Raw genomic sequence first — 144,179 nt, forward strand, 5'->3', positions numbered from 1 at the left:
GGAAATGAAACACTAGTGGTAAATTCTCCACTACCTAAAGCCTACAACTAAGATATATAATAACAGTATACATCCTCGAAATCATGACGGCCTACCATATACGGATGTAAGCTCTACGTCTGGATAGCTGACACGTCATACCACAATCTATAACGTCCACCTATGTCTACACCTAAAAGTAGATGTTGTATGTTATTAGTATATACTTGTATTAATTATGGGCATATGAGTAAGAGTAGATCTTTCCTAACATAATGATTTATGGAAAGTCAAGTTAATAGACTTGCCAAATTTGGATTACGAAAGCTAGTGGACCTGCAAAATTTTGATTAGGAAAGTTATGCCATGAGAGGAACATGCATCATCATACGTATAATATTACACATTAAACATAACATCTTAAAAATAGCTCATAACATATTGTATATAGCACATAAAATCTTTTATATTATTCTTTCATATGCAATGAAACTTTTGAATCATGCACTAGACATCAAGACTGTGCTTCATTCATTCATACGTACTTCACTTCATACATTCCTAAGCTAGTGTAGACACTAGATATACCTAAGATGAAGTTTAATACATTTATCGGGTTCGATGTGCAATGATAAAGAATGACCTAGTGTTATTACATAAGTCTAGCTCACCTCTTCATTATTATATCCTAACTCCTTTGGTATCATTAATATCTTAATTTGCATCATATGAGGCTGTCCCCATTTATTCTTTTGGAACTTTAACTTTAACCTACATAGATGATGTGAGCATCATGAAATCCAGTATCTACACCACACCGAAAAGAGGTGGAATCACCAGCGAATGTGACCTAAAAAATGCTAGCATATATAGGGAATTGAACCTTGCTAGATCCATATATTGGTAGTATATTCTAAAAGACAAGGAGATATAAGGAGACCCATACCCGGCATGCCGGACATTCTCATGTCATGAGAGTTACGTGAACCTCCACCCTTCCCGAAGGAAGCCATCACCTCTCATAACTAGCCTATTGGTGCTTAGTATAAAGTTCCATCACATTTAACTCATACATAATAGAAGTTATCTTCTATCATGAGGAAATCACAACTCATGAGATGATTTCTCATCTCATCATAAGTATTAATTATGCATTAACCTCAGTATATTCATTATATTGTTCATAGAGACTGGTCTCTTAATTAACTTTACACTCTCATAGATGAGTACGTTTTGGTAACATTTACTTAGGCTCATTTGAGATTTCTCTCATCTTTTACGTTAGCCTCTTATCATGTTATCACAAAGTCATTATATTTAGAAAATTTGCCCTTCATAATTACTCACCCTTTATTATGTGAATGGTCATTTCATCATATGCCATTGCACTTGGACATTTAGTGTGTTTCACACACTTACTTAACCCTTCTAGTGTTTAATCATATCATTGCATACATCTTAGGTTAACTTTGTTTTAAACGTATGCTAGACTTAAGGGTTATATACATACAATCCATGAGGCTTAATTAATATTTTGTTTAATGAATTCATGACTTCCTATGATTATGTGGTTAAAGACTTATGCATCTTGTATGTATACCAAGATTTCAATTTTGATGTATGTGGGCAGCATTACTTTGAACATTTATTCACGTATGACTTATGTATCAATACGGAGATTGTGCAAGGGAACTTGTTTTCGAATCCCTTAGTTATCAGTTAAGTATTTTTTATTTATTCTATTTTTATCCATACGGCTTGGGGACCCGAGATCGATCCCGGACACATTCGTTTCATTTTTCCATATTTTTATTTCTTTCTTATTCGCTTATCTTGGGACCGAAGGGTTGTGGGATCAATCCCCCACAACCTCATTTCTTTTATTTTCTGTTTCATTGACTTTTTCAAGTTGACCTTGAGTGTATGGGATCGAATCCCCACAGCCTCACTTTATTTTTCTCTTTAATTCCTTTATTCACCCTAAAGGTCGTAGGTTCGATTTCAACACGCCTCAGCCTTTATTTTATTTTAATGTGTTAAGTCTGACAAAGGGGTTGTGGGTTCGAATCCCACTCTTGTCGTTTTTACTTAAACCGTTTAATTTTCAAGTCAAGGTCACGGTTCGAATCCCACTTACAACATTTTTTGTCTTACATTATTTTATGACTTTTAACAGGGTGATGTCACAGGTTCGATCCTCTGTGACCTTAATTATCTTTATTCATCTTTTAATAACATTTTAACTGACTTAACTTGACCGGAATTAACATCAAAGTGCTCAAATTTTGATCATATTTTTGCAGCCTATTTTCTCACCTCTTTCATGTAAAATGTGTACACATTTGGATAGTTTTTAGTGAGTTCTTTCGGTTAATTTTTAATATCACATTTTATAAAGATTTTGCACTCAAATCAGCATTTTAACATCAATTATCTTGACTGAAACTCATGAACAAGATGCAAGAAATTTTGTACATTTTTCAGCTCATTTTCATCAACGTTTACATGTTACTTTTTAGGGTAATTCATGGATCATTTAGTACATCTTTAGGACCATTTTCATTGATTCATTAATCTAATAATTTCCATTAAAATCAGCCACATTAAACTTCATATTAACATCACGATTTATACATGTCTGTGCATGTAGGAATACAACGATAACATGTCATTTTCGATCTTCAAACCAAGAGTATATCTCACGGCTACACATTGCACACACATAAATACATAATTTCAGAGAACATGCTTAAAACTCACATAACTCAAAACATACACACATGAACATAATCAACACAAAAACACATTACATACGAAATTTCTACCTACAAACATACCCAACCTACAAATCAATGGGAGGTAGTGACAGGAAACATGTAAAGGGGAACAACCCTTGTTTTCGGAGTAGATTTATCTGAGTCATAAGGGTCTCTTTTGAAAGGGACCAAGAGTAAAAAAATCAATGACTTGTAGGTAGTTCAAAGGTTTAATTTCTTACCAAAACCTTCTCCAAAAATCATGTCCATTTTATCCCCTCAACTTCAACACCAAATCGACAGAATAATACTCCCTTTTGCCTAACATTGTTGATTAGCTTGTTTTCCTTATATTTTTGTGTAATTTCTTCATGTATGATGAAATATAGTATTTTTTATGATTTAGTATGTTATATTGGCATATAAAGATGAAAAATAAGAGAGAAGGATTGTGAAAGTTAGATATTGACGTGAGAGAGTGAAATGATCAAAGTAGTTTAGGCTTAGGTAAGGACTTAGTCAAACTAGGACTCTTCCAATCCTTTTTAAGAAAAAAATATGGTTTTACTTTTTAATAAATCATCTAATAATATTAATTGATTAATTTAATTTACAAATTTAAATAAAAATAATTATATCATTGCTTCCACCTAGGTTCGAACCTGGGTGGAGCAAAACTTCATGAAAAGGCCAATTTTTGGCAATCTCTCCCCAAAATACCCCTCCACCTTATTAATTTATTAATTAATTATATATTTAGGGTACTTACTATACTACACTTATACTTGAATAAGACAATTTTACCCCTAGACACTCCAAACTTAAGATTTCCCCTATTTAAGTTCGGTAAACACTCATCCAGGTAAATTTTTATATTCGGGAGCCGTACATGGCTATGCCCAGCCTTTCCTAGCTCAAATAAATCCCAAAGTTAGTTGGATTTTCTGTATTACGGGTCCAAAGGTCTTGTTCTACACGTATGAATCTGTGTGAACCCGGTCTCATCGTAGGCATTCTTGACACATTAAGCATTACTTAGCATATAAATGTTTAGGGTTGTTACAATGTGTTTCTTTATTTATGAAAGTTTCAGAACTCCCTATGATTATGAATTGTCTTGTTGATATGATGTTACCTTATTATGATAAATTGATGTTAGGAAGACATGTGTGACTTGTTACAACTAGGGCATATGGAGCCCTTTTGTTAAGTCTATATGTGATTATGTTTAGTTATGCTTAGCTTGGAATTGAATTGTTTTCTTTGATTTAGGTATGTGAATTTAGCTATAATTAATGTAAGATTTTCTTCTAGTATAGAATAGATATTTTACATAAATGTTTAGGAAGGTGTCATTCGAGGACAAATGTTTCCCAAGGGAGGCATATTTTAACAACTCAAAATAGATTAAGGTGTAAGTGAAGCCTAACATGAGTTTCATGAGCTTATTAAGTCCTTAATTGGTCAATCATGATGTTAATACTTAGTTAATAGAGTTTGGGAGAGTTTAGAGGTAAAACATCAAAGAACGTTTGATGACGTTTGAAAGTTAGCCTGGACACGTGCTTGCCTGCCTTAGTATGTTTCAAGAAGTTTTTGGTTTATTTTGGGGCTCAAATAAATAGGTATGGTTCATAAGACCTAGAATAAAGTATTTTGTGTGGAAACTTCCGGTCATTACATCCCAAGGGATCCCAAAAAGCATCTCAAGAAGGACCCTAAACATGGCCTGGACACAGCTTGGGCAGTGTCAATCGATAAGGCAATCGATGCCTCATAGGTTGGTTCATGCCCTGTCGGTTGGAAGAATCGATTGATACATAGTATCTTGAGTTAGAGGCCCCTTGGGAAATCTCAGAACAAGACAACATCTTTCCATTATGGACCGTCGTCTAGTTGACGCCCCGTAGGTGACTTCCGTCGATGAGCCTGCTACTTTCTTGTTGGTCACTATTAAGTGAAGGGGTGAATAGTGAAATTTACCCCATGTACAATTAAATTTATGGGAGGTTATTTTAGATAGTTTTAGACATTATATGACAGTTTAAACATAAAATACCCCCTAGTTTCTAGTATCCAAATAAAAACCTCTCTCACATTAGAACTGTCAGGAACACCATTAGAAAAAAGAAGAATTTGGAGCAACAACTTAGGATTCATGGATTTTTAAATCCATGAAAACCCCTAGTTTCCTTTCAATTGTGAATCCAAATAACCCTAATCTACGCGGAGTTGTGATTACATTGTGTGTAAGGTTGATTGTGATCCCAATCTATTGCGGAACATACAATGATGTTGATATGAGTATTATTTTCTATTTTTATGGAACTTTCATGGTTAATTATGATAATTGAATTTGAGGGTGATCATACTGATCTTTGGCTATTAGAGACTTGATGATTGTTTTGGGTTGATTCTTTTTAACTTTATTACATTCTATATTATTTGTTGATGATTAAATAATCTAAGCATGAATTGGACTAGATTTGATTAACTTAGATTGTTATTGATTGAAATGATTGCTAAAATATGAACTATGTCTATATTCACCTAGAATTGAAGAATGTAATAAGAAAGTTAAGGCTAGAAAACTCTTTAATCTACCTATGAATGAAAATGAAATCAATTGATGAGTAAGGAACCTTATGATTGTTGTGTTGTATGTAATTTTAGGATGATTGAAAGTGGTAGAATTTAGTTTATCATGGAGAGATTGTGTAGGGCATCCCTCAATGAGAAAAGGTTAAACAAGGTTGGACAAGTAAGCCTTTGAGTATATGCTTGACTCAAAGTGGATATGCAAAGTTAGATGGATAGTCCTACATGGGTCCGACTCCAAAAAATAAGGAGAGCCACACCTACTACTTTTGATGACTATACAAGTAGGTATCATGAGGCATTAGTCCTTCATGTAGTAGAGTAAAGGTATCCAATTAGAGATATCCATATCCTATAATTTTAGACATGCTTTATAAACATCTTGTAGTTTTTAAAGCAAAGATGAACATTGACATGCCCAAGGGGTATTTCTTAGTGTCATAATGTGTCGATGAACATAGACATGCCCAAGGGGGTATCTCACGATGTTCATGATTATTAAGGGATCGAGATATACCTTAACAAGAATCTCGTAGGATCGATTTGATTAAGGAACTTAAACATTCTTAATGAAGTATATCATATTGTTCAAAATATAAATATATGGAATAGGCTCAAAAGTAAGAAGTAATAAAGAAAGGATCCAAAATTATTGCTTTGGATGAATGGTGGTATGGTACATCATGAGAGCATTGCACAAGGTATAACTTAGGTTCATTAAAGAACAAGAGATTAAAGGTAGGATTGGACTAGAATTTCCTTTTCAAGTAAAGTAGACTAAATATGAGAAGATCTTAATAACTGAAGTTAAGAGATTGTAAAGCTATAGAGGGTGAATATGTTAAGGATGACATTGAGATAGAATCAATATATGGAGTAGTATGGGCTGCCTCATTTATATTTCACAAGAATTCCTTGAGTGAATTATAAGAGTGTAGTACTCTTAGAATGAAGTAAGAATACTACAGACTGATTGAAACATAGGGTAACTTCAACATATGCTAGTCTATGAGGTAGTATGGGATGTTTCACATTCATTGCACAAACATACTTTGAGTTTGCTTAGGGGTAAAGTACCCATGTGACATGATGAACTAAGGTCTTAAGTGACATGATGAACTAAGATCTTAATTATAAACGTGTATTATGATAAATAATGTCCAAAGATATGTACTTAACTTTGGTTGTAGTATGGGATTCTACTTTAACCTTCCACAAGGACCCTTGAAGATGGCTTGTGAGATAGTTATGAGAGTAAGAATGACAATGAGTTAGGAATAAAATCTTATATGCCTTATGATACTTTAATTATGCTTATGATATATATGCTATGATTATGACGTTATCTCTTATTATTATGTCCCTTTTTTACTAACTATTAGAGATATGTTATGTTGGTATAATGATTCCATAGTACAGATCGTACTAACGCATAATTCCGACATGTTCTCCATGTAGGGTCTTGAGGATATTTATTTACTTGAAATATAGAGTTTCCAAGGTTTCCACGAAGATAAGATTGGTGAGTCATCATATCATTCGAGGACTACCACAACTATGATATCTTTTATATTCTTTTATGTTTTTAGACTTTTATGGACCGTGAGGCAAGACTATTGTACTCGTGATGTCATAGACGGTTTATCAGACATATGTTAGACATTTTATGAAATATATTTTGCATTTTTATTTTTGAATAAAAGTTTTAATTCCGTGTATTATTCACATAAATGCGATGAATGATGTTCAAGGGCTTGTATAAGACCTCCGAGAGGTCTAGTATGCCGTGCTATGACCTAAGAATACCCTAACTTCAAGGATGTAAATGCGAGTCGTGACAAAGCATTGTATAAGAGCATACGATTATGAAAATGGTCTTAGGATGTCCCAAAATGGCGTCTATTAGAGTCTTATTCATCGGAGTCGCGATAAATCTATTAGAAGGAGGATATGGAATGCTTTGGGAAGTTTAACTTTTGCATTCCCTTTTATAATGGTTTCCATGGTTTGGTAGGTTATTTCTAACACCAGGTCTAATTCTAGATGGGAAGGGGATGGGAGTGAGGAGACAGAACATGTGCCTCCCCAAGTGCAAGCACATATACCTTTCCAAATCCAAGAGCAAGTTCCTCTTAACGTTACTAATGACCCTCCATTAGCGAATGCTATATTTTAGGAATTGAAGGATTCTATGACTTTGTTATCTAAAGACTTAACAATCCAAGCTGATAAAGGACAGGTGGCTCCGGCTAATCCTATAGGAGGAATGGGTGCTACTAGTGTAAGAATGTTCTTGAGGATGAATCTACCGGAGTTCTATGGCTTAGAAGTTGAGGAAGACCCGAATGGTTTAATTGATATAAGGTTCTTCCAATCGTGGAACTGTCTTCCAATGAAAAGGCGGAGTTGGATGCCTATCAATTGAAAGATGTTGCCCAAACTATGAATGAGAAATTGAAGGATAGTAGACAAATAGGAGCGGGCCCTATAGAGTAGGAGACTTTTAAGATGGCTTACCTTGATAGGTTCTTTCCTAGGGAAATGAGGAAGGCTAGGTTGAGGGAGGTAAAATGCAAACACTTTACGAAGTAGAGTCTAATCTCTTTGATGACATAACCAAGATAAATAAAGTATGGCACATTCCTAAGACCCAGGTGTCTCTTCTATCTTTAAGACAAAGAAAGACCAGATTAAGAAAGATAAAGAGAGAAAATAATAGTACAAACATAATCAACCAACTTTATCTATTGGAAAAAAATATGATAGGTACTGGGATGAATAGTGTTAAAATATTTTAGGCAATAGTGGAGCAAACAACGAGGAAGAACAATTTGAAGCAATGTATAATGAAGAAGTGAACTTCCTTACAAATAAAGGAGGAGGATTTCATTCAAATTACATGAGGCATTGAGGAAATCCCTATTCGAATAAAGATGATGGGTTGACAGATAATAATAGAAAATTGTGTGATTGTATTGCTACTTGAAAGAAAAGAGATGGTTAAAAGGAAATATATGTCCCATTTTAGGAAATCTAAAAATCATAAGAGCAAAGAGTTAACCCAGAGAACTTCCATATGGAAGACAAGTATGCACTAATTCTCAATAAGATAGAAGGGTCGGACAAAGTGTTGAAAGAAATAAATTACGATGTGTCAACTCTAAATTTGATGGTGAATTTTCACTCTCAATTCGACATGACATCTCACTCAGTCTCAATTAAATAAATGGAGACACAAATGGGACAAAGATTTACTAATATAAATCCAAAGCCAGAAAGAGGGTTTCGTAATGACATAATGATCATCCCAAAAATGAAGTATGAATTGGTATTTCCTTCATCCACGTGTTAAATATGTCACTTCTTTGGAGGCGACCATAAGATTATTGCTTTAATTTTATTATTTGAAGAAAGGTTTTTGAATGTGCTGGATTAAAAGTTAAATGATTGTTGAGAGTGGCACCTATGTGAGAAAAAAGTTCATTCGGTGACACACTCAAGAGGTCGACAATCCTGATTTGCTCCATCATTTAAATAACCCACCTTGCTGGGGAATTTCGTATTACTAAACAAAGAAAAAGAAAAATCGACAACTCAAAAAATAGTTTTTTGATCCTTACTTTCATCATTATTTGAATCGTCAAATTTTTTTGAGTTCTATAAAACTTGGTGAGCCAAAACACTACTCAAGAAATCAAAGAGTTGCTCGAAGGGCGTGACTTACTCCACCTACTGCCGTGAGAATTGTATGTTTGTAAATGTCAACCCTTTTCAAAATGCAAAATTGTTTCACTTTACTACTTTTCAAATCTTGTATTCTCTCATCCAATATGAGCACTTTCATATTTTTACATTTATAATGCGAAGTTATTTGAATCTTTTCTAGAGATCGATTTTGGAATTTCTATGTAAGATTCATAAGCAAGGAGTCTATGTAAACACAAAATATAATAAGTGATCAGTCTAACTTCACTTCTTATGTAAGAGTTTTAAATTTTCCTCATTTTCTCCACCTATGATATGCCATGATTTATGCTAATGGCTAGTCTAAGGACTTTAGGAGGACAAAGACATCTCTTACATGTAGTGGGTGTACTTGGTCATGACAAACGTTGTATTAGTGCATGACGTTGAGTAATCTTATGATTTATGTCTCACTATATAACGTCCACGTAGATTCTTGTTCATAATTTTGAAGCACGCCACACTTATGTACTAGAGACTACGTAATGCTTAAAAAATTGTCGTTTTGTTGGTATCATTATGTCATGCCTTAAGTGTCTTAACTATACGTGTCCTTTTACTGTAATACTTTACTTGTGGTTATAGGTTATAAATACTAGAAGTGAAGTAACAAGGAGAGTTAAAGAGAAGATTGCTTATGCGAGCGCTCCTCCTCAATAGCAAGTTCCTCTAGATCGACATGTTCCGGTTCCGGTCATGTTGGATAGAGAGATATGAGTGGCTTGTCTAATATTGACTCAAGTAATGTCTATTCAATCTATGGTGGCTTAAGAAATCTGGGAAGTTGCATCCCGTATGAAAAAAATTCGAATACCATGGATTCTCGTTTGACGGACTTCACAAGGATAACTCCTTCTACATTTATTGGGTCTAAGTTCAATAAAGAATTCAAAGACTTTCTTTATGATGTTTAAAATATCTTGTATGCTATGCGGGTGACTATAAATGAAAAGTCGAGCTAGCTGTTTAGAAACTCAATGATGTGCCTCAAAGTTGCTATACTTAATGGAAGGATAATAGGGCTTTGAGAGAGGATCTAGTAAGTTGGGTGTCACGACCGAATATTACCCCCTTGAATTAACATGGCTTACTTGTCCTCTCAAAGGTATTATACAAGGCTATAGTCATAATTCATTGCATTTTAATAGGAAATTTAGGAAAAAATTTAAAAAATTTCATAGCACATCATATGCTAGAAACATCACTTCATATACATACATATATATATATATATATATATATATATATAAAATAAGTAATAATATATAGTTAGACTTTACATATCTTTTGACATCTTAGACTCGACAGTAATTGAATTGAATAGCGACCGGACCCTTATCAATATAAAATATTAAGTAAGCTATTAGATAAACTTAGAATAAAACATAATATAGGAAATCCTTGAAACATAAGGGTCCCTTTCCTTGAACTGTGGTAAGCTGTCAAAGCTCTTCACTTGAAGAGACATCGTCTAATCACCACCACGTAAACTTCGTGTAGAAAGTTGAAGAAGAATGGTGTTAGTACAACAATGCACTGAGTATGGAAACTATGAAAAAAATGCATTTAAAGAGTACATTTGGTTAGGAAACCATGCATAAGGACATTTAGTAAATATTTGTGAATCATTGATACCAATAGTAAAACATAGCTCGTATAATTCACATAGGCATGAACATTGTTCATAATACCACATAAATCTACATAATTCATGTAAGGCACATTCAGCATCTCATAGTATTACCTTTCTTTTACAATACTTCAATTACCCTAAGTAACCCTCTAGTAACACTTGGTGCTATGCATGAATTCGGTCCCATTCCACCATCCACACTCAAGAGTAACTTTAAGGTCACCAAGGTGAACAGTCACATAATTCATTATCACTATACACATATTCATATACTTAGGGGCATATCATATCATGACAATAAAGCTTTCACATATAACTCAACATAAAGCATGAACCTCATATAAGACTCACTTCATGACCACATTCAAGTGAACACTACCAATAACATCATAAGAAGCCATACCCAACAACAATATACTTGGACTTCACTTTATAAAGACATCATAAGTCCTTACTCATAATCCCAATATATACCTACTAGTGCAATGTATATGTGTAGAACCATAACCACACACATACTAAGTGAACTCACGAAGATACTACAAGCATTATAATTTACCTCATAAATTAACATGACTACTTTAGTCATTTACATACATATAGAGTAAGACCTTTCACCACATTACAATTAAGACAAACCTTGTACATATAAAGTAATACCTCATCATATCGACTCAATAGGATCCATACTACGCATATTATCGTTAAAAGTAGGTTGATGCCATAGTGTCATGCATATAAGATATCAACATATATATACACATATAGAACACCTTTCAAGAACTCCCTTCAAGATACATTTGTGCAATGCATAGCTAAAGTCTCATACCCTCACCTACACAAAATAATTCCCTTAGGTTATCTTAGTTATGGTTCATTACTTTATTTCCACTGTCTATTTTACAGTAGGGAAGTCCTAGCCTAAACTGACAATAAGACCATGTAAACCAAACACAGTATCTTGTGCCGTCTTCTCACACCAAAAGAGGGTATCTTGCTTACCAAGGTAAGACATGAGTATTATTATAGAATATTAGGTGATATCACTTGCTAGTGGGAAACATGGAGTTATGTATAGAAACCCTCTTTATGCCTATTAGGCGTTAAAGCAATTCACCTCATGAGGACTATGGTGAACAATTTTTCTGTTTGGGAAGGAGCACCCTTCATCATCAATTTCCCTCTGTGCTAAGCAAACATCCCATTATTAAAAAGTCTTTATTAACTTTACTTAATTAAAATCGCGTTAGTAGATATAGGTTGTAGATTAGAAGTTGTTATTTTATGAACCTTAATCATGTGAGAAAACCTTTCACATGGACATATCATATTCTAGCAATATTTATTTTAGAGTACAATTGAGAATACCTTTGAAGAAACCCTACTATGCTGGATTATTTTATATGCTTCATCATATGAATTAAACTGTACATGTTCATACATGAAGAAACATTTCACATACAACATTTAGAAACTACACATATGCAGAATGAATCATATTATATACTTGCATGTTTATAGCCAAAAATTGGACAAAAATCTGCCTAAGCCAGCAGGCTATTGAAGTTAGGAGAAACCAGTCCCTGTCGCTTACATGGTTCACCAAGAACAAGAAATCTTCGTCTACACTGCAGACTCTACTGTCTCTAAAATTATTTTCGGAAATATGGTGCAAACAACTCTAAGACGCAGACTTATTTCTAATGAAAACACTTGAAAGTTGAAGTCAAGTTTCACTTCACTAAAAAGTCAAACTAAGCGTGGGGTCTATTGGGTATTTTAGTGGAGGGTTATATATTAATTTGAAAGATGTGTTTCATCAAATTTACCCAACAAAATAAAAACCCAAATTGAAATTGAATTCTCTGTCTACTCAACCTCCATTGAGGAAGATTTGAAGCTTGAAGAAAAAGACAAAATTCCCAAGAATACTGAAATTAGTGGTTAAAATATTTGTGAAGGTATGGTTTCTTTCACTCTTGGGATTCCTTACACAAAGAGGTTCATTCAGCTAGATTTTCAAACTTCTCCAAAACTAGTGTTTTTCTATACACATGGGTCTTCATTGAAAAAACTGAAATTAATAATTGAGATAAATTACGATAAATTAATATTGTTTAAGTACATATTGATGGCTAGTATTACGAATTATTCAAGATTCCAATGGAACAATTTTCTACCCCGAATCTAATGAAATTCTTCAATTGATATGGTAAATTGTGAAGTGGATGAACATGTTGATTGACTACATTGATATCAATTATGTAATTGCTTCTTAAATAACCTTAATTTGTGTATTAAATATTAATTCATGGGTTTTTAAGGTATGAAGGTCCACGAAAGGTAAAGAAGTTACTAATATTGTTCTTCTTGAACTCAAATATATAATATGAATTACATGGATTGAAATAATGTTGTAGGGAATATGTTCTGGTTGTGTTAATGAAAAAATTTCCTCATACTTAACCCTATACTATTGAATTCGCAATAAAGTATGGATGTACGTTATATTAGGTTTGTTATATGATTGAAAGGTAGTTCTCGTTTTTATAAGCAATTTTTAAAGTGAAAGGTTTACTCATTTGCTAGTGTTTCTAAATTAAAAGGACTATTCTAATTTATGATCACCTATAAGCTATTTTAATGATATATTCACATAAGGGTATAATAGAAGCTAATGTGAACTTGTTTGATGAATTAAAACGATTATTAAATAGAGTATATTCTTTTCAACAAAAGTGTATGCAAATAAGAGGGGGTCTCACATTTAGTATGTCCGGATCCTTACATGGGTTTCCTTAGATTTAGATTGTCAGGAATCTCAACGAATGTGTTGACTCATAAGATGGAAATCCCTACATTTAACAAGTTAGGGTTGATAGTAACAGTCACCTTTAACCTATTCTATGTGCCCACATAGGACTCTGGCTTGTTGGATCTACCTAGATATCTAGGTACGAAAGGTTACAACATAGACAAGTTTTAACCTCTAGTTTCAGTATTGAAGTAGAAACCGGGATTCAATGTATCTCACATGGTCTAATGTTAGTTATTTTAACCTCTAGAGGGGTTTTCTACATAGCGTGAAGGAGGGCATGTGACTTGTCTTACACATTTCCCATGTTGGATCCTAAGAGATGGGTGTTGTTCTTTTATGATTAGGTTAAGCATGAATTTTGTATATTAAGATATATATAATAGTTGTGAATAATGTATGCTATGATGAAGTACTATGTTATGAAGGTAGGTATGAAGTGGATTGTTTGATTTGATGCTTAGCCTTTAATAGGGTTACAGAATTCTATTATTCTAATTGCATAAGTTTTGGTGGTCTATAAGCAGGGATGACATTATGTTTGGTTGGATTATTATGATCACTTCATGTGTATATTGTATTTACTTGGTAAAAAACATGTTTTCACTGTAGGTTTTGAGCCTATCTTTAAACATTTGGAAGCTTCTTCCAGAAGCCTCCGACAACTCAAACTTAAAACTCTTTTGGGTCAACTTTGTAAAAGGAGAATAAATAGATTCATATCCATCCACAAACCTCCTAAAGTACCCATATATACCAAACAAACTTCTAATGTCGGTTGGAGTAAATGGTGTATGCCAATTCTTAATCGCCTCGGTTTTTTTTATTGACCTTTATACCCTAACATGAGATAATATGACCATGAAACACCACCGATCTACACAAAAACACACACTTACAATAATTAGCAAATAGTTGGTTTTCCTTAAGGACTTGCAATACCACCCTCAAATTGTCAATACGTTCACCCTCATTCTTTGAATATTTCAAGATATCGTCAATGTAAACAGTCACAAATAAATAAAAGTAAATCCACAATATGCTATTCATAAGGTTCATAAAAGTCGTGGAGGCATTAGTGAAAACACAATTTATCACTAGGAACTCATACTGGCCATACCTAGTTCAGAAAACCATTTTAGATATATCCTCACCTCTATCCCATGTTGGTGATACCTTCACATCAAATCAATTTAAAAAAGTTAGTTTCCCTTTGGATTTGATCAAACAAGTCATCAATCCAAGGGAAATGATACTTGTTATTAATGGTGAATTTATTATTTTAATGATAATGGATACATAACCTAAAAGACCCATCCTTTTTATTCACAAACATTATTTTCGCACCCCATGGAGAAATAATAGATTGAATGAATATTTTGTCTAGTAAATCTTTGAGTTAAAAATGTTAAATCTTTCAATTTGATCTTTTTTGTAAACTTCATGAACATAGGCACATTAAGCACAATATAGTTCACATACATCATATAAACATGGATACTACTCATAAAAATACATAAAGCCATTTATCATTCTTTGAGGCATACTCAATGTATAGTATGCATTACCTCTCTTTTATCCTAATTATTTTCCTTAACAATCCTGAAGTGTAATTAGTACCATGTATCACCTTGAGGTTACCTTATCATAGTTTTCCATACACATGCTTCATAAACATAACCACACATATTCACAAGTCATAAGCACATTATAAACATATGTTTCACATAAGCATCACAGTCTAAGACAACCCTTTAGATACACTAGTGCAATGTGTTGGTAGCATCCCATAATACTACTTCCACCATGTGTACTTCAGAACTCACCTTAAACTAGACATAACATGATTATCAAGTCATAACACTTTCATTTACAACTAAGCATAAGGCTTATACTTTATATCATCATATGATGACTCTTTCCTTTACTACAACCTTAGTCATAACTCATTTAGTTCATACCATAAGTAAACCACCCTCATAACTCCTTCACAAGCTTATTTGTGCAATTTACACATGGACTCTCATACCCCCACATTTACTAAGTAAACCCATATAGAATCCATAAGTTCAAGGCACACACATACACATAATTCATGTCTTGACATAGACAAGTCACTTAACATGCATTCATACAATTCATACATACATATCATAAGTCTTACTTTCATACATGTACTAATCTTATTATTTCGTGTAGTTCACTTGTTCAATGCATGAATAGGGGCCATTATCCTACCTATACTAAGTACTATCCTCAAGCATTTGTGATTAGAGTCCATAACCACATAGACCATGTGATCTACATGGAATTAAGTGTCATAAGGTTTAAACAATGTTTTAAGGTCCAGTTTAATTAATATAAGTCATTTAAGAAGTCTAGAAACCAAAACGTTCAAGAACGTCCATGACATCCGAAAACTAGTTCAATGAGGTTGTAACACTTCAAAAATCCAAGACGTGCTATAGAGCCTAACATAAGTGTCATAAGTTGAAGACACTATTTTAAGTTCCATTATAATTATTTTAAGTCATTTATGAAGTCTAGAAACTAAAATGTCCAAGAACATTCATGACGTCCAAAAATTAGTTCTAGGAGGTACTAGTGTGCCTTAGCCTATTTGACTAGCTTTTAGGAGTCTGAAATAGATGAAAATTGGTGGAAGGGTTTATAACATGTGTTTAAGATTATACATAGTCAAGACTCTTTATTATGACTCCCCAAGGACCAACCAAGGGCCGTTGAGGAGGACCCTTGCATGTTGGAGTCAATAATGCCTGGGCTGTGTGCACCCACTTATGGTAGCCGTTTTTACTTTATTATGATTATATATGTTTTGACCATGGCCTTGAATGAAAATTTACGAACATATGAACATGTGCTTATGATGATATTGTGTGAAGCTTATGTCTATTTTCTTATTGTAGTTGTGATTTAGGTTGTATGACTATTGTATAAGCATGTGTATATACATGTTAGGGTAAAGTATAGGTGCTGCCATTGATGAGTTAAAATGGTTAATAATATCTTACCTATGTACCCCTATGTGGATGCATGAATAGTACAAGTTAGGAATCTTTAGTGAAATATGAAGTTGACTTGTCTCCTATGCTTTTGTGTGTTGTGTGGTTATTCTTGAAAGGGTATTATGGTCTAAGAGGTTGTCTGCCTCAATGTGTTTTTGATAGTCATTATGTGATCATGTTGACCAATGTACACACAGACTCACTTTACATGCATGTTTCAAGTAGTATAGGTCATGGTATATAAATGAAATGTAGTTCTCCTATTCACTAGTGTCTACTACTATGCATGTTAAGATTATGTTTATGAAAGTATGATATGTGTTTCCTTTGAGAGGATATCTTGATAGGTTTACTAGTATGAGCAAGGGTATGGAACTTAGCATTTGAATTGCACATGTGTACCTTGATAGGATAATTCTAATTTTGGTTTCTATATGTATGAATATGAATGTATGAAAATGTGTGACTTAAGGAGTTATGTGAAAGGTTTGATAACATATATGTATATACATACATGAATGATGATCTAGTCCACAGAGGAGCCTTCAAAGGTGCGCTCAAGTGTATCCTAAACTAGATAGTGCTAATACATATGCTATGTCCATCTGAAAGGATCTTCTCACATGATTTAGGTTGATGAATTTTGATTTATGACCTATTACCTAAGCATATGAGTGGATGACTCTCCTAAGCCTACATTTTGATAAACTAATGTTAATGAAGGATTTTCAATAAGGGGAACTTAGTTTAGAACCGAATGAACTTGAAAATGAGTGTGTGTCCCTTCCCAATATGGGAAGGTAGTTCACATAAATATCATGAGGTGGATAACCACAATGCCTTAATAGGAATAAATAGGTTTTCCATAAGTGAATAGCAATAATGCCCCCTCTTGGCATAAAGAGGGTTTTCACATGTACCTTCAAGTTCTATAACTATACTTGCCACATAGGATCTAGCAAGTAATATAACCTAAGATTCTAGTATGTTACTTATGTCTTACCTTGGCAAGTAATATGCCTATTTTTTGTGTGAGGTATGAAACTAAATTCCTTGTTAGGCTCCCATGGTCTTAGTGTTAGTTAAGACTATGATTTCCCTAATGTAAAATAGACAATAGAAGTAAATGAATGGGATCCTAACTAGGAAGACTTAAGGTAAGTTACTTAGGATAGGTAGAAGTAATGATCCCATCTAGAAATTGCACAAATAGATCCTTAGGAAGTCCTAGGAAGGTGACTTAATATGTGTGATTATGTTTATGTCCATCTGCATGACTTTGTAGTATTGGTCTACTTGTTATAAAGATGTGCATGATATGAATCTATGTGAAATGTATCCTTATATTCACTATGTTGGTCCAAATTACTATATGATGAAGGTCTTGTATTCACACGAATGAAGTTGCTTTCACATACTTGTTGAGGTATGAATTGAATGTTAAGGTTTGTGGTCTCATGAAGGATTTACTAAGAATGTATGGGGTAACGGGGCTCCATATGTTGATTGCACTAGTATAATAAGATTGGGGTCATGAAAAAGGTATTATAATGATAAATATGAAAGAAATAAAAGTGTGTATGCAAGTTAGATGTATCTTACTGTAATTGTCCTGTGGTATTGGCTTAAATATGTCTAAGTTGTATTATACTCCTATGATGGTATATGTTGTTTCATGTAGATGATATGTCTGTTTTATTGTGTATTTTAGGTTATGCATTGCATCAAGTATCACTAGAGGGTTACTTGGGAGGCTAATGAATAAAATGGAGGTAGCTCACTGTTAAGGGAAAACTAGTTCACTGTAATGTGACTTAAAAATGTAACAAATTCTATGAGTGATCTTATGAAATGTTTCGCCTTTGGGTATGTTTATATGAAGTATGTGGATGATGAAAATGCTATTGAATAAGGGTTTTATGAAGATTTACTCGAAAAGGCAAAGTATGCTTTCAAGAAAATGTCTCTTTTAAATGCAGATTTTTGCATGGTTGCCATACTTAGTGCATTCTTGTACATATCCCATTCTTCTGTACTTTTTACACAAAGTGTAGGTTATGGATGCTTAAAGGATTTCTTATATGGTGAAGATCTTGATTGATGATCCCCAAGATCAATCAAAGGAATCCTCAAGTTCAAGGATCTCCTACTTATGTCTTTACTGTAAAGTATATAAGGTTGTACTTATGTGTATGTTTTAAGGGTCATATCCCTAATGTATTCAAAAGTTGTCGAGTCTAAGATGGCAAAGAGACTTAGGGTCTAAATATGTATTATATATATATATATATATATATATATATATGAAGTTAAGTTTCTAGCATATGAAGTGCTATGAAAAGTAAAATTTTCTACTAAATTTACTATGTCAATGCGATGAATGATAACTATGGGTTATATAATACCTCTTAAAAGTCAAGTACACCATGTTACTTCTAGGGAGTGCTCCCCGGATATGACATGTATGGTGTCCATGTCAATGTGTATATCGACTATAAGATTCTCCAATATGTTTTTACCCAAATGGAGTTGAATCTCCAACAAAGAAGGTGGTTAGAATTGTTCAAAGATTACGACATGAGTGTCCTCTATCACCCCGGCAAGGCCAATATGGTTACAGATGCTCTATGTCATATGTTTACGGGTAGTGTGTCTCACATAGATGAAGCCAAGTAAGACATAGTGAAGGATTTTCATAGGTTGGCTAGGTTGGGGTGAGGTTGGAAGATTCTCTGAATAATAGTTTGATGGTCAATCATTACTCTGAGTCACCATTGGTTGTTGAGTGATGTCCAAATAAAACCTTGATAAAAAATTAATGGAGATGAAGGAATCGGTTCTGGGAAATCTTAATGACGCATTCTCCTTGGGGGGGGATGGTGTTATGAGGCACCAAGGAAGAGTTTGTGTTCCCAAAGAAGATGAGTTGAGGAACCGGTTCCTTGAAGAAGCCCATGGGTTCCTCTACTCCATTAATCCGGGTTTTACAAAAAGGTAGACCTTAGGGAAGTATATTAGTGGCAATGTTTAAAGAAGGACATAGTGGAGTTTGTTGTTATGTGTCCAAATTGCCAACAAGTGAAGGCTTAACATCAAAAGCCAAGTGGCTTACTACAAGAAATCCAAGTTCTTACTTAGAAGTGGGAAGACATCAATATGGATTTTGTAGTAAGTTTACCGTGGACTCTAAGGTAATATGACTCTTTATGAGGGGTTGTGGATAGGTTGACCAAGTCCGTGCACTTTAGTCCCGTCAAATCTACTTATTTGGCGGAACATTATACAAGGATATTCATATATGAGATTGTGTGTCTCCATGGTTTTCCGTTATCCATCTTATTGGATCGGGGTGCACAATTCACATCTAGGTTTTGAGGTCATTCCAAGAAGGGTTGGGTACTAAGGTGAAGTTGAGTACTGCTTTTCATCCTCAAACGGATGGTCAAACGGAGCATACTATTCAAACGCTTGAAGATTTGTTTAGGGATTGTTTTACTGATTTCAAGGGAAATTGGGATAAGCATTTGCTTTTGGTGGAGTTTGCTTATAATAATAGTTTTTATTCATCAATCTCCATGGGTCCCTAGGAAGACTTGTATGGTAAGAAGTGTAGGCCTCCTATTGGATGGTTTGAAGTGGGTGAGCCTTCTCTTCTTCGTCCCGATTTGATTTACAAGACATTGGAGAAAGTTCATATCATAAAGAGCCGGTCGCAAATTGCCTATAGTTGGCAAAACTCTTATGCTGATCATAGGAAAAGCGCTTTGGAGTTTGAAGAAGGTGATAAGGTGTATTTTAAAATTTCACCTATGAAAAGGGTGGTTAGATATATTAAAAAAGGGAAGTTGAGTCCTCATTATGTGGGTCCCAATGAAATCTTCCAAAGGGTCGGTAAGGTGGCCTATGAATTCAAAATTTCTAGTGAATTGTCTTGTGTTCATCAGTTTTCCCATGTTTCCATGCTTAAGAAGTGTATCAGTAGTCTATTCTTCCTATTGAGGGTCTTGGTGTTAAATATAACCTCTCTTATGATGAAGTTCCGGTAAAAATTCTTGATAGGCAAGTCAAGAAGTTCAGGAATAAAGAGGTGTCTTCCGTGAAGGTGTTGTGGAAGAATCACCTAGTTGAGGGTGCAACGCGGGAAGCCGAAGCCGACATGTAGTCCCGTTACCCTAATCTATTTGATAACTAAGGTTAGTAGTTCTTACTAATAATGAAAATAATGACTAAAATTTGATGTTGGTTTGGTTTTTGTGAAGTCTTGCAAAATGTGCATTTTTAATAGCTTTACAGTGACTTACAGTGAAGTTGTGCATTTGAACTTGAAATTTTGCTCTTTGAATTTTTTGAGTTATCTTGTGAATTTTTATATGGTGAGTAATTATGAAATGATATGTAGCATGTTGGTAAGTTAAACTTTGACATAATTTCGTCACAAATGCTACGTTGAGCTCTTATTGTTGTGAGAAGGATATTCCTCATAATGTAATGTTTAGCCTTATGTGTAGTGGTCGAAGTTTTAAATTGCCTTGTGGAAGAGATATAGTAGATGTTGTTATATATTTTTGTTGGTTGGGCTGCTGGTCTTGGGTCTATTCTTTCCATCCAAAGATTTTTAATGTCCTTTGGCGACAAATATTCCTAGGGGGGGGGATAATGTAACACTTCAAAAATCCAAGACCTGTTCTAGAGCCTAACATAAGTTTCATAAATTCTAGACACTGTTTTAAGGTCCATTACAATTATTATAATTCATTTTGGAAGTCTAGAAACAAAAATTTCCAAGAACATCCATGACATCAAGAAATTAGTGTTAGGGGTACTAGCGTGTCTTAGCCTATTTGAGTAGCTTTTAGGAGTCTAAAATAGATGAAAATTCGTGGAAGCCTTTCTAACATGTGTTAAAGATGATTCATGGTCGAAACATCCGGGTAAGATTCCCCAAAGACCAACCAAGGGCCCTTGAGCAGGACCCTACACATTGAAGTCAACACTGCCTAGGTAGTGTTCACCCACGAGAGGCAATCAACGATTCATGTGTGGATCGACGGGCATCGTGGCCAACCATCGACCAAAACATAGAAAAATTGTTGGATACCTTTACTTCACATTTCTCTTACCAAATCGATGAGTGTGCAGCACGGAGGAAGGACTAGTCGTCGACTCACAAACGGACCATCGATGGGGTTTCGTCTGTTAGAGTCCATTTTCCTGCACGTTTTTATGTTAGTCTTAACTAATTGATTAAAGGATTTAGTGGTTAGTTAGGTATTAAGGGAACTCTAATTAAATTAATTAGCCCCCCCTCCCCCCATATAAAGACCCCAACCCCATTAGTCTAATTATAACTCTCAAAACAAAACTTTCTTCCCTCTCTCTTCTTTCTCTCTATATTGGAAGACACCATTAAAGACAAGCTAGGGAAGGTATTTGGGGGCTCTAAAGGGACGATTTCACCATAATTCTTCATCAAACATTGAGGTATGTGATATAATTCACCTTTGAGACCTCTTTCCTCAAAGGGTTCCTTCAAAGTATTTTCAGAAGATGATTTTTCATGTGTGTCTTGCTCAATCTAGAAAATTATGTAATGCATTGGTTTGTTTATTTTTTATATTGGATGATATGAATTGATTAATATGTATTCTAAATTAATTATGATATAAGTTGATGGTTTGATCTAGTTTGTTGAAGATGACCCTGAACCCTTAACCCTAGGTTTGATCTTGACATGAATTAAGTTGTACTTGGTTCAATTAACTTCATTATTTGCTGAATTACTATAAGATGATTTTTTTACATTAGTCATGGATAAATTAAAGTAATTTGTATTCTTTCATGCCAGTTCTTGAGAATATGATCTAGGTTAAGAAGGGAATTGACCTATGTATCTTGTCTTAACCTATGATGTAGAATTGAATTGTGATGTAATGATTCTTCTAGTCTTGTTATCATGTTAATTATTGACTTATGGTTATGTATACCCAAATTTGGTTAAATTGAGGGTTTATGGTAAGACCTTGATGATGAACTATGAAGTAGACTTGGTAAGTCTTATGATATCTTTTCTCTACTTCAAAATGTAGTTGATAGTGATTAAGTCATGATGTTGTATTGGAGTATGCCTTGTCTTAGGACTGATATGGTGGTATGATGTTGAATTGAAATTTCTTGATTATGAATGTGAGGTGTTGGCTTCAGATGTAAATGTATAAGGAGGGTGAATGATTTACCAATGTGTCTTATCATGATATGAAATGTTGAAGTGCTAACCTCACCTATATGGATTGTAATGAAAGGATTTATACTCAAGCAATTCTTATTGAGATATGATGATGATGATTATATAAGGGGTAGACCCTATGACCTAAACTATGCTACGGTTGATAATAAAGGCTTATAGACATTTCAAAAAGGGAACTCTAGCTTAGCACCGAGTGAAATTAAGTGAGGAGTGTCCTTTCACACAAAAAGAAGGTAGGACCACTAATTTACTCTTTAGATTGAAGACTATAATGCATGTCGCGTAAAGAGGGTCCCAACTATATTACCAGTTCTTGAAATATATTGCCCCCATAGGAATACTAGCTAGTGGATCCATAAAGTTGCTATGTGTCACCTTTTTGTACTACTTTGGTTAGTAGTCCGCCTTCCTTTGGTGTAGGGTTTTATGACACCTGACTCCAAATTAGCTCATTTGGTCTATGTCGGTTAGGAAAAGATGTTCCCAAAAGGTAAAATGAACTAAAGTATTGAACAATAACTATGATAATTTAAGGGGTCTAGCTTAGTCTAAGTAAGGGTATGTGACTCTACCTCAGCATTGAACTAGTTAGCCTTTAGGGGAGTATTAGGAGGATGTTCTTATGTATGATTAGCTTATAATGTTATATCACATGTATATGATGAACTTGCACATTGTTGATACATTATGTTGATTATTTCATTTATGAATATGTGTTGGTTTATATTGTTAAAGTAAGATGATATGCATATGTAAATGCCATGTTATGTGAAGTAGGATGTTAGTAATGATTCTTATTGGGTTACTTGATTGAGTAAGGTTATCGGGATTTATTTGGTCATTGCACTTATTGACTTGATAGGGGTTCATGGTTAATTGACTGGCTTCAGTTATGTTGAAATGTACTCTTATTCATTCTTATTGATTTATATGACTTGTTGATAGAGTTACTTGAGTATGTATATACTTATATGATATTTATGGTTGACTTTACTAGACTTGATGTTGTAGCTCTTGTAATATACATGCCTATGACTTAATGAATATGCAATATTGATTGTCTTGTCTTGTTGAATGTGCGTAGAGGTTTTAAATGAAAAGTGCATACTTTATGAAATGTCCCTTTTCTTAGCATGATTTAAAAGTATGTGTGCATATGGTCTCATACTTAGTACCAGAGGCGTACTAAACCCGTTTCATCCTTTTCCCCAATATTTTAGGATCCGGTCGTTGAAGTACTTTGGAAGGCGACTTGAAGAAGGTTTGGATCTCTTATTCATCCAAGGCGGGTAGGTCCTCAATTTCCGAAGGCGATGCCACTATCTAGTTTATGGAGTTCTTACAAATTTTAAGAATTTTTCGTTTCTTTCCTTTCAATTGAGTACTATAAATTTGTATAACCTATATTTGGTCTTATTAAAATTATGTATGGGCTAGGAAAAATTTGATATACTCTTATTAGGTGGTTATGAACTGAGACGACTATGTATATTTATGTGCAATAAATGTACAAGACTAAGTAATTTTTCTATATGAAGGGTCCATGTACACACACACACACACACACACACACATATACATATATATTATGTGGATGCAGAGGTCTATGTAAACCTCCAAGTAGAAGTAATGAAAAGTTTTATTTTGCTAAATTTGAACTATAAATTTAATGATGTAAACTAAGAGGCTAGCGTTAGTTCTCAAAGAGTACGATGACTCCAGTTACGTCTAGGGGGTAAACCCGGATGTGGTAGAGGTATTAGCATGCCTTAGCCTATTTGACATTCTTTAGAAGTCGAAAAAGGATGAATATTGGTGGAAGGGTGTCTAACATGTGTTTAGGTTGATTCATGGTCAAAACTTTTAGGTACGAATTCACAAGGACAAAACAAGGGCCCCTGAGGAGGACCCTTGCATTTTGGGGTCAAGGAATGCCTGGGCAGTGTGCACCCGTGACAGGAGGCGACGGAACGTGTGTGTGGATAGTCAAGGCATCAATTCCATTTGTTGACCAACACTTAGTCAAATACATGAAGGACCTGTTTTGGGAGGTCTCTGAACTCATCAACATATGAGAAGCATGGGAGGGGGGATTGGTCGTCAACTCATAGACAGACCGTTAGCCGAGGTCTCGTCTGTAAGGGTCTTACTTTGCTGCATGTTTTTAGTTGGTTCCAATTAATTAATTAAGGTGTTAGGTCATTATTTTGTGGGTAAAGGGAAGTATAATTAAGTTTATTAACACCCCATATAAAGACCCCAACACATTATACTAATCTAAACTCTCTTAACTCATAAACCCAAACTTCTTCCTTATCTCCTCTTCTTTTTCTCTCTAGTGAAGAACACCATTGAATACCAAGATAAGGGAGGGTTTAAGGGTTGCAAAGAGTCAAGTTTCACCATCAATTAACAAGTTATGATATCTAATTCACCTTTGAGACCTTTTTCCTCAAAAGGTTCCATCAATTGATTTCAAAAGTTGTGTTTCTAAGTGGGTCTTTTCCAATCTCGTAATTTATGTTATGAATTGATTTATTTATGATTCCTTTTATATACACTACAAGAAAGTGGAGATACAACGATATTTTTTAAATGTCGTATTAACATGTTTAAATGTCACAAATTTGTTTACTGACATTTATTTTACATTTGGATCAAATGTCATATATTTTAATGTCGGGGATTTTCTTAGCATTTAGGTAATTGTCGGGAAGAATTTATTACATTTAATTTGTGACATTTAGGTGAATGTTGAAAATAACTTGCGTCATTTACTTCGCAATATATATGTAAATGTTTGTAAGATTATTATGACATTTATTTTTTGACATTCATGTGAATGTCGGTAAGAAATGTATGACATTTATTTTTGACATTTAGCTGAATGTCAGTATGAGATATATGAAATATATTTTTGATATTTAGTTTAATATCAATATGAGATATATTTTCAATAATAAGGTAAATATTTGTATGAGATATATGACATTCATTTTTGATATTTACATAAATGTCGGTATGAAATATATGCCATTTATTTTCGACATTTAAGTAAATGTCAATATGAGACATATGCCATTTATTTTTTCGACATCTATGAAATGTTACTTTAACTTTCTGACATGTAGATTAATTGTTGGTAAAAAAATTTAAAGACACTAGCTTGTGACATTTATAAAACTTTACATTGAACTTTCTAACACTTCAGTTAATGTCAACAAATGTTTTTATTGAATTTCATAAAATTGGTTACAGTATTTTATATTTTGCTAAATTTCATATTAATATTCTAACGTCGCTATCAAATTTCTTTAAAAATCCCAGAAAAATCTAGATATAATTTTTCTGAAGACACATACATACAAACAATTCGTACATTCAAAACCATTTTCTGAATGATAAGCAAGAAATATTATATAAAGCAAATATTATCTAATATTATAATCAAAAAACAAAATAGCAAAATACAAGTTTTCTGTAGAAGTAAACAATCTCAAAACAAATTCTTTTTTCTATCTCAAGTAAAATTGAGATCTAACTAAATGTAGTAATCTCAACATAAAACCAACTAATTAACACCTAATTTAAATGAAATTAAAATCTCCAGTAAATTTGCAAGAAATTACGAAATCATCAATACAAAAGTTGACGAGCATGTTGAAGTAGATATTTGACCTCAATATCCTTAAAAATTTGCAGAAATGCACATAAGAAAATCTATAACGATATAATAATACAAATTAGATACCCATTAACTAAAGCAATTTAGGATATAAAAATGACTAATTGAAACTAATACTCCACAATAATCTAGCAGGACTTTCCAAAGTAAAATACAAAATCCCATCACGAAATTCAGTTTACTCAGCTCAACAGTTTTCCCGATTTAAGATTAAGTAGAATTAGTTAGAATAACTACTTCTTCAAATCAGATAGCTGATGCAGTAACAAACCTTTCTCTTGAAATAGTAAAATCAAAATTGCTAGGTTAGTTATTCTTATCTAATAACATTGTTATTGTCCCACATGCTAAACAAATTCCTTTTTTTCTTACTTCATCTATTTTTTATGACTATAGCATTGAAGGTGGTATCCCTCTACTTCTTGAGTTGATTGAATTTGTTTATCTAGAGGTGCAGGGAGTAGCTGCAAAATGCGTACAAACATTAGAATTTAAGAATGGTGAAAATTGGAGTAAAAGGGTCAGCAAAACTGGAGACAACTTAGCTACTTGCAGATTGCCTGACTAATGGTATATTGAGCATCATGGAGGTCTGTACTATCTAAAGAATAAGAAACTTTTAAATCCTATCAAAAGTTGTAGCACAGCTAATACAAGTCGCGTGAGATCAAGGAGGAGAAGAAATTAAAGGACTAAAGCAGGAAACTACAACAATAAATCATTTTGTTTCTTTATAAAAAGGAAAAATGAGATAAAATATTCTACCTAGAGGTCCAATTTTTTTCTTCAATTTTTTTGTTTATAATGAAGGGTGATAGATATGAGATGAGAGATAGTCACAACATTCGTTTGTGATTCAGAAGTTGGTATAGATATGCAAAGAATCATGAATCAGGAACCTAAAACTAATGGAGCATTATAGTGAACCCAAATATGATCATGTCTATCTATAATTATAATGGCATTTAATTAAAATTAAAAAAGTCGTCAATATTGGAATTCAAACATTTACTGAACCATCAAAGTAAGAGGCAACAATTGTTTAGACAAGGAAATATTATTGATCAGATGACTAGATTCTCTCGGGAGACAAGCTGATCTTAGCTACTAATCTAGGTTCAAATACGATTGTTATAATTTAATGACCTCACACATTTCCAGCCAAAGTAAGGGGACTTGGGATAGGAGAAAACTACGACTACGATAACGAGAACTCAAACCAAACAAGTACGAATAACTCCAAATACAAGTAGCAACTAAAACTAAACAAACATATATAAGATAGGAGAATCAAAAAGAAGTTCAAACACACAGATGGATTATCAATACTTCGAACTACAATACTAAACAAAACTGTCAGACGTTATGTTTAAACATCAGTAAGTAAGATGGGAACTAAAAGACATTAAAATCCGACCGACTTGTAGTGTTAACATTGAGATAAAAAGGTCATTTATGTTAACTACGATGAATAAAACACGTTGAGACGAGGAAGCACAAACTATAACAACATTTAACCACAAAAGGCCCATGAAACAGTAGTAACAAAATATAAGAAACAAATTAGATAATGAACTCAGTCTACGATTTTTTTATAGTGTCTTGCTGGGGCAAAATTGATATAAATAATTTGAAAATATAATTGAATAAATCACGGGGAATAATTGAAATGTAAGACAACGACATGTTCTTCTTATCTTCAAGTAGAAAAAGATTGCAAAGCAAACATAAATTCAGTAGTAATGAACTCTAATTTCACTTAGTCATAATTGTTCATCTAGAAAACAAAAAAATTAATTAAATTTACACTACCTTATGATCAAAGTCCGCCATCCTCAGAACTGTAGGAACATATATTGGCATGTCACCCGAAGTTTGTTTTCTATGAGCATGATTTTGATCTGCTCCTGAATCATTAAGCATGGCCAAAAGGTCTGTTACGAGATACCGGCTCTGACAATATTTTAAAAGGAGAAATAAGTAGAAGTTGACCGGATTATAATTTTGAGTATGGAAGTGTAAAATTGTAGCAAGATATACATGTATTTTAAGAAGTTTTCTCAACAATATCCATTGATTTAAGAGAATCTCTTAGCTTGTCAGACTCTAAAGATGGTTCGTCCGAACTAACATTCTTTGGATAAAATCTTAATCATAAATCATTATCATATGTCAAAAGAAAGATACACAAGAAAAAGGAAAATGGAACTGAATGTTGTTACTGATTATTATTAGTATTCTAATGCAACTGATCTCACAATGTTATGAAAAGAAGGTACTGACCTGTCCTTTATATACCTTTCCTATATGAAATATCTGAGTAAAAGCTCTCCGGCAAAGCTATTTTGCTTGAAAAGCCTGTTATTATGCGAAAATAGTAGCTTGTCGCTGTACAGACTACTTCCCCTGTATAACCAAAATGAACCTACAATTTTTAGTATTTTTCACATCTAGGTACAATATATAACAAAACAAAGAGGAAGATGAAGAAATAAAGAGATTGGAGGAACAAGAATACTAGAGATTGAGGACATTATTAAATTAAGCGACATTTATCTCAAGAAAATTAAGCGACATTTATCTCAAGAAAATTAAGCGACTATTCCTATGAAAGAAGGACAAGCAAGATGAGAAAATGATAGAAACACCCATATAAATATGGCTATCGGCCATATTCAGGAAATAGGAGGCGCCAAATACTATAGCAACACTTTTGTTTTGAATAGAGTCACGAGAAAAAATAAAGCTTAATTGTCACGACTTGGATTCTAGAATTCGAATCTCTATCGGCATCATTAACCTCTCATAGGTCGCAAACAAGCCTCTTCTTCGCTTTCATCACATTCATATAGTTAAATTTTCAAAAAAATTTAAAACTTTTAAAACATAATGAAATATACATAGACTTCATATAATTTCTACATAGATTAATATTCTACTAAGCTCAAATTAAAATAACCATCTACAATTGATGAATCAATTCAAATCAAAAGATCAATATATAATGTAATACTTTGCAAAAACGGCGTTATTACAAATCTTCGAAATAAATGTCTGAAAAGAAACGCTAGGGACAACATCCACTAGCTATGTCTAAAGTACTAAGCTAGATAAATAATGTATAATCCTCGAACATCAATAGGACCTACTAAAATCTGGAGATCAACAATCCAAACAACTTCGATAAATCTTCATCCTTGTCTCTGATATGCACCTATAAAGATAATAATAGTATAGGGTTAGTACACACGTGTACTAAGTATGGGTATATGCACACATGCTCATAAGAACTATGCCATTTTTGGAAAGTGACATCACTAGACTTTCCTAATTCGTTATTTGTGAAATGGGGTATGAATATGACGTATATTAATGCATTCAAAGCACAAAACTCATTTTCTATATGAATACAAGACCTTAGTGTAACATTCTGGGAAATTACATGTCTAGTGAAGAGTCCAATAGGTCTTTAAGAATGTGTATTGGGGGTAGATAGGCATCCCAATGCCCAATACTAAGAAATATTGGGCATAGTATGAAAAATTGGCTAAAGGGTATTAGCCAATTTCTATATAATGCACAAATAAGCAAAATATTGGGAATATTAGAAAACATTGGCATAAAGGGGTGTTAACTAATTTTTTAACATTAATGAGCATGTTTAAGAAATGTACCTGAAGTGAAGACCTTAAGCTAAAAGAAAATCCGTTCAAAATAGTTTCACACAACGTACTAGGGATCCAAGTGTCAAGCCTACTACCATTCCACATGACGATTTAAAATGATCATGTAGATTAAGAAGTGCCCAAGGACATAGTGAGGATCCTCGGGAAAGTAAGCTAACATTTCCAAATGAACCATAAATAATAGTTGGTTAGGAAAGTACAAGCCACTCATGTGCAAGCACATGGGGAGAAACGGCCATGAGGGGACCACCCTAACAAAATTTGGTTACAGTAGTTAGGGGGCAGGTGTGCACATGGGCTCACCCATGTGGGGCCTAGCTCTCTAAATAATTCTATACTCTAATCTACTGACCTAGCAAACTAATTAACCTAGTACTAACCGAGATGGAAAAATTAGTGCACCCGACAACCAGAGACTTAATTGGATTCACACTAACCTTGTTATGGTTAAAGAGACAACCTAGTACCTAACCTAGGATGGTCCAAAGAGTAATTTATGGTCCAAACAACTTAAAGGTACTTTAGAAATTAACTTATGTAACCTAATTAATTAAATTAGTCATTTAATTAATTAGTTTAAATGGTCAAAACGAAATCCTTTCACTAACCTAGTATAATTCAAGAAACATCCCACTACTTAACCTATGATGGTCCTAAAGTGGTTGATTATGCTTCCAATGACTTAGGGGTACTTTAGTACTTAAACTAGGTCTCTAAATTAATTAAGGTTTTAAATAATTTATATAAATTCAAAATGTTTACTTACACCATAGTTAACACCAATTTCCATATTTGACTAAGTGTTATGTTTTCCTATTTCTTGTCAATCTAGGAGGGACATTTTAGCAATTCACTAATTAATTTATTTATTTAATTAACTTAAATTACCTAAGTTGAATGAGTAAAGGTCAGCTCCTAAGACTTATATTGACGTTCAAACACTAATAATTTCACAACTCAAATCAATGAACTAACGAAAGCCAAAAATGGGAAAAGTTTCCATCGCGTTCTAGGGATATTCCGAGGTTTCTTCAACTTTTCGTTCAAGGTGGTCTTCGTAGATTAACTTCTACATAAGGTATGGGTTTATATCCTAGAATTATTTCTTCAAGAGTAAATTCCTTCCGACGATTCATGAGATCTTGAAAACTCGGGTTGTTCCATCGTTCTCGTCGAACTTCCTTTAACTAGTATCTTTATACGATTTCAATGTTGAATAGGTTAGAGATCATGTTGTTGGTATGTGGTGTTGGCTGATCTTAATGTGTATGGTTGCCGAATTATGAATGCCGAATGAACCTATGAAATTGTTATCGTATGAAGTTACATGTTTACATCGTGAATTAAGAATCGAGGATATGCTAGTTACGTCCGTATATGTTTACGTGTTGGTGTGTTTGTCTGAATGTTGACTTTCTGTTATTGTGACGTTATGAAGATTTATATTCATCAAATGTTAATGATTCTGTCCAAGATATTAAAAAACATTATCCCTAAAGTGATGAGCTAAGAATGGTTAAAAGGACCTCTATGAATTCACATCTTGATTGTATTGTTTATCTTATGTCAATGAATTGGCTCACATTACATTGTCCCAAAAAAATACATGCAAATGGATATAAATTTATGTTAAATGATAAAAGTATTGGCTAATGGTTCATACATATTAAATTTAAATATGAACGCACGTAAAATTGGCTTATGCCAACAAAAATACTTATGTAGTTTAATATCAAAGTGTTTAGGCGAAGACTAATCATATGCCAATCTCTTGTAGTTAGAGTAGAGAAATGACTACATAAGAAATTCTAAACTAATTCAATGAACCCATATCCAAGAGCATGACATTCATTGGAAAACTCCCACCATGTTCTATAAGAATTGATATATGAACTTATGAAACTCATCGCATGAAGTGCTCATCATCCATAATCAATGATATAAATCTACTACACTAAAGTATGTAAGTAACATGAGAAATAACATAAATATTGAGTTTTAATTTTAAGAAATTACCAGAATGAGGTATTAATGGATGTGAGACAAGCCTCACTTACACCTAAACTACTATGTTAAAAATACTCACGAATGAAGGTGTTAGAATGTGTGAGACTAGTCTCATTAACACCAAAGGTTGATATGTAAGGATAATTGACATTTCATCAATGTACAGTAAGGATGACAATTCATCAATAGAGTAAGTAAATCTCAATCTAGAAGAAAGCTTCCATAATGTTTGAGTGAATTCTAAAAGATAAAGAAGATAATGAATGTGAGCGAAAAACCGATAGACTAGTTATAAGCATGTGCTTGCACGTGTAAGTCTCATGAGACGAGGCTATCACTGAGGTGGATAAATAGTACTAGCTTGTGGTTTCCACATAATAGAGCTAGGTATGTTCCGATTGCAGCTTGGACAGTGAGATCACCTCCTTTTGGTGTGGGGTATACACTGGATTTCATGTCTAGATAACATGATCTATGTCGGTTAATGTTGAAAATATGTTCTTGGTTCACTATAGCCGTGAGGCAGTCCTTTTCGGTGTGGAGTGAACACTTGAGATGGATTCTCCTTAGCCGGGAATCACCCCTTTTTGGTGTGGGGTAAATAATAGATTTCATAAGTAGCTCATATGATTTAGATTAATTTTAATCAGTGAATCACATCTTTTTGGTGTAGGGAAGAAAGTGGATTTCATGTTAGCTCGTCTAATCTTACTTCTAATGATGTCTCTATTAAAGCAAGGAAGAATGATGATGGAAGGTATGTTCAAAGTGAGCTATGAAAAAGAGCTCAAGAATGTCAATTGCCAATATCAATACTCATAAAGTTTCAGCAAATAATGGGCAAGGCCAAATAAGAATGGCTTATAATGACTTCTTATATGATGACAATAAAGGGAAGTAGAAATATAATGCCAACCAAAAACCTCATAACTTCTCTAACATGAAAGTAATGAAACAGATGGCATAGCCAATAGAGATTGTCTTATGAAATCTTAATGGATACATAGAGTAATGAATGACTCATTGTAAGGTAGTGAAATCATTCCTTATTCCTCAGATTACTTACTTGATTCATTGTGGGTATGGGACTACAATGAATCATTGTACTTGTAAGTAAAATATAGGATCAAAGGAATTGTTGAACTACACAACAACAAGAAGAACAAGACAAAAATCCTAGTGTAAATAAAAGGGCTCTCGGGTTAGGCATAGCAAAATTTCAAATTTTCGCTCGAGTTGTTCTAAAATAATGTTGATGATTCTAATATCTTTTAATCACATACAAAATGAGTTGTGTGCTTTGAATGCATTAAAATACGTCATATTCATACCACAAGTCACAAATAATGAATTAGGATAGTCTAGAGAAGTCACTTTCAAGAAATGGCATGTTTTTTAGGAAGAAAAGCTTTCCTTGATCATGCATAGACTTATGTGTATGTGTGCATACACCCATACTTATTAAAAGAGTATGCTAACCCTATACAATTTAATATTTGTATAGGTGCAGGTCAGAGAGCTGATTGAAGATTCATTGCAGCGGTTTAGACATCAGTGTTCTCCAGACCATTTGGTAGTTCCTCTTTATTTAAAGGATTATATATTTTTTAGTATAGTGTTACTTTTAGACATAACTAGTTGATGTTGTAACTAGCATTTATTTTATACGTTTATTCGAAGCTTTGTATTAAGGCTATTTTGGCAATGTACTATGATATGTTATTCTTTGATCTGAAACTTATTCTGTATTTATTGGATGGTTGTTTCTTTAGTTTGAGCTTAGTATATGATGTAACTATGTAATAACTATATGAAGTCTATGTATAGTTCAAACTTTTTAAAAAAAATTAAATTTTTCCGCTAAAATTAACCATATGAATGTGGTGAATGCAAGAAGAGGCTTGTCTGCAACCTCCCAGAGGTCAACAATGCCGGTTGCGATTTAGATTCCAGAATTCGGGTCATGACAAACTTGGTATATGAGCATGAAGTTAAATAACCTGGGAACTAAAGCTTAAAACAACCACATTACATAATTTCTAGCTTATGGTTGTGAAGAGCGCCTTAATCATGACTTAGAGACTACGTGATGATAGGAAGTCTTCCCTTCTTCTACTATTTATCGTGCTATATGGAATTTTTACATCAAGTGTCATTAAAGAATCTAACTTTCTTCTTGTCTCTACGTATAGAAAATGATACGAGGAGAAATGCAGACAGGAGAGTTGGTGAGGCAGCTGCTGGAGGAAACCAAGATCCTCCTCAAGCTGTAGTTTCTGCAGCTCGAGTGCCTGTCAACCCAGCTTAATTGACAGACAGTGAAGTGTGGGATGCATTGATGCATATGGAACATGCCATCACCACTTAGGCCCAGGCCATCACGGCTAGCAAGCTGAGGCACTTTACTAGAATGAATCCCCCAATTTACTACAATTCTAAGACCAATGAGGATCCTCATGAGTTCGTAGATGAGGTCCACAAGATACTATGTTCCATGGGAGTTGATGAGGAGGCAAAGGTTGAATTGACTGCATATTAGCTGCAAGATATGACACATGTTTGGTACCGGATGTGGGCAGATGGCCGAGCACTAGTAGATGTTCCCATCACTTGGGATGTTCTCAGGATTGCCTTTCTCAAGAGGTTCTTTCTCAGAGAGAAAAAGGAATCCAAAGTTGAAGATCTCATGAACTTGAGGCAGGGAATTATGTGTATCAAGGAGTATTCCTTGAAATTCGTTAAAATCTCAAAGTATGCTTCTTCTATAGTGGCAAATAGCATGTACAAGATGAGAAGGTTTGTGACTGGAGTGTCTGAGGATCTAATAGAAGATTGTTGGGCAGCCATGTTGCATGACATCATGGATGTATGTAGGTTGATGGTGCATGAATGCTCAGCAAGTGGAGGACGGTCGTCTTAAAAGGAGAGTTCATGAAGTCAAGAAGCCTAAGACTGTGGATCATACTAGTTCTAGCTCGGGTAGGGGATCATTTGGAGTCCAAAATAGGCTTAAGTTCAAGAGGCATTCAGTTAATTCCACTTCTTTAGGAAATTTGAATGCCAAAGTGAACAAATTTGGCCCCAGAAAGGGCAATAATCGGAACTTCCAGTGAAATAAAAAGCCTTGAAGTAAAAGTGGATGTTCTCATGGAGGTGATTATTTAGTAGGTACCAACACTTGCTTCAGGTGTGGCAAGACTGGATACATTGTCCGAGATTGTCCTCAAGTGATGAATCAGGCCAAGGCAGATGCTCAACCTCGGCCGAATGAAAATGTTGCAGCCGAACCTCATAAGAGAAACCGATTTTAGGCAATCAAAGGTAGACAAGAGCAAGAGAACTCAGCTAATGTAGTCACGGGTACGTTGTATGTCTTTACTCTCCCTATGTATGCATTATAAGATCTAGGATCCACTATATCATTTGTTACTCCTTTGGCAACTAGTAGATTTGATGTATTTCCTGAAATCTTGCATGAGTTGATTCTAGTATGTACTCCCATAGGGGACAGAATTAGAGTAGAAAGAGTGTACAAAAATTGCCCAATTCACATCCTTGATAAAGTCACTCACACTGATCTTGTGGAACTATCCATGCTCGATTTTGATATAATCTTGGGTATGGATTGGCTCCATAAGTGTTATGTCATAATAGACTGTCGAAATAGGGAAGTGATGTTTAAGTTTCCAAATGAGTTAAAGCTGGAACAGGAAGGGCGTGGTTCAAGTCCAGTCGATCAAATTGTTTCACACTTAAAGGCCAATAAGATGATAGCTAAAGGGTATTTATTCCACTTAGTTAGACTCAATGACTTAGATAAAAAAGCTCCTTCCATAGACTCTGTGTCAATAGTGAATGAATTCCCAAATGTATTTTCGGAGGATTTACCCTGAGTCCCTCCTGAACATGAGATTGACTTTTGTGTTGATTTAGATCCGAACACCAAGACAATTTCTATTCCCCCGTATAGGGTGGCACCAGCTGAAATCAAAGAGTTAAAGTTACAGTTAAAAGATCTACTTGATTAGGGCTTCATCAAGTAGAGCATTTCCCCATGGGGTGCTCCAGTGTAATTCATAAAGAAAAAGGATGAAACCCTTAGAATGTGGATCGATTATCGTTAACTCAACAAAGTCACTATAAAGTATAAGACCCTCTTCCCAAAATTTACGATCTATTCGACCAACTCAAATGTTCAAGTTTATTTTCAAAGATAGACCTTCGATCAAGCTATTATCACCTTAGAGTGAGGTGAGAAGTTCCCTAAGACGACCTTTTGTACTCGATATGGGCATTATCAATTTCTTGTCATGTCATTCAGTCTCACTAATGCACCAGCCACATTTATAGACCTTATGAATAGAGTCCTGTATGAGTACCTTGATTCCTTCATCATAGTATTAACAGATGACATCCTCATATACTCTAAGTCTAGATAAGAGCACGAAGAACACTTAAGAAAGACATTGAAATTATTTAGAGTACATCTTTTGTATGCAAAGTTTAGCTAATGTGAATTTTGGTTGAGATCAGCGACCTTTCTTGGTCACGTTGTGTTTGACCAGGGTATTGAGGTTGATCCGGAAAAGGTTGAATCAGTGAAGAATTGGTCGAGACCCCTCAAACCCATAGATATTCAGAGTTTCTTGGGCTTGGCTAATTATTACCACATGTGGAGGGCTTTTCCACTATTTCAGCCCCACTTACAGCTTAACAAAAAGAAGGTTAAGTTTGAGTGGTCTTAAAAAGGTGAAAAGATCTTTCAAGAGCTCAAATACCGACTCACTTCATCCCCAACGCTTACATTGTCGAGGGGACATGGCTGGAGATGCTTAAAGATTATGACATGATTGTTCATTATCACCTAGGTAAGGCCAATGGAGTAGCTGATGCGTTGAGCCATTTCGAGCATGGGCAGCGTGGTTCATATTGATGATGAGAGGAAGGATTATGTTAAGGAGGTACTCCAGTTGTCTAGATTGGGTGTACGACTGGTAGATACACGAAATATGGGTGTTTCAATTCATTGCAGTTCTGAATCTTCTTTTGTTGTAGATGTCAAAGCAAAGCAACACCTTGACCTAGTACTCATAGAGTTCAAAGACTCAGTGCTGAGTTAGTTGAATTATTCATTTTCCCTAGGAGGGGATTGTGTACTCAGGTACCAGAAAAGATTATGTGTACCCAATGTTGATAATTTGAGGCATAATATTATTGCAAAGGCCCAATGGTTCCTGGTAATCTATACATCCAGGTTCTTCCAAAATGTACCATGACCTTAAAGAGGTCTATTGGTGGAAAGGTATGAAGTGTGATATATCAAAGTTTGTGGAGGTGTCCCAATTGCCAACATGTTAAGACCGAACACCTTAAACCTAGGGGTTGTCAACCAGTCGATTGAGATCCCAACTTGGAAGTGGGAGACTATCAATATGAATTTTGTGGTTGGTCTGCCAAAGACTAAGAAACTACATGATTCTATTTGTGTTATTGTTGATAGGATGACTAAGTCTGCTAACTATATTCCTGTGAAGTCTACTTACAGGGCTGAAGACTATGCCAAGTTGTATATTGATGAGATAGTGAGATGGCATGGCATTCCTCTGTCTATCATTTCGGATAAGGGAGCCTAATTTACTTCTCATTTTTTGAGATTTTTCCAAAATATCTTCGGTACCCAGGTGAAGCTCAGTATTGCTTTTCATACCAAGACGGATGGAAAAGTAGAGTGTACTATTCAGACCCTTGAAGACATGCTGAGAGCATGTGATATTGACTTCAAGGGGAGTAGGGATGATCATTTGCCGCTAATTGAGTTCTCCTATAATAATATCTATCATTCCAGTATTTAAATGTCACCTTTTGAGGCACAATATGGAAGGAGATATAGGTCTTCAGTTGGCTGGTTTGAGGGAGGAGAGTCTTTCATCCTTTGCCCAGATATCATACATGAGGTTGTGGAGAAGGTAAGAATGATCAGGGATAGATTGGCTACTGCTTACAGTCGTCAAAAATCCTATGCAGATAATAGAAAGAGACATCTTGAAGTTGAGGTGGGTGATCAAGTCTACCTGAGGATATCACTCATGAAAGGGGTTATGAGGCATGGTAAGAAATGGAAGTTGAGTCTGAGGTATATAGGTCCTCATTAGATCTTGCACAGGGTAGGAAATGTTTCCTACAAACTGATGTTACCACAAGACTTGGCTTCTATGCATCCATTTTTCCACGTTTCAATGCTTAAGAAGTGTCTAGGTAAACCGGCATCCATCCTTCCTATTGAGGGATTAGGAGTTGATGAGAACCTTTTATATGAAGATGTTCCGTTTGAAATTTTAGATCGCCAAGTGAAGCGGCTGAGGAACAAGGAGTTTGCCACCGTCAAAGTATTATGGAGGAACCACCTTGTTGAGGGAGCAACATGGGAGGCCGAGGTCGATATGAGATCCCGTTACCCTCACTTGTTCAATTCTTGAGGTAGATATACTCTTCCGAAGTCTAGTTTTTTTTAAGAAACTCTATGTTTTAGTGCATTAGTCGATTTTGGTGTTGTGAGTCCTTAATTGTACGTTTTAATAATTGCTCTATTTGAGCTAACATGGAGTCATGTTTGCATTTATGTTGCTTTTTTTTGTGGAGCGTAGACATGATTTTTGTGTTGCATGAGTTGTTTTGTGCATTAAGTTATGTGTGATTGAGAAAAATGTTCCCAAATCTCAAATATGAAGTTTCAGATAAACTTGAATGATATGCATCATCCAAATTAGTGTGAATCAAATATTCATAAAGAAGTAAAGCTCAAGCATGTTAAAGTATTTTCGAAAATCACCTTCTTTATGTTAAATGATGTGTAATGTCATTCGGGAACGAATGTTCCTAAGGGGAGGATATTGTAACATTCTGGGAAATTACATGTCTAGTAAAGAGCACAATAGGTTTTTAATCATGTGTATTGGAGGTACAGAGTCATCCTAATGCCCAATATTGAGAAATATTGCAAATTTCTATATAATGCCCAAATAAGCAAAATATTAGGCACATTAGAAAATATTGGCTTAAAAGGGTGTTATAGAATTTTCTAACATTAATGAGCTTGTTTAAGAAATGTACCTGCAATGAAGACCTTAAGCTAAAAGAATATCCGTTCAGAATAGTTTCATACAAAGTATTAGGCATCCCAAGTGTTAAGCCTAGTACCAACCACATGACCACTTAAAATGAACATGGATTAAGCAGTGTCCAAGGACATAGTAAGTATCCTTGGGAAAATAAGTAAAAATTACCAAATGATCCATATGTAATAGTTATTTAGGAAAGTACAAGCAATCCATGTGCAAGCACATGGGGAAAAACGGCCAAGAGGGGACCACCCTAACTGAATTTGGTTAGCTATGTTAGGGGACAGGCGTACACAAGGGTTCATCCATGTGGGTAATAGATATCTAACTAATTAAAGACTCTAACCTACTTACATATCAAGCTAATTAATCCAGGACTAACCGAAATGGGCCAATTAGTGCACCCAACAACCTAATACTTAATCGGGTTGACTTTAACCTAGTACTAGTTAAAGAGACAACCTAGTACCTAATCTAGGATGGTCGAAAATGTTAGTTAAGTTCCTAACGACATAAGAGTACTTTATAAATTATCTTATGTCACCTAATCAATTAAATTATCCATATAATTAATTAATTTAAATGTTTAAAACGAAATTCTTTCACTAACCTAGTATAATTCAAGAAACATCCTAGTACTTAACCTCGGATGGTCCTAAAGGAGTTGATTATGGTTCCAATGAATTAGGGGTACTTTATTACTTACCCTAGGTCCATAAATTAATTAAATTAAGGATTTAATTAATAAAATATTAAAATGTTTACCTAAACCATAGTCAACACCAATTTTCAGATTTGACTAAGTGTTATATTTTCCTATTTCTAGTCAATCTAGGAGGGTCTTTTTAGTAATTAAAAATTAAATACCCTAAGTTGAATGATTCAAGGTCAGTTCCTAAGACTTATACTTACGTTCAAACACTAATAATTTCACAACGCAAATAAGTGAACGAACAAAAGCAAAAAATGGGAAAAGTTACCATCGACGTTCTAGGGAAATTCCAAGGTTTCTTCAAGTTTTCGTTCAAGGTTGTCTTAGTAGATTATGTTTTTATTAAGGAATGGGTTTATGTCCTGGATTTATTTCTCCAAGATTACTTTCTTTTGGATGATTCATGAGTTCTTGAAAACTAGGGTTGTTCCCATCGTTCTCGTCAAACTTCCTTTCCCTAGTATCCTTGTACAATTTCAATGTTGAATAGGTTAGAGATCATGTTGTTGGTATGTGGTGTTGGATGATATTAATGTGTAGGGTTCTTGAATTATAAATACCTAAAGAACCTATGAAATTGAAATCACAGGAAGTTAAATGTTTACAACATGAATTATGAATCAAGGATATGATAGTTACGTCCGTAAATGATTAAGTGTTGATGTGTTTGTCCGTGTGTTGACTTGTTGTTATTGTGACGTTATGAAGATGTTATATTAATCAAATGTTAATATGATTCTGTCCAAGATGTTTAAAAACGTTATCCCTAAATTTATGAACTAAGATTGGTTAAAAGGACCTCCATGAATTCACATCTTGAGTGCAATGCTTATCTTATGCCAATAAATTGGCTAACTATACATTGTCCCAAAAGCATGAAAATGGCTATAAATTTGTGTTAAATGATTAAAGTATTGCCTAATGATTCATACATATTAAATTTAAATATGAACACACGTAAAATTGGCTTATGCCAATAAAAATGGTTATGTAGTTTAATATCCACCTGTTTAGGCCAAGACAAATCATATGCCTAACTCGTGTATTTAGAGTAAAGAAATGACCACGTAAAAACTTCTAAACTAATTCAATGAACCCATATCTAAGAGTATGCCATTCATTTGGAAAACACCCAACATGTTCTACAAAAATAATATATGAACTTATGAAACTTATTGAATGAAGTGCTCATCGTCTATAATCGATGATATGAAGCTACTACACTAAAGTAAGTAAGTAACGTAAGAAATAACATAACTAATGAGGTCTAAGTTAACGAAATGACCTGAATGAGGTGTTAAAGGAAGTGAGACAAGCCTCACTTACACCTAAGCTACTATATTAAAAATACTCACGAATGAAGGTGTTAGAATGTGTGAGACTTGTCTCATTAACACCAAAGGAGGATATGTAAGGACAATTCACATTTCATCAATAAAAATTAAGGATGCAAGTCATCAATAGAGTAAGTAAATCTCAATCAAGAAGCAAGCTTCCATAATGCATAGCCTTATGTGTATGTGTGCATACACCCATGCTTAGTACAAGTATGTACTAACCCTATACAATTTATATTTTTATAGGTGCAGGTCAGAGAGAAGATTGAAGATTCATTGCAGCAGTTTGGACATCAACATTCTCCAGACCATTTGGCAGGTCCTCTTGATTTAAAGGATGCTACAGTTTTTAGTCTAGCGTGTGTTTTAGATATAGCTAGTGGATGTTGTCCCTAGCATTTCTTTCATGAGTTTATTCGAAGATTTGTAATGACGCCATTTTGGCAATCTACTATGATATGTTATTCTTTTATTTGAAATGATTCTGTATTTATTAGATGGTTGTTTCTTAATTTGAGCTTAGTATATAATGTAACTATGTAATACTATATGAAGTCTATGTATACTCCATACGTTTTATAATGTTTTAAATCTTTCCGCTAAAATTAACCATATGAATGTGATGAATGCAAGAAGAGGCTTCTCTGCGACCTCTGAGAAGTTAACGACGCCTATTGCAATTTGGATTCCAAAATCCGGGTCCTGATGAACTTGGTATCAGAAACATAATTTTAGAACAACTCGAGCCAAATTTTTTTGGATTTTGATACCCCCAAACCTGAGATCCCCTTTCCCTGTACTTAGTTTATTTTTCAATCTTTTTCTTCTTATTGTTGTCTATAAGCATCGCAACGGTACCGGAATCGGGTGAACCGGGATGGAACCGGTACTATGAAAACCGGTAACGTTCCGGAATCAGGACCGGACCGGACCGGGAAACCGGTTAAAATTGTACTGTTCCGTCCCGATTCGGAAGGAAACCGGTAGTATACCGGACCGGACCAGTAATTATATAAAATTAAAACATAAAGATTTAATTTTTTAATTGAATTTGATTTCTATTATAATAATTAAAAAATTAAAAATTTAAATCTAAAACTTAAAAATTTTTTTAAAAAAAATTCTAACTTTAAAGTTATAAAATTTAAATTTCAAACTCTTTAAGTTTTGAAATTTTTTAATTCCAACTTTAAAGTTAAAATTTAAAATTTTCAAACTTTTAAAGTTTCAAATTTAAATTTTCAAATTTTAAAGTTTCAAAACTTTAAGAGTTTGAAATTTTTAAATTCAAACTCTTAAAGTTTGAAAATTTTAAATTCAAATTTTAAAGTTATAAAATTTAAATTTCAAACTCGTAAAGTTTGAAATTTTTAAATTTAAACTTTAAAGTTATAAAATTAAAAATTGACAATATTAAAAATTAAATTTAAAAAAACAATATTAAAAAACAAATTAAGGTGAATAGCCTATATTTTTATTAATATTTATTTGATATTATAATTACATTTACAAAAATATTAGTAGAGTATTAAAAGATTTAATCTACACAACCCTCTTCTAGGAAGGATTCTGTTTGAATTAAATCTTGAATTATCATACGTTTACTAATAGTTGGTGCCACCATATAAATCCCTTCGTAAATCATTCAACATTTCGTTAGTAACATGGTCGGGAATCGGTTGAATAGAAATATTGTAACGACCTGTTTAGTCGTTCTGAGCAGCAGATTTTATTTCTGGAAAAACTGGCTGAGACGACAGATCCCACGACGGACCGTCATAAGCACGACGGACCGTCGAGGGGGTCTCGTTCCAAAACAGTTAGATTTCTGAAATTTGGGTACTGAAATCGACTCTCTGAACTTCGTGACGAATGGCAGGACGGACCGTCACAGGTGTGACGGGCCGTCACAGATCCTTCAGTAAAATCTAGTCTCTGAACTCTGTGACGGATGCAGCAGGACGGACCATCGCAGGCACGACGGCCTGTCACAAACTGCGTAATCCCAGGCTGAGTCGAATTTCTTGAAATGTTTTTAAGGGGGGGTTTGGACTAGTCCTGCTTATAATTATAAAGTTGGTGGTTGAATATTAATAATCAAATTTCTTGAGGGTCTCGTTCCAAAACAGTTAGATTTCTGAAATTTGGGTACTGAAATCGACTCTCTGAACTTCGTGACGAATGGCAGGACGGACCGTCACAGGTGTGACGGGCCGTCACAGATCCTTCAGTAAAATCTAGTCTCTGAACTCTGTGACGGATGCAGCAGGATGGACCATCGCAGGCACGACGGCCTGTCACAGACTGTGTAATCCCAGGCTGAGTCGAATTTCTTGAAATGTTTTTAAGGGGGGGTTTGGACTAGTCCTGCTTATAATTATAAAGTTGGTGGTTGAATATTAATAATCAAATTTCTTGAGGGTTAAAGGAGATACCCTTAATTTAATTAGTAGGTTAATTCATCATCCTTCATACTTAATTATATGCTAATTAGGGTAAAAGAAAGAGGGTTGGAATAAGAAAAAGAAAAGAACAGAAAGAGAGGGAGAAACGATCGAGAGATAGAGGAACGAAGGGAATAACAAGACTTTTGGGGAAATTGCTTGCTTGATCACGAATCTTCGGTGGAGGTAGGTTATGGTTTTTATACTATTCGTAGTTAACTCTTAATAGAGAATGATATGAGTTGGGCTGTATTTTAAAGTCTTCTATATGCTTAATTGTATGCTTGCATGAATGTGATTATATAATTGTGATGAAATAAGCATGATGAAGCTATTGAATCCCAAATCTTGAAAACCCCTTGTAAATGATGATGCCTTGGTATAAAAGAAGGCTTGATGAACTAAAGTAATGAGATTGATGATGCCTTGGTATAAAAGAAGGCTTGATGAACTAAAGTAATGAGATTGATGATGCCTTAGTATAAAAGAAGGCTTGATGAACTAAAGTAATGAGATTGATGATGCATTGGTATAAAAGAAGGCTTGATGAATTAATAGAATGAGATTAGTGGAGCGGGTGTCACGAACCGACATGTAGAATTAGGGGATCGGGTGTCACGAACCGACACGTAGAATTAGGGGATCGGGTGTCACGAACCGACACGTAGAATTAGGGGATCAGGTGTCATGAATCGATACGTAGAATTAGGGGATCGGGTGTCACGAACCGACACGTAGAATTAGGGGATCGGGTGTCACGAACCGACACGTATAATTAGGGGATCGGGTGTCACGAACCGACACATAGAATTAGGGGATCGGGTGTCACGAACCGACACGTAGAACTACGGGATCGAAGTGTCACGTTCCGACACATAGTAGTAGGGGAACGGAGTGTCACGTACCGACACAAGAATAAAGGTGATGAATTGATGAATCTTGAAAGATGTTAATATACTCAATCTAATGAACCTAATTCCCAAATGAGTATGGTACTGAGGCTTGAGTCCTCATGTGTGAACTTGGCGGTACTTATTAACGATTATAGTACTTGTTGTTGCTACATGTTGAGTAATGTAGTTGACTTTATATTATTACTTGATATATATTGTTTTCTATTTTGAGTTGGCCGATGATATCTACTCAGTACCCGTGTTTTGTACTGACCCCTACTTGTATGTTTCTTTTTGTTATCTGTGGAGTGCAGCAAATGTTCCGTCGTCTTCAACTCAACCGCAACTCTAGCCAGTCTCCATTACACTGGATTTCAGGGTAAGCTAATGCTTCTAGCTTGGACTGGATCTTCCTCTTCATGTCTTGATGCCTTGAACTTCCGGCATGGGCTAGCTTTTTACTTATTTTAGCTTCTTCGATACTCTTAGATTAGTAATTTGAGGATAGATGTTCTTGTGATGATGACTTCCAGATTTTGGGGAAATAATAGTTGTTGAGTTTTTATAAGTTTATTGAATTGATTTTCATTAATGAGTTTAAGTCTTCCGCATTGTATTTTGTTCATTATGTTTAAAATGTCGGGGTTTAGATTGGTTGGTTCTCTCACATAGTAGGATAAGTGTGGGTGCCATTCGCGGCCCAATTTGGGTCGTGACAAAATTGGTATCAGAGCATTAGGTTCGTTGGTCTCATCACACAAGAACGAGTCTAGTAGAGTCTTAAGGAACGGTAGGGGGATGCCTTTACTTTTCTTTGAGAGGCTATAAGACTTTAGGAACAATTCCATTCTTTCTTTCTTTCGTGCTATTAGTTGGGTCCAATTGGTATCTAGGTGATACAAATTGGTATCTGACCAACTTCACTTTATTTCGCAGATGGTTAGAACTAGAGCAACAACCGCGCCAACACCAGCACCGGCGGGACAGGGTGCGTCTGAACCAGCCACTAGGGCTGTAGCTCGAGGAAGGGTAGCGGAAAGAGGCCGTGGAAGAGGTCGTGGGAGGACGTCCTCTAGAGGAAGAGGACAAGCACCTAGCCCATCTGATACTAGGGTGGTGACTCCTCCACTGACTGAGGAAGTTCTAAGAGAGGGTGAAGAAGAGGAGAATGAACAGGTACAGAATGAGGGATTGCCACCCCAACCTACCCCAGAGATGATCAATCAGGTTCTTGCCTATCTTAGCGGGTTATCTGATCAGGGCCAGACACCTCCAGTGTTTTCTGCACCAGCACCTCAGGTTCCGGAGGTACAACATGCGGCTACTGTGGCTCCCCGCATGGATGCCTCATTGGAAATAGGCACATTTCCTCGTCTGACTACAGGTCCTGTAATGACAAATGATCAGCATGAACTTTTCAGTAAGTTCTTGAAATTGAAACCTCCAGTCTTCAAGGGTGCTGAATCTGAGGATGCTTATGATTTTCTGGTTGAGTGTCATGAGCTACTACACAAGATGGGTATAGTAGAATGGTTTTGGTGTGGAGTTTGTGACTTATCAGTTTCAAGGGAACGCCAAAATGTGGTGGCGGTCACATGTTGAGTGTCAACCAACAGAGGCGCCACCTATGACTTGGGGATCATTATCTAGCTTGTTTATGGAGAAGTATATCCCCCGGACATTGAGGGATAGGAAAAGAGATGAGTTCTTGACCCTAGAGCAAGGTAGGATGTCGGTTACTGCATATGAGGCTAAGTTTCGTGCATTATCCAGGTATGCCACCCAACTTTGTTTCAGTCCACAAGAGCGGATTCCCTGTTTTGTGAAGAGGTTGAGGTCAGAATTGCGGATTTCAGCCTTACAGGTAGCGGCTACGGCAAAATCCTTTCAAGAAGTGGTAGACTTCGTGATAGAGGTGGAAGGAGTGAAGCCAAATGACTTCACCATGGCATCGACATCGAAAACGTTTCGAAAGGGAGGTGAGTTTAATGGTTCTTACTCTAGAGGACAGGGTTCAGGAGGTTACTCAGTCCGACCCATTCAGTCTTCACTACATACTGTAGTTGGGGATCCACCTCAGACCGGTCAACACTTCTCTGAGAGACCCATGCTTGACTCCAGAGAGTGTTATGGATGTGGGGAGACTGGACACATTAGGAGGAATTGTCCAAAACAGAGTTATAGACCCCCAATAGCTAAAGGTAGAGGTGGTCATGGTAGCGGACGTTATTCTGGAGGACGTGGTGGCCGAGGTAATGGTGGTCATCAAAACGGCCGGGGTGATGGACAAATGGGAACTACTGCAGCGCAACCTGTTAGAGGCAACGGACAGACAGGTGATAGGGCCCATTGTTACACTTTCCCTGGGCGGTCAAAAGCGGAGACATCAGATGTTGTTATCACAAGTAATCTTTTGGTTTGTGATTGTATGACTTCTGTATTATTTGACCCTGGCTCTACATTTTCATATGTATCTTCCGCATTTGCTAATGGTCTTTATTTACATTGTGAATTTCTTGACATGCCTATTCGTGTTTCTACTCCGGTGGGTGAGTCTGTGATAGTTGAAAAAGTGTAGAGGTCTTCTTTGGTGACTTTTGTGGGGAGCAATACTTATGTAGACTTGGTTATCTTAGAAATTGTTGATTTTGATGTAATTCTGGGTATGACTTGGCTTTCTCCGAATTTTGCGATCTTGGATTGTAATGTTAAAACTGTGACGTTAGCCAAGCCTGGGACAGATCCGTTAGTGTGGGAGGGTGACTACACTTCCAATCCGGTTCATATCATCTCCTTTCTTCGTGCTAAGAGAATGGTTAGTAAAGGGTCTTTATCTTTCTTGGCACACCTCAGGGATGACAATACCCAAGTACCTTCACTTGAGTCGGTTTCGGTAGTCCATGAGTTTCTGGATGTGTTCCCTGCAGATCTTCCTGGTATGCCACCTGATAGAAATATTGACTTCTGCATTGATCTTGAACCGGATACTCGCTCCACTTCTATACCCCCTTATAGAATGTCTCCCGCGGAGATGAGAGAGTTAAAGGCCCAACTGCAAGAGTTGTTGAGCAAAGGCTTCATTAGACCAAGTGCATCCCCTTGGGGTGCTCCAGTGTTATTTGTGAAGAAGAAGGATGGGAGTTTTCAGATGTGCATAGACTACCGGCAGTTGAACAAGGTAAATATTAAGAACAAGTATCCCATTGTCGCATCGATGATTTGTTCGATCAGTTAAAAGGTGCTTGTACCTTCTCTAAAATCGATTTGAGATATGGTTATCATCAATTAAAAATACGGGCAACGAATGTGCCCAAGACTTCTTTTCGGACCAGGTATGGGCATTATGAGTTCCTAGTAATGTCCTTTGGGCTTACGAATGCCCCTACTGCTTTCATGAGCTTGATGAATGGGATTTTTAAGCCATACCTGGATCTCTTTGTCATCGTATTCATTGACGACATACTGATATACTAGAAGAGCAAGAAAGAACATGAGGAGCACTTGAGAATGGTATTGGAAATTTTGAGGGAGAAAAAGCTTTATGCCAAATTCTCTAAGTGTGAGTTTTGGCTAGATTCAGTGTCCTTCTTGGGGCACGTAGTTTCTAAGGACGGAGTGATGGTGGATCCTTCTAAGATTGAGACAGTGAAGAATTGGGTAAGACCTACTAATGTGTCAAAAATAAGGAGCTTTGTTTGTTTAGCTAGCAATTACCGTCGATTTGTCAAGGGATTCTCTTCTATTGCTTCCCAATTGACGAACTTGACTAAGCAGAATGTTCCATTTGTATGGTCGGATGAATGTGAGGAAAGCTTTCAGAAACTCAAGACCTTGTTGACTACTGCACCAATCCTTACCCTACCAGTGGAAGGTAAGAATTTCATTGTCTATTGTGATGCATCCTATTCGGGTTTGGGTGCAGTGCTAATGCAAGAGAAGAACGTAATTGCTTATGCCTCAAGGCAATTAAAGGTGCACGAACGTAATTATCCGACCCATGACTTGGAATTGTCTGCGGTAGTGCCTTAAAGCAATGGAGACACTATCTATATGGGGTTAAGTGTGAAGTGTACACAGATCATCGTAGCCTACAGTATGTCTTTACTCACAAAGATTTGAATTTGAGACAGAGGAGATGGATGGAACTACTGAAGGACTACGATATTACTCTCTTGTATCATCCGGGAAAGGCTAATGTTGTGGCAGATGCCTTAAGTAGAAAGGCAGGGAGCATGGGAAGTCTAGCCCACTTGAAAGTTTCTAGACGTCCATTGGCTAGAGAGGTTCAGACTCTGGCTAACGACTTTATGAGGTTAGAAGTAAATGAGAAAGGAGGATTGTTAGCTTGTATGGAGGCAAGATCTTCCTTTATTGACAAGATTAAGGGAAAGCAGTTTAATGATGAGAAATTGATCTGAATCCGAGATAAAGTGTTGCGAGGAGAGGCTAAAGAAGCAACAATCTATGAGGAAGGTGTTTTGAGAATCAAGGGAAGGGTATGTGTGCCCCGTGTTGATGATTTGATCCACACTATTCTTACAGAGGCTCATAGTTCCGGATATTCTATACATCCTGGTGAAACCAAGATGTACCGTGACCTAAAGCAACATTTTTGGTGGAGTAGAATGAAGCGCGACATTGTTGATTTTGTTGCCAAATGTCCAAATTGTCAGCAAGTAAAATATGAACACCAGAGGCCCGGAGGAACACTTCAGAGAATGCCCATTCCTAAATGGAAGTGGGAAAGAATTGCAATCGACTTCGTGGTTGGTCTTCCAAAGATATTAGGAAGTTTGACTCTTTTTGGGTAATTGTGGACAGATTAACTAAGTCTGCTCATTTCATTCCGGTCAAGGTGACTTATAATGCAGAGAATTTAGCCAGACTCTACATCTCAGAAATTGTTCGATTGCATGGAGTTCCACTTTCCATCATATCAGATAGAGGTACTTAGTTTACTTCTAAGTTTTGGAGAACATTGCATGCTTAATTAGGTACTAGGTTGGACCTTAGTACTGCATTTCACCCTCAGACCGATGGTCAGTCTGAGCGAACAATTCAGGTGTTGGATGATATGCTTCGTGCATGTGTGATAGAATTTGGAGGCCATTGGGATAACTTCTTACCCTTAGCGGAGTTCTCATACAACAATAGCTATCACTCAAGTATCGATATGGCCCCATTTGAGGCACTGTATGGGAGAATATGTAGGTCTCCCATTGGGTGGTTTGATGCATTTGAGGTTAGACCATGGGGTACTGACCTTTTGAGGGATTCATTGGAGAAAGTGAAATCTATTCAAGAAAAGCTTTTAGCGGCGCAAAGTAGGCAAAAGGAATATGCAGATCGAAAGGTTAGAGACTTGGAGTTTATGGAGGGTGAGCAAGTCTTGCTGAAGGTTTCACCCATGAAAGGGGTGATGTGGTTTGGAAAAAGAGGTAAGCTAAGCCCAAGGTATATTGGACCATTTGAAGTACTTAAGCGAATAGGGGAGGTGGCTTATGAATTAGCCTTTCCCCCAGGACTGTTAGGAGTGCATCCGGTATTTCATGTGTCTATGTTGAAAAGATACCATGGGGATGGAAACTACATCATTTGTTGGGATTCGGTTCTTCTCGATGAGAATTTGACTTATGAGGAGGAGCGTGTTGTCATTCTGGATAGAGAAATTCGCAAGTTGAGATCAAGGGAGATTGCATCCATCAAAGTTCAATGGAAGAATCGACCAGTCGAAGAAGCCACTTGGGAGAAGGAGGCAGATATGCAAGAAAATACACACACCTGTTTACAGATTCAGATACTCCTTTTCTCCCTTGTTTTTTTCTTCTTATGATCGTTCGAGGACGAACGATGGGTAAATTGGTATCTATTGTAACGACCTATTTAGTCGTTTTGAGCAGCAGATTTTATTTCTGGAAAAACTGGCTGAGACGACGGATCCCACGACGGACCTTCATGAGAACGACGGACCGTCGAGGGGGTCTCGTTCCAAAATAGTTAGATTTCTGAAATTCTAGTACTGAAATCGACTCTCTGAACTTCGTGACGGAATGGCAGGACGGACCGTCACAGGCGTGACGGGCCGTCACAGATCCTTCAGTAAAATCTAGTCTCTGAACTCTGTGACGGAAGCAGCAGGGCGGACCATAGCAGGCACGACGGCCCGTCACAGACTGCGTAATCCAAGGCTTAGTCGGATTTCTTTAAATGTTTTTAAGGGGCGTTTTGGACTAGTCCTGCTTATAATTAAAAAGTTGGTGGTTGAATATTAATAATCCAATTTCTTGAGGGTTAAAGGAGATAGCCTTAAATTAATTAGTGATTAACTCATCATCTTTTATACTTAATTATATGCTAATTAGGGTAAAATAAAGAGGGTTGGAATAAGAAAAAGAAAAGAACAGAAAGAGAGGGAGAAAGGATCGAGAGAGAGAGGAACGAAGGGAATAACAAGGCTTTGGGGAAATTGCTTGCTTGATCACGAATCTTCAGTGGAGGTAGGTTATGGTTTTTATACTATTCGTAGTTAACTCTTAATAGCGAATGATATGTGTTGGGTTGTATTTTAAAGTCTTCTATATGCTTAATTGTATGCTTGCATGAATGTGATTATATAATTGTGATGAAATAAGCATGATGAAGCTATTGAATCCCAAATCTTGAAAACCCCTTGTTAATGATGATGCATTGGTATAAAAGAAGTCTTGATGAAATAAAGTAATGAGATTGATGATGCCTTGGTATAAAAGAAGGCTTGATGAACTAAATTAATGAGATTGATGATGCCTTGGTATAAAAGAAGGTTTGATGAACTAAAGTAATGAGATTGATGATGCCTTGGTATAAAAGAAGGCTTGATGAATTAATAGAATGAGATTAGTGGAGCGGGTGTCACGAACCGACATGTAGAATTAGGGGATCGGGTGTCACGAACCGACACGTAGAATTAGGGGATCGGGTGTCACGAACCGACACGTAGAATTAGGAGATCGGGTGTCACGAACCAACACGTGGAATTAGAGAATCGGGTGTCATGAATCGACACGTAGAATTAGGGGATCGGGTGTCACGAACCGACACGTAGAATTATGGGATCGGGTGTCACGAACCGACACGTAGAACTAGGGAATCGGAGTGTCACGTTCTGACACATAGTAGTAGGGGAGCGGAGTGTCACGTACCGACACAAGAATAAAGGTGATGAATTGATGAATCTTGAAAGATGTTAATATACTCAATCTAATGAACCTAATTCCCAAATGAGTATGGTACTGAGGCTTGAGTCCTCATGTGTGAACTTGGTTGTACTTATTAACGATTATAGTCTTGTTGTTGCTATATGTTGAGTAATGTAATTGATTTTATATTATTACTTGATATATATTGTTTTCTATTTTGAGTTGGCCGATGATATCTACTCAGTACCCATGTTTTGTACTGACCCCTACTTGTATGTTTCTTTTTGTTATCTGTGGAGTGCAGAAAATGTGTCGTCGTCTTCAACTCAACCGCAACTCTAGAAAGTCTTCATTACACCGGATTTCAGGGTGAGCTAATGCTTCTAGCTTGGACTGGATCTTCCTCTTCATGTCTTGATGCCTTGAACTTCCGGCATGGACTAGCTTTTTACTTATTTTAGCTTCTTCGATACTCTTAGATTAGTAATTTGAGGATACATGTTCTTGTAATGATGACTTCCAGATTTTGGGGAAATAATAGTTGTTGAGTTTTTATAAGTTTATTGAATTGATTTTCATTAATGAGTTTAAGTCTTCCGCATTGTATTTTGTTCATTATGTTTAAAATGTCGGAGTTTAGATTGGTTGGTTCGCTCACATAGTAGGATATGTGTGGGTGCCACTCGCGGCCCGATTTGGGTCGTGACAAAGATCTTCCATTGCTTCAATCCCCTCGTCACTATAATCCTGCATTACTTCATCAACGTCATCTTTAAATTTTGTTGTTAGTGGTTCACGACCCAAATTTCTTCTCTCGGCATTAATCCAATCTCAAAATAATACCGATATCTCCAAGATGTCGGCTGCTAGTGAATGCCTATGTTCTCTAAGATGAAACCTTGCTGCACTAAAGACGCCTTCCTAAGCTACCGACGACGCTTGCATTGCTAATATATCTCGAGCCATTGGTACTAGTTTTGGAAATCCTTTGCCGCGATTTCTCCACCATTGGAGAATATCTTTAGTAGGTTATGCATTTTGATTAACATAGGCATCGAAATCATTTCTATTATCGTGAGAAAGTTCAAGATAATCCTGTAAATAAGCATCAATATTATTTTCATCGATTCTAACCCTAGAGCTTTGATGTTCATTTTCACTTGATAAATATATTAGCATTATATAAATCATACAATTTTTCTAGCTTCAATTTTATGTTATATTTAACTTGTTGACAACTAGGAATTTCTTCTAATACATCATTAATATCCAAGCTAAAATACATTTTCCCAACCATTCTTGATGCACCTACATCTTTATACTTAGGGTTTAACAAACATGCAGTTAAGTAAATTTGAGGAATAGAAATATAATATTTTTTAAATTGTAGAATCATTTTTTCAATGGATTGTCAAAATCTTGGTTTATTTTTAAATTTATATAATTTATGAAGAAATAATACAAATATTAGGCAAAACAGTACAAATTGATGCACTATAAAGTACAAATATTCTTTTAGTAGTTAAGTAAAAAGCTTTTAGGAAATCTATAAGTTCATTTATATCACGCCAATCATTATCATCTAGTCTATATGTCATATCAGACTTATGAGCATTCCATGCCATTTGTAAAGGTATTCTATATCCATAAGCGACTACAAGCATTTCACGTGAAGTATTTCATCTAGTAGCCACTGTTTTTGGAAATTTTCTAGGTGGAAGATTATTTTCAAAACACCGATGTTGAAAATCCTTACGCCTAGACTTAACTTGACATTTAAATATTAAATGACATGCATTTTCAACTTTTGTGCATCCGTTATCATACATATGTACACCATATCTAACCATCAAATTATATATATGTGCACTACACCTAATATTATCACCATAGAAAGGACAAAGTATAGGTTTTAATTATTCAACAGCATCAATATTAATTGAAGCATTATCTAAGGTTATACTACTTATTTTATCACATATTTCATAACTTTGTAAAATATCTAAAATAGTTTAAGCAATATAACTACCGATTTTTTGCATTTGACAACATTTATAACCTAAAATTCTTTTTTTTCACATACCAATTTTCATCAATCCAATGTGCAGTGAAAGTCAAATAATCGTTACCGTTTACACTACGACCCATATCAGAAGTAATAGCTATTTTACAAGTGTTATAATAAAATAACCAACGAAGATATTGAAAATGTTGCACATGATAATCAAATACAGCCTTTTTATTGTATTTCTAGCAAAACCTTTAAAATTTGGATTATATCCAATTTGAATATAATGTATAAAACTTGGATTTTCAGCAAAACTAAATGGCAAACCAATAACACATATCATTTTAGCTAGTTATTCAAGATCTTTTTCTCTACTATATAAAAGTGGTAAACTAGAGCCAAAAACATTACACGGATTTAATTGTGTTTGTACCATGTTAGAGCCTCCTACTCCTACATTTTCAGGAAGGCGGGTACAGTTTTTTGTAGCTTCCGCTACCGCTTTAGCATGCAAAACTTCATTTTTATAACAAGACATTAAATGACTACTCAAATGTCCCGTCCCGGCAGATTTACCAACAGTTTTATGATTTAATCTATGTTTACATTTATTACAAATAGCTTGTGTTTTATCTTCGTTTTGTGTCATAAATTGCTAAACAATCAATTTTTTAATACGTTCTACCTTAGGCCTAGCATGTACTGGGGAACAGGGGCAGGACAAAGAAAGGGAGAGGGACTGGGAGTATTAGTAGCCGTAGGTAGCTCAGTTTCATCATCAAAAGTAAGCGTATCACTATAATTATCAATATCATTATCATTATCACTAGGAAAATCCTCATCAAAATTACCAAAGCGACGTTGAAAATGTTCATGATAAGAATCTAATCCTAAATTACTATCAATATTAAAAACCATATCATCAACATGTGTATAATCATCCGTATTTATTCTTAATATAGTAGATTTTTTAGTTTTTGATTTAGAAGAACTACCGGTTTTTGCATTATTGAGGATGTAAAGTTACAAATATTTTCTACACGCTCTAATGCACTTTTTTTCTCTTTTCTTTTTGAACAATATTTTTACCAAAATCCATATTAAAAAATTAAACGTGGGATTATACATATTATGAAAAATGTAATGCAAATAATAAATCACAAAATAAATAATTAATTAATTAAATATAAATGAAACGTAAAATAAAAATTGGGACGAATTTACCGAACGTCTACTTAAAAAAGTAGACGTTTATGACCGCCAAAAGCCGAATGTGGAAAGTTGAAAATTGAATTTTGAAGCTCCAAATCTAATTTCCAAAGACCAAATAAGGCAACACCGGAATTTAAGATACTATATATTATAGAATTAGAGATTAGAGAGTAGAGGGTTGAGAGAGTAGAAGATGAATATATGATTTTGTGATTTAAAAGAATGAAATTTAGGGGTATTTATGAGTAAAAGAATGGGTTAAAGTGTAATTTTTAGAACTTTAGGGTATTAAAAATGTTTGGGGTGTGGTAAGACTGCTATTGGCTGAAATTTTATTCAAATAGCCGTTGGAGGGGCCTACTAGACATTACCCAACGGCTATTAACGAATATATGTAAAAATAATAATTTACCAGACCGGACCGGACCGGTAATTTCCAAAACCGGGGAATACCAGTAAATAACAATTTCTGTCCCGGTACCTGTCCCGGAACCGAAAAGAATCGGTACTAACCGGTGCTGAACCGAACCGGGACGGACTGGACCGGTAATTGGTAAATACCGGTTCCGCTGCCACCCTTAGTTGTCTAGTTCAAAAATATCCTTTGAACCTACGTTTTGATTACATGTGATTCAAGAGATTAAAGAAATGATTTAACTACAATTTGGGGCATGGAATCTTCATAAACCAATCTTCTTGTGACTATTCCTATTATTGTATTACTTGCCTAATATAAGAAGTCATTATAAGTCAATCTTATTTGGATATGATCTTTCGTCAATTATATATAGTCATTATAAACCAATCTCATTTGGCTTGATCATTTTAATATCATAAGGATTCGTTACTGGCTATTCCATTTACTTATTGAAAACTTCATTCTTATAAACATTGACATTCGTAGATCTTACTTCCTTAGTTTACCTTGAACTAACATCTCTTTTTTCTTGTTATTTCCTTAGAGAACTCTGTAGCATTAAGATCATGTAAAGCTACATGAAATCCAGTGTTTTCCCCACAGCGAAAAAGAGGTGATTCATCGATCAAAGTGAATCCTAAATCATGCGAGTTAACATGAAATCTAGTGTCTGCCCCACACCGAAAATGGGTGATTCACTGGCTAAAGTGAATCCATGTAATGTGTTTAACCCACACCAAAAAGGGGAGGCTTACGACTAAAGTGAACCAAGAACATTCTTTTGAGAATTAACCGACATAGATCATGTGAGCTAAACATGAAATCTGGTGTCTTCCTCACACCAAAAAGAGGTAATCTCACTGGCCAAGGTGAGACCGAAACATACCTAACTCTCTTAGGTGGAATCCACAGGCTAGTTCCCATGTTGTCTAGCCATAGATCGAAGACTAGGAGATATTCAGAGACTCTTATCCTATGTGGTGGAGCCTCATCTCATGAGACTAACATTTGCAAGCACAAGCTCATAGCTAGTCTATTGGTGCTTTGCTCACTTTCTTTTATCTTTTTATCTTTTAGAGTTGACTCAAATATTATGGAAGCTTGCTTCTATATTGAGGTTTACTTACTCTATTGATGACTTGTCATCCCTTTCTTTACATTGATAAGATGTGAATTTGTCCTTACATAACATCTTTGGTGTTAATGAGACTTGTCTCACACATTTTAACACCCTTCTTCGTGAGTATCTTAACATAGTATCTTGGGTATAAGTGAGAATTTTCTCACTTTCTTTAACACTTTATTCTCATCACTTTCTTAACTTATACACTTTTTGATTATGTTAATAATCACTTTACTTGCTTACGTTCATTTGTTGGCTTCATATCATCATTTATGGATGTTGAGAACTTCATTCAATGAAATACTTATGTTCATGGTTCATTTGGTTAGGGCATGTTCGGACTTGTCCCAATGATTGGGATACCCTTGGATATGGATTCATTGAATAATGTTAGATGTGCTTAAGTTGTCATTTCAATACTTCGGTTATATGTGATTGGCATAAAATTAGTATTGGCCTAGAAAATTTAGAAATGACTTTATAGATAATTTATCAGCACAAGCCAAACATTCATTCAAATATAATTTCATGAAATCATTATTAGCCAATCTTATATCATAGGTTAGGCATAACATTATTATCCATTTAGGATAGTCTCATCTGAATACTTTAATGAACATATCATCTCCAACAAGTCACTTTTAACAGTAAATATACACCATGATCATCACACATCAAGCTTAGCACTTTGGGACACACGTTAACGTAGAACCATTTTTTATTTCACGTAAGGAATACTTGAATTCATATGAGTATAAATTATAGACTCATGAAACATTTAAAAATCAAGAAACCACACATTAAGATCAGCCAACACCACATAGAAACAACATGATCGATACTATATGTATATGCTCATTGGAATCGGAAACAAGGATACTAGGAAAAAGAGTGTTCAACAAAAACATTGAGAAACAACCCCAAATTCGAAATTTCATAGATTCAAGACGATGGAAAATATTGTTGGAAAAAAAATCAAAGAGAAAAAAAACATACCTTATGTAGAATTATATCTACGAACATCACCTTGCACGAAACCTTGAAGAAAAAACTTGAAATCGCCTAAGAAAAGTCGAGAAAAGTTTTTCTATTTTCCTTTCGTTCGTTTACTGATTTGCATTGTGAAATTTTTAGTGTTTAAACGTGAGTCTAAGTCTTAGGAACTGATCTTGACTCAATCAACTTAGAATAATTAAGTAAATTAAATAAATAAATAAATAAATTATTAAAAATCCCCTCCTAGATTGACTATAAATAGGAAAACATTTGACTTAACCCAAAATCTAGAAATTGGCTAGGTCTCGTCAAAAATTTGTAATTTTAATTAATTAATTAAATTTTAAATTTAATTATTTAAGAGACCTAAGATAATTACTAAAGTACCCCTAAGTCTTTGGGACCATAACTAACCCTTTTGGATCATCCTAGGTTAGGTACTAGGATATTTCTTGAGTTATACTAGGTTAGTGTCACCCAATTAAGTCTTAGGTTGTCGGGTGTACTAGATAATTTATTTTTGTTTGTCCTAGGTTAGATAGTTAGTTAGGTCAGTTAGTAAGAGTCAAGAGTTAATTAGAGATCAAGGACCCACATGGTTGAACCCTTGTGCACGCCTGCCCCATAACTATCCTAACCGAATTCGGTTAGGGTGGTCCCCTCCTTAGACTTTTCTCCCCATGTGCTTGCACATGGTCTTGCACATGTGTTGCTTGTACTTTCCTAACTAACTATTCTTGATGGTTCATTTGGAATGTTCACTAATTGTCCCAAGGATCTGTAACACCTTGAAAATCCAAGACTCATGGAAAAGCCTAATATAGGTGTCATAAAGTCTGAACACTGTTTCTACGTCCATTTTTAATGAATATAGGTCATTTAGAAGGTTTCAGAACAAAATGTCCACGAAGTTGGTTTAAAGAGATGTTGTGTGCCTTAGCTTTTTTACTAACTTTTAGGAGTCATAAATGTACGAAATGGGTGGAAAGGTACCTAATGGGTGTTTGAGTTGTTTTATGATTGGAATGTCGGGGTACGACTCCCCAAGGACCAACCAAGGGCCCTGGAGGAGAAACCCAGCAGTGTGATGCAGCACTACCTGGTAGTGTGCATCGATGTCCGTAAGTGGCTCGACAGGGCATCGAAGACCACCATCGTCCCACACTTAGAAATATTTGTGAAGGACCTTGTTAGCCTAGCTACTATTACACTAGATGGAAAGGATCGACGGGGTTTCATTTGCTCGACGAGGCGTCGAGGCCACCATCATCCCATACTTAGAAGAATTAGAGAAAGCCTCACCTGCAAAGTCTCTGATAGATACGACGGAAGTGCAAGACGGGGGGGGGGGGTATCCATCAACCCACTGACGGACCGTCGACGGGGTCTCGTCGGTGAAGGTTGAATTTCACTAATGGATTTTAATGATTTCATTTAAATTAATTAAATGATTTAGGGGTTAGTTAGTTAGTTAAGGGAAACAAATTAAGTTAAATAAGCCCCTCTATAAATACCCTTAACCCTCATTAACCTAAATCCAACTATCAAAATAAACTCTCTTCCTTCTCTCTTATTTCTCTCTCTAAAAGAACCCACCATTGAAGGCTAGAAAGAACTAGGGTTTAGGGGCTGAAAAGGGTGGATTCTTCATCAAATTGTTGAGAATACATTAAGGTATGGGTTCTATTCACTTTTGAGTTCCTTTCCTCAAAGGGTTCCTTCAAAATGAATTTCAAAAAGTTGAGTTTTCTGTTGGATTTCATTCAAATAGGAAATTGAAGTTATGGATTGAGTTGTTAGTAAATTTTTAGGGTTATATTGAGTATATTTACATGTAACTCAACTTTTTTATGATAATTTTTGATGGTTTGGTCAAATTAAAGAACATAATCCTTTATCTTTAACCCTAGGTAGTGATCTTGACTTATGTTGTATATTGATCATTCAATTGAGTTGGTTGTTGATTAGATTACTATCCTATGGTGATATTACGGTCAAATTAATAAGAATAATAGGACTATTATTCTAGTTCTTGAGATTTAATTTAGGTTATGAACTATAATGTGAAATTAGCCTATGTATCTTATCTCAAGTTGCGATCTAAAGATAAAATTGTGTTATAAAGATGCGATTGACCTTGTTATTCTATTGATTATCATTGGTCTATGATGTTATTCCCTAAGTTGGTTTGGGTTACGGGTTTATGGTAAGACCTTGATGATAGACTATGAGGAAGACTTGGTAAGTCTTAGAATCTCTATCTTTACTTCCAATTGTGATTAATTATTGTTAAGCTATGATATTTCGTTGGAGTATGCCTTTTATTAAGATTATAGGGTGGTAAGATGTTGAATTCAAATGTCTTGACTATGTTGTGAGGTATATTAAGGTGTATGTGCTATAAGGATGGTGAAAACTATCGGTGTGCCTTAATATGTTATGAAATGCTAAACAGTTAACCTCACTTCTATGGATTGTGATGAAAGGACTTACACACATACAATTCTTTTTGAGCTATTGATGATGATGATGATACAAGGGTTAGACCTTATGACCTAAAATAAGTTATGATTACAACAAGACTAAAGGCATTTCAATAAAGGGACCTAGCTTAGCACCGATTGGGCTTGTATGTGAGGGGGTGACGTCTTCTTATATAAGAAAGGTAGGGTTAACTACGGTCCTCACGGGGTGGATAGACTCATGACCCAAGGAAGGGTGTAGAGTTGATATTTCCATGATTTATTCCCCAAGATCCATAAACTCTATTGGCACCATAGAATACTATCTAGTGGTTTCACCTAGATAGCTACGTTTATGTTAGGTTCTACCTTGGCTGGTAGACCACCTTCCATTGGTGTAAGTCTTCATGATACCGGATCCATATTAGCTCATGTGGTCTATGTCAGTTAAGGAAAGAGTTCCCTAAACTAAAATGAATGAATGAAGTATAGACTAATTGAAGTTACTTGAATGGTTTGACTTTAGCTTAGGTAGGGGTATGAGACTCTACCTATGCCTTGCACTAGTTTGCCTTGATAGATGTTTCAAGAAGTCTATATTATGTATATAAATAACGATATGATGTAAATAACTTTATATGTTGAATAATATGCATATGAATATGAAATTTGTTATCATTGTTAAAGAAAGAATAATATATGAGATGGAAGACTATGCTATGTGAAGTGAATTTCTAATTATGATCTTTGGTGGGTTACATGATTAAGTAGGGTTATGGGGCTTTGCTGGGTCATTGAACTTTTGGCTTCTTAAGGATTATAGTTAGTTGGTTTGCTTTTCTATTTACGTGGTTTACTCTTATTAAAGTTTATGATATTATTACGTGATGATAGAGTTACATGAGATAATGGGTTTAAGTATGATGACGTGCATATGGTATAATTAATTTTTTTATTATGTTCAAAGGATTGGCTTAAATAACATGATTTCATTAAATGTGCCTTTTTAGCATACTTTGTTGGTACTTGTACATATGGTCTCATACTTAGTACATGTGGCGTACTAACCCCATTTTCTCCCTTTTTCCAAAGCATTTTAGGTTCCAATGGTTGAATTTGATTTGAGGTGATTTGAAAGAAGACTTGAACATTCTATCATCCAAGTGGTAGGTCCTCATTTTCCCCGAGGACGATGCCAATATTCTCTTTGTGAAGTTACTTAGTTACTACAACTTTTGTATTGACTCTAGTTCCTATTTGAGACAAAGTTGTATAAAGCCTATATGCGGCTTAATTTTTATTGATGTAGGGCTATGACGAATATTATTGTTCTCGTTTAGATGGTTTATTAGATGAGACAAATTTAAGACTCTATTTCTTTACTATACAAGTGTGTGAAATAAAAGTAGAGGACTGTGTAATATTCTTATATGAACAGGTCTATGTATACTCGATATTATTATGATTATGTGTATGTAGAGGTCTATGTAAACCTCATATTAGAAGTAGTTGAAAAGTTTTATATTCTTCCGTATTTTTAATCGATGAATGCAATGATGTAAGACTAAGAGGCTTGTCTTAGTCCTCAAAGAGGACGACGATGCCAGTTACGTCTAGAGGGTAAATCCGGATGTGATAGGATCCTCACTATGTCCTTGGGCACTCATGCCCATTTTAAGTGGTCATGTGCTATGGTCCTAGGCTTGACATATGGATGCGTAGAACCTATTAAGTAAATGTTGTAAAATCTATGTTTTTATCGTAGGGTCTTTATTCCAGGTACAGTTCTTAAACAAGCTCATTAATACTTAGAAAAATTGGCTAATACCCCTTAACCAATTATCTATGTTATGCCCAATATTTCTCGATATTGGGAATTGGAATACCTATGTGTCCCCAATACACATTCTTAAAGACCTATTGGGATCTTCACTGGACATGTATTTTTCCGAAATGTTACATTAATACACAACACATGCTTACAAGAAAGACAGATCGAAACGGATTGTTATAACTCTGGTGCATACAAAATTACTCATAATGAAACTTGTTGGGCCAGCCTAATAATATAATAGGTTTTGGTCATGGAACATGGATAGTTTGGTTATAAGTATTAGGGCGAGTAGTTTAATGTACTAAGTCACGTACTTGGTGTCGAGAAGAAGAGATCACCTAATGTTTCATTGACCACTAAGTCATATTTTGCCTCATAATTAGAAGTTATTCATATTTTGCCTAAAAAAAGTAAAAGTGAACACGAAGAACAAACCTAAATACAAAAATAAATATAGTAGACCGATGTCATCATTGGAAGTGAAATCAACCGTCCAACATATTCATGCTAGAGCTTCATACACACAGTTGTGAGATGCCATCGGCTGCAGAGTTTATGAAGTCAAATCCGAATTTCGAGACACTCCGATGATACTGGAGAATACAAATTTAGAAAAAAATCAATTGATTTACTAATTCTAGCCTTTTCTCAGGAAAAAATATGATCATAATACAAATCTCGAAACATTCTAGAACAAATCAAAGTTGAAAAAAACACTCAAGTTGATTTACAAATTGAAAATGATATGAAGACGTGTTAGAGAGAACTCACAACTCTGGTAGCTCATCTTCTAAGCTTTCTACATCTAATTTAGGGCAAAATCGTAAAATTAAGAGAAATTGAGAAGAGAATAAGAATGCGGAACATTATCAATTTTACTATGGATAAAGATGTTGAGAAGACCGAAAATGAAAGAGAAAAGAGTTACTACATGGATCTGCCATTAGAAAACTACGAGAAGCTTCTCTTGGGTAGTAAAGTCAAATATAGAACACAAATGAATAAACTTACCGTATAACAAATCGTCATCACTGCCTCATCTCTTCGTTTCTTCTCTGACAACTCTATTGTGGAAGAAGACAGTGGTAGGTAGCTCCACCACCATGGTTATATTTTTCAATCAATCATCAAAGCTCTAACAATTATTGCTTTGTCACCATGGATAACGGATGAAGTTCAGAAGATTAACAATCAGAATTTTTTTTGGTTTGGAAAAAAAGAATGCGCAATAAATTTAAAGTAACTCTATGATATTATAAATTTTACTATTTGGGATGGCTGAGACCCAGTAATTGCATCAAAATTACAGTGTTTGATTAATCCTCTGTAATTTAATAAAATTAGTGGGGTTGAGTTGCCCTTACTAGTAAAAATTTTGTTAATTTTTTTTAAGTGTTTGAGAATAAAATTTAGGGTTCTTGTTTTTTTAGAAATTGGGAGGAAATAGAAAATATGGAGGGAACTTATTAATTTAGCCAAAATTGTACTATATCTGTAGTAATACTTTTATAACTGGGTAAAAAATTTATATGGAAGAAACTAGTTATTTAAGCTAATTTTTAATGTTTATTTATAGAGCACACTTATAAGTGTAATTTTTACTTATAAATAAAACACATTTTAGAGTGTGGTTATATATAAAAATAAGTGTTTTCAATTTTTTTTATGATGTGTAACCTATAATTTTAAAGAGCACACATTAGAAGTGTTGCAAAAGTTTATGTGACTAAAAGCTCGAAAGAAAGGTCACGAATTGAAAGGTGCCCTTAGATACTTTAGGCAACACTTTTTAAGTGTTGTCTAGAATTATTGTAGTCATAGGACAAATTTGTTGTAGTGATCAAAAGTAATAAACTTGATAGAACTTGATTTGAATAGTAATTTTAAGATGTTCTATTGTTTATTTCATAAAACGAGATAAGACATTGAAGGTTATACTTACAAATGATTAAACCATTAATTATAAATATAAAAATTATTAATTGTTATCATAATATTTCTACGAGTATTATCTCGCATGTCATATTCGAATGGATTATATGATAGCTCTTCATCTTTAAATCATTACATGAGATATTAAGTTAGTGAATTGACGACGGACTCGTAGAATTTGTACATTACTCTAGTAATAAAAGTAAAACCATCTTCTAATTCATATAAGCATAGTTTCATACTCTAAATATGAAATATTTCTTTGTTTATCCCACGAATTATAAGTTTTTATTATTAAAGTTCACAAAATTATTACAGTTTTTGAACAATTAATTGTATGTATAAAATGAAATTTAGGTATTATGCACAATAGCAAAATTATGATTAATAGGAATATTTTGAACAAACTGACCTCTGATGTCGCTTTTATTAAAAGTAATTACATGAAATAAAAATTTCTACCTCATTAGTTCGATATATTATATTAATTTATTTTTTAACTTTTGTAAAACCGTCAGCCGGAGAACGAATTATTTAAAGTTAATCAAAAATATTAATTTATTAATTTTATGAAGTCACTATATAAATATTTAATGAACGTTAATATAATTACATACTATTTAATTTAATCGACTTTTGAAAGTCTGTATTATAATTCATTTGTTTTTTTATTTTACATAAAACTGTCCCCCGGAATATGGTTTAAATAAAATTAATTCACAATATTTCTTAATTTTAGTTTTTTATATTTAATTGAGAAAAATATATTTTTATTTATTTATAACACCGACACCAAGAGGTCAATTTTTATTGTAATTCATTTTTTTGGGGGCAAAATTTCAACCTCCAGTGGTCAATTTGGATTTCCCTCTTTATTTTGCATAATAACTGACTAAGTGTAGTCGTTTTTTCATATCAACGTAGGTTCATACTCTAAATATAGATTACTGATCTAACTTTTTATTTATTAAAGTATACAAAATTGTTACACTTTTTTGAATAATTAATTGTAGGTGTAAAATTTATTTTTAGTATTATGCTACAAAAATTATAGTTAATAGGAATATATTAAACAAGTCGATGTCCGAATGTCGCTTTTGTTAAAAGTAACTAGATAAAATAAAAATACCAACCTCATGAGGTCAGTATTTTATATTAGTTTATTTTTAAAACTTATATGAAACCGTCATCCGGAGAATGAATTATTTAATGTTAGCTGAAATATTAATACTAATTTTATTGAAGTCACTATATAAATATTTAAATGAAAGTTAATTTTATTAAATAATGTTTAATTTTACCGAATTCCGAAAGTCGATATTATAATGTTATTTTTTGTTTTTGATTTTACACAAAATCGTCTTTCGAAAGACAATTTAACTCAAATTAATTCCAAAGATTTCTTAATTTTATTTTTTATATTGAATTGAGAAAAATAAAATATTTTTATTTATTTATTCATTTAATACCAACATCAAGAGGACGGTTTTTATTATAATTAATTTTCTTGGGGAAAAATTCGACCTCTTGAGGTCGGAATTTGTTTTGTTCGCTTTATTTTGCATTAAAACTGACTATTTTTTCTTTAAAAAATTTATTCCTCTTGACAATATCAACCTTCAAAGGTCGGAAATTACGGACTTCAATTTGAATTCGGTATTTTTTAGGTTAGTATTCACTATTTTTTGGTAGTAGATATATATTATAAACATTCATTGAAATAATTTAATTGACCTTAATGTAGAGTTTGTGGAAATGTATGACCACTCGAGTTATCGCAAAATCTGCTTTCGCAAAATCAATGATTACCAAATTAAAAAATTTATATATATACATAAAAATATATTCAATTAATATCACAAATTCATGTAGTGATATGTTTAAGGAATAATGGACAAGTACCCCCTCAACCTATGACCAAAATCTCATAGACACACTGATACTATATTAAGGTCCTATTACCCCCCTCCCCCCTGAACTTATTTTATTAATAATTTTTAATCCCTTTTCGGCCTACGTGGCACTACCATGTGGGCCCAATGTTGTTTGACTTTTTTTCAAACTAGTTTCACATAGGGTGAAAAGGGGTTGAAAATTACTTATAAAATAAGTTCAGTGGGGTAATAGGACCTTAGTATAATTTAAGTGTGTCTCTGGGATTTCGGGGCATAGGTTGAGGGGGTACTTGTGCATTTTCCTTATATTTAACTTTTTAATTTGTTAATGTTAAATATCTCTCAAATTTGTATTGATTTGTATTAGATTTATTTGGTAACAAACAACTCTCTCTAAATAATTTGTAAGCTAATTTATTTAAATAAATTACTAGTACAAATATAAAACATATAATCAAGAAAATAAACAAAATAATTAAAAAGATTTGAGGGGTATTATTGTATTTACATAGACTTATCACATGGTATTATATCCTATATATTACTAATACCTCCAGATGGAAGGTATTAGTAATACATCATATAAAACCATGTAGGATGTATAACTAATGAATGGATTAGTTATACATAGACCAAATACTGTAACGACCTGTTTAGTCATTTTGAGCAGCAGATTTTATTTCTGGAAAAACAGGCTGAGGCGACGGACCCAACGACGGACCGTCATGGGCACGACGGACCATCGCAGTGTCTCGTTTCAAAACACTTGGAAAAACTGAAAATTGGGTACTAAAAATCGACTCTCTGAACTTCGTAACAAAATGGCAGGACGGACCGTCACAGGTGTGACGGACGGTGACAGACCCTGAGTGGAAATTTAGGTCTCTGAACTTTGCGACGACTTGCAGGACGGACCGTCGTAGGCACGACGGCCCGTCACAGACTGCACAATCCCAGTGTGGGTCGGATTTCTTGATACGTTTTAAGGGACGTTTTTGACTATTCTTGCCTTAATTATAAAGTTATTGGGTTAATGTTAATAAGTCTAATTACTTGGGGGTTAAAAGAGGTAACCTTAAGTTAATTAGTGGGGCATTATTGCCATCTTTTATTCTTAATTATATGTTAATTAGGGTAAAAGAAAGAGGGTTTGAATAAGAAAAATAAGAAAGAACAAAGAGAGACAGAAAAAGAAAGAGAACGAGTAGAGGGAGAGAAACGAAGAGGATAGCAAGGATTCTGAGAAGATAGCTTGTTGATCGCAATTCTTCGGTGGAGGTAGGTTATGGTTTTCATGCTATTCGTAGTAAACTCTTAATAGTGAATGATATGTGTTAGTAGTATTGTAAACCCTTCTATAGGCTTAATTGTATGCTTGCATGTATGATGTGATTATGTAATTATGAATAAATAAGCATGATGAAGCTATTGAATCCCAAATCTTGAAAAGAAACCCTAATCTACTTTGTTAATGATGATGCCTTGGTATAAAAGAAGGCTTGATGAATGAAAGTAGTGAGATTAGGGGGTAGGGTGCCACGTTCCGGTACCAGGATAGTATATGAGGATCGGAGTGTCACATTCCGACACCAGGATAGTATATGGATCGGGTGCCACGTTCTGGTACCAGGATAGAATATGGATCGGGTGTCACGTTCCGACACCAGGATAGTATATGGATCGGGTGTCACGTCCGACACCAGGATAGAAGATGAATCGGGTGCCACGTTCCGGTAACAGGACAGAATGAGGATCGGAGTGTCACGTTCCGACACCAGGATAGTATATTGAGGAGCGGAGTGTCACGTACCGACACGAGGAGAATAAAGATAATGAATCTTGAAATATGTTAATATATCCAATCTAAAGAACTGAATTCCCAAATAAGTATGATGAGGAGGTGTGAGTCCTCATTGATGTGCTTGGTGTTGTAACCAAGGGTTATGGTAACTGTAAATGCTCCATGCTAAGGATATTAGTTGATTTTATGATATTGCTTAATACATACTGTTTTCTATTTTGAGTTGGCCGATGATATCTACTCAGTACCCATGTTTTGTACTGACCCCTACTTTTATTGTTTTCTTCTTGTTTATTTGTGGAGTGCAGCAAACGTGCCGTCATCTTCGACTCAACAGTAATTCAAGCCAGTCTTACTACATCGGAAATTCAGGGTGAGCTAATGCTTCTAGCTTGGACTGGATCTTCTTCTTCAAGTCTTGATGCCTTGAACTTCCGGCATGGACTAGCTTCTTATGTATTTTTAGCTTCTTAGAATACTCTTAGTTTAGTAATTTGATTATAGATGTTCTTGTGATGATGACTTCCAGATTTTGGGGAATAATAGATGTTGAATTTTGGAAGATAATGAATTGGTCTTTATTTAAGGAGTTTAAGCCTTCCGCATTACTTTCTGTTGATATTATATTGAAATGTTAAGGTTAGATTGGTTGGTTCGCTCACATAGGAGGGTAAGTGTGGGTGCCAGTCGCGGCCCGGATTTGGGTCGTGACAAACTTGGCATCAGAGCATTAGGTTCGTTGGTCTCATCACACAAGAACAGGTCTAGTAGTGTCTTAAGGAACGGTAGGGGGATGCCTTTACTTTTCCTGGAGAGCCTATAAGACTTTAGGAAAATTTCACTCTTTCATTCTTTCTTTCGTGCTACTACTTGAGTCCAATTGGTATCTAGGCGATACGAATTGGTATCTGACCATCTTCACTCTCTTTCGCAGATGGTTAGAACTAGAGCAACGACTACGCCAACACCAACACCAGCACCGGTGGGACAGGGTGCTTCTGAGCCAGCCACTGGGGCTGTAGCTCGAGGAAGAACAGCAGCAAGGGGCCGTGGTAGAGGTCGTGGAAGGACGTCCTCTAGAGGAAGAGGACGAGCACCGAGCCCATCTGGTACTAGGGCGGTGACTCCTCCACTGACTGAGGAGGTGATAAGAGAGGGGGAGGATGGGGTGAATGAACAAGTGCAAAATGAGAAAATGCCACCCCAACCTACCCCAGAGATGATCAATCAGGTTCTGGCTTATCTTAGCGGGTTATCTGATCAGGGCCAGACACCCCCAGTGTTTTCTACACCAGCACCTCAGGGTCCGGAGGTACAACATGCGGCAATTATGGCTCCCCGCATGGATGTTCCATTGGAAATAAGCACATTTCCTCGTCTGACTACAGGGCCTGTAATGACAAATGATCAGCATGAACTTTTCAGTAAGTTCTTGAAATTGAAACCTCCAGTCTTCAAGGGTGCTGAATCGGAGGATGCTTATGATTTTCTGGTTGACTGTCACGAGCTACTACACAAGATGGGTATAGTAGAACGGTTTGGTGTTGAGTTCATGAGTTATTAGTTTCAAGGGAATGCCAAAATGTGGTGGCGATCACATGTTGAGTGTCAACCGACAGAGGCACCACCTATGACTTGGGCCTCATTCTATAGCTTGTTTATGGAGAAGTATATCCCTCGGACTTTGAGGATAGGAAAAGGGATGAGTTCTTGAGCCTAGAGCAAGGTAGGATGTCGGTTAATGCTTACGAGGCTAGGTTTCGCGCATTATCCAGATATGCCACGCAACTTTGTTTAAGTCCACAAGAGAGGATTCGCCGGTTTGTGAAGGGGTTGAGATCAGAGTTGCGGATTTTGGCCTTACAGGTAGCGGCTACAGCAAAATCCTTCCAAGAAGTGGTAGACTTCGTGATAGAGGTGGAAGGAGTGAAGCCCGATGACTTCACCTCGACATCGACATCAAAAAGGTTTCGAAAGGGAGGTGAGTTTAATGGTTCTTACTCTAGAGGACAAGGATCCGGAGGTTACGCAGTTCGACCCATTCAGTCTTCACTACAGACTATAGTTGGAGGTCCACCTCCGACCGGTCAACACTTCTCTGAGAGACCTATGCATGAACCCAGAGAGTGCTATGGATGTGGGGAGATTGGACATATTAAGAGATATTGTCCAAAACAGAGTTATAGACCTCCAAATGTTAGAGGTAGAGGTGGTCATGGCAGAGGCCGTTATTCTGGAGGACGTGGTGGTCGAGGTAATGGTGGTCACCTGAACGGCCGAGGTGATGGGCAACCTGGAGCCACTACATCACAACATGGTAGGGGCAACGGATAAAAGAGTGAGAGGGCCCATTGCTACGCTTTCCCTGGGCGCTCTGAAGCGGAGGCATCTGATGCAGTCATCACAGGTAATCTTCTGGTTTGTGATTGCATGGCTTCTGTATTGTTTGATCCTGGATCCACATTTTCTTATGTATCTTCCTCATTTGCTAATGGTCTAAATTTACATTGTGAATTACTTGATATGCCTATTCGTGTTTCTACTCCGGTGGGTGAGTCTGTGGTAGTTGAAAAGGTGTATAGGTCTTGTTTGGTGAACTTTGTGGGGAGAAACACTTATGTAGATTTGGTAATCTTAGAAATGGATGATTTTGAGGTAATTCTGGGTATGACTTGGCTTTTTCTGCAATTTGCAATTTTGGATTGTAATGCTAAAACGGTGACGTTAGCCAAGCCTGGGACAGATCCGTTAGTTTGGGAGGGTGACTACACTTCCAATCCGGTGCGTATCATCTCCTTTCTTCGTGCTAAGATAATGGTTAGTAAAGGGTGTTTATCTTTCTTGGCACATCTCAAGGATGACACTAACCAAGTACCTTCGATTGAGTCGGTTTCGGTGGTCCGTGAGTTTTTGGATGTGTTCCCTGCAGATCTTCCTGGTATGCCACCAGATAGGGATATTGATTTCTGTATTGACCTTGAACCGAGTACTTGCCCCATTTCGATACCCCCTTATAGAATGGCTCCCGCGGAGTTAAGAGAGTTAAAAGCCCAACTTCAAGAGTTGTTAAACAAAGGCTTTATTAGACCAAGTGCATCTCCTTGGGGTGCTTCGGTTTTGTTTGTAATGAAGAAGGATGGGAGTTTTCGAATGTGTATAGACTACAGACAACTAAACAAGGTAACCATAAAGAACAAGTATCCTCTTCCCCGCATTGATGATTTGTTCGATCAGTTACAAGGTTCTTGCGTCTTCTCTAAGATTGACTTGAGATCCGGTTATCATCAATTGAAAATACGGGCAACGGATGTGCCAAAGACTGCTTTTCGAACGAGGTATGGGAATTACGAATTTGTAGTGATGTCTTTTGGTCTTACGGATGCCTCTGCTGCGTTCATGAGCTTGATGAACGGGATTTTTAAGCCATATTTGGACCTCTTCGTGATCGTATTTATTGATGATATATTGGTATACTCAAAGAGCAAGAAGGAACATGAAGAGCATTTGAGAATGGTATTGGAAATGTTGAGGGAGAAAAAGCTTTAAGCCAAGTTCTCTAAGTGTGAGTTTTGGCTAGATGCAGTGTCCTTCTTGGGGCACGTGATTTCTAAAGAAGGAGTGATGGTGGATCCTTCTAAGATTGAGACAGTAAAGAATTGGGTAAGACCTACTAATGTGTCGGAAATAAGGAGCTTTGTTGGGTTAGCTAGCCACTACCGCCCATTTGTCAAGGGATTCTCTTCTATTGCTTCCCAATTGATGAACTTGACTAAGTAGAATGTTCCATTTGTATGGTCGGACGAATGTGAGGAAAGCTTTCAGAAGCTCAAGACTTTGTTGACTACCGCACCTATCCTTACGTTGCCAGTTGAGGGTAAGAACTTCATTGTTTATTGTGATGCATCCTATTCTGGTTTGGGTGCAGTACTAATGCAAGAGAAGAGTGTGATTGCTTATGCTTCAAGGCAATTAAAGGTGCATGAATGTAACTATCCGACCCACGATTTGGAATTGGCTGCGGTAGTGTTTGCATTAAAGTAATGGAGACACTATTTATATGGGGTTAAGTGTGAGGTCTACACGGATCATCGTAGCCTTCAGTATGTTTTTACTCAGAAAGATTTGAACTTAAGACAGAGGAGATGGATGGAGTTACTAAAGGAATACGATATCACTATCTTGTATCATCCGGGAAAAGCGAATGTTGTGGCAAATGTTTTAAGTAGAAAAGCGGGAAGCATGGGAAGTCTAGCTCACTTGCAAGTTTCTAGACTTCCATTGGCTAGAGAGGTTCAGACTCTGGCTAACGGCTTGATGAGGCTAGAAGTAAATGAGAAGGTAGGATTGTTGGCTAGTGTGGAGTCAAGATCTTCTTTTCTTGACAAGATTAAGGGAAAACAGTTTAATGATGAAAAATTGATCCGGATCCGAGATAAAGTGTTGAAAGGAGAGGCTAAGGAAGCACAAATCGATGAGGAAGGTGTTTTGAGAATCAAGGGAAGGGTATGTGTACCCCGAGTTGATGATTTGATCAACACTATTCTGACAGAAGCTCATAGTTCAAAGTATTCGATACATCCGGGTGCAACCAAGATGTACCGTGACCTAAAGCAACACTTTTGGTGGAGTAGAATGAAGCGTGATATTGTTGATTTCATTGCCAAATATCCAAACTGTCAACAAGTAAAGTATGAACACCAGAGGCCCGGAGGAACACTTCAGAGAATGCCCATTCCTGAATGGAAGTGGGAGAGAATTGCAATGGACTTTGTGGTCGGTCTTCCCAAGACATTGGGAAAGTTTGATTCCATTTGGGTAATTGTTGATAGGTTAACTAAGTCTGCTCACTTCATTCCGGTCAAGGTGACTTACAATGCAAAGAAGTTACCAAACTTTACATCTCGGAAGTGGTGCGATTGCATGGGGTTCCACAATCCATCATATCAGATAGAGGTACGCAGTTTACTTCTATGTTTTGGAAAACATTGAATGCGGAATTGGGTACTAGGTTGGACATTAGTACTGCGTTCCACCCTCAGACCGATGGTCAGTCCGAAAGGACGATTCAAGTGTTGGAGGATATGCTTCGTGCATGTGTGATAGAGTTTGGTGGTCATTGGGATAGCTTCCTACCCTTAGCGGAGTTTTCATACAATAATAGCTATCACTCAAGTATTGATATGGCCCCATTTGAAGCATTGTATGGGAGGAGATGTAGGTCTCCCATTGGTTGGTTTGATGCATTCGAGGTTAGACCTTGGGGTACTGACCTTTTGAGGGATTCGATAGAGAAAGTGAAGTCTATTCAAGAAAAGCTTCTAGCGGCGCAAAGTAGACAAAAAGAATATGCAGATCGAAAGGTTAGAGACTTAGAGTTCATGGAGGGTGAACAAGTCTTGTTGAAGGTTTTGCCAATTAAAGGGGTGATGCGATTTGGTAAGCGAGGTAAACTTAGCCCAAGGTATATTGGTCCATTTGAAGTACTTAAGCGAGTAGGGGAGGTGGCTTATGAGTTAGCCTTGCCTCCAGGGCTGTCCAGAGTGCATCCGGTATTCCATGTGTCTATGTTGAAAAGATATCATGGGGATGGAAATTACATTATTCGTTGGGATTCAGTTTTGCTTGATGAGAACTTATCATATGAGGAGGAGCCTGTTGCTATTTTAGATAGAGAAGTTCGCAAGTTGAGGTCAAGAGAGATTGCATCCATTAAGGTGCAATGGAAGAATCGACCGGTTGAAGAAGCCACTTGGGAGAAGGAGGCAGATATGCAAGAAAGATACCCACATTTGTTTACAGATTCAGGTACTCCTTTTCGCCCTTGTTTTCCTTCTTGTGATCATTCGGGGACGAACGATGGGTAAATTGGTATCTATTGTAACGACCTGTTTAGTCGTTTTGAGCAGCAGATTTTATTTCTAGAAAAACAGGCTGAGGCGACGGACCCAACGACGGACCGTCATGGGCACGACGGACCGTCGCAGGGTCTCGTTTCAAAACACTTGGAAAAACTGAAAATTGGGTACTGAAAATTGACTCTCTGAACTTCGTAACGAAATGGCAGGACGGACCGTCACAGGTGTGACGTACTGTCACAGACCCTGAGTGGAAATTTAGGTCTCTGAACTTTGCGACGACTTGCAGGACGGACCGTCGCAGGCACGACGGACCGTCACAGACTGCGCAATCCCAGTCTGGGTCGGATTTCTTGATACGTTTTAAGGGACGTTTTTGACTATTCTTGCCTTAATTATAAAGTTATTGGGTTAATGTTAATAAGTCTAATTACTTGGGGGTCAAAAGAGGTAACCTTAAGTTAATTAGTGGGGCATTATTGCCATCTTTTATTCTTAATTATATGTTAATTAGGGTAAAAGAAAGAGGGTTTGAATAAGAAAAATAAGAAAGAACAAAGAGAGACAGAAAAAGAAAGAGAACGAGTAGAGGGAGAGAAACGAAGAGGATAGCAAGGATTCTGAGAAGATAGCTTGTTGATCGCAATTCTTCGGTGGAGGTAGGTTATGGTTTTCATGCTATTCGTAGTAAACTCTTAATAGTGAATGATATGTGTTAGTAGTATTGTAAACCCTTTTATAGGCTTAATTGTATGCTTGCATGAATGATGTGATTATGTAATTATGAATAAATAAGCATGATGAAGCTATTGAATCCCAAATCATGAAAAGAAACCCTAATCTACTTTGTTAATGATGATGCCTTTGTATAAAAGAAGGCTTGATGAATGAAAGTAGTGAGATTAGGGGATCGGGTGCCACGTTCCGGTACCAAGATAGTATATGAGGATCGGAGTGTCACGTTCCGACACCAGGATAGTATATGGATCGGGTGCCACGTTCTGGTACCAGTATAGAATATGGATCGGGTGTCACGTTCCGACACCAGGATAGCATATGGATCGGGTGTCACGTTCCGACACCAGGATAGAATATGGATTGGGTGCCACGTTCCGGTACCGGGACAGAATGAGGATCGGAGTGTCACGTTCCGATACCAGGATAGTATATTGAGGAGCGGAGTGTCACGTACCGACACGAGGTAAATAAAGATAATGAATCTTGAAATATGTTAATATATCCAATCTAATGAACTGAATTCCCAAATGAGTATGATGAGGAGGTGTGAGTCCTCATTGATGTGCTTGGTGTTGTAACCAAGGGTTATGGTAACTGTAAATGCTGTATGCTAAGGATATTACTTGATTTTATGATATTGCTTAATACATACTGTTTTCTATTTTGAGTTGGCCGATGATATCTACTCAGTACCCGTGTTTTGTACTGACCCCTACTTTTATTGTTTTCTTCTTGTTTATTTGTGGAGTGCAGCAAACGTGCCGTCATCTTCGACTCAACAGTAATTCAAGCCAGTCTTACTACATCGGAAATTCAGGGTGAGCGACTGCTTCTAGCTTGGACTGGATCTTCTTCTTCAAGTCTTGATGCCTTGAACTTCCGGCATGGACTAGCTTCTTATGTATTTTTAGCTTCTTAGAATACTCTTAGTTTAGTAATTTCATTATAGATGTTCTTGTGATGATGACTTCCAGATTTTGGGGAATAATAGATGTTGAATTTTGGAAGTTAATGAATTGGTCTTTATTTAAGGAGTTTAAGCCTTCCTCATTACTTTCTGTTGATATTATATTGAAATGTTAAGGCTAGATTGGTTGGTTCGCTCACATAGGAGGGTAAGTGTGGGTGCCAGTCGCGACCCGGATTTGGGTCGTGACAAATACCTACCAAACACAATAATAAATAATACAATGATTAATAAATGGACTATTTCTTGTAATGTGGCCTACCAAATGACCCCTTAATTTATGTTTGGTTGAAAAGGTAGAGATAACTTATCCAGGATTAACATGCTTCATTTGGGGAGTTATTGTAATCCCAGAATAAGTTATACTGGAATAAGATACGTAAATTAATAAAAATAGCCCCTTAAACTCTCTTTTATACACCACTTTTACGTTCAACATATTAACATAATTTTAAAACAACGTATTTATAATAACATTCATAACCTTAATTATTCATTTTTTTTATGATAAATATATTTTTCTATTAAAAATTTATGTTTGATAATTACAATTTTATTTATGAATATATTATAAGTTAAATTTATTTGCGTAAATATTATGTTTATTTACTTTTTGACTTCTCTTAAAATTTTCACTACACTACTAAGTTAGATATTTTTCATTGTATAGTTTATTTCTAACTGAAAATTATATTTTATCTATAACTAAAATGTAGATAACTTTAAACAACACATTTTCTTTTACTTTAAAAATACTTAAAATGAATGTCTTAATTTTTAAGTCAAATAAGATGAAAGTTTTACTTTGTAACTAAATAAGATAAAAGTTTTAATTTTAAGCTAAATAAGATGAAAATTAATTTTAAGCTAAATATGAAGAAAATTTTGCTTTGAATCTAAATAAGATGAAAGTTTAATTTTTAAAACATACGACACAATCATGGAAATGCACACAGAAAAATATTTAAGATAAATAAGATGAAAATGTTATTTTTAAGAATGAATAACAAATGCTTGCAAAGAAAATGTTAAGAAAAAAATTTAAATAAGGTGAGGGCACTTTTGTAAACAAACAACTTGTTCTAAAAAATTATACAATGAATATTGGTTTGATTATGACAAACCAAACAAGCAATAGAAACTGATTGCAACATAATTTATCTCAGCATAACTTATTCCAGTATAACTTATCTCAACAAAAGTAATACCAACATAACAAGTATTAAAGCCTAACGACCCCTAAAAATTGATCATTTATTTTGTAACTGAATTTTCTAATGCCTTTATTCATAAGAAATAATATGAAATTTGAAATAATAACATAAACATGCACTTTAATACGATTTAGAAGTTATGATTGCCAAAAATCATGTGAGTAACGAAAATAAAAAAAATTAAAATATTTGTGTGAAAGAATATGAATAAATAGGGTGGTAATTTTCACATTCATTTTTTATATTAATAAAAAATAAATTTAAAAAATAGTCATAAAAATGAGAGAGAAAAAACATAAATAGAATCTTTGCCAATGAGAGGTGCCTAATAGTATTCATTGATATAGCTTCATATTACACGAAGGTGAGGTTCAATTGACAAATATGTTGATCTTTCAGGATCTTTCAAAAAGGGACGGACCCAGAATTTTCATTTAGGTGGTTCGAAAAATAAAAGTATAAACATGTAAATAAGTCTTTAGAAATGGGAAGCTTGAACCCTTTTAGGTTTAAGATCACACTTTAGCGCGCTTTTAAAAGTGAAAAAAAAAACTAAAAAAAATTGAACAGAACTGAAAATAAAAAAAGTAAAAAACAAAAAAACCTGAAGCAAAAAAAAAGAAAGATAAAATGCTTACATAGAAACTCGAACCATTAACATAAAACCTAATTTCAAGGAGACTTGACACTACTTCACCATTTTCTCTTTGTTATTGAGGGGGTTCAATATATATATATATATATATATATATATATATATATATATATATAGAGAGAGAGAGAGAGAGAGAGAGAGAGAGAGAGAGAGAGATATACAGAAAATTTACCATATATATATATACAGTGTAATTTTTTGCCGATGGGGTTCACAAACCCATGTGGGTCTACTCCTAGATTTAATAGTACTTTTCATCATATTTCATAAACATCAATGACATTTTTCAACATATGATATAATATATTTGATGTTTTCATAACAATTTCACTGTTTTGACATTTTCACTATATGTCGATCGAATTAACGACATTCCACAACAAATCTCATATGTCTTCGACATTTGTATTAAATTTCGCTATTTTGACAACAGTTTTGCTAAAAGTCACTAAAATCAATGATATTTTACAATAAATCACTATTTTAGTAACATTTTTCCTAAAATCAATGACATTTTATAGTAAATGTCATAATGTATTCGATATTTATGTGTCACTATTTAAGCGACATTTTTTCTAAGTGTCACTAAAATCAATGAAATTTTGTAATAAATGTCATATTATATTCGACATTTAAAGCAAATGTCATCACTTATATCACATTTTGGCTAAAAGTCGCTAAAACAACGATATTTTGCAATAACTGACATTATTATATTTGGAATTTGTAGCAAATGTCATCATTTATATGATATTTTTGCTAAATGTCGCTAAAAATAACGATATTTTGAAATAAATATCATTATCATAGTTACATTTTTTACCATATCTCAATATTTTTACGATATTGATATCAAATGTCATTATTTTTATGACATTTGACAACAAATGTCATTGTTTTATGATATTTTATTCTTAAATTTCTTAATGTTCTTTATTTTCTGACATTTGTTTCAAATGTCATCAAATTAATGTTGTTGTATGTACATTTTCTTGTAGTAATATTATAAATAGATTAACATGTATTATAACTTAATAATGATATATCTTGATGGTTTTGTCTAGTTTGTGGAAGATGATCTTTATCCCTTAAACCTAGGTTAGGATCTTCATATGAATTAGGTTATATTGATTTAATTGACTTGATTATTGGTTCAACTACTACTAGATGATGTTGTTATGCTAATCATGAATGAATTAAGGTGATTTGTAGTCTATTCATGCTAGTTCTTGAGAATTGATCTAGGTTAGGAACTATGTTGTGAGTTTGACCTAAGTATCTTGTCTTAAGCTACGAATTAGTATTGAATTGTGATGTGGTAGTTCTTTTAGCATTGCTATCATTTTGGTCATTGAATTATGATGATGTAATACTCTAATTGGGTTGAATTTAGGGTTGATCGTAAGATCTTGATAATTAATTATGAAGGAGACTTGGCAAGTCTTCTGATTCCTATTCTTTACTTCAAATTATGGTTAATTGTAATTAAGTCATGATAATGGATTGGAGTATGCCTTGTATTAGTATTTATAGGGTTGGTATGATGTTGAATTGAAATTTCTTGGCTATGGTATGTGAGGTGTTGGCTTAAGATGTAAATGCTATAAGGATGGTGAATGATTTTCCAATGTGCCTTAACATGAAGTAATATGTAAATGTGCTAACCTCACTTATGTGAATTGTAATGAATGGATTTTACAAATGCAATTCTTATTTAGATATGATGATGATGATGATGTTTATATAAGTGTTAGTCCCTATGACCTACATTAAGTTATGATGATTAATAAAGACATTTCAAAAGGGACTCTAGCTTAGCACCGAGTGAACAAGAGTGAGTGTCTTTTCCCACATAGGGAAGGTAGGATCACCAATGTACTCTTGAGATTGGAGACTACAATGCATGTAGCATAAAGAGGGTCCCAACTATATCTCTATTTCTTTAACTATGTTACCGCCATAGGAATACTAGCTAGTGGACCCATGTTGTTGTTATGCTCATGTTTTGGTACTACCTTAGCAAGTAGTCCGCTTTCTCTCGACGTAGGGTTCCATGACACCGGATTCCACATTAGCTCATGTGGTCTATGTCGGCTAGATCAAGATGTTCCTAAAAGGTAAAATGAACTAAAGGAATGAACTCTAACTAAGATGACCTAAGGGGGTTTAGCTTAGTCTAGGTAGGGGTATGGGACTCTACCCCTACACTTAATTATTTATCCTTAATTAAAGTCTTAGGAGGATGTTTTATGCACCGATATGATTATAAAATGTAAAGGATATGTATATGATGATCTTACATGTTAATGACACTATGTGATGATAATTACCCTTATTAATATGTGTTTGGTCTAAAATGCTAAAGTTTGATATTATGCACTCTTAATGTTATGTTAGGTGAGGTTGGAAATAGATTATGGTTCTTGATAAGTTTACTTGATTAGGTAAGGTTATTGGACTTTGCTTACTTATTTTACAAGTGACTTAAAGATGGTCATGATTGATGGTCTTACTTTGATTACTCTATAATGAACTCTTATTCATGCTTGTTGAAGTTATGGCTTGATGGTAGAGTTGCTTTGACTATATGTCTAATTACAGGATATGCATGTTTACTTGACTAGTTTTGATGTTATTAGTCTTGTCATGTTCATGCCTATGCCTTAAAGACTATCTCTTATTGATTTGGTATGGTCTTGTTGAATGTGCATAAAGATTTTTAATGAAAAGTTCATACTTAATTAAATGTCCCCTTTTTAGCATAATTTCAAAGTATGTGGCATATGGTCTCATACTTGAGACAAGTGGTATACTAACCTCATTTCTTCCTTTTCCCTAACATTTTAGGTTCTGGTCGTTGAAGGGTTTTTGGAGACGACTTGGATCTCTTATTCATTTAAGTAGGGTAGGTCCTCAATTTATGAGGGTGATGCCACTATAAGATAATAGATTTTTTTTACTTTAAGACTTCTATGGTTCTTTATTTTCCATTTAGTGTGAAACATTAGCCCATGTGAGGCACTCTTACTTAGATGTATAAGCTAGGCCCAATTTGATACACTCTTATTAGATGGTTATGAGATGAGACGACCATTATGACTAAGTTATATTTTATATATATATATATATATATATATATATATATATATATAGTGTGTGTGTGTGTGCAATAAAAGTAGAAGACTAAGTAATATTTCTATACGAAGGGTCTATGTATACTCGATATATATCTGTTACGTGTATATGGAGGTCTATGTAAACCTCAATGTAGAAATATTAAAATATTTTGATTTTTCCAGTAAATTCGACATATGAATGTAATGATCCAAGCTAAGAGGCTACTCTTAGTCCTCAAAGAGAACGACGACTCCGATTACATTTATGGGGTATTCCCAGATGTGACAGCCCACACCGAAAAGAGAGGGTTAAACTTGCCTAAGGTGTAACCAATCATACATATCTATATAAGTGGTATCCACAACCTATAACCTACGGAGTAACATAGTTTTGGATCATGGAGATTACTTCTACAAGCCTTGACTTAATAGCGTAGAGGTTTCCATATCATGAGACAACATTTATGTTGGAAACTCGGACTTGCTAAACGTTAAGGTTCTCTTGTGGGAACCCGGATTTACAAACGTGAAGCCCCTACTCTCATTTGTAATGTTTACTAAGTGCTAGGCTATAAATCCCATTTTAAATCTATTTAAGCCTTTAATGCATTACTTCATGAAGAAGGCTTTAAGAGCTTGCTCCTTCATACATCATAAAGGTCAAAGGTTTCTAAGATGAGAATGTCCTTTCATCATAGACCCTACTTCATGTAAGAATGTCCTTTCCCATGTTCATACAATCATTCATCATGTGTGTGCACGTACAATGTGAGATCTACCTTCGCATAAATACGTCTAGTCACACATGTTCATAAATTCATAAATCATATACTTCACATGCATAAAAATAGGTAATGATGCAGACGAGAATTACCCTTTCCTTAGTCATCATGAATATATCCTATTCATAGTCATGCATGAAGTGTGTGTACATTGTCCAACACGATCACATAATGGCTATAGCATAACCTTGAGGAAGCCACTCTCTAAAGATGACAACACATACACAACATACCTCAAGTCTAAATTCATACACACATTTAGAGTATATTGTACTAATGACTACACACACTCACATTTCATCATAAGAGACAAGAATATATTCAATATTAGAATAGAAAACTCCTAGCATACTTTGATCACACATTCATATAGGGTTCATATAGGTAGGGGTCATGCTACAAGAGTATTCATCATCATTAGCCATCTTAGAACACACCTAACCCTAACATTATCATCATATATACACAACATCATCCACACAAATAGATCATGCAAATAGTGTAGAATATTATTCACATAAGATCAATACACTTAGAACATGATATTAGAGTCAAGGCTAAATCCTTAAACTTCCTAATTATGGAAATAATCATATCAATTCATCTTGCATCTAATGTCTTCAAGTCCATGATCATAACTGTCACGACCCAAAACCGTGCCGCGACTGGCACCCACACTTACCCTCCTATGTGAGCGAACCAACTAATCTAAACCTTAACATTTCAATGTAATATCAACATAAAATAATGCGGAAGACTTAAACTTATTAATAAAAACCAATTCAATAACTATTATTTCCCAAAATCTGGAAGTCATCATCACAAGAACATCTATCCTCAAATTACCAATCTAAGAATATCTAAGAAGCTAAAAATACATAAAAGCTAGTCCATGCCGGAACTTCAAGGCATCAAGACATGAAGAGGAAGATCCAGTCCAAGCTAGAAGCATTAGCTCACCCTGATATCCGGAGTAATGAAGACTGGCTAGAATTACTGTTGAGTCGAAGATGACGGCACGTTTGCTGCACTCCACAAATAAACAAGAAGAAAACATAAAAGTAGGGGTCAGTACAAAACACGGGTACTAAGTAGATATCATCGGCAACTCATAATAGAAATCAATATATACCAAGTAATATCATAAAATCAACTATGATACTCAACATGTAGCAACATCAAGCACTATATCATTAACAATTACCGTTAAATTCACACATGAGGACTCAAGCCTCAATACCATACTCATTTGGGAATTATGTTCATTCGATTGGGTATATTAACATCTTTTAAGATTCATTATCTTTATTTCTCTTGTGTCGGTACGTGACACTCCGCTCCCTCATATTCATTAATCCTCTTGAGTCGGTACGTGACACTCCAATCCCCTAAATCTACGTGTCGGTTCGTGACACCCGATCCCCTAAATCTACGTGTCGGTTTGTGACACCCGATCCCCTAAATCTACGTGTCGGTTCGTGACACCCGATCCCCTAAATCTACGTGTCAGTTCATGACACCCGATCCCCTAAATCTACGTGTTGGTTCGTGACACCCGATCCCCTAAATCTACGTGTCAGTTCATGACATCCGATCTCCTAAATCTACGTGTCGGTTCGTGATACCCAATCCCCTAATCTCCTTCTATCAATTCATCAAGCCTTCTTTCTTACCAAGGCATCATCAATCTCATTATTTCAGTTCATCACACCTTCTTTTATACCAAGGCCTCATCATTAACAAAGAGATTAGGGTTTTACAAGATTTGGGATTCAATAATTTCATCATGATTATATAATCACAATTATATAATTACATTCATGCAAGCATACAATTAAGCACATAGCAGGGTTTACAATATTATCAATACATATCATTCGCTATTAAGAGTTTACTACGAATATCGTAAGAGATATCATAACCTACCTCCACCGAAGACTAGTGATCAAGCAAGAAAATTCCCAAAGCTTTGTTCTTCTTCTCTCCCTGTTCGTTCGTTTTCTCCCTCTCTTGTGCTTTCAAATTTTCTTATTCCAACCCTCTTTCTTTTACCCTAATTAGTATATAATTAAAAATAAAAGATGGCAATAATAACCCACTAATTAACTTAAGGTTACCTCTTTTAACCCCCAAGTAAGTAGACTTATTAACATTAACCCACTAACTTTATAATTAAAGCAGGAATAGTCAAAAACGTCCCTTAAAACGTATAAAGAAATCCGACCTAGACTGGGATTTCGCAGTCTGTGACGGCCCGTGCGCCTGCGACGGTCCGTCCTGCTGCCCCGACACTGAGTTCAGAGACTCAATTTCTCTTAAGAGTCTGTGACGGTCCGTCACACCTGTGATGGTCCGTCCTGCCATTCCGTCACGAAGTTAAGAGAGTCGATTTTTAGTACTCAATTTCAGATTTTCTAAGTGATTTGAAACGAGACCCTGCGACGGTCCGTCGTGCCCATGACAGTCCGTCGTGGGGTCCGTCGCCTCAGCCTATTTTTCCAGAAATAAAATTTGCCGTTCAAAACGTTTAAACAGGTCGTTACAATAGATACCAATTTACCCATCGTTCGTCCCCGAACGATCACAAGAAGGAAAACAAGGGCGAAAAGGAGTACCTAAATCTGTAAACAGGTGTGGGTATCTTTCTCGCATATCTACCTCCTTCTCCCAAGTGGCTTCTTCAACGGGCCGATTCTTCCATTGAACTTTGATGGATGCAATCTCCCTTGATCTCAACATGCGAATTTCTCTATCTAGAATGGCAACAGGTTCCTCCTCATAAGACAAATTCTCATCAAGCAAAACTGAATCCCAACGGATAATGTAGTTTCTATCCCCATGGTATCTTTTCAACATCGACACATAGAATACCGGATGCACTCCTGACAGCCCTGGAGGCAAGGCTAACTCATAAGCCACCTCCCCTACTCGCTTAAGTACTTCAAATGGACCAATATACCTTGGGCTTAGCTTGCCTCTTTTCCCAAACCGCATCACCTCTTTCATTGGCGAAACTTTCAACAAGACTTGTTCACCCTCCATGAACTCTAAGTCTCTAACCTTTCGATCTGCATATTCTTTTTGCCTACTTTGCGCCGCTAGAAGCTTTTCTTGAATAGATTTCACTTTCTCTATCGAATCCCTCAAAAGATCAGTACCCCAAGGTCTAACCTCGAATGCATCAAACCAACCAATGGGGGACCTACATCTCCTACCATACAATGTTTCAAATGGAGCCATATCAATGCTTGAGTAATAGCAATTATTGTATGAAAACTCCGCTAAGGGTAAGAAGCTATCCCACTGACCACCAAATTCTATCACACATGCACGAAGCATATCCTCCAACACTTGAATTGTTCGCTCAGACTGACCATCGGTCTGAGGATGGAACGCAGTACTAAGGTCCAACCTAGTACCCAATTCCGCATGCAATGTTTTCCAAAACTTAGAAGTAAACTGCGTACCACTATTTGATATAATAGAGAGTGGAACCCCATGCAATCGCACCACTTCCGAGATGTAAAGTTTGGCTAACTTCTCTGCATTGTAAGTCACCTTGACCGGAATGAAGTGAGCAGACTTAGTTAACCTATCAACAATTACCCAAATAGAATCAAACTTTCCCAATGTCTTTGGAAGACCAACCACGAAATCCATTGCAATCCTTTCCCACTTCCATTCAGGAATGGGCATTCTCTGAAGTGTTCCTCGGGGCCTTTGGTGTTAATACTTTACTTATTGACAGTTTGGACATTTGGCAATAAAATCCACAATATCATGCTTTATTCTACTCCACCACAAGTGTTGCTTTAGGTCACGATACATCTTGGTTGCACCCGGATGTATCGAATACCTTGAACTATGAGCCTCTATCAGAATAGTGTTGATCAAATCATCAACGTGGGGTACACATACCCTTCCCTTAATCCTCAAAACACCTTCCTCATCGATTGTCGCTTCTTTAGCCTCTCCTTGCAACACTTTATCTCGGATCCAAATAAATTTTTCATCATTAAACTGCTTTCCCTTAATCTTGTCAAGGAAGGAAGATCTTGCCTCCACACAAGCTAAAAATCCTCCCTTCTCGTTTACTTCTAATCTCATAAGGTCGTTAGCCAGAATTTGAACTTCTCTAGCCAATGGGCGTCTAGAAGTTTGCAAGTGAGCTAGACTTCCCATGCTTCCCGCCTTTCTACTTAAAGCATCCGCTACAACATTCGCCTTCCCCAGATGATACAAAATAGTGATGTCGTAGTCCTTCAGTAGTTCCATCCATCTCCTCTGTCTCAAGTTCAAATCTTTCTGAGTAAAGACATACTGTAGACTACGATGATCCGTATAGACCTCACACTTAACTCCATATAAATAGTGTCTCCATTGCTTTAATGCAGACACTACCGCAGCCAATTCCAAATCATGAGTTGGATAGTTACGTTCATGCACTTTTAATTGTCTTGAAGCATAAGCAATCACATTCTTCTCTTGCATTAACACTGCACCCAAACCCGAATAGGATGCATCACAATAGACAATGAAGTTCTTACCTTCTACTTGCAAGGTGAGAATTGGTGCAGTAGTCAACAGAGTCTTGAGCTTCTGAAAGATTTCCTCACACTCATCCGACCATACAAATGGAACATTTTGCTTAGTCAAGTTCGTCAGTTGGAAAGCAATAGAAGAGAATCCCTTGATAAATCGGCGGTAGTAGCTAGCTAACACAACAAAGCTCCTTATTTCTGACACATTAGTAGGTCTTACCCAATTTTTTCACTGTCTCAATCTTAGAAGGATCCACCATCACTCCATCCTTAGAAACCTCGTGCCCCAAGAAGGACACTGCATCTAGCCAAAACTCACACTTAGAGAACTTGGCATAAAGCTTTTTCTCCCTCAACATTTCCAATACCATTCTCAAATTCTCCTCATGTTGCTTCTTGCTCTTTGAGTATACCAATATATCATTAATAAATACGATCACAAAGAGATCCAGATATGGCTTAAAAATCTCGTTCATCAAGCTCATGAAAGCAGTAGGGGCATTCGTAAGACCAAAAGACATTACTACAAATTCGTAATGCCATACCTAGTTCGAAAAGATGTCTTTGGCACATCCGTATCCCTTATTTTCAATTGATGATAACCGGATCTCAATTCAATCTTAGAGAAGACACAAGCACCTTGTAACTGATCGAACAAGTCATCAATGCAAGGAAGAGGATACTTGTTCTTTATGGTTACCTTGTTCAACTGCCGCTAGTCTATGCACATCCGAAAACTCCCATCCTTCTTCTTTACAAACAAAACTGGAGAACCCCAAGGAGATGCACTTGGTCTAATGAAGCCTTTGCTCAACAACTCATGAAGTTGGGCTTTTAACTCTCTTAACTCCACGGGAGCAATTCTATAAGGGGGTATAGAAATGGGGCGAGTACCTGGTTCAAGATCAATACAGAAGTCAATATCCCTATCTGGTGGCATACCAGGAAGATCTGTAGGGAACACATCCAGAAACTCACGGACCACCGAAACCGACTCAATCGAAGGTACTTGGGTAGTGTCATCCTTGAGATGTGACAAGAAAGCTAAACACCCTTTACTAACCATTTTCTTAGCACGAAGAAAGGAGATGATACGCACCGGATTGGAAGTGTAGTCACCCTCCCACACTAATGGATCTGTCCCAGGCTTGGCTAACGTCACCATTTTAGCATTACAATCCAAGATCGCAAATTGCGGAGAAAGCCAAGTCATACCCAGAATTACATCAAAATCGTCCATTTCTAAGATAACCAAATCTACATAAGTGTTGCTCCCCACAAAGTTCACCAAACAAGACCTATATACCTTTTCAACTACAACAGACTCACCCACTGGAGTAGAAACACGAATAGGCATATCAAGTAATTCACAATGTAAATTTAGACCATTAGCAAATGAGGAAGATACAAAAGAAAATGTGGATCCAGGATCAAACAATACAGAAGCCATGCAATCACAAACCAGAAGATTACCTGTGATGACAGCATTAGATGCCTCCGCTTCAGACCGCCCAGGGAAAGCGTAACAATGGGCCCAAACGTTTGTCTGTCCATTGCCCCTACCATGTTGTGATGTAGTTGCTATAGTTTTCCCATCACCTCAACCATTTTGGTGACCACCATTACCTCGGCCACCACGTCCTCCAGAATAACGGCCTCTACCATGACCACCTCTACCTCTAGCCATTGGGGGTCTATAACCCTATTTTGGACGATTTCTCCTAATATGTCCAATCTCCCCACACCCATAACACTCTATGGAGTCAAGCATAGGTCTCTCAGAGAAGAGTTGACCGGTCTGAGGTGGGACCCCAACTACAGTCTGTAGCGAAGACTGAATTGGTCGAACTGAGTAACCTCCTGAACCCTGTCCTCTAGAGTAAGAGCCATTAAACTCACCTCCCTTTCGAAACATCTTTGATGTCGATGCCATGGTGAATTCATCTGGCCTCACTCCTTCCATCTCTACCACGAAATCTACTACTTCTTGGAAGGATTTTGCCGTAGCCGCTACCTGTAAGGCTAAAATCCGCAACTCTGACCTCAACCCCTTCACAAAACGACGAATCCGCTCTTGTGGACTGAAACAAAGTTGGGTGGCATATCTGGATAGTGTACAAAACTTAGCCTCATATGCATTGACCAACATCCTACCTTGCTCTAGGCTCAAGAACTCATCCCTTTTCCTATCCCTCAAAGTCCAGGGGATATACTTCTCCATAAACAAGTTAGAGAATGAGGCCCAAGTCATAGGTGGTGCCTCTGTTGGTTGACACTCAACATGTGACCGCCACCACATTTTGGCGTTCCCTTGAAACTGATAACTCACGAACTCAACACCAAACCGTTCTACTATACCCATCTTGTGTAGTAGCTCATGACAGTCAACCAGAAAATCGTAGGCATCCTCAGATTCAGCACCCTTGAAGACTGGAGGTTTCAATTTCAAGAACTTACTGAAAAGTTCATGCTGATTATTTGTCATTATAGGCCCTGTAGTCAGACGAGGAAATGTGCCTATTTCCAATGAGGCATCCATGCGGGGAGCCACAGTAGCCACATGTTGTACCTCCGGAGCCTGAGGTGGTGGTGCAGAAAACACTGAAGGTGTTTGACCTTGATCAGATAACCCACTAAGATAAGAAAGCACCTGATTTATCATCTCTAGGGAAGGCTGGGGTGGCAATCCCTCATTCTGCACTTGTTCATTTTCCCCATCCTCCCCTTCTCTTACTACTTCTTCAGTCGGTAGAGTAGTCACCGCCCTAGTATCAGACGGGCTAGGTGCTCATCGTCTTCCTCTAGAGGACGTCCTCCCACGACCTTTACCACGGCCTCTTGCCGTTGCTCTTCATCGAGCCACAGCCACAGTGGCTGGCTCAGTTATATCCTGCCTTGCTGGTGTTGGTGTTGGCGTAGTCGTTGCTCTAGTTCTAACGATCTGCGAAATAGAGTGAAGATGGTTAGATTCCAATTTGTATCACCTAGATACCAATTGGATCCAAGTAATAGCACGAAAGAAAGAAAGAAAGAATGGAATTTTCCTAAAGTCTTATAGCCTCTTAAAGAAAAGTAAAGGAAGAATGGAATTTTCCTAATGTCTTATAGCCTCTTAAAGAAAAGTAAAGGCGTCCCCCTACAGTTCCTTAAGACTCTACTAGACTCGTTCTTGTGTGATGAGACCAACGAACATAATGCTCTGATACCAAGTTTGTCACGACCAAAAACCGAGACGCGACTGGCACCCACACTTACCCTCCTATGTGAGCGAACCAACCAATCTAAACCTTAACATTTCAATGTAATATCAACATAAAGTAATGCGGAAGACTTAAACTTATTAATAAAAACCAATTCAATAACTATTATTTCCCAAAATCTGGAAGTCATCATCACAAGAACATCTATCCTCAAATTACCAATGTAAGAGTATCTAAGAAGCTAAAAATACATAAAAGCTAGTCCATGCCGGAAATTCAAGGCATCAAGACATGAAGAGGAAGATCCAGTCCAAGCTAGAAGCATTAGCTCACCCTGATATCCAGAGTAATGAAGACTGGCTAGAATAACTGGTTAGTCGAAGATTACGACACGTTTGCTGCAATCCACAAATAAACAAGAAGAAAACATAAAAGTAGGAGTCAGTACAAAACACGGGTACTGAGTAGATATCATCGGCCAACTCAAAATAAAAATCAATATATACCAAGTAATATCATAAAATTAACTATGATACTACACATGTAGCAACAGCAAGTACTATATCATTAACAGTTACCGTCAAGTTCACACATGAGGACTCAAGCCTCAATACCATACTCATTTGAGAATTATGTTCATTCGATTGAGTATATTAACATCTTTCAAGATTCATTATCTTTATTTCTCGTGTGTCGGTACGTGACACTCCGCTCCCTCATATTCATTAATTCTCTTGTGTCGGTACGTGACACTCCGATCCCCTAAATCTACGTGTCGGTTCGTGACACCCGATCCCCTAAATCTACGTGTCGGTTCGTGACACTCGATCCCCTAAATCTACGTGTCGGTTCATGACACCCGATCCCCTAAATCTACGTATCAGTTTGTGACACCCGATCCCCTAAATCTACGTGTCGGTTCTTCACACTCGTTCCCCTAATCTCCTTCTATCAATTCATCAAGCCTTCTTTCTTACCAAGGTATCATCAATCTCATTATTTTAGTTCATCACGCCTTCTTTTATACCAAGGCCTCATCATTAACAAAGAGATTAGGGTTTTACAAGATTTGGGATTCAAGAACTTCATCATGCTTATTTAATCACAATTATATAATTACATTCATGCAAGCATACAATTAAGCACATAGCATGTTTTACAATATTATCAATACATATCATTCGCTATTAAGAGTTTACTACGAATATTGTAAGAGAAACCATAACCTACCTCCACCGAAGACTAGTGATCAAGCAAGCAAATTCCCAAAGCTTTGTTCTTCTTCTCTGCCTGTTCGTTCGTTTTCTCCCTCTCTTGTGCTTTCAAATTTTCTTATTCCAACCCTCTTTCTTTTACCCTAATTAGTATATAATTAAGATTAAAAGATGGCAATAATAACCCACTAATTAACTTAAGGTTACCTCTTTTAACCCCCAAGTAATTAGACTTATTAACATTAACCCACTAACTTTATAATTAAAGCAGGAATAGTCAAAAACATCTCTTAAAACGTATAAATAAATCCGACCCAGATTGGGATTTCGCAGTCTGTGACGGCCCGTCGCGCCTGCAACGGTCCGTCCTGCTGCTTAGTCATAGAGTTCAGAGACTCAATTTCTCTGAAGAGTCTGTGACGGTCCGTCCTGCCATTCAGTCACGAAGTTCAGAGAGTCGATTTTCAGTACCCAATTTCAGATTTTCTAAGTGTTTTGAAACGAGACCCTGTGACGGTCCGTCGTGGGGTCTGTCGCCTCAGCCTGTTTTTCCAGAAATAAAATCTGCCGTTCAAAACGACTAAACAGGTCGTTTCAATAACACATAAACATGTACAAGAATGTCAACACCGCCATCATAAGTGGACCATACCAATCATCACAATTCCATATACATTTTAATCCAGTTAGAAGAAAATAGGTCAACTTACCGAATCTCCAAGCTAATGATCATCTTGATCAATTTCCAACAATTCATTATGAATTGACATAAAGGAATATCGAATTAAGCAATTCAATATAATCTAAACATAATCCAATCATCATATCATCAAGATCACAAGACACACATTATAGACCAATTTGAGAAATTAGGAGGATCATGGGTTCTTCATGAAATTGAATTTAAATTCATAACTAGAACATTAATTAAACATAAAGCCATAATTAGAATGACTCTAAGATAAATTTGACAATGAACCCATGGCTAGATTGATAATTAATTTTTTTTACTTAGAATCATGTTTGAGAAATTTTGAAAGGACTCCATAGATGAATGGTTATGTAGGGATTAATGTTATAAATCCCATGAAAATTTGAGAAGGAAGCTCCAAGAATCCACTTTTATAGCTTGTTCTTGAGCTTGGTCTTCAATGGAGGTTTGAGAGAATTTGGAAGAAGACAAAATTTTGGGGTTTTCATTTTCTCAATCAGTATCGGGGTTTCGGAAAGAAGAGGGGTTAAAGAGGTCCTAGAAACAGTTTAAAATCGACTCCTAAAGTTACCAAAACACCCCATACTTATTTGGACTTTTAGACATGTCAAGTTTGACCTTAAAACGATGCAATCAAATTTTGGAAGTGGCTGCTCGTCGCGGAGGCAACTTCTATTTTTCCTCACTAAATTATTGAGGAAGTGGACCCATGTAGGGAGAGCGACGCACAGGCACACTCAGTGGCAGGCGCGCGATGCGTGACATAATCCACATCTTGCCTCTGCACGCTGTCTTTGGCAGCTTTCTTGTACAAAGTTTGGGTCCTCTTTGGGAGACCTTAGGGTGGTCCTTGGAGAATCGTACCCATATGTTAAGACATGTATAATAATATATTAGGGTCAGTTCCACTATTTTTAGACTTTATACAACATATAAAAACAAGGTAAACATACAAGGACACACTAGCATGTTTAAAGATTAACTTTTGAATGTCTTGGACGTTTGGCCTTCAAATCACTTATACATACAGTAAAACACTTAATTAACATGTTAGTAATCTTTTTAGGAACATGTGAGGTTCTAGACACCTTAGCATCCATTGAGGGTCTTGACTTGGTAGCCCTATTACAAGGCCTTCATTTAGGTGTTAATCTCAACTTAAATCCATAGAGATTGAAACCGATTCCACTGAAATTTTACAGGTTCTAAAAAAATCTCACCCTATTTATGCTACAATGGTTAATAATTGTAGGTCACTTAATGAAGAGGTTGAGGAATCCAGTAATCCGTCATAATTTTTGACAAGCCAACAAAATTGCAGACTTTTTGTCTTAGATGGGTGCAAAGCTGACATCATCCATACATAATGCTAACATATTAACTCCTTCAAGTGACGCCATAACTATAATCTATGAAGATCAAGAAGGAATATCTACAACTTAACTAATTACTAGGAGTAGTTGTAATAAATTAGCTTGTTTTGGTGCCTATATGTAATCACTAGTACTTGTGATATTGTAACCACTTAATTATATTATATTATATATAAAATATCCTTTTTAACCCAAAAAAAAACATTACATTTCTCTCATCGTCTAATTGTACGCTGGCATGTCGGATATTGGAGAAGAAAATAAAATAGAGTTGACCGTTATGATGAAAAAAGATCCCAGTTAAATACTATTTCCTCAAGTAATGTTCGATGAGTCTTAAATCAATGTCATGTGGATGATAAAATAATTTATGATTGAGATTCATTTCAAATCTTGTACTTAACAGTAAAGTCAAAAATAATAAAATAAAGCTAACCATATCCATTAAAATATTTGTGATCATTGACTATTCAAAAGATCAGTCGACAAAATGTAAATAAATTATTATTCGTATGTTGATCCACTTTAATCGAGAAAATATATATCATATTTTTGGAGTTGAATTAGAAAATTATTATTGAGTAGTGTTTTTACGATAAGTATTTGGTGCATTTTAATGAATATCATTAGTTTCACTTTTATTATTTTTGGGAGTCAGTTCCCTAAATGGTCACCCAAGTTTAGAAAATTATCTTGAAATATCATTTATGTTTTATTTGGATCAAAATATACACTTCAAAAGTCTCACTCTCTCCTATTGGATTGACATGCCATTACAGTCCTTTTTTTTATGAATAGACTTATTTAATAGGAAAAAGAGTCTCAAAAATACTCTAACTTAGGTCGGAATTGTTGTTACGATATCAAGCTTTATGGATGACCTTTTAACCCCCCTCTTCCCCCCCCCCCCACTATCTAATAATGTATTCTAAAGATATATATACGTCCACGTGGGCACATTATCAGTTACAATGATAAAATATTTATGATGTACACCTAGACACATATATATACCTTTAAAATACACTATTAAATAGTGTAGGAAGGGTAAAAGGTCATTTTCAAAGTTCGAATATATTTAGACCTTTTTCATTATTTAATTTATCAATTAATTAAAATAACGATCTTATTATTTTCTGAAACACACACACGCATGCACGCGCACACTCACTAGTTTATTAAGAAGAAAATTTCATACTTTATAATCTTTTATCATATTCTTTTTTATGCAGTGAAGAATCATTTTCTAAAATTACCGTAATGTAATCAATTTTGCATAATTATAAGCAAAACGTTTTTAAAAGATATTGATATATAAATCATTTATGAATGATCAATGAATCATATAATATATAATGGATCAATAATATCAAAGGTCTATTAACAGTTAAGAAATAATTAATTGGGTGCTTTGTAATACATATATACTTACGATATCTTTCATTGAAAAGAAAATAGAAAGTGAATATTATTTATATTCGAAAATAAATTTTGATCTTTATTTATCAAAATATTAATCTAATATATATGTATAGTATTGAATTAAAAAAGGCAATTCAATTAATTATTACTTATATTTCATGAATTTGGGATGAGCTAAATATATATATATATATATTGGTGTTTAATTGTATGAGAAGTTAAAATATATTATAATACATAATAAAAGAATAATAAAATATTAAATTAAAAAAAGTTAAATAATAATTTTCTCTTTCTTACTAAGTTATCTGTCAACCTATTAAATTTATTTGAATATTTTTATGAAAAATACATAGCTGGAAATTTTTCAATAATTTACTTACGAATTTTAAAAATTACCAAGCAATAATTGCACAAAAAGATTTTTTATTGAATTTTGTTTGGTAAATTAGATAAAGGAATTAGATTTTTTAGTTTATTTTTAATAATCTTCATAAATTTTCGTGTAATTTAAATATTTTTTTATAGAGAGATAAATTTGATGAATTAAATAGGCCTATTGTAGAGGAGCAGGATCCGAAGCGGTGGCTGCTACAAGAATAGAATATTCCGAAAGCCCGGCCAGAACCACACGTGCAAGTTTCCCTGCATGTGGCTCGTTATTATTTTTAAAATGATGATTTAATGACACTAAATATCAACTAGAATTGAAGGAGACTTTTGAGGTATTTAATATTTTTTTATGGATAAAAAATATAATATTATTAACTTTCTAATGTTTTTTAAAATAAAATATTTGGTATGAATGAATTTTAAAATACACCATTAATATTATTGTAGCCATTAATTGACCTTTAATATTATTGATTCATTGTAAAATTTATGATTAAATTGATGTAAGTTAACATTCATGAGTGCTTTGTATATCAATATTTTTTATGAATGTGTGTGCTTATAAGTATTCAAAATTGTTGATATTATAGTACGTTTTAAAAACTTATTATCATAACATAAAAAAAATAAAAAGTTTAACTATGATAAAAGATTCTTAACTTTAAGATTTATTCTTAATAAACTAATATCTTTTTCAAAAAAAGAATATGATTATTATTTTAGGAAAAATACCCAAGTACCCCCTCAACCTATGCCCGAAATTCCAGAGACACACTTATACTATACTAAGGTCCTATTACTCCCCTGAACTTATTTTATATGTAATTTTCTACCCCTTTTAGCCTACGTGTCACTAGTTCGAAAAAAAAAGTCAACTATCATTGGGTCTACAAGATAGTGCCACATAAGCTAAAAAGGGGTCAAAAAATATTAATAAAATAAGTTGAGGGGGGTAATAGGACCTTAGTATAGTATAAGTGTGTCTTTGAGATTACGGGCATAGGTTGAGGAGGTACTTGGGCATTATCCCATTATTTTAGTTTGTTGTGCGGAATTTGAGATAATACGAGAAAATATAAACGCGAAAGAACAAGACAACAGATTTACGTGGTTCAACAATAAATTGGCTACGTCCACGGGAAGAGGGGGAGCAGTTTTATTATGGAGAGGTAAAAACAGAATTACAGAATAGGGTTGTCATAGCGTCTATATATAGTTCTAAGTAAACCCTTCAGCTTCTGAATGTCATACTTCTTCTTTGCAGCTATCAGCATATCATCTACATAAAGCACCAGATAGATGAATGAATCATCCTTGAGCCTATTGTAGTAGACACAACAATCATATGAGCTCCTAGTATAGCCCAACTTCACCATATAGCTGTCAAACCTTTTGTACCACTGCCTTGGAGACTGCTTAAGTCCATATAAGGACTTCTTAAACTTGCGGACGTGATTTTCCTTCCCTGGAACTTGGAAACCATCCGGCTGAGTCATGTGTATCTCTTCCTCCAACTCTCCATGTAGAAACGTTGTCTTTACATCAAGTTGTTCAAGCTCCAGATTCTGATGTGTAACTATCGCTAGTAACACTCGGATGGAAGTATGTCTGACCACTGGTGAGAAGATCTCATTGTAGTCCACTCCCTCTCTTTGGTTGAAACCTCTGGCAACAACCCTGGCTTTATACTTGACATTTTCTGCTGGTGATATCCCTTCCTTCTTCTTGAAAACCCATTTGCAAGTAATAATCTTTCTCCCCGAAGGCTGTATGACCAGATCCCATGTCTGATTCTTGTGTAGGGACTCCATCTCATCTCCCATAGCAGCAAACCATTTTTCAGAATCAGAACTTAAAATGGCTTCTTTGTAAGTAGACGGCTCAGATGTATCTATCTTTTCAGCAACCTGCAGCGCATAACCCACCATGTCCTCAAAATAATACCTCGTAGGTGGCCGAACTCCAACCCTCCTTGGCCGATCTTGAGCTATACTCTTATAAATATCTGATGTCATAGATTCTGGAATATCAGTTTCTGTCTGTGACTCTTGATCCTCCTCTTCAGGTTCTTTCAAATCGCTCTCGTTCTGAATGACTTAAAACTCCACCTGTTTATCAAGACTCCCAGTTTATGACGTAGTTGTAGGCTTCACAATGGTTCTAAGCAGAGAACTTTCATTAAAGACAACGTTCATGCTCATAATAACCCTCTTTTCTGCTGGAAACCAGATTCTGAAACCTTTCACTCCATCTCCGTAGCCCACAAATACTCCCTTTTTAGCTCTTGATTCTAACTTACCTTCACTGACGTTATAGTAAGCCGTACAACCAAAAGCTTTCAAATTTGAATAATCAGCAACTTTTCCTGACCACATCTCCATAGGTGTCTTGCACTGTATGCCTGTATGTGGTCCGCGGTTAACCAAGTAGCAAGCTGTACTAACCGCTTCTGCCCAGAATCTTCTATCTAGCCCAGCATTAGAGAGCATGCACCTTGCTCTCTCCAGAAGTGTTTGATTCATCCGCTCAGCTACACCGTGCTGTGCTGTGGTGTTTTTTTGACTGTACGATGTCGAGCAATCCCTTCACCCTTACAGAATTGATCAAATTAAGACCAGAAGAATTCCAGCCCATTATGAGTTTTCAACCTCTTGAACTTCTTCCCTGATTGATTTTCCATCAAAATTTTCCACTCCTTGAACTTCTGGAAAGCTTCACTTTTATGCTTCATCATGTATACCCAAGTCATCCTTGAGTAGTCATCAATAATGGACACAAAAAATCTGCAGCCTCTCAAAGACTCAACACGGCATGGACCCCAGCAATCAGAATGGATATAATCAAGTGTGCCTTTTGTTCTGTGAATGGCCTTTGGAAACTTGTCGCGATGTAGTTTTCCAAAGACACAATGTTCACAAAACTCTAGGCTCTTAACCTTATGACCAGCAAGAAGATCCTCCTATGACAAAATTTGCATCCCTCTTTCACCCATATGACCAAGTCTCATGTGGCATAACTTAGTAATATCCTCCTGGTGAACTTCTGACGATGCAACATGGGCTGAACCTGTAACCGTGGAACCTTGTAGAAAATACAAAGTACCACGCATGACACCTTTCAGAATCAGATTTGAACCCTTCCAGACCTGCAAGACTCCATCAAATTTCCAATGTCCCTTCTCCTTGCAGTAATTACAAACATCATCCGGCTTTGCACCCTTCGACATCGGCTTATTTTTCATTCCGCCGTTTTTCCTTCCCTTTCCGCTACTGGTGAACAGACCGGAAGGCTGTATGTCCGTACTTGTGCCATTAGCCTTATGACGTAATTCCCTGCTATGAAGGGCCGCTCTGACTTCTTCCACGACACAGTATCTTTCCCAACAATGAATGATTGAACAAAATTCTCAAACGACATTGGGAGAGATACTAACAGAATCAGGGCAGCATCTTCATCCTCAATCTTCACATCGATATTACGCAATTCTAATAACAAAGTATTCAATTGCTCTAAATGTTCCTTGAGTTGTGTACCTTCAGCCATTTGTAAACCGAATAGACGTTGTTTCAGAAGCAGCTTGTAGGTTAGATATTTTGTCATGTACAAACTCTCCAGCTTCAACCACAGACCAGCAGCAGTCTCTTCATCCGAGACCTCCATGATGACGTTATCCGCGAGACACAGCATGATCGTCTAGTGCGCCTTTTCCTCCAGAATCACCATCTTAGGAGTAACGACGGCGTTCTTGTCTTTCGACAACGGCGCCCAGAAGCCTTGCTGTTTCAACAAAGCCCGCATCTTGATCTGCCATAAACTGAAACTGTTCCTCCCTGTGAATTTGTCGATTTTAACGTTCAAAGCAGACATCTCGAATTCTCCAAGAACATCGATTAACCGAGAGGCTCTGATACCGATTTGTTGTGCGGAATTTGAGATAATACGAGAAAATATAAACGCGAAAGAATAAGACAACAGATTTACGTGGTTCACCAATAAATTGGCTACGTCCACTGGAAGAGGGGGAGCAGTTTTATTATGGAGAGGTAAAAACAGAATTACAGAATAGGGTTTGCCATAGCGTCTATATATAGTGCTAAGCTACGCCCTAACAGGCTTGGGCCCAAAATACATAATTGATAGACAATTAAGGGCCCAATTCAAGGCATTCAACATAGTTAAATGAGCTTGATGAATTAAGTTAGTCTATTATTTTTTTAAAAAAAATGCTTAATGACATATTGTACCAATTAGGTGAGAGTGAGACTTTTGAAGTGCCAAGTATATTTGGAGGAAAATAGTGATAGTTGAGTTATATTTTGATCATAAATGAAACATAAATGATATTTCAAAGCACTCCCTCAACTTTGATGACCATTTTAAGTGTAAGATTTGAAATGAGTTTCAACCATAAATTATTTCATTTATGATCCATTCTAAGAGGTTATTGAACATTACTTGACTTAATCTTTTACCAGTCTAGACTTTTTTTTATATTCTTTTAGCTTTAAAAATAAGCATTTTGAATTATTTTTCAAATAAGTATATTCAAACACTTCAAAAATATTTTAATATCATTTTAGCTTTAAAAAATACTTGAAATAAATCAATTTACGTAAATGGTTTCAAATTACTACCACTTGACATGAGATTTTTGAGAAAACCAGACGGGAGAAAATATGGTGATCGTTAATTGCTTTGTGGGCCGAGGCAGGAGAGTGACCGTTCATTTGGTCATCACCAAGCTATTACAATCATGGAAATTGTACTATTATCTAGTCATCTTACTATATGCTACAAACTTTTTTTGATTTCATAAGGGTCATTATCAGAAAACAAATAACAATATAAATATGATGAGACAAGTGAAGGGGTCACCAATCACCATGGCATTTGCTTCAATTTTTAGAGGAAAAGTTTTCAATCAATAACGTTTATACAGAAGTTGTAAAAGGAATTTCAATTTAAGTGACAATATTGATTTAGCTATTATTTTTTTTTAAAGTTGTCAATTGGAATTTCATTATGGTGTTTCAAGTCACCTTGTTTTTTATCCCTAACAAAAAAATGATTATATTTTGATTTGCGAACAAAAAATTCGGTAAAAAATTTGTTGGCCGAAGGAAAGATATTAGGCATTCCGGAGTCCCGTGGTTCTAGCACATTATCTTTTATTGACTTATACTTATGTTTATATATTTTGAATAATTTGTGTCTATATGCCATGGTTTACTTACTTTTATCATTTTCTACATTTTTTATTTGTTTAATTTTATTAGTCCTAACACATTTAGATCTCTTGGCTTATGTTACTGAAGGTTAATTATTAAATAATTTGGTGAAGCTGCATAACCGCATTATTAAATTTGGTTAAGGTGCATAATTGCATCCATGAGTTTCTTAATATCTTAAAAGATGTGGATCACATTCTTAATTGAGATTAAATTTAATTAATATTGCTATATGATCTAAAAAATAAGAAAATGATTTTTGTAATGCATAGTAAGTTATTCTTATAAAAGTGGTCAATATGCTACATTAAAAGAATTTCTATATATATGATTGTTGTAGTATGCTTATTTATGTGTTTGAAAATTTTCATGTTCCTAAGCTTTCACGTTCTGGAAAACGACAATGTGTGCATATGTTTCATCACATTATGACCGTGGTGATTTATCTAGTTTTATTGCTGATTAAACGAACGTTTTTGACATAACTTTCATCCAAGGGATAGAAACTTCACATTCTATTTAAGTGGAAATTTTATTTTTGTTGCCGGAACTTTGACTTGTACTAAAAAGTCCAAGAATAATAAAACTCTTTGTCTACGCAACATACAAGCATTCAAGGTCATTTCTCATTTCCTCAACCTAGTTTGTTCACCTAATATTATCATATTTGTTGTGACTGAATGTGTAGCAGATATAGTCAAGATGTAGTGTCCCCTGTGATATCTATCTACCATCTATAATATTATAGCACTCAAAAATTTATATCGCGAAAATAAGAACCTCACATTTCAAATAATATCTAAACTTGGGTGCTTATTTTAAAGAATGTATATACTTTTAAAAGGTAACATAACATATAATAAATAAAATTATTTAAAAGATGTTAAACGATAAGACTTGTACTCCAGAATGTCAGTTTAAAGAGCTCCTTTAATATTGAAAGTCTGAGAAATTTAAGGTAAAATATAGTTCAGAATCTTAAACATCCAGGTTATTCTTCTCTTGATCTCTTTTGTGATATAGCTTTATTTTTCTTTAACTTTATATTCTGCTATTCTCTTCTCTAATGTAATATAGTAGCAGCTTTTTACTTCTTCTAGTGTGGTAGTCCCAACTAAAACGGAGCATTTTGCTTCAATCTTCGTGAATGATCATTTAGTGAGATTTTCATACTTATCTCACTGTATAGGTAAGATTAACAAGCACATGTTTGATGTTCCTGGGTGTTTTTCTTGTTTATAATAGTCTAAACTCAATAATTTTATTTAGAAGTTGATAAGATACAAATGCGATAAGATAAAAAGTCATGTATTCAACTGTTAACTCTTTATAAAAATCTTAAGAACTTACGTATTAGTTAAGTTTGATCTCTTGCATCAATGTTTCACTAAACTAAGTGCCCTTATGGATGAACACTTTTAGGAGCTTCTGACTAGTGATTTCAAACATACTCATGACTAATCTAAAGCGCTGCTTAACTGTTTTTCTAACTAAATTTACTTGAATAAAAAGTTGACAAAGTATTATGATTACCTTAAAGAGAGACTTTAATATTAGCATATTAATGCAACAATAAGCTATGCTTTCCAGTGGTGTTATGGTGATTGGGTTGTAAGTTTTCACTTTATTGACTTAGATTATTTGATGATTTTGCGAATTAAGTTTTGAAACTTACAAGAATAATGTCTGCAGATTGATTTTTGCTTCATATGATGGTAATGTTCATACTTACAAAGCACATTCTTTACTTGGGTTTGTTAAAAAATAAATATTTAGACGTTGACCTCGTATATTACATTATGTAGCATCCATATGCCTTTATTTAACATTACTGACTAATTTATTAGCAGAAAATGTCTGAAACAAATACTAGCAACCGGAAAAAGCTGAAAAATGCACATACATAAGGCAAAAAGAGCTTTGCTTTAATCCATAGTAAATTTGTGTATTCTCTTATTTATTATCTAGTCTTAACATGTCATTTAAGCAATTCCTGATATCTATTATTATGTTACTAGGAAAAATAAAAGGAACATGTATCCACTACGGAGCTCTTTATGGTCACAAGAATAAGAAAACCTGATTATTTTACAAGGCGTCTAATGAACACAACTAGTAAAAATTGTATGAATATTGTTAATATAATTGCTTTTACTGAGACCAATTACTTTTTATATGTTTTATTTTACAAGACTACTTGTTGGATATGCTTTGTTAGGCTGAAATTGAGGAAATTTAAAACCAAATGAGCACAAATGGTCAGTTTGTTGGTGTTTTCACAGTCGTAATGGGTCCTGAACATCTGGGACGTCTAAGGCAACATGAAGTGGGGTTACGAAGAGAACTATAAAAAAGAACGTTGGCAATTCTGAGGCAACTTTGAATATGATGTAATGCAACAACTGAAGGAAAGGATACACAAAATAGAGAAACAAATGGAAGAACAAAGGAGAACTATGCCACAAAGAATTTATCACATATGTAGTTTCACAACTATAGCATGTACGATTAATTGATGCTAACTTACTAGCAGCAATGTCCGTTCGTTTCCCAAGAGAAGCTACTTCTGCTCAAATACTCGAGTAAGGTTAGTGTCGCTTATTATTCCGATTGTGGACTTGTCTGTTATTTATTATGATTGTGGCCTTATCGGTCATTTGGTTAGCTGAGTATTTTCTAGGATCAACATCGTTGGCTATGAGTTATTAAGTATCATCTATGAACATTCTATACCACTCTTTCAGGCGATCTTTCCTTTTTTTTCTCGTTGTAGCATTTCAATGTCTGTTGGAATGTTGTAACATTGATGTAATAAGGGACTATTGAGTACGGCCTTGTCGATTTTGTTATTTCCTATTTCAACTTATCGTGGCCTTGTTGGTCATTTGGTTAGCTGGGTATTTTCTAGGATCAAGTTCGTTGGCTATAAGTTATTGTCATCTAACGATATTTAATATACCACTGTTCTAGGAGATCTCCCCTTTGTCATTTGTTCTGTCCAGCTATTGAAGTATTAGTGATGCACCGATGTTTTGTGAATGTCTTGTGTTAGCAGACACCTCTTGTGAATGGTATGTCTTACCATTTTTTTCTTTTTTTAGGGTTGATTTTGGCTTCTATGCTTTAATGTTAGTCATTGTTCTTGTTGTTGTAAATACATAAGACTCATTAACAATGAGGAAGATACAAATTTTGAGTTACTATTTATTTGAACTAGCAGTGATGGGATAATTTCCATATGAAGTATGCAAATATCTTTTGAAACTTTAAAAATCAAAGCAATGACTTCTAGATTTATTAGTTGATTTACAAAGAGTAGTGGTTTTTATCTCTTGGTGTTTTGCTTCAAGAAGTACTTTTTTTAACTTCCAAAAATTGTGAGTCTTGATGTAATTTTTCTGGTGATGAAATTTATCAGCTAAGCCTAGGATTAGATCATCAAGTATAATAGCATTTCTGTCAATTTTGTTTCCTCTTCTTGTGTAAATCTCAACAGAGGTGCTGGTTTTTTCTTTAATAATTCATATGCAAGTCTATTTGCTTATTTGAAAAATTATACAGTTGAGATAAATAAAGATCTAATGGTTGTTTCTTGGATGGATTAGTAATACAGAGTGACTAACTGTAGACTTGCATATTGTTTGGATAATTGTTACCCGTTGTACTGTAATGTATTTTTTGTCTTAGATGGGTGCAAATCTGACATCATCCATACATAATGCTAACATATCAACTCCTTCAAGTGACGCCATAACTATAATCTACGAAGATCAAGAAGGAATATCTACGACTTAACTAATTACTAGGAGTAGTTGTAATAAATTAGCTTGTTTTGGTGCCTATATGTAATCACTAGTACTTGTGATATTGTAACCACTTAATTATATTATATTATATATAAAACATCCTTTTTAACCCAAAAAAAATATTATATTTCTCTCATCGTCTAATTGTACGTTGGCATGTCGGATATTGGAGAAGAAAAGAAAATAGAGTTGACCGTTATGATGAAAAAAGATCCCAGTTAAATACTATTTCCTCAAGTAATGTTCGATGAGTCTTAAATCAATGTCATGTGGACGATAAAATAATTTATGATTGAGATTCATTTCAAATCTTGTACTTAACAGTAAAGTCAAAAATAATAAAATAAAGCTAACCATATCCATTAAAATTTTTGTGATCATTGACTATTCAAAAGATCAGTCGACAAAATGTAAATAAATTATTATTCGTATGTTGGTCCACTTTAATCGAGAAAATATATATCATATTTTTGGAGTTGAATCAGAAAATTATTATTGAGTAGTGTTTTTGCGATAAGTATTTGGTGCATTTTAATGAATATCATTAGTTTCACTTTTATCATTTTTGGGAGTCAGTTCCCTAAATGGTCACTCAAGTTTAGAAAATTGTCTTGAAATACATATATACTTACGATATCTTTCATTGAAAAGAAAATAGAAAGTGAATATTATTTATATTCGAAAATAAATTTTGATCTTTATTTATCAAAATATTAATCTAATATAATATGTATAGTATTGAATTAAAATAGGCAATTCAATTAATTATTACTTATATTTCATGAATTTGGATGAGCTAAATATATATATATATATATATTGGTGTTTAATTGTATGAGAAGTTAAAATATATTATAATACATAATAAAAGAATAATAAAATATTAAATTAAAAAAAGTTAAATAATAATTTTCTCTTTCTTACTAAGTTATCTGTCAACCTATTAAATTTATTTGAATATTTTTATGAAAAATACATAGCTGGAAATTTTTCAATAATTTACTTAGGAATTTTAAAAATTACCAAGCTATAATTGCACAAAAAGATTTTTTATTGAATTTTGTTTGGTAAATTAGATAAATGAATTAGATTTTTTAGTTTATTTTTAATAATCTTCATAAATTTTCATGTAATTTAAATATTTTTTTTATAGAGAGATAAATTTGATGAATTAAATAGGCCTATTATTTTTAAAATGATGATTTAATGACACTAAATATCAACTAGAATTGAAGGAGACTTTTGAGGTATTTAATTTTTTTTATGGATAAAAAATATAATATTATTAACTTTCTAATGTTTTTTAAAATAAAATATTTGGTATGCATGAATTTTAAAATACACCATTAATATTATTGTAGCCATTAATTGACCTTTAATATTATTGATTCATTGTACAATTTATGATTAAATTGATGTAAGTTAACATTCATGAGTGCTTTGTATATCAATATTTTTATGAATGTGTGTGCGTATAAGTATTCAAAATTGTTGATATTATAGTAAGTTTTAAAAACTTATTATCATAACATAAAAAAAATAAAAAGTTTAATTATGATAAAAGATTCTTAACTTTAAGATTTATTCTTAATAAACTAATATTTTTTTCAAAAAAAAATATGATTATTATTTTAGGGAAAATACCCAAGTACCCCCTCAACCTATGCCCGAAATCCCAGAGACACACTTATACTATACTAAGGTCCTATTACTCCCCTGAACTTATTTTATATGTAATTTTCTACCCCTTTTCAGCCTACGTGGCACTAGTTCGAAAACGAAAGTCAACTATCGTTGGACCTACAAGATAGTGCCACGTAAGCTAAAAAGGGGTCAAAAATTATTAATAAAATAAGTTGAGGGGGGTAATAGGACCTTAGTATAGTATAAGTGTGTCTCTGAGATTTCAGTGTCACGACCCAAATCCGAGCCGCGACTGACACCCACACTTACCCTCCTATGTGAGCGAACCAACCAATCTAACCCTTAACATTTCAACGTATATCAACAGAAACTAATGCGGAAGACTTAAATTCATTAATAAAACAATTCAAAACTATTATTATCATCCCCAAAATCTGGAAGTCATCATCACAAGAACATCTACAATCAAATGACTAAACTAAGAGTATTCTAAAAGCTAAAAATACATAAGAAGCTAGTCCATGCCGGAAGTTCAAGGCATCAAGACTTGAAGAAGAAGATCCAGTCCAAGCTAGAAGCATTAGCTCACCCTGAATTTCCGATGTAGTAAGACTGGCTTGAATTACTGTTGAGTTGAAGACGATGGCACGTTTGCTGTACTCCACAAATAAGCAAGAAGAAAACATAAAAGTAGGGGTCAGTACAAAACACGGGTACTGAGTAGATATCATCAGCCAACTAAAAATAGGGAACAATATATATCAATATTATCGTAAATCAACTATAAAACTCAACATGTAGCCACAACAAGTATTATAATCAGCAATAAGTACCATCAAGTTCATCCATGAGGGCTCAAGCCTCAACACCATACTCATTTGGGAAATATGTTCGTTAGATTGAGTATATTAACATCTTTCAAGATTCATTATCTTTAATTCTCTTGTGTCGGTAAGTGACACTCCGATCCATCATATTCATTATTCCTCTTGTGTCGGTACGTGACACTCTGATCCCCTATATCTACGTGTCGGTTCGTGACACCCGATCCCCTAATTCTACGTGTCGGTTTTTGACACCCGATCCCCTAATTCTACGTGTCGGTTCGTGACACCCGATCCCCTAATTCTACGTGTCGGTTCGTGACACCCGATCCCCTAATTCTACGTGTCGGTTCGTGACACCCGATCCCCTAATTCTAGGTGTCGGTTTGTGACACCCGATCCCCTACATCATTCTGTAAATCATCAGGCCTTCTCTATACCAAGGCATCATCAATCCCATTACTTTAATTCATCAAGCCTTCTTCTATACATTGGCATGATCATTAATAAAGTATATTAAAGTTTCCTTTCAAGATTTGGGATTCAATATTTTCATCATGCTTATCTTATCACAATCACATAATCATATTCACGCAAACATACAATTAAGCATATAGTAGGGTTTACAATACTAACAATAGATATCATTCTCTATTAAGAGTTTACTATGAAAGCATGAAAACCATAACCTACCTCCACCGAAGAATTGAAATCAAGCAAGTTAATCCTCAAAGCTTGGTGTTTTCCTCTTCTTCTCGATCGTTTCTCTCTCTCCCTTCTTGTTCTTTCTATTTTCTTATTCAAACCCTCTTTCTTTTACCCTAATTAGTATATAATTAAGAATAAAAGATGGCAATAATACCCCACTAATTAACTTAAGGTTAACTCTTTTAACCCCCAAGTAATTAGACTTATAATCCTTAACCCTCTAACTTTATAATTAAGGCAAGAATAGTCAAAAACGTCCCTTAAAACGTATCAAGAAATCTGACCCAGACTGGGATTGCGCAACCTGTGACGGGCCATCGTGCCTGCGACGGTCCGTCCTGCAGGTCGTCGTAGAGTTCAAAGACCAAAATTTCCACCAATGGTCTGTGACGGTCCGTCACACCTGTGATGGTCCGTCCTGCCATTCCGTCACAAAGTTCAGAGAGTCGATTTTTAGTACCTAATTTCAGATTTTCTAAGTGTTTTGAAACGAGACCCTGCGACGGTCCGTCGTGGGGTCCGTCGCTTCTGCCAGTTTTTCCAGAAATAAAGTCTGCTGCTCAAAATGACTAAACGAGTCGTTACATTAGATACCAATTTACCCATTGTTCGTCCCCGAACGATCAAAAGAAGGAAAACAAGGGCGAAAAGGAGTACCTTAATCTTTAAACAGATGTGGGTATCTTTCTCGCATATCCGCCTCCTTCTCCCAAGTGGCTTCTTCAACCGGTCGATTCTTCCATTGCACCTTGATGGATGCAATCTCTCTTGACCTCAACTTGCGAACTTCTCTATCTAAAATAGCAACAGGCTCCTCCTCATAAAACAAGTTCTCATCAAGCAAAACTGAATCCCAACGGATAATGTAGTTTCCACCCCCATGGTATCTTTTCAACATCGACACATGGAATACCGGATGTACTCCGGACAGCCCTGGAGGCAAGGCTAACTCATAAGCCACCTCCCCCACTCGCTTAAGTACTTCAAATGGTCCAATGTACCTTGGACTTAGTTTACCCCTTTTACCAAACCGCATCACCCCTTTCATGGGTGAAACTTTCAACAAGACTTGTTCACCTTCCATGAACTCTAAGTCTCTAACCTTTCGATCTGCATATTCTTTTTGTCTACTTTGCGCCGCTAGAAGCTTTTCTTGAATAGACCTCACTTTTTCCATCGAATCCCTCAAGAGATCAGTACCCCAAGGTCTGACCTCGAACGCATCAAACCAACCAATGGGAGACCTACATCTCCTACCATACAATGCTTCAAATGGGGCCATATCAGTGCTTGAGTGATAGCTATTATTGTATGAAAACTCAGCTAAGGGTAAGAAGCTATCCCAATGACCACCAAACTCTATCACACACGCACGAAGCATATCCTCCAACACTTGAATCGTTCGCTCAGACTGACCATCGGTCTGGGGATGGAACGCAGTACTAAGGTCCAACCTAGTACCCAATTCTGCATGCAATGTTTTCCAAAACTTAGAAGTAAATTGCGTACCTCTATCTGATATGATGGATAGTGGAACCCCATGCAATCGCACCACTTCCGAGATGTAAAGTTTGGCTAACTTTTCTGCATTGTAAGTCACCTTGACCGGAATGAAATGAGCAAATTTAGTTAACCTATCAACAATCACCCAAATGGAGTCATACTTACCCATTGTCTTCGGAAGACCAACCACAAAATCCATTTCCATTCTTTCCCACTTCCATTCCGGAATGGGCGTTCTCTGAACTGTTCCTCCGGCCTTTGGTGTTCATACTTTACTTGTTGACAGTTTGGACATTTGGCAATAAAATCCACAATGTCACGCTTCATTCTACTCCACCAAAAGTGTTGCTTTAGGTCACGATACATCTTGGTTGCGCCCGGATGTATAGAATACCTTGAACAATGAGCCTCTGTCAGAATAGTATTGATCAAATCATCGACGCGGGGTACACATACCCTTCCGTTGATTCTCACAACACCTTCCTCATCGATTTGTGCTTCCTTAGCCTCTCCTCGCAATACTTTATCTTGAATTCTGCGCAGTTTCTCATCATCAGACTGTCTTCCCTTAACATTTCCAATACCATTCTCAAATGCTCTTCATGTTCCTTCTTGGTCTTTGAGTATACCAATATACCGTCAAAAAATACGATCACGAAGAGGTCCAAATATGGCTTAAAAATCCCGTTCATCAAGCTCATGAACGCAGCAGGGGCATTCGTAAGACCAAAGGACATCACTACAAATTCGTAATGCCCATACCTCGTTCGAAAAGCAGTCTTTGGCACATCCGTTGCCCGTATTTTCAATTGATGATAACCGGATCTCAAGTCAATCTTAGAGAAGTCACAAGCACCTTGTAACTGATCGAACAAATCATCAATGCGGGGAAGAGGATACTTGTTCTTTATGGTTACCTTGTTTAGTTGTCTGTAGTCTATACACATTCCAAAACTCCCATCCTTCTTCTTTACAAACAATACCGGAGCACCCCAAGGAGATGCACTTGGTCTAATGAAGCCTTTGTTCAATAACTCTTGAAGTTGTGCTTTTAACTCTCTTAACTCCGCGGGAGCCATTCTATAAGGGGGTATAGAAATGGGGCGAGTACCGGGTTCAAGATCAATACAGAAGTCAATATCCCTATCCGGTGGCATACAAGGAAGATCTGCAGGGAACACATCCAGAAACTCACGAACTACTGAAACCGACTCAATCGAAGGTACTTGGGTAGTGTCGTCATTGAGATGTGCCAAGAAAGCTAAACACCCTTTACTAATCATTTTCCTAGCACAAAGAAAGGAGACGATGCGGACCGGATTGGGAGTGTAGTCACCCTCCCACACTAACGGGTCTGTCCCAGGCTTGGCTAACGTCACCGTTTTAGCATTACAATCCAAGATTGCAAATTGCGGAGAAAGCCTAGTCATACCCAGAATCACGTCAAAATAATCCATTTCTAAGATAACCAAATCTACATAGGTGTTGCTCCCCACAAAGTTCACCAAACAAGACCTATACACCTTTTCAACTACCACAGACTCACCCACCGGAGTAGAGACACGAATAGGCTTATCAAGTAATTCACAATGTAAATTTAGACCATTAGCAAATGAGGAAGATACATAAGAAAACGTGGATCCAGGATCAAACAATACAGAAGCCATGCAATCACAAACTAGAAGATTACCTGTGATGACAGCATCAGATGCCTCCGCTTCAGACCGCCCAGGGAAAGCGTAACAATGGGCCCTATCGTTCATCTGTCCATTGCCCCTACCATGTTGTGATGTAGTGGCCCCAGTTTTCCCATTACCTCTGCCGTTTTGGTGACCACTATTACCTCGACCACCACGCCCTCCAGAAAAACGGCCTCTATCATGACCACCTCTACCTCTAGTTATTGGGGGTCTGTAACTTGGTCTGGGACAATTTCACCTAATATGTCCAATCTCCCCACATCCATAACATTTTTTGGAGTCGATCATATGCCCCTCGGAGAAGTGTTGACCGGTCTGAGGTTGTCCCCCAACTACAGTCTGTAGTGAAGACTGAATTGGTCGGACTGAGTAACTTCCCGAACCCTGTCCTCTAGTGTAAGAACCATTAAACTCACCTCCCTTTCGAAGCCTTTTTGATGTCGATGTTGTGGTGAAGTCGTCTGGCTTCACTCCTTCCACTTCTATCACAAAGTCTACCACCTCTTGGAAGGATTTTGCCGTTGCCGCTATCTGTAAGGCCGAAATCCGCAATTCTGACCTCAACCCCTTCACAAACCGGCGAATCCGCTCTTGAGGACTGAAATAGAGTTTAGTGGCATATCTGGATAGTGCACGAAACTTAGCCTCATAAGCATTAACCGACATCCTACCTTGCTCTAGGCTCAAGAACTCATCCCTTTTCCGATCCCTCAAAGTCCGGGGGATATACTTCTCCATAAACAAACTAGAGAATGAGGCCCAAGTCATAGGTGGTGCCTCTATTGGTTGACACTCGACATGTGACCGCCACCACATTTTGGCGTTCCCTTGAAACTTATAAGTCACAAACTCCACACCAAACTGTTCTACTATACCTATCTTGTGTAGTAACTCGTGATAGTCAACTAGAAAATCATAGGCATCCTCCGATTCAGCACCCCTGAAGACCGGAGGTTTCAGTTTCAAGAACTTACTGAAAAGTTCATGCTGATCATTTGTCATTATAGGCCCATTAGTCAGACGTGGAAACGTGCCTATTTCCAATGGAACATCCATGCGGGGAGCCATAGTAGCCGCATGTTGTACTTCTGAAAACGGAGGTGTTGGCGCAGAAAACACTGGAGGTGCCTGACCTTGATCAGATAACCCGCTAAGATAAGCCAGAACCTGATTGATCATCTCTGGGGTAGGTTGGGTTGGCGTTTCCTCATTTTGCACTTGTTCAGTTTCCCCATCCTCCCCTTCTCTTATTACTTCCTCAGTCGGTGGGGGAGTCACTGCCCTAGTATCAGATGGGCTAGGTGTTCATCCTCTCCCTCTAGAGGACGTCCTCCCACGACCTCTACCACGGCCCCTCGCCGCTGTTCTTCCTCGAGCCACAGCCCCTGTGGCTGGATCCGTTGTTTCTTGTCTTGCCGGTGTTGGTGTTGACGTAGTCGTTGCTCTAGTTCTAACCATCTGCGAAAGAGAGTGAAGATGGTAAGATACCAATTCGTATCGCCCAGATACCAATTGGACTCAAGTAGTAGCACGAAAGAAAGAATGAAAGAGTGAAATTTTTCCTAAAGTCTTATAGCCTCTCAAGGAAAAGTAAAGGCGTCCCCCTACCGTTCCTTAAGACTCTATTAGATCTGTTCTTGTGTGATGAGACCAACGAACCTAATGCTCTGATACCAAGTTTGTCACGACCCAAATCCGAGCCGCGACTGGCACCCACACTTACCCTCCTATGTGAGCGAACCAACCAATCTAACCGTTAACATTTCAACGTATATCAACAGAAAGTAATGCGGAAGACTTAAATTCATTAATAAAACTATTCAAAACTATTATTATCATCCCCAAAATCTGGAAGTCATCATCACAAGAACATCTATAATCAAATGACTAAACTAAGAGTATTCTAAAAGCTAAAAATACATAAGAAGCTAGTCCATGCCGGAAGTTCAAGGCATCAAGACTTGAAGAAGAAGATCCAGTCCAAGCTAGAAGCATTAGCTCACCCTGAATTTCCGATGTAGTAAGACTGGCTTGAATTACTGTTGAGTTGAAGACGATAGCACGTTTGCTGTACTCCACAAATAAACAAGAAGAAAACATAAAAGTAGGGGTCAGTACAAAACACGGGTATTGAGTAAATATCATCGGTCAACTCAAAATAGGGAACAGTATATATCAATATTATCGTAAATCAACTATAAAACTCAACATGTAGCCACAACAAGTATTATAATCAGCAATAAGTACCATCAAGTTCATCCATGAGGGCTCAAGCCTCAACACCATACTCATTTGGGAAATATGTTCGTTAGATTGAGTATATTAACATCTTTCAAGATTCATTATCTTTAATTCTCTTGTGTCGGTACGTGACACTCCGATCCATCATATTCATTATTCCTCTTGTGTCGGTACGTGACACTCCGATCCCCTATATCTACGTGTCGGTTCGTGACACCCGATCCCCTAATTCTACGTGTCGGTTTGTGACACCCGATCCCCTAATTCTACGTGTCGGTTCGTGACACCCGATCCCCTAATTCTACGTGTCGGTTCGTGACACCCGATCCCCTAATTCTAGGTGTCGGTTTGTGACACCCGATCCCCTACATCATTCTGTAAATCATCAGGCCTTCTCTATACCAAGGCATCATCAATCCCATTACTTTAATTCATCAAGCCTTCTTCTATACCAAGGCATCATCATTAATAAAGTATATTAAAGTTTCCTTTCAAGATTTGGGATTCAATATTTTCATCATGCTTATCTTATCACAATCACATAATCATATTCACGCAAACATACAATTAAGCATATAGTAGGGTTTACAATACTAACAATAGATATCATTCTCTATTAAGAGTTTACTATGAAAGCATGAAAACCATAACCTACCTCCACCGAAGAATTGAAATCAAGCAAGTTAATCCTCAAAGCTTGGTGTTTTCCTCTTCTTCTGGATCGTTTCTCTCTCTCCCTTCTTGTTCTTTCTATTTTCTTATTCAAACCCTCTTTCTTTTACCCTAATTAGTATATAATTAAGAATAAAAGATGGCAATAATACCCCACTAATTAACTTAAGGTTAACTCTTTTAACCCCCAAGTAATTAGACTTATAATCCTTAACCCTCTAACTTTATAATTAAGGCAAGAATAGTCAAAAACGTCCCTTAAAACGTATCAAGAAATCCAACCCAGACTGGGATTGCGCAACCTGTGACGGGCCGTCGTGCCTGCGACGGTCCGTCCTGCAGGTCGTCGTAGAGTTCAGAGACCCAAATTTCCACCAAGGGTCTGTGACGGTCCGTCACACCTGTGACGGTCCGTCCTGCCATTCCGTCACAAAGTTCAGAGAGTCGATTTTTAGTACCCAATTTCAGATTTTCTAAATGTTTTGAAACGAGACCCTGTGATGGTCCGTCGTGCCAATGACGGTCCGTCGTGGGGTCGGTCGCTTCTGCCAGTTTTTTCAGAAATAAAGTCTGCTGCTCAAAACGACTAAACGGGTCGTTACATTTGGGCATAGGTTGAGGGGGTACTTGGGCATTATCCCATTATTTTAGTTTGTTGTTCGGAATTTGAGATAATACGAGAAAAAATATACGCGAAAGAACAAGACAACAGATTTACGTGGTTCAACAATAAATTGGCTACGTCCACGGGAAGAGGGGGAGCAGTTTTATTATGGAGAGGTAAAAACAGAATTACAGAATAGGGTTTGCCATAGCGTCTATATATAGTGCTAAGTAAACCCTTCAGCTTCTGAATGTCATACTTCTTCTTTGCAGCTATCAGCATATCATCTACATAAAGCACCAGATAGATGAATGAATCATCCTTGAGCCTATTGTAGTAGACACAACAATCATATGAGCTCCTAGTATAGCCCAACTTCACCATATAGCTGTCAAACCTTTTGTACCACTGCCTTGGAGACTGCTTAAGTCCATATAAGGACTTCTTAAACTTGCGGACGTGATTTTCCTTCCCTGGAACTTGGAAACCATCCGGCTGAGTCATGTGTATCTCTTCCTCCAACTCTCCATGTAGAAACGTTGTCTTCACATCAAGTTGTTCATGCTCCAGATTCTGATGTGTAACTATCGCTAGTAACACTCGGATGGAAGTATATCTGACCACTGGTGAGAAGATCTCATTGTAGTCCACTCCCTCTCTTTGGTTGAAACCTCTGGCAACAACCCTGGCTTTATACTTGACTCCTTCGGCTGGTGATATCCCTTCCTTCTTCTTGAAAACCCATTTGCAAGTAATAATCTTTCTCCCCGAAGGCTGTATGACAAGATCCCATGTCTGATTCTTGTGTAGGGACTCCATCTCATCTCCCATAGCAGCAAACCATTTTTCAGAATCAGGACTTAAAATGGCTTCTTTGTAAGTAGACGGCTCAAATGTATCTACCTCTTCAGCAACCTGCAGTGCATAACCCACCATGTCCTCAAAATCATACCTCGTAGGTGGCCGAACTCCAACCCTCCTTGGCCGATCTTGAGCTATACTCCGATAAATATCTGATAGCATAGATTCTGGAATATCAGTTTCTGTCTGTGACTCTTGATCCTCCTCTTCAAGTTCTTTCAAATTGCTCTCGTTCTGAATGACTTGAAACTCCACCGGTTTATCAAGACTCCCAGTTTACGACGTAGTTGTAGGCTTCACAATGGTTCTAAGCAGAGAACTTTCATCAAAGACAATGTTCCTGCTCATAATAACCCTCTTTTCTGCTGGAGACAAGATTCTGAAACCTTTCACTCCATCTCCGTAGCCCACAAATACTCCCTTTTTAGCTCTTGATTCTAACTTACCTTCACTGACGTTATAGTAAGCCGTACAACCAAAAGCTTTCAAATTTGAATAATCAGCAACTTTTCCTGACCACATCTCCATAGGTGTCTTGCACTGTATGCCTGTATGTGGTCCGCGGTTAACCAAGTAGCGAGCTGTACTAACCGCTTCTGCCCAGAATCTTCTATCTAGCCCAGCATTAGAGAGAATGCACCTTGCTCTCTCCAGAAGTGTTTGATTCATCCGCTCAGCTACACCGTTCTGCTGTGGTGTTTTTTTGACTGTACGATGTCGAGCAATCCCTTCACCCTTACAGAATTGATCAAATTCAGACCAGCAGAATTCCAGCCCATTATCAGTTTTCAACCTCTTGATCTTCTTCCCTGTTTGATTTTCCATCAAAATTTTCCACTCCTTGAACTTCTGGAAAGCTTCACTTTTATTCTTCATCATGTATACCCAAGTCATCCTTGAGTAGTCATCAATAATGGAAACAAAAAATCTGCAGCCTCCCAAAGACTCAACACGGCATGGACCCCAGCAATCAGAATGAATATAATCAAGTGTGCCTTTTTTTCTGTGAATGGCCTTTGGAAACTTGTTGCGATGTAGTTTTCCAAAGACACAATGTTCACAAAACTCTAGGCTCTTAACCTTTTGACCAGCAAGAAGATCCTCCTTTGACAGAATTTGCATCCCTCTTTCACCCATATGACCAAGTCTCATGTGCCATAACTTAGTCATATCCTCCTGGTGAACTTCTGACGATGCAACATGGGCTGAACCTGTAACCGTGGAACCTTGTAGAAAATACAAAGTACCACGCATGACACCTTTCAGAATCAGATTTGAACCCTTCCAGACCTGCAAGACTCCATCTTTTTCCGACCAGCTGAATCCCTTGCTTTCCAAAAGACTGAGAGATATCAGATTTTTCGTCATCAATGGAACGTGCCTGACCTCGTTCAATGTGCAGAAGCTACCGTCATGTGTCCTTATGTTGATCGAGCCTTTCCCAACCATCTTGCAGACTGAAGTATTGGCCATCGAGATGCTGCCTCCGTCTACCTGCTCATAAGTCGTGAACCACTCTCTCCTAGGACAGATGTGATAGGATGCCCCAGAATCGAGAACCCACACATCTGAATGATGAATGTGCTCATCCGCAACTAGGGCAATGTCTTCTTCAGAATTGGTGTCTTATTCAGCAACAGCAGCAGAAACTGATTGTTTTTCTGATTGCTTCTTCTTGTTTGGACAATCAAATTTCCAATGTCCCTTCTCCTTGCAGTAATTACAAACATCATCCGGCTTTGCACCCTTCGAAATGGGCTTATTTTTCTTTCCGCCGTTTTTCCTTCCCTTTCCGCTACTGGTGAACAGACCGGAAGGCTGTATGTCCGTACTTGTGCCATTAGCCTTATGCCGTAATTCTCTGCTATGAAGGGCCGCTCTGACTTCTTCCACGACACAGTATCTTTCCCAACAATGAATGATTGAACAAAATTCTCAAACGACATTGGGAGAGATACTAACAGAATCAGGGCAGCATCTTCATCCTCAATCTTCACATCGATATTACGCAATTCTAATAACAAAGTATTCAATTGCTCTAAATGTTCCTTGAGTTGTGTACCTTCAACTATTTGTAAACCGAATAGACGTTGTTTCAGAAGCAGCTTGTTGGTTAGATATTTTGTCATGTACAAACTCTCCAGCTTCAACCACAAACCAGCAGCAGTCTCTTCATCCGAGACCTCCGTGATGACGTCATCCGCGAGACACAGCATGATCGTCGAGTGCGCCTTTTCCTCCAGAATCACCATCAAAGGAGTAACGATGGCGTTCTTGTCTTTCGACAACGGCGCCCAGAAGACTTGCTGTTTCAACAAAGCCCGCATATTGATCTGCCATAAACTGAAACTGTTCCTCCCTGTGAATTTGTCGATTTTCACGTTCAAAGCAGACATCTCAAATTCTCCAAGAACACCGATTAACCGAGAGGCTCTGATACCAATTTGTTGTGCAGAATTTGAGATAATATGAGAAAATATAAACGCGAAAGAACAAGACAACAGATTTATGTGATTCACCAATAAATTGGCTACGTCCACGGGAAGAGGGGAAGCAGTTTTATTATGGAGAGGTAAAAACAGAATTACAGAATAGGGTTTGCCATAGCGTCTATATATAGTGCTAAGCTACGCCCTAACAGGCTTGGGCCCAAAATACATAATTGACAGACAATTGAGGGTCCAATTCAAGGCATTCAACATAGTTAAAGGAGCTTGACGAATTAAGTTAGTCTATTATTTTTTTAAAAAAAATATGCTTAATGACATATTATACCAATTAGGTGAGAGTGAGACTTTTGAAGTGCCAAGTATATTTGGAGGAAAATAGTGATAGTTGAGTTATATTTTGATCATAAATGAAACATAAATGATATTTCAAAGCACTCCCTCAACTTTGATGACCATTTTAAGTGTAAGATTTGAAATGAGTTTCAACCATAAATTATTTCATTTATGATACATTCTAAGAGGTTATTGAACATTACTTGACTTAATCTTTTACCAGTCTAGACTTATTTTTTTATTTATTTTTATTCTTTTAGCTTTAAAAATAAGCATTTTGAATTATTTTTCAAATAAGTATATTCAAACACTTCAAAAATATTTTAATATCATTTTAGCTTTAAAAAATACTTGAAATAAATCAATTTACGTAAATGGTTTCAAATTACTACCACTTGACATGAGATTTTTGAGAAAACCAGACGGGAGAATATATGGTGATCGTTAATTGCTTTGTGGGCCGAGGCAGGAGAGTGACCGTTCATTTGGTCATCACAAAGCTATTAAAATCATGGAAATTGTACTATTATCTTGTCATCTTACTATATGCTACAAACTTTTTATGATTTCATAAGGGTGATTATCAGAAAACAAATAACAATATCAACATGATGAGACAAGTGAAGGGGTCACCAATCACCATGGCATTTGCTTCAATTTTTAGAGGAAAAGTTTTCAATCAATAACGTTTATACAGAAGTTGTAAAAGGAACTTCAATTTAAGTGACAATATTGATTTAGCTATTATTTTTTTTTTAAAGTTGTCCATTGGAATTTCATTATGGTGTTTCAAGTCACCTTGTTTTTTTATCCCTAACAAAAAAATGATTATATTTTGATTTGCGAACCAAAAATTCGGTAAAAAATTTGTTGGCCGAAGGAAGGATATTAGGCATTCCGGAGTCCCGTGGTTCTAGCACATTATCTTTTATTGACTTATACTTATGTTGATATATTTTGAATAATTTGTGTCTATATGCCATGGTTTACTTACTTTTATCATTTTCTACATTTTTTATTTGTTGAATTTTATTAGTCCTAACACATTTAGATCTCTTGGCTTATGTTACTGAAGGTTAATTATTAAATAATTTGGTGAAGCTGCATAACCGCATTATTAAATTTGGTTAAGGTGCATAATTGCATCCATGAGTTTCTTAATATCTTAAAAGATGTGGATCACATTCTTAATTGAAATTAAATTAAATTAATATTACTATATGATCTAAAAAATAAGAAATTGATTTTTGTAATGCATAGTAAGTTATTCTTATAAAAATGGTCAATATGCTACATTAAAAGAATTTCTATATATATGATTGTTGTAGTATGCTTATTTATGTGTTTGAAAATTTTCATGTTCCTAAGCTTTCACGTTCTGGAAAACGACAATGTGTGCATATGTTTCATCACATTATGAGCGTGGTGATTTATCTAGTTTTACTGCTGATTAAACGAACGTTTTTGACATAACTTTCATCCACGGGATAGAAACTTCACATTCTATTTAAGTGGAAATATTATTTTTTTTGCCGGAACTTTGACTTGTACTAAAAAGTCCAAGAATAATAAAACTCTTTGTCTACGCAACATACAAGCATTCAAGGTCATTTCCCATTTCCTCAACCTAGTTTGTTCACCTAATATTATCATATTTGTTGTGACTGAATGTGTAGCAGATATAGTCAAGATGTAGTGTCCCCTGTGATATCTATCTACCATCTATAATATTATAGCACTCAAAAACTTATATCGCGAAAATAAGAACCTCACATTTCAAATAATATCTAAACTTGGGTGCTTATTTTAAAGAATGTATATACTTTTAAAAGGTAACATAACATATAATAAATAAAATTATTTAAAAGATGTTAAACGATAAGACTTGTACTCCAGAATGTTAGCTTAGAGAGCTCCTTTAATATTGAAAGTCTGAGAAATTTAAGGTAAAATATAGTTCAGAATCTTAAACATCCAGGTTATTCTTCTCTTGATCTCTTTTGTGATATAGCTTTATTTTTCTTTAACTTTATATTCTGCTATTCTCTTCTCTAATGCAATATAGTAGCAGCTTTTTACTTCTTCTAGTGTGGTAGTCCCAACTAAAACGGAGCATTTTGCTTCAATCTTCGTGAATGATCATTTAGTGAGATTTTCATACTTATCTCACTGTATAGGTAAGATTAACAAGCACATGTTTTATGTTCCTGGGTGTTTTTCTTGTTTATAATAGTCTAAACTCAATAATTTCATTTAGAAGTTGATAAGATACAAACGCGATAAGATAAAAAGTCATGTATTCAACTGTTTACTCTTTACAAAAATCTTAAGAACTTACGTATTAGTTAAGTTTGATCTCTTGCATCAATGTTTCACTAAACTAAGTGCCCTTATGGATGAACACTTTTAGGAGCTTTTGACTAGTGATTTCAAACATACTCATGACTAATCTAAAGCGCTGCTTACTTGTTTTTCTAACTAAATTTACTTGAATAAAAAGTTGACAAAGTATTATGATTACCTTAAAGAGAGACTTTAATATTAGCATATTAATGCAACAATAAGCTAAGCTTTCCAGTGGTGTTATGGTGATTCGGTTGTAAGTTTTCACTTTTTTGACTTAGATTATTTGATGATTTTGCGAATTAAGTTTTGAAACTTACAAGAATAATGTCTGCAGATTGATTTTAGCTTCATATGATGGTAATGTTCATACTTACAAAGCACATTCTTTACTTGGGTTTGTTAAAAAATAAATATTGAGACGTTGACCTCGTATATTACATTATGTAGCATCCATATGCCTTTATTTAACATTACTGACAAATTTATTAGCAGTAAATGTCTGAAACAAATACTAGCAACCGGAAAAAGCTGAAAAATTCACATACATCAGGCAAAAAGAGCTTTGCTTTAATCCATAGTAAATTTGTGTATTCTCTTATTTATTATCTAGTCTTAACATGTCATTTAAGCAATTCCTGATATCTATTATTATGTTACTAGGAAAAATAAAAGGAACATGTATCCACTACGGAGCTCTTTATAGTCACAAGAATAAGAAAACATGATTATTTTACAAGGCATCTAATGAACACAACTAGTAAAAATTGTATGAATATTGTTAATATAATTGCTTTTACTAAGACCAATTACTTTTTATATGTTTTATTTTACAAGACTACTTGTTGGATATGCTTTGTTAGGCTGAAATTGAGGAAATTTAAAACCAAATGAGCACAAATGGTCAATTTGTTGATGTTTTCTCAGTCGTAATGGGTCCTGAACATCTGGGACGTCTAAGGCAACATGAAGTGGGGTTACGAAGAGAACTATAAAAAAGAACGTTGACAATTCTGAGGCAACTTTGAATATGATGTAATGCAACAACTGTCACGACCCAAATCCGGGCCGCGACTGACACCCACACTTACCCTCCTATGTGAGCGAACCAACCAATCTAAACCTTAACATTTCAAGGTAGTATCAACATAAGTAATGCGGAACACTTAGACTCATTAATAAAATCAATAACTATTATTATTCCCAAAATCTGGAAGTCATCATCATAAGAACATCTATAATCAAATTACTAAACTAAGAGTATTCTAAGAAGCTAAAAATACATAAGAAGCAAGTCCATGCCGGAAGTTCAAGGCATCAAGACTTGAAGAAGAAGATCCAGTCCAAGCTAGAAGAATTAGCTCACCCTGAATTTCCGATGTAGTAAGACTGGCTTGAATTACTGTTGAGTCGAAGATGACGGCACGTTTGCTGCACTCCACAAATAAAAAAGAAGAAAACAATAAAAGTAGGGGTCAGTACAAAACACGGGTACTGAGTAGATATCATCGGCCAACTCAAAATAGAAAACAGTATGTATTAAGCAATATCCTAAAATCAACTAATATCCTTAGCATGCAGCATTTACAGTTACCATGACCCTTGGTTACAACACCAAGCACATCAATGAGGACTCACACCTCCTCATCATACTCATTTGGGAATTCAGTTCATTAGATTGAATATATTAACATATTTCAAGATTCATTATCTTTATTCCCCTCATGTCGGTACGTGACACTCCGCTCCTCAATATACTATCCTGGTGTCGGAACGTGACACTCCGATCCTCATTCTATCCTGGTACCAGAACGTGGCACCCGATCCATATTCTATCCTGGTGTCGGAACGTGACACCCGATCCTCATATACTATCCTGGTACCGGAACGTGGCACCCAATCCATATTCTACCCTGGTGTCGGAACGTGACACCCGATCCTCATATACTATCCTGGTACCGGAACGTGGCACCCGATCCATATTCTATCCTGGTGTCAGAACGTGACACTCCAATCCTCATATTCTATCCTGGTACCGGAACGTGGCACCCGATCCCCTAATCGCACTACTTTCGTTCATCAAGCCTTCTTTTATACCAAGGCATCATCATTAACAAAGTATGATTAGGGTTTCTTTTCAAGATTTGGGATTCAATAGCTTCATCATGCTTATTTATTCATAATTACATAATCACATCATTCATGCAAGCATACAATTAAGCATATACAAGGGTTTACAATACTACTAACACATATCATTCACTATTAAGAGTTTACTACGAATAGCATAAAAACCATAACCTACCTCCACCGAAGAATTGAAATCACGCAAGTTAATCCTCAAAGCTTGGTGCTCTCCTCTTCTCTCGATCAGTTCTCTCTCTCCCTTCTTGTTCTTTCTGTTTTCTTATTCAAACCCTCTTTCTTTTACCCTAATTAGTATATAATTAAGAATAAAAGATGGCAATAATACCCCACGAATTAACTTAAGGTTACCTCTTTTAACACCCATGAATTTGAGTTATTAATATCAACCCACGAAATATATAATTATAGCAGGAATAGTCCAAAACGCCCCTTTAAAACTTAATCAAAAATCCGACTCCAACTAGGATTATGCAAACTGTGACGGGCCGTCGCGCCTGCAACGGTCCGTCCTGCTGTCCGTCGCATAGTTCAAAAACTTGATTTTTGGTGAATGGCCTGTGACGGTCCGTCACACCTGTGACGGTCCGTCCTGTCACTCTGTTACGAAGTTCAGAGAGTCAATTTTTAGTACCCAATTTCAGGTTTTCTAAGGGTTTTGAAACAAGACCCTGCGACGGTCTGTCATGCCCATGACGGTCCATCGTGGGGTCCGTCGTTTCTTCTAGTTTTTCCAGAATTGAAGTCTGCTGCTCAAAACGACTAAACAGGTCGTTACAATAGATACCAATTTACCCATCGTTCGTCCCCGAACGATCACAAGAAGGAAAACAAGGACGAAAAGGAGTACCTGAATCTATAAAAAGGTGTGGGTATCTTTCTCGCATATCAGCCTCTTTCTCCCAAGTGGCTTCTTCAACGAATCGATTCTTCCATTGAACTTTGATGGATGCAATCTCCCTTGATCTCAACTTGCGAATTTCTCTATCTAGAATGGCAACAAGTTCCTCCTCCTAAGACAAATTCTCATCAAGCAAAACTGAATCCCAACGGATAATGTAGTTTTCATCCCCATGGTATCTTTTCAACATCGACACATGGAATACCGGATGTACTCCGGACATCCCTGGAGGCAAGGCTAACTTATAAGCCACCTCCCCTACTCGCTTAAGTACTTCAAATGGTCCAATGTTGTAACGACCTTTTTAGTCGTTTTGAGCAACAAACTTTAATTCTGGAAAAACTGGCTGAGGCGACGGACCAAACGACGATCCGTCATGGGCACGACGGACCGTCGCAGGGTCTCGTTTTAAAACACTTAGAAAATCTGAAATTGAGTACTGAAAATCGACTCTCTGAACTTCGTGACGGAATGGCAGGATGGGCTGTCACAGGCGTGACGGACCGTCACAGATTGTTCATTGGAATTTGACTCTCTGACCCTTGCGACGACCTGCAGGACAGACCGTCGCAGGCACGACGGCCCATCACAGGTTGCACAAATCCCAGGCAGAATCGGATTTCCTTACACGTTTTAAGGGACGTTTTTGGACTATTCCTTCCTTAATTATAGATTTCGTGCGTTTATATTAATAACTCAAATTCTTGGCGATTAAAAGAGGTAACCCTAAGTTAATTAGTGGGGTATTATTGCCATCTTTTATTCCTAATTATATACTAATTAGGGTAAAAGAAAGAGGGTTTGAATAAGAAAATAGAAAGAACAAGAAGGGAGAGAGAGAAACGATCGAGAAGAAGAGGAAAACACCAAGCTTGAGGATTAACTTGCTTGATTTCAATTCTCCGGTGGAGGTAGGTTATGGTTTCATGCTTCATAAGTAAACTCTTAATAGTGAATGATATGTATTGGTAGTATTGTAAACCCTACTATATGCTTAATGGTATGTTTGCATGAATATGATTATGTGATTGTGATAAGATAAGCATGATGAAAATATTGAATCCCAAATCTTGAAAAGAAACTTTAATATACATTATTAATGATGATGCCTTGGTATAGAAGAAGGCTTGATGAATTAAAGTAATGGGATTGATGATGCCTTGGAATAGAGAAGGCTTGATGATTTACAGAATGATATTAGTTGATCGGAGTGTCACGTTCCGACACATAGTATTAGTGGATCGGAGTGTCACGTTCCGACACATAGTATTAGTGGATCGGAGTGTCACGTTCCGACACATAGAATTAGGGGATCGGAGTGTCACGTACCGACACATGTAGGGGATCAGAGTGTCACGTTCCGACACATGTAGGGGATCGGAGTGTCACGTTCCGACACACGTAGGGGATCGGAGTGTCACGTTTCGGCACATGTAGGGGATTGGAGTGTCACGTTCTGACACATAGAATTAGGGGATCGGAGTGTCACGTTCCGACACATAGAATTAGGGGATCAAAGTGTCACGTACCGACACATAGTAGTAGGGGATCGGAGTGTCACGTACCGACAAAAGAAGAGGAAAGATAACGAATCTTGAAAGATGATAATATACTCAACTTAATATACTTAATTCCCAAATGAGTATGGTGTTGAGGCTTGAGCCCTCATGGATGAACTTGATGGTACTTATTGATGATTATAATACTTGTTGTTGCTACATGTTGAGTTTTATAGTTTATTTACGATAATATTGATATATACTGTTCCCTATTTTGAGTTGGCCGATGATATCTACTCAGTACTCGTGTTTTGTACTGACCCCTACTTTTATGTTTTTCTTGTTGTTATTTGTGGAGTGCAGCAAACGTGCCGTCATCTTCGACTCAATAGTAACTCAAGCCAGTCTTCGCCACACCGGATCTTCAGGGTGAGCTAACGCTTCTAGCTTGGACTTGATCTTCTGCTTCATGTCTTGATGCCTTGAACTTTCGGCATGGACTAGCTTCTTATGTAATTTTAGCTTTTTAGATACTCTTAGTTTAGTAATTTAAAGGTAGATGTTCTTGTGATGATGACTTCCAGATTCTGGGGATAGTGATAAGTTTTTGAGTTATAGAAGTTGATTATTTATGAGTTTAAGTCTTCCGCATTACTTTCTGTTTATATTATATTGAAATGTTAAGGTTTAGATTGGTTGGTTCGCTCACATAGGAGGGTAAGTGTGGGTGCCAGTCGCAACCCGGTTTGGGTCGTGACAAACTTGGTATCAGAGCATTAGATTCGTTGGTCTCATCACACAAGAACAGGTCTAGTAGAGTCTTAAGGAATTGAAGGGGGACGCCTTTACTTTTCCTCGAGAGGCTATAAGACTTTAGGAAAAATTTCACTCTTTCATTCTTTCTTTCGTGCTACTACTTGAGTCCAATTGATATCTAGGCGACACGAATTGGTATCTGACCATCTTCACTCTCTTTCGCAAATGGTTAGAACTAGAGCAACGACTACGTCAACACCAACACCGGCCAGACAAGAAACAACTGAGCCAGCCACTGGGGCTCTGGCTCGAGGAAGAATAGCGGCAAGGGGCCGTGGTAGAGGTCGTGGGAGGACGTCCTCTAGGGGAAGAGGACGAGCACCTAGCTCATCTGATACTAGGGCAGTGACTCCTCCACCGACAGAGGAAGTAATAAGAGAAGGGGAGGATGGGGAAACCGAACAAGTGCAAAATGAGGAAATGCCACCCCAACCTACCCCAGAGATGATCAATCTGGTTCTGGCTTATCTTAGCGGGTTATCTGATCAGGGCCAGACACCCCCAGTGTTTTCTGCACCAGCACCTCAGGCTCCGGAGGTACAACATGCGGCTACTATGGCTCCCCGCATGGATGTTCCATTGGAAATAGGCACATTTCCTCGTCTTACTACAGGGCATGTAATGACAAGTGATCAGCATGAACTTTTCAGTAAGTTCTTAAAATTAAAACCTCCGGTCTTCAAGGGTGCTGAATCGGAGGATGCTTATGATTTTCTGGTTGACTGTCACGAGCTACTACACAAGATGGGTATAGTAGAACGGTTTGGTGTGGAGTTTGTGACTTATCAGTTTCAAGGGAACGCCAAAATGTGGTGGCGGTCACATATTGAGTGTCAACCAATAGAGGCACCACCTATGACTTGGGCCTCGTTCTCTAGCTTGTTTATGGAGAAGTATATCCCCCGGACTTTGAGGGATAGGAAAAGGGATGAGTTCCTGAGCCTAGAGCAAGGTAGGATGTCTGTTAATGCTTATGAGGCTAAGTTCCGTGCACTATCCAGATATGCCACTCAACTCTTTTTCAGTCCTCAAGAGCGGATTCGCCGGTTTGTGAAGGGGTTGAGGTCAGAATTGCGGATTTCAGCCTTACAGGTAGCTGCAACGGCAAAATCCTTCCAAGAAGTGGCAGACTTTGTGATAGAAGTGGAAGGAGTGAAGCCAGACGACTTCACTACAACATCGACATCAAAAAGGCTTCAAAAGGGAGGTGAGTTTAATGGTTCTTACACTAGAGGACAGAGTTCGGGAAGTTACTCAGTCCAACCAATTCAGTCTTCACTACAGACTGTAGTTGGGGGACCACCTCAGACCGGTCAACACTTCTCCGCGGGGCCTATGATTGACTCCAGAGAATGTTCTTGATGTGGGGAGATTGGACATATTAGGAAAAACTGTCCCAGACAAAGTTATAGACCCCCAATAACTAGAGGTAGAGGTGGTCATGGTAGAGGCCGTTATTCTGGAGGACGTGGTGGTCGAGGTAATGGTGGTCACCAAAACGGCAGAGGTAATAGGCAAACTGGGGCCACTACATCACAACATGGTAGGGGCAACGGACAGACGAACGATAGGGCCCATTGTTACGCTTTTCCTGGGCGGTCTTAAGCGGAGGCATCTGATGCTGTCATCACAGGTAATCTTCTGGTTTGTGATTGCATGGCTTATGTATTATTTGATCCTGGATCCACGTTTTCTTATGTATCTTCCTCATTTGCTAATGGTCTAAATTTACATTGTGAATTACTTGATATGCCTATTCGTGTTTCTACTCCGGTGGGTGAGTCTGTGGTAGTTGAAAAGGTGTATAGGTCTTGTTTGGTGAACTTTGTGGGGAGCAACACCTATGTAGATTTGGTTATCTTAGAAATGGATGATTTTTATGTGATTCTGGTATGCCTTGGCTTTCTCCGCAATTTGCAATCTTGGATTGTAATGCTAAAATGGTGACGTTAGCCAAGCCTGGGACAGACCCGTTAGTGTGGGAGGGTGACTACACTTCTAATCCGGTCCGCATCGTCTCCTTTCTTTGTGCTAGGAAAATGATTAGTAAAGGGTGTTTAGCTTTCTTGGCACATCTCAAGGCTGACACTACCCAAGTACCTTCGATTGAGTCGGTTTCAGTAGTTCGTGAGTTTCTGGATGTGTTCGCTGCAGATCTTCCTGGTATGCCACCGGATAGGGATATTGACTTCTGTATTGATCTTGAACCCGTACTCGCCCCATTTCAATACCCCCTTATAGAATGGCTCCGCGGAGTTAAGAGAGTTAAAAGCACAACTTCAAGAGTTATTGAACAAAGGCTTCATTAGACCAAGTGCATCTCCTTGGGGTGCTCCGGTTTTGTTTGTAAAGAAGAAGGATGGGAGTTTTCGAATGTGTATAGACTACAGAGAACTAAACAAGGTAACCATAAGGAACAAGTATGGCATTGATGACTTGTTCGATCAGTTACAAGGTGCTTGTGTCTTCTCTAAGATTGACTTGAGATCCGATTATCATCAATTGAAAATACGGGCAACGGATGTGCCAAAGACTGCTTTTCGAACGAGGTATGGGCATTACGAATTTGTAGTGATGTCCTTTGGTCTTACGAATGCCCCTGCTGCGTTCATGAGCTTGATGAATGGGATTTTTAAGCCATATTTGGACCTCTTCATGATCGTATTTATTGATGATATATTGGTATACTCAAAGAGCAAGAAGGAACATGAAGAGCATTTGAGAATGGTATTGCAAATGTTGAGGGAGAAATTGCTTTATGCCAAGTTCTCTAGGTGTGAATTTTGGCTAGATGCAGTGTCCTTCTTGGGACACGTGGTTTCTAAGGATGGAGTGATGGTGGATCCTTCTAAGATTGAGACAGTGAAGAATTGGGTAAGACCTACTAATGTATCGGAAATAAGGAGCTTTGTTGGGTTAGCAAGCTACTACCGCCGATTTGTCAAGGGATTCTCTTCTGTTGCTTCCCAATTGACGAACTTGACTAGGCAGAATGTTCCATTTGTATGGTCGGACGAATGTGAGGAAAGCTTTCAGAAGCTCAAGACTTTGTTGACTACCGCACCTATCCTTACCTTGCCAGTAGAGGGTAAGAACTTCATTGTTTATTGTGATGCATCCTATTCGGGTTTGGGTGCAGTGCTAATGCAAGAGAAGAAGGTGATTGCTTATGCTTCAAGACAATTAAAAGTGCATGAACGTAACTATCCAACTCATGATTTGGAATTGGCTGCGGTAGTGCTTGCATTAAAGCAATGGAGACATTATTTATATGGGGTTAAGTGTGAGGTCTACACGGATCATCGTAGCCTTCAGTATGTCTTTACTCAGAATGATTTGAACTTAAGACAGAGGAGATGGATGGAGTTACTAAAGGACTACGATATCACTATCTTGTATCATTCGGGGAAGGCGAATGTTGTAGCGGATTCTTTAAGTAGGAAGGCGGGAAGCATGGGAAGTCTAGCTTACTTGCAAGCTTCTAGACGCCCATTGGCTAGAGAGGTTCAGACTCTAGCTAATGACTTGATGAGATGAGAAGTAAATGAGAAGGGAGGATTGTTGGCTTCTGTGGAGGCAAGATAATCCTTTCTTGACAATATTAAGGGAAGGCAGTTCGATGATGAGAAACTGCGCAGAATCCAGGATAAGGTATTGCGAGGAGAGGCTAAGGAAGCACAAATCGATGAGGAAGGTGTTTTGAGAATCAAGGGAAGGGTATGTGTACCCCGAGTTGATGATTTGATCAACACTATTCTGACAAAGGCTCATAGTTCAAAGTATTCGATACATCCGGGTGACACCAAGATGTACCGTGACCTAAAGCAACACTTTTGGTTGAGTAGAATGAAGCGTGACATTGTGGATTTTATTGCCAAATGTCAAAACTGTCAACAAGTAAAGTATGAACACCAAAGGCCAGGAGGAACACTTCAGAGAATGCCCATTCTGGAATGGAAGTGGGAAAGAATTGCAATGGATTTTGTGGTTGGTCTTCCAAAGACAATGGGTAAGTATGACTCCATTTGGGTGATTGTTGATAGGTTAACTAAATCTGCTCATTTTATTCCGGTTAAGGTGACTTACAATGCCGAGAAGTTAGCCAAGATCTATATCTCAGAAATCATTCGATTGCATGGGGTTCCACTATCCATCATATCAGATAGAGGTACGCAGTTTACTTCTATGTTTTGGAAAACATTGCATGCGGAATTGGGTACTAGGTTTGACCTTAGTACTGCGTTCCATCCTCAGACCGATGGTCAGTCTGAGCGAACGATTCAAGTGTTGGAGGATATGCTTCGTGCATGTGTGATAGAGTTTGGTGGTCATTGGGATAGCTTCTTACCCTTAGCGGAGTTTTCATACAATAATAGCTATCACTCAAGCATTGATATGGCTCCATTTGAAGCATTGTATGGTAGGAGATGTAGGTCTCCCATTGGTTGGTTTGATGCATTTGAGGTTAGACCTTGGGGCACTGATCTCTTGAGGGATTCGATGGAAAAAGTGAAGTCTATTCAAGAAAAGCTTCTAGCGGCGCAAAGTAGACAAAAAGAATATGCAGATCGAAAGGTTAGAGACTTGGAGTTCATGGAGGGTGAACAAGTCTTGTTGAAAGTTTCACCAATGAAAGGGGTGATGCGGTTTGGTAAAAGGGGTAAACTTAGCCCAAGGTATATTGGTCCATTCGAAGTACATAAGCGAGTAGGGGAGGTGGCTTATGAGTTAGCCTTGCCTCCAGGGCTGTCCGGAGTGCATCCGGTATTCCATGTGTCTATGTTGAAAAGATATCATGGGGATGGAAATTACATTATCTGTTGGGATTCATTGTTGCTTGATGAGAACTTGTCTTATGAGGAGGAGCCTGTTGCTATTTTAGATAGAGAAGTTCGCAAGTTGAGGTCAAGAGAGATTGCATCCATTAAGGTGCAATGGAAGAATCGACCGGTTGAAGAAGCCACTTGGGAGAAGGAGGCAGATATGCAAGAAAGATACCCACATCTGTTTACAGATTCATGTACTCCTTTTCGCCCTTGTTTTCCTTCTTTTGATCGTTTGGGGACGAACGATGGGTAAATTGGTATCTATTGTAACGACCTGTTTAGTCGTTTTGAGCAACAAACTTCAATTCTGGAAAAACTGGCTGAGGCGACGGACCAAACGACGATCCGTCATGGGCACGACGGACCGTCGCAGGGTCTCGTTTCAAAACACTTAGAAAATCTGAAATTGGGTACTGAAAATCGACTCTCTAAACTTCGTGACGGAATGGCAGGACGGACCGTCACAGGCGTGACGGACCGTCACAGATTGTTCAGTGGAAGTTGACTCTCTGACCCTTGCGACGACCTGCAGGACGGACCGTCGCAGGCAAGACGGCCCGTCAGAGGTTGCGCAAATCCCAGGCAGAATCGGATTTCCTTACACGTTTTAAGGGACGTTTTTGGACTATTCCTTCCTTAATTATAGATTTCGTGGGTTTATATTAATAACTCAAATTCTTGGGGGTTATAAGAGGTAACCCTAAGTTAATTAGTGGGGTATTATTGCCATCTTTTATTCATAATTATATACTAATTAGGGTAAAAGAAAGAGGGTTTGAATAAGAAAATAGAAAGAACAAGAAGGGAGAGAGAGAAACGATCGTGAAGAAGAGGAAAACACCAAGCTTTGAGGATTAGCTTGCTTGATTTCAATTCTCCAGTGGAGGTAGGTTAAGGTTTCATGCTTCATAAGTAAACTCTTAATAGTGAATGATATGTATTGGTAGTATTGTCAACCCTACTATATGCTTAATGGTATGTTTGCATGAATATGATTATGTGATTGTGATAAGATAAGCATGATGAAAATATTGAATCCCAAATCTTGAAAAGAAACTTTAATATACATTATTAATTATGATGCCTTGGTATAGAAGAAGACTTGATGAATTAAACTAATGGGATTGATGATGCCTTGGAATAGAGAAGGCTTGATGATTTACAGAATGATATTAGTGGATCAGAGTGTCACGTTTCGACACATAGTATTAGTGGATCGGAGTGTCATGTTCCGACACATAGTATTAGTGGATCGGAGTGTCACGTTCTGACACATAGAATTAGGGGATCGGAGTGTCACGTACCGACACATGTAGGGGATCGGAGTGTCACATTCCGACACATGTAGGGGATCGGAGTATCACGTTCGGACACATGTAGGGGATCAGAGTGTCACGTTCCGACACATGTAGAGGATCGGAGTGTCACGTTCCGACACATAGAATTAGGGGATCGGAGTGTCACGTTCTGACACATAGAATTAGGGGATCGGAGTGTCACGTACCGACACATAGTAGTAGGGGATCAGAGTGTCACGTACCGACACAAGAAGAGGAAAGATAATGAATCTTGAAAGATGATAATATACTCAACTTAATATACTTAATTCCCAAATAAGTATGGTGTTGAGGCTTGAGCCCTCATGGATGAACTTGATGGTACTTATTGATGATTATAATACTTGTTGTTGCTACATGTTGAGTTTTATAGTTGATTTACGATAATATTGATATATACTGTTCCCTATTTTGAGTTGGCCGATGATATCTACTCAGTACCCGTGTTTTGTACTAACCCCTAATTTTATGTTTTTCTTCTTGTTATTTATGGAGTGTAGCAAACGTGCCGTCATCTTTGACTCAACAGTAACTCAAGCCAGTCTTCGCCACACCGGATCTTCAGGGTGAGCTAACGCTTCTAGCTTGGACTGGATCTTCTCCTTCATGTCTTGATGCCTTGAACTTCCGGCATGGACTAGCTTCTTATGTATTTTTAGCTTTTTAGATACTCTTAGTTTAGTAATTTAAAGGTAGATGTTCTTGTGATGATGACTTCGAAATTCTGGGGATAGTGATAAGTTTTTGAGTTATAGAAGTTGATTATTTATGAGTTTAAGTCTTCCGCATTACTTTCTGTTTATATTATATTGAAATGTTAAGATTTAGATTGGTTGGTTCGCTCATATAGGAGGGTAAGTGTGGGTGCCAGTCGCAACCCGGTTTGGGTCGTGACAAATGTACCTTGGACTTAGTTTACCCCTTTTACCAAACCACATCACCCCTTTCATTGGTGAAACTTTCAACAAGACTTGTTCACCCTCCATGAACTCTAAGTCTGTACCCTTTCGATCGGCATATTCTTTTTGTCTACTTTGCGCCGCTAGAAGCTTCTCTTGAATAGACTTCACTTTTTCCATCGAATCCCTCAAGAGATCACTAACCCAAGGTCTAACCTCGAACGTATCAAACCAACCAATGGGAGACCTACATCTACTACCATACAATGCTTCAAATGGAGCCATATCAATGCTTGAGTGATAGCTATTATTGTATGAAAACTCCGCTAAGGGTAGGAAGCTATCCCAATGACCACCAAACTCTATCACACATGCACGAAGCATATCCTCCAACATTTGAATCGTTCACTCAGACTGACCATCGGTCTGAGTATGGAACGCAGTACTAAGGTCCAACCTAGTACCCAATTCCGCATGCAATGTTTTCCAAAACTTAGAAGTAAACTGCGTACCTCTATCTCATATGATGGATAGTGGAACCCCATGCAATCGAACGATTTCTGAGATATAGATCTTGGCTAACTTCTCGGCATTGTAAGTCACCTTAACCGGAATAAAATGAGCAGATTTAGTTAACTTATCAACAATCATCCAAATGGAGTAATACCTACCCATTGTCCTTGGAAGACCAACCACAAAGTCCATTGCAATTCTCTCCTATTTCCATTCCGGAATGGGCATTCTCTGAAGTGTTCCTCCGAGCCTTTGGTGTTCATACTTTACTTGTTGACAGTTTGGACACTTGGCAATAAAGTCAACAATATCACGCTTCATTCTACTCCACCAAAAGTGTTGCTTTAGGTCACGATACATCTTGGTTGCACCCGGGTGTATAGAATACCTTGAACTATGAGCCTCTGTCAGAATAGTGTTGATCAAATCATCGACGCGGGGTACACATACCCTTCCCTTGATTCTCAAAAACACCTTCCTCATAGGTTTGTGCTTCCTTAGCCTCCCCTCGCAATACTTTATCTTGGATTCGCCTTAGTTTCTCATCATCAAACTGTTTTCCCTTAATTTTGTCAAGAAAAGAAGATCTTGACTCCACACTAGCCAACAATCCTCCCTTCTCATTTACTTCTAATCTCATCAAGTCATTAGCTAGAGTCTGAACCTCTCTAGCAAATGGGCGTCTAGGAGCTTGCAAGTGAGATAGACTTCCCATGCTTCCCACCTTTCTACTTAAAGCATCTGCTACAACATTCGCCTTCCCCGAATGATACAAAATAGTGATGTCGTAGTCCTTCAGTAGTTCCATCCATCTCCTCTGTCTCAAGTTCAAATCCTTCTGAGTAAAGACATACTGAAGGCTACGATGATCCGTGTAGACCTCGCACTTAACCCCATATAAATAGTGTCTCCATTGTTTTAATGCAAACACTACCCCAGCCAATTCCAAATCATGAGTTGGATAGTTACGTTCATGCACCTTTAATTGCCTTGAAGCATAAACAATCACACTCTTCTCTTGCATTAGTACTGCACCCAAACCAGAATAGGATGCATCACAATAAACAATGAAGTTCTTACCCTCTACTGGCAAGGTAAGGATAGGTGCGGTAGTCAACAAGGTCTTGAGCTTCTGAAAGCTTTCCTCACATTCGTCCGACCATACAAATGGAACATTCTGCTTAGTCAAGTTCGTCAATTGGGAAGCAATAGAAGAGAACCCCTTGACAAATCGACGGTAGTAGCTAGCTAACCCAACAAAGCTCCTTATTTCTGACACATTAGTAGGTCTTACCCAATTCTTCACTGTCTCAATCTTAGAAGGATCCACCATCACTCCATCCTTAGAAACCACGTGCCCCAAGAAGGACACTGCATCTAGCCAAAACTCACACTTAGAGAGCTTGGCATAAAGCTTTTTCTCCCTCAACATTTCCAATACCATTCTCAAATGCTCTTCATGTTCCTTCTTGCTCTTTGAGTATACCAATATATCATCAATATATACGATCACGAAGAGGTCAAAATATGGCCTAAAAATCCCGTTCATCAAGCTCATGAACGCAGCAGGGGCATTCGTAAGACCAAAAGACATCACTACAAATTCGTAATGCCCATACCTCGTTCGAAAAGCAGTCTTTGGCACATCCGTTGTTCGTATTTTCAATTGATGATAACCGGATCTCAAGTCAATCTTAGAGAAGACACAAGCACCTTGTAACTGATCGAACAAGTCATCAATGCAGGGAAGAGGATACTTGTTCTTTATGGTTACCTTGTTTAGTTGTCTGTAGTCTATACACATTCGAAAACTCCCATCCTTCTTCTTTACAAACAAAACCGGAGCACCCCAAGGAGATGCACTTGGTCTAATAAAGCCTTTGTTCAATAACTCTTGAAGTTGTGCCTTTAACTCTCTTAACTCTGCGGGAGCCATTCTATAAGAGGGTATAGAAATGGGGCGTGTGCCCAGTTCGAGATCGATACAGAAGTCAATATCCCTATCTGGTGGCATACCAGGAAGATCTGCAGGGAACACATCCAGAAACTCACGGACTACTGAAACCGACTCAATCGAAGGCACTTGGGTAGTGTCATCCTTGAGATGTGCCAAGAAAGCTAAACACCCTTTACTAACAATTTTCTTAGCACGAAGAAAGGAGATGATACGCATCGGATTGGAAGTGTAGTCACCCTCCCACACTAACGGATCCATAGCAATCTCTGGGTTCATGCATAGGTCTCTCAGAGAAGTGTTGACCGGTTGGAGGTGGACCCCCAACTACAGTCTGTAGTGAAGACCGAATTGGTCAGACTGAGTAACTTCCCGAACCCTGTCCTCTAATGTAAGAACCATTAAACTCACCTCCCTTTCGAAACATTTTTGATGTCGATGTCGGGGTGAAGTCGTCTAGCTTCACTCCTTCCACTTCTATCACAAAGTCTACCACCTCTTGGAAGGATATTGCCGTTGCCGCTATCTGTAAGGCCGAAATCCGCAATTCTAATCTCAACCCCTTCACAAACCGCCGAATTCGCTCTTGTGGACTGAAACCCAGTTGGGTGGCATACCGGGATAATGCACAAAACTTAGCCTCATATGCATTGACCAACATCCTACTTGCTCTAGGCTCAAGAACTCATCCCTTTTCCTATCCCTCAATGTTCGGGGGATATACTTCTCCATAAACAAGCTAGAGAATGAGGCCCAAGTCATAGGTGGTGCCTCTGTTGGTTGACACTCAATATGTGACCGCCACCACATTTTGGCGTTCCCTTGAAACTGATAACTCACGAACTCAACACCAAACCGTTCTACTATGCCCATCTTGTGTAGTAGCTCATTACAGTCAACCAGAAAATCGTAAGCATCCTCAGATTCCGCACCCTTGAAGACTGGAGGTTTCAATTTCAAGAACTTACTGAAAAGTTCATGCTGATCATTTGTCATTATAGGCCTAGTAGTCAGACTTGGAAACGTGCCTATTTCCAATGGAACATCCATGCGGGGAGCCATAGTAGCCGCATGTTGTACCTCTGGAGCCTGAGGTGCTGGTGCAGAAAACATTGGGGGTGTCTGGCCCTGATCAGATAACCCGCTAAGATAAGCCAGAACCTGATTGATCATCTCTGGGGTAGGTTGGGGTGGCAATCCCTCATTCTGCACTTGTTCAGTTTCCCCATCCTCCCCTTCTCTTATTACTTCCTCAGTCGGTGGAGGAGTCACTGCCCTAGTATCAGATGGGCTAGGCGCTCGTCCTCTTCCCCTAGAGGACGTCCTCCCACGACCTCTACCACGGCCCCTTGCCGCTGTTCTTCCTCGAGCCACAGCCCCAGTGGCTTGCTTAGTTATTTCTTGTCTGGCCGGTGTTGGTGTTTGTGTAGTCGTTGCTCTAATTCTAACCATCTGCGAAAGAGAGTGAAGATGGTCAGATACCAATTCGTATCGCCGAGATACCAATTGGACTCAAGTAGTAGAACGAAAGAAAGAATGAAAGAGTGAAATTTTCCTAAAGTCTTATAGCCTCTCAAGGAAAAGTAAAGGCGTCCCCCTACCGTTCCTTAAGACTCTACTAGATCTGTTCTTGTGTGATGAGACCAACGAACCTAATGCTCTGATACCAAGTTTGTCACGACCCAAATCCGGGCCGCGACTGGCACCCACACTTACCCTCCTATGTGAGCGAACCAACCAATCTAAACCTTAACATTTTAAGGTAGTATCAACATAAGTAATGCGGAAGACTTAGACTCATTAATAAAATCAATAACTATTATTATTCCCAAAATCTGGAAGTCATCATCACAAGAACATCTATAATCAAATTACTAAACTAAGAGTATTCTAAGAAGCTAAAAATACATAAGAAGCTAGTCCATGCCGGAAGTTCAAGGCATCAAGACTTGAAGAAGAAGATCCAGTCCAAGCTAGAAGCATTAGCTCACCCTGAATTTCTAATGTAGTAAGACTGGCTTGAATTACTGTTGAGTCGAAGATGATGGCACGTTTGCTGCACTCCACAAATAAACAAGAAGAAAACAATAAAAGTAGGGGTCAGTACAAAACACGGGTACTGAGTAGATATCATCGGCCAACTCAAAATAGAAAACAGTATGTATTAAGACATATCCTAAAATCAACTAATATCCTTAGCATGCAGCATTTACAGTTACCATGACCCTTGGTTACAACACCAAGCACATCAATGAGGACTCACACCTCCTTATCATACTCATTTGGGAATTCAGTTCATTAGATTGAATATATTAACATATTTAAAGATTCATTATCTTTATTCCCCTCATGTTGGTACGTGACACTCCGCTCCTCAATATACTATCCTGGTGTCGGAACGTGACACTCCGATCCTCATTCTATCCTGGTACTAGAACGTGGCACCCGATCGATATTCTATCCTGGTGTCGGAACGTGACACCCAATCCTCATATACTATCCTGGTACCGGAACGTGGCACCCGATCCATATTCTATCCTGGTGTCGGAACGTGACACCCGATCCTCATATACTATCCTGGTACCGAAACGTGGCACCCGAACCATATTCTATCCTAGTGTCAGAACGTGACACTCCGATCCCCATATTCTATCCTGGTATCGGAACGTGGCACCCGATCCCCTAATCTCACTACTTTCGTTCATCAAGCCTTCTTTTATACCAAGGCATCATCATTAACAAAGTATGATTAGGGTTTCTTTTCAAGATTTGGGATTCAATAGCTTCATCATGCTTATTTATTCATAATTACATAATCACATCATTCATGCAAGCATACAATTAAGCATATAGAAGGGTTTACAATACTACTAACACATATCATTCACTATTAAGAGTTTACTACGAATAGCATGAAAACCATAACCTACCTCCACCCAAGAATTGAAATCACGCAAGTTAATCCTCAAAGCTTGGTGCTCTCCTCTTCTCTCGATCGGTTCTCTCTCTCCCTTCTTGTTCTTTCTGTTTTCTTATTCAAACCCTCTTTCATTTACCCTAATTAGTATATAATTAAGAATAAAAGATGACAATAATACCCCACGAATTAACTTAAGGTTACCTCTTTTAACTACCAAGAATTTGAGTTATTAATATCAACCCACGAAATATATAATTATAGCAGGAATAGTCCAAAACGCCCCTTTAAAACTTAACCAGAAATCCGACTCCAACTGGGATTATGCAAACTGTGACGGGCCGTCGCGCCTGCGACGGTCCGTCCTGCTATCCGTCGCATAGTTCAGAAACTTGATTTTGGGTGAATGGCCTGTGACGGTCCGTCACTCCTGTGACGGTCCGTCCTGCCACTCCGTTACGAAGTTCAGAGAGTCGATTTTCAGTACCCAATTTCAGATTTTCTAAGTGTTTTGAAACGAGACCCTGCAATGGTCCGCCGTGCCCATGACGGTCTGTCGTGGGGTCCATCGTTTCTGCCAGTTTTTCCAGAAATGAAGTCTGCTGCTCAAAATGACTAAACATGTCGTTACAACAACTGAAAGAAAGGATACAAAAAATAGAGAAACAAATGGAAGAACAAAGGAGAACTATGCCACAAAGAATTTATCACATATGTAGTTTCACAACTATAGCATGCACGATTAATTGATGCTAACTTACTAGCAGCAATGTCCGTTCGTTTCCCAAGAGAAGCTACTTCTGCTCAAATACTCGAGTAAGGTTAGTGTCGCTTATTATTCCGATTGTAGACTTGTCTGTTATTTATTATGATTGTGGCCTTATCGGTCATTTGGTTAGCTGAGTATTTTCTAGGATCAACATCGTTGGCTATGAGCTATTAAGTATCATCTATGAACATTCTATACCACTCTTTCAGGCGATCTTTCCTTTTTTTTCTCGTTGTAGCATTTCAATGTCTGTTGGAATGTTGTAACATTGATGTAATAAGGGACTATTGAGTACGGCTTTGTCGATTTTGTTATTTCCTATTTCAACTTATTGTGGCCTTGTTGGTCATTTGGTTAGCTAGGTATTTTCTAGGATCAAGTTCGTCGGCTATAAGTTATTGTCATCTAACGTTATTTAATATACCACTGTTCTAGGAGATATCCCCTTTGTCATTTGTTCTGTCCAGCTATTGAAGTATTAGTGATGCACCGATGTTTTGTGAATGTCTTGTGTTAGCAGACACCTCTTGTGAATTGTATGTGTTACCATTTTTTTCTTTTTTTAGGGTTGATTTTGGCTTCTATGCTTTAATGTTAGTCATTGTTCTTGTTGTTGTAAATACATAAGACTCATTAACAATGAGGAAGATACAAATTTTGAGTTACTATTTATTTGAAATAGCAGTGATGGGATAATTTCCATATGAAGTATGCAAATATCTCTTGAAACTTTAAAAATCAAAGCAATGACTTCTAGATTTATTAGTTGATTTACAAAGAATAGTGGTTTTTATCTCTTGGTGTTTTGCTTCAAGAAGTACTTTTTTTAACTTCCAAAAATTGTGAGTCTTGATGTAATTTTTCTGGTGATGAAATTTATCAGCTAAGTCTAGGATTAGATCATCAAGTGTAATAGCATTTCTGTCAATTTTGTTTCCTCTTCTTGTGTAAATCTCAACAGAGGTGCTGGTTTTTTCTTTAATAATTCATATGCAAGTCTATTTGCTTATTTGAAAAATTATACAGTTGAGATAAATAAAGATCTAATGGTTGTTTCTTGGATGGATTAGTAATACAGAGTGACTAACGGTAGACTTGCATATTGTTTGGATAATTGTTACCCGTTGTATTGTAGTGTATTTTTAAATACAATGTTTATTTTAGTTGTTACTTAGATTTTATTATCTCATGCTTTCTCAACTTTATAATAATTTGTGAATGTTAGTATGTATAGATACTCACATTTATAAGAATGGTAGTGATAGCTAGCTTCACAAAGTACCAACTTCGATTTGCAAGTAGGGTTACAAGTTTTCTTTATTTTTCCTTCCTAAAGAAACAAATTAGACTTATTACTTGTTGTACATAAAATAAACATTGTGTGAACGTTTGGAACTAGAGTACTCTACCATACATGAATATTAGTAATTGGCAATATTGCCTCTACTAGCTCGGCCAAGTACGTTTCACCTTTCTTGTATGTTTTGAATGCTAACATCATGATTCAAGTTCCTTACCATAGTTAAATTTAATTACTTTACTGCCATTTGAAGTTTATTGATTTATATGTTTGTCGTAGATATAGAGTGATAAGTTTGAAATATATCACTGAAGTCATTGAACTTTTAGAACAAAATTTCTAAATTATTTTGTATATTCATTAATTTTATGTAGGTGATGATATTGAAAGAGATGAAAGCAGTACTCGGGACTTGACATAGGAGCTGAATTGAGTTGATGTTAACTTACATATGTTCTCGAAGTCTATTATTTTTGAAAATTGAAAAAAGTACATGTCTGGTGCATTTATACATTTAACCCTTTTAGAATGGTTGAAAATGTTTATCTATATTGCTTATATGGATATTACGTACCCAATTGCAACCTTGGATCTTAGATTACAATTTTGGTAATGAAATATAACTTCTTCCCCTGATCTTTTTATGTGTATTTTATGTTATAAAATTATTGCAATGGATCAATTAATAATTTATCTGAAACCTATAGCATATATATGTTGGAATAGCCTAATATTAATCGTTGCAATAGCTTGACATGAATTGTTGCATGAACCTTGTAATAAATGTAGCAATAGAAATTGAGAGACAATTATAATAGCTTAAAACTGATACATTACTATAAAATAATTGTTGCATTAGAATCAAATTGTTGTTAAAATAAACGTAGCAACAACCTATAATGAATTGTTGTATAAAACTCTATAGCGACAATATATAATCATACTAATATAGTGTTAATCATCGACAATGGTTTGGAAATAAATGCGGTATAAAACTTTATTGAAATAGTTTATGACAGTATTAATACAAATTTAAAATTAATCTTTAAACCATCACAATAAAGTTAATTAACTGCGACAATAATTGTTACCGCAAATGAAATCATCGCAACAGATATATTGCCACGCGAGCTGTTGTAGCGGTTGCCTAAACTATGGCATTAAAGGCACAACAACGGTAGGTAAGCCTACTTTAACGGTAACATAACTGTGACATTAAATCATATTTCTAGTAGTGTATTAGAAGGATTGTGATAACTTACCAATGTGCCTTATCATGATATGAATATGTTAATGTGCTAACTTCACTTCTATGAATTGTAATGAAAGGACAATACTCATGCAATTTTTATTGAGCTATGATGATGTTTATATAAGGGATAGACACTACGACCCACATTAAGCTATGATGATTAATAAAGATATTCAAGACATTTCAAAGAGGGACTCTAGCTTAGCACATAGTGAACTAGAGTGAGGAGTATCTCTTCCCACATATGGAAGAATCACTATTGTACTCATGATATTGGAGAACAGAATGCATGTAGCATAAAGAGGTCCCAACTATATCTCCTATTTCTTGAACTATGTTGCCCCCATAGGAATACTAGCTAGTGGATCCACGTAGTTGTTGTGTTCATGTTCTGGTACTACCTTGGCAAGTAGTACGCCTTCTTTCGGTGTAGGGTTTCATGAAACCGGATTTCACATTAGCTCATTTGGTCTATTTCAGAAGAGGCAAGATGTTCCCAAAAGGTAAAAGGAATTAAAGGAATGAACTCTAACTAAGATGACCTAGGGCTTAGCTTATTCTAGGTAGGGGTATGGAACTCTACCTATACATTGCTAGTTAGCCTTGAGGGAGTTTTAGGATGATGTTCTTATGTATGTATCTGCTTATAAATGTAAATGATATGTATATGATTATCTAACATATTAATGGCACTATGTGATGTTAATTGCTCTTTTGAACATGTATTTGGTCTATATTGCTAAAGTATGAGATCATGTACTCTTAATGATGTGTAATTAAAAGTTTTACTTTGTTATGGTTCTTGATAGGCTTACTTGATTATGTAGGGTTATGGGGATTTGATTATTCATTGCACAAATGGACTTAAAGGGGGTCATGAGTAATGGTCTTGCTTTGGTTATGTTAAATGTACTCTTATTCATGCTTTTTGATATTATAACTTGATGATAAAGTTACTTTGACTATGTGTTCAAATTATATGATATATATGTTGTCTTGACTAGACTTAGCATTGTTGGCCTTGTGATGTACATGCCTATGACTTAATAAATATGTCTTATTGATTGGTATGGTCTCTTTGTATGTGCATAAAGGTTTTTCAAAGGAAAGTGCATAGATTAATGAAATGTCCTTTTTTTAGAATGATTTGATATTATATGTGGATGTTGTATCACGACCCGAAAGTACCCCCTAGAAGTTAGGGAGAACCCTCGTTTCGTGACAAGGCGTACTTGACCCTTTGGGGTCTTGTACAAGTCCTTTAACTATCTTTCATTACATACGACATGACAAGTAGTACGGAATTAAAATTTTCAAGACAATAAACATAAACAGAAATTCTTTATAAATACTTAGAAAATATCATCTTCACAAGCCAACTTAAGACAGGACATAATAAACTTAGGGACACGTCCCTTTACATTTGAAAGAGATACATAATAAGTCTTAACCAAAAGAAACTAAAATGATCAAAATTATGCTATCTAATATATGAGGATACACTTTGTCTTGAGAGGAACTTTCCCAAGCTTTGCCTTCTTCACTTCAAACTTACTTCCAAGACCTATACTTATAGAGCATAGAAAAGTATGGGGTTAGTACAAATAAATGTATTAAGTATGACACAGGCAAAAACATGCAAAAAGGTACATTTTAGTAAAATAACATTTCATGCCATTTAAGGAAAACATTCAAGAATATAAAAGCAAAACATCATAAGAATCATCATTTTACACTTAGAGAAGAATTTCCATATTTTGAAACCCAACGAAAACTTTACAGTAACTAAGAAATTATTACAGTAAGCTCATCTTGACATTACAGTGAACTATTTATAACATTAGAGTGAACCATTTATAACATTACAGTGAACCATTTATAACATTACAGCTAATTCATCCTATTCTAAGTAGTGAACTTATAAAGCCAAGTAAAGAGGAAGTGAACTCATTTCCTTAGGAGTTTCCCTCACTAAGTATTACCCTAAAACACACCAAGGTAAGTGAAGAAGGAAGTACGCATATGCCTCCTTCGATACACACCAAAGTGATCCTCAAGATTTACCCCTTTTGGCTTACTAATCTCGGTAAAACAAGCCCCCACTCAATGATAAGAAACTAGAAGAACACCCAACAAACCACAAAAGTCTTCGGAATGCCTACTTGGTGCAATGAGTAGATGGCGTCCCATACCACCACCTACCCTAAGTAGCACACTCTTTTAGAAGGTTAGGCCCCAAGTCTTCCCATTAGGAAGGTCTTACTTAGTTTAGTGGATAAATAGCGTCCCATACCACTACCTACCCTAAGCAGTAACTTCTTTTAGAAGACTTAGTTCATTCAATTCAAATAAGACTCACCAAGACTCGCCTTTCGGATTGCCTACCTAGTGCAATGGATAAATAGCGTCCCATTCCACTACCTACCCTAAGTAGAACACTCCTTATGAAGAATTAATACATTCATTGCTTTTATAGGAGTTAGCTTAACCAACATAGGCCATGAGAGCTAGATATGGAATCCCGATATTAACCCCTATCGTATGAGGGATCTTCAGTTTCCTAGAATGAGGTCATTCTCTTAGATTTTAAATGGCTTTACCAATAGCTAATTCTATGCGGGCACATAGTTAAAGGATAAAGATATTGCTACTAAGTAACGCATTTTCTACTAACGAGGATTACTCATATCATGAGGTAAATTGGAAAACAACATCTCAACTCACGAAGTGTTACCACCTCTTCTTCATATCCTCTCGCTTCTAGGCATAACTTCCCACATATTCTTTACATTATAAACTATAGGTTAAGGATAACTAGTGAACACCTCATCTCAACTCACGAAAGGCATTCATCCTCCAACCTATCTTAGAATGCTCATGGGATGTAGTGGGGTTGCTACTAAACACTTCATCTCAACTCACGAAATGTGTTTACCACAAAACTCCCATTTAGGACTTAACTTAGCTTTATGAATTCATTCAAGTGTGAGTGTGTGTGTACATGTGAGCACACCTTGCACATAAGTTTCATTTCATTTACATTTCAATTATATTCATGCTTAGACATTCATTAATCACATCACACACTTTAAATTCTTCACATAATCATATAAGTCCTTCAGACATAATGCTTAACATACTTCTCACAACAAGCTTCAAAAAACAATTAACAACAATAACTTCATTCAAGTATACACTCTAGTATACTTCACATAATAACTTCATACGGAACATTTTAAAAAAATGGAACATTAATCATCTTACTTCACATAAAAAGCCTCCATAGCCTCATTCACAATAAACTAGTAACTTCACATTCGTACAATTCAAGTAATCACGGCCACCAAGAAGGTGGGCCATACCACTCAAGGGCATTTATTAACTAAAGCTTAATCAACATAACCAACTTACACTTTAATCCAAGATTTCATCACCTATAACATTTTACTCAATATTTCATCATAATAGATCCCCTAGGGCAGTAAGTTAACCACAATATCAACCATACGAAACCAAAGCTCAAACACTACCAATTCATGCTCATTTAACCCATTTATTAAGCCAACATATATGAAAAGATTTAACATGATTTCATTGAATTTTTAACCTTAAAATTATCAACTAACATTATAAACATCATTATTTAAGTCATTCTAAACGTTTTCATACAAAACACATAATTAGATTTGAAGATTAAAAAACTAGGGTCTGAAAACTCTTTTGAGAACTTTTAGAAAAGGGGCTCCTTGAATGAAAGAGAGTTCAAGGATGGATACCATACCTCATATTGAAGAATTAACAATGATATTTGATGGATAAAGGACCATATATATCCCTCCTATCACATCTTCACTTCTAGCTTCCATGGTGAATTGAGAGAGTCTTCTAAGGGAGAGGGGTTTTGGGTTTTACGAAGAGGAGTCTAAAATGAGGTATTAGGGTTTAGGACACTTTAATATATATAATAAATCCCGAAATAAGCCTCCTAGGGTCATAAGATACTTGGGGTGTATATACAAAACACCCCATGACTTCGTAGCTCCTTAAACAACTTTTGGGTAGTCTCACCAACGGACCGTTTGACAAAGGATGGACTATTGGTGAGTTCTCGTTGGTTGAGACTTAGATTTATTTGGAGTTTGGAGAAATGAAATTGAAGGTACAATCGACGTCCATGGTTGACGGACCGTTGGTGGACCAACGGACTATCCCTTGGGTTGTCGTTTGGTCACTACTTTGGCACTTTGGTCAAAGTATTGGGCCCTTCTCTAGGGCCTATTGTGGGTCCTAGGTGCGGTATTTCCTGGACTTTAAATCCCTAAACTAATTCATTCAGGTTTTAGGAAAATCCCACATCAATTTTGATTAAAACGAACATGTAAAACACACTAAACATATCAAAACACACAATCGCTA

At 36.5% G+C, this 144,179-nt stretch overlaps 2 long non-coding RNA genes across 2 annotated transcripts; one reads left to right on the top strand and one right to left on the bottom strand.

Moving 5' to 3' along the window:
* Positions 1 to 29,508: 29,508 nt before the first annotated feature.
* Positions 29,509 to 63,278, bottom strand: LOC109119782 (uncharacterized). Its single transcript, XR_002027208.2, has 3 exons — positions 62,920 to 63,278; positions 62,344 to 62,501; positions 29,509 to 29,694 (listed from the first exon to the last, which is right to left on the bottom strand). It is a non-coding gene; the product is annotated as an uncharacterized lncRNA (long non-coding RNA).
* Positions 63,279 to 99,453: 36,175 nt separating this feature from the next.
* Positions 99,454 to 101,838, top strand: LOC104646510 (uncharacterized). Its single transcript, XR_740609.4, has 2 exons — positions 99,454 to 99,904; positions 101,165 to 101,838. It is a non-coding gene; the product is annotated as an uncharacterized lncRNA (long non-coding RNA).
* The last annotated feature ends 42,341 nt before the right edge of the window (positions 101,839 to 144,179 follow it).

Source organism: Solanum lycopersicum, chromosome 3, assembly GCF_036512215.1.
Source record: "Solanum lycopersicum chromosome 3, SLM_r2.1".
NCBI classification, from domain to species: domain Eukaryota; kingdom Viridiplantae; phylum Streptophyta; class Magnoliopsida; order Solanales; family Solanaceae; genus Solanum; species Solanum lycopersicum.